The following is a 144,179-nucleotide window of genomic DNA, read 5'->3' as shown; positions in this document are numbered from 1 at the left end:
GATAATGATGGCGAGTATTAATAAAGATCCAATCATTGGTATTCCATTAAGACATGATCCAGAGCAGTTATTCGTACTTTCTAAGCTCTCTATACATGAATTTTTGAAGGGGGATGAGTGGCTAAACAATTCCGTATTACAATTGTGATGCTCATAAGTATAACTTTTACGTTGATTTCTATTTATATTCATACTTTCTTGTACTTTAACATAAAGATTTACCCTTACAGGCACATCCATGAGTTATGTGCTGAAAGGAAGCTTCTAAATAAGTATTGTATCTTGGATGCTACGAAAATTACTTTTACTCTTCACCAGGACACGAAATAAAAAATTACTTACAAGACGAGTTGATATAGAAAGGGAACACCAAAGATTGTTATTTGACCCCATTTTACTACGACTAAGTATATTATTAATTTGTGTTTTCATTTATAAATCAATTTTATCCATATTATTAATTATTCTGAATGTTAATGTAGGTGACATTGGTAACTACTAGTCATATGTCCAAAGAAAAGTACTATAATGGTGTTATGCTCGTTGCACTCTGGACTGCCCGATGTTGTGATTAACGCTTTGAATGGGTAAGAGGTATTCTTCTCAATACTCATATTTAACTTTAGAATTGAATAGTTTTTATTCATGTTTAATTTTAACCAACATGTGTAGAGCGATGGGGGAATTGAATGCACGCAAAAAGAATCTTGATGGTCAAAAGCCACATTATGTTAAACCAAGAGTAAGTATATTACTTGTGGTTTTTGACATTATATTATTTGTGTATTAGTGTGACATAAATAAATCAAAATTATTTTTAGTGGTGAAAACAACCCGACAACTATTCTTGTGGATACTATGTTATGAAATATATGCTCCATATTGTCTCTGGATGCATTACAAATTGATGGATGAAGAATAAGGTATTAGCTTAATTCATATATACACACATATGTATACTTATAAGTTAATCTTGTTGTTTTTAACTTATCATACTTTAAATTTTGTTCTTATAATAGGAGCTTAGCAGCCAAACACCATACTCGAAAGAAAAAATTGATGACATTCGATCACGTTGGATCAGTTTATTCTTATCTTGTTATGAATCTCTACAACAACAATAGTTTTACTTGGTTGCTGTAATCTTAATTTGTATATTAACAGAGGTTTTGTCATTTTTATGTGCAAATATGTAAATGTCAAATGTGTGTATTTTGTCTTGATGATGATAACATGTACATTTGTATGTTTTGTTTAAAATGATATGATATATTCCAATTATGTTACATATTTTGTAGTCTCTGTGTAAAAAATGATACATGCAGGTTAATGTATTTATAATGATATGATACAAGCCAGTGAAAACGATACAAGAAAAAAATAATACACGTCAGTGAAATTGGTACAAATACAACAAAAATATGAGATTAAACCCCACAGTTATAACATAAGACCAAGGTAAAAGAATAACTTATTACTTCGAATTTTAAATAAAAATGAAAGGTTTATGATGCGTGCAACAAATTTTAGAAAATAAAAATATTCAGTTCCTTGTGATCTAATCCATGACCTTTTAATATTTTAACCTTGGTGTTTAAAACACCGAGATGTTAAGTGCTAGCTTTTCATGACGCCATTCGTTACCTCGCCCGGAGAGCCGTGATTAAACGCATTTCACGACCGAAGTTACAAGCGTTATTTGTAGTAGTGGAGCACGCCTAAGCCTAGAAGAATCACCACTATAGAAAACATCTGAAAAAGGGTCAAAGAATCCCTGGTTATGGTTACAGACTAAGCAAACCATCTCAAAATCCTATACCACATAAAAATCACTACCTTGCAATTGATAAACAAATGAGAGGATGACTTTAAAAACCTCGAGTAGAAAGGGAATGAAACACCCTCTGAACCAATAGCATTCCCCATCTTAAGTAAATTATATATGGTAAGAATCTTATCCTGCATGAATTACCAAGTGAAAACTAACACTTTAGAGGGGTCCCAACTATTCTAGATACTAGAGAGATCCGACTCCACCGCCGAGACTTGATGATCACTAGGAACTCACAAGAGAGAAGAAAAGAGTACGCAGACGCCGTAGAATATGAACCATCTTTTGATTGGCTCCACCACCATTATCAGGCTGGGAGGAAGGGATAAAATCCCTAACTAAAACAAGAAGATCAAAAATCAAAACCTACTCACGTTAAAAAATGCAAGATCTTATGCACTCAAGATCCCAAACCCATGTCTGCCTCTCCCACTTACAACCTGTCTAACAGGGTAATCCTTTTGATCAAATATAGAAAAAGGCCTAGGGAACCTAGCTTTAATATCCTTAACCCAAAGATCTTTGTAGAACCTAACTTTAACTAACCAAAGATCACAAACACCGAGGCCTACAAGCTTCTTGGGCTTACAAACATCATATCACCTAACCTAAGAATTATTAGACCCCCTCTAACACCACCCCATAGAAACCCCCTTTGAATTTTCACTATCCTCTTGCAAACCATAATAGGAATTTTATGTAAAAACAAAAAGAAGATAAGAATTGCATTAAGGAGAACCACTCGCCCTTCCGGAGAGACAAACCTATGTCATCATAAAAGAAATTGCCTAGAAATGAGGCTAACTAAGGGTTCCCAATTAGATGACAAACGGGGATTTGCCTCCACCGGGAGACCAAGATAAATAAACAGGAGGGATCCTTGTTCACAATGAAGAAAGTCACAAGCAAGGTCAAGGAAATTAGGACCCGATTTCACCCTAATGAGACTACTCTTGGCAAAATTTACCCGAAGGCCGGAGACTAGCTCAAAGACACAAATGATAGCCATGATGTTCTAGAGGTTCTCAATTGAGGCATCCACCAGAATAATTGTGTCATCAACATACTAAAGATGGGAGATCAGGACTTTGAAGAACCCACTCGGAGACTAGTGTAAAGTTGTTGATCCCTAGTTCATGAAAACAACCCACTTAGACCTTCGACTACCAAAAGAAAGAGGAAAGGAACCATGGGATCCTTATGTTTTAACACCCTTTAAATGCTGACATCTTGGGTCGGACAACCTTTAACCAAGACTACAAGATTTCTAGAGAAAACAAAAACACGAATCTAACCTCTCCACTTATCATTAAAGCCAAAATGAGATATCTGACCGAGTAATATACTTTCTCGCAATCCACTTTAAAAATGTTACAAGTTTTTTTAATTCTTTTTAACTAGGTCCACCAACTCATTCACAACAACAACCCCGTCAACTAGAAACATGCTCTTTTAGTAAGGATGAATGGTTAAAAGATATAAGCTTGTCCATAACACCATAAAGCCTCCCTAACAAAACTTTAGCGAGGAGCTTATAAAGCAACCCCACCAAATAAATAGGCCAAAAGTCTCCTAACTGGGAAGAAGAATCAACCTTAGGAATCAATGTCACAAAGAAATAAGAAAAACCATGAGGAAGTGAAGAGAATTGATGAAATTGCTGAAAACATAATTCCAATCTCATCCCTAAGTAAAATCCAGAACCTCATAAAAACGGAGAAATTAAACCCATCAAGGCTAGGTCTCTTATTCCCATCACACAAAGCAACAACCTAATTAATCTCATTAAGAAAGGGGGTAGTAAGACTAACATATTCCTCATTCGAGATAAACAAAACTCTTCCAACCTAGGCCGATCAAGAAGAGACTCTCGAAAATGATTAGAGAATATATTAAACACCTCTTGACGAATCTCAAACACCCCTTCCACCAGACCCTCACTAACCATAAGTTCTAAAATTGCATTCCTTCCAGATCTACTCTTAATAGTAGAATGAAAGAAGCCAATATTAGCATCCCCTCCTTAATCAACTTAACTTTAAATCTCTGAAGAAGTTGGGCATCTCCAATCTGGAGCAAGGACCAAAGATCCAAAGTAGCCTTCTTCCTAGATTCAATATCCTTTAGAGAAATACCTCCCAACTCAATTCTCAAATTCACAGAGCTCACCTCCTCACTTAAGAAAGCAATATAGGATTCTAGAGTACCAAAGAATTGACGATTCCAGGATTTTAACACACCTTTGAGAATCATGAGCTTTTCTTAACATAAGCTTTCTAGCCATAAAGCTGAAAACTATACCAACTTGTACATACCAACTCAGAGAAGAGAGAATTGAATAGTTATTGATTATTGAAACAGAAAGGATTTGGGCCTTACAAATGATTAGAGTATTTGAGAATAGTAGGAAAGTGATCAGACATATCTATATGCAGAGCCCATTGAGATGTAGCCTCCCACAATTACCATCATCCTTTTGATATAGGAATCCTATCCAAGTAACTTGCCGCCCCAGAAAGCTGGTACAAAGTAAAGCTCCTACCTAAAATAGGAAGATCGAGTATATCCATCTCAAAGATGAAGCTACTGAAATTAATACAACCAGCATTAATAGCATTGGGGACAAATCAATCCCCTCCAATTCGCTTTGCCGAAGAACATATAGAGTTAAAATCCCACATAACACACCACACCTCCCCAATAAGACTTGCCCTTCTCAATAGGAGATCCCTCCTTAGGGCCACTATCTTTCTCTCAAGAAACACTTAAAATAAACGTTAACAATAAAAGAATTGTCTTCACCACTCCCTAATTGAGACACACACCTAGGTAACTTGGGAGAACAAACGAAAAGATAGATGAACAATTTGAAGAGCACCAAATGGAGAGGAGCCCACCACAATTACACGAAGATGGAGAAACACTTTAATCACAAAAAGAATTCCCCAATAAAGCTTGGAAAAAGGAATTAGAAATAATACCAAACTCAGTTTCCTGAATTGCTACGAATTTCATAGTCTTAGAAGTGATGAGCTCTCAAACATTACACTACGTAATCCTACTCCTAGACATCATAGCTGACCTTAGTTGCCTATCTCTATATTCTAGAGCCACTAAACGATCAATCTCATCCTTAGAACTAAGCACAAACGTACAACTTTACTATTTTCTAGATTTGAACACCTTGGTCGATTTTTTATGATCTAACAATTCCAAAAACTTAAATGATATAGGAATAGGTCGTAGATCACTTGAAGCAGATGAAGAAGAAGCAAAATCCAGGCTTATGGACAATTTAAGCCCTCATGAGCTCAAGCCTTCCTCTAGAATAGGCCGGGGAACATTATCTTGTATACAAAATCCAATAGAAGAGGACTAAAAATAACTGAATCCATCATAGAAGTGGAGATTCTAGAAGATTGATGCAAAAGAGCTAATCCATGAGGGGAGTCTTGTTCCAGATCAACATTGGGAGCATCTGCAATCAACATCTTATGAATCATAGATGATTGAGAGGAACCATTTACGGCTAAATCCCTTTGTGGAGTGGAGGGATTCAGAAAAAATGATTTGATGCTAGTCCAATAGGAGAATCTGATGTCCATCATGCATTAGAACAATCATCATTAACCTGTTCCAAACTGACAACTCAGATCAATAAATCCAAATTCTTGTAGGGAGAAGAAACCAAGGCAGCTAATTGAATAAAAGGATCCAAAGAATCTATTGAGAGAAACTAAATTTTGGTCTTAGTTAGAGGATAGAGAATTCCAGCATTCAAATGGCAAGAGAAATCCATCAAATTATTATTACGTGTAGACATCTTCTGGGGTTTCCAATAGATACTAGTTTGGGGTGTAAATTAAAAGAGGAATTTTCAGAAGCAGGGAGTTTCTTGAAAATGATACTTTCACTTTTCGCGTCCAGTGATGATTTCTTGGAATTAAATGGCCCAACTAAGTGTCAAGAGAAAGAATGAAAGTTGACTTGCCCTTAATTGGTGAAAAGTCATTAAATGTAGTAGATTCGGATCCAATTAAACACATGCCACACTCTCTATCCAAAAAAGTGGGACAACAATGTGACTTATTTTTATTCTCCCCAATTGCAGGAAGAGGTATCATCCTCTGCCTGTCCATGTTTGAAACATCGCCCTTAGAGTCCAACAGCTCCCCTCAACCATACAAGATGCGAGAAAATAACACATGCACTACAAGAAAAATAATCTCCAGCGATGTGATATTGCCACATGAAAAATACATCGCTAAAAAGGGACGTTGTGACGTGTCATTCATGTCGCAAAGTACACTACAAGAAAAATGGTTTCCAACTATGTGTTTTTGTCACGTGAAAATCACGTCGCAAAAGGAACATTGCAAAGTGAAAATCACGTGGCTAATCAGGTTTACACATGTAACAGTGTCATTGTATTTGGCGAAATTTTAAAAAATTTCAAAAATTTGTTTGTGATGTGAAAATCACGTGGCTAATCAATCACTGATGTATTTGGGGTTTACATTGCATTTTTCTTCTTTTTACTCCCCTTCTCCCCTCTTTCTCCCTTTTTCTCGTGTTCATTTTCACAAAATATTAACTTCTTCTTATTTTTACTTCCCTTCTCTCCAAAAGAAAAATCACATCAACGTCTAGTATTGACATGACGGAAATCAGTGGTTCCTATGGAATTTTTGGAGTTGGATTTTGCATGGTAAAAAAAGTGGTTCTTGTGGAATCTCTAGAAAAGAAATAATAACATCTGGTGTTTTGGAGTAGTGAGAACTAGTGGTTGCTAGGGAATATCTAGTGTTGGGTTTGGCATGGTGAAAGGTGGTGATTCTTGTGGAAGTTCTGATAAGTTAAAACTGAAAACAGTGAAGATGAAAACACCTGGTGGTGAAGATGGAAATGAAAATAGATCGGATAAGTTGCAATGTGATTTTCACATGGCAAAGTTGCGTAGAGTTTTTCATGTCGCATATAAGTTACAACTTGCACTCTTGTGACGCATATCATCACGTCGCTAAATTGCGTGTTATGGTGTGATATTTTGGTTTGTGAAATGATTTTCACGTGACTAATCAGTATTTTTTTTTTTAATAATGACACGTGGAGGGTACTGAGACTCACCAAAGTCAGATGTTCACATCATCACCAAACCAACCCGAAGGAGCACCATTGGAACCAAAAAATTCTCCATATTCTTTATCATTTTTTCCAAGATTGAGCTTCCATCATGAATCAACTTGGACCGTTAGAAGAGATAGACGAGCAACAAGAACACTGCAATGTGACTTCTTTAGCTACCCAGATTGAGTACACATTAGAACCAACCTCGTTTTAACCTCCACATCTAATAGTGCCCCCAACTCCAAGGATACCAGAACCCTACCAACATCATAACTCTTACCCGAGATAGAATCTTGGTCTACTTCGATGACTCTTCCAAACCAATTTTAGAAATAACATCTTCACCCCAAATGTGTAGAGGGATGCCTGTACAAGAAAGCCACACATCTTTTCTGAAAACTTTAAGGGAAGGAGACCAAGAAGTAAGAGTACCCAAATTAAGAACATACTCCAAACCAAGCTTCCATTTGCACACAAATCATCTGACAAGCCTCCCACCTAAGAGCTTTTCACGAATGTATTCTCCCCCCAAAGGAGAGAGTTTGATGGGATGGATGGGAAGCCAATAATGTGAAACTGATCAAGGAAAGATATGAGAGTTAGATTTTTGGTTTCACTTTCATCACCCTACTAAGCATTTGGAGAAGGAAGAAACCTTCTCATCATCCAAATCCATATCAAACCACTTGTAACTCCCAGAAAAAGATGATTGGCAATTATTAAGATTTTGAAAACGCAGAGGTTCCTGAGGTAGTGGAGAAACCGCTTCTTTGAAAGCGATACTAAACAATAATGTATGCCGTTGTATGTTTTTGGCTAGTTATCTTTGGACTGGTCTTGTACTATTCCATCTTTGCACTTCTTATGTTGAGTCTGATTATTTTATACACCATAAATTTACTTTGCTTTTGCAAAAAAAAAAAAAAAAATACTTATTATCATTCAAGTTCAACTTCCATTCAAAGCAACCAAACATGCCTTTTATAACTTTATTTACATCGTAATAGATAGTCTTCCCTATTTGGTTTTGTCCTGGTGTTGGTGATTTCAACTTTTTGTCGCCTATTATTACTCTTTAATCATTATTATTAATCACGCATAATACATATAAACAAAAGAAAAACTATATACAGCACCAAGAAACTCACGCCTCGTATATATATAATAAAAACATAAGAAAAGATTCTGATACAAATGCAATCAGGCCTAGCTAGACTAATTGATCCCACGAGCATCAAAACACACACATACTCTCTAGCTAATCATGATCACTGTGATGCATGATATACACCAGATACATTTTCCTATTCCATTATATATAGTAATTTTTCTTAGTCTAATTACCAGAAAAAAGTGGGATTAGTAACGGAAAAAAATACTAGTTATAACTTATATCATATGTATATTATAAATGGAGAGAGCGTGGTTGATCAAAAAAGGTTCCACAAGCTTTGTCCCATAGTGTAATATTCCTGAGAGTAATCAGACGGCGGTGAATTCATTCTGGGAGGTGAAAGCATCATTCCCTCAGCCATTGCTACCATCAAACTTGGCATGGAGAATATAGCTTCTTCATCAAGAAACTGATCAGTTTGATATGAATTATTAACTTCAAAACCAGTATCATTGCTGGATTCAGCTTTCATGAATTCAGCTGCAGCAATGGCAGCGTTGCGTATGTCATCGGCAGAATTGGAAGCCGGGACTGGATACATGCTAGCCCTATCAGGAAAGTTTAGCACTGCGTCCCTACCTTTGAGAGCCAAAGCCGCAACGTCATAAGCTGCAGCAGCCATCTCAGGGGTAGAGAATGTGCCTAGCCATATGCGGTTGGTTTTGCGAGGCTCGCGGATTTCAGTCACCCATTTTCCTCCACGGCTTCGAATTCCGTGGTAAGTTGGGTGTTTTTTGGAAGATGAAGAAGAAGACATGGTTGTTTGAATTAATGAAACTTTAGCAAAAAGTGTATACTTGAAGTCAAAGGATTAAGTGTATTAATTTATGTAAGAGTGATGGAAATGATTGGATGAATTAAGCTTGAGTTATGTTAGTGAAGATAGTAAGAGTAGATATATGAGTGAGGATGAGTTGTAGAATGCGCGCAATAAAGGTGAAACCGTGGGGAGTTCGCGGAGCAACTGAGTCTAAGTGATGATTTTGTTGGTACAAGAAAATGGTAGCGATGGGTTGAGTATAATTGAAATGGGGACTGTTTTTGGTATTTATATTAATTTTGATTACTAATGGACAACTCATTAAAACGAAGGTAACGTACAATTTCTGTGATTAATAATGCAAAGGAAAGTAACATACAATTTCTTTGATGCATAATGCAATTAATCCGTCTAGATGATAGCCACGGCTAGTAACTCTTGGTTTTCTCTTTAGTGATATATTTTAATTTTTTTTTCCGATAAAAATATGATATTCTCTACTGGGGTGTGAAAAAAAACCGATAATCCATAACCAAATTATGGAAAATTTTTAGGTGGACTGGAACATAAGAAATTATTTTACACATAATCAATTATAATTTTTTTTCTCTTTTTTATTATCTCAACCATTCCATGAATCTAATTAAAAATATAATTAAAATTAAAATAAATTTAAAAAGTTGCCTTTTTTTATTGGGTGTTATTAAAAATATAGATTTATGGTCATTTTCATGCAAAAACTTCTCCAAAATTGATATCCAAATTATTTCACTTTTCAAAATCTTATTCAAATGCTAAAATATAAAAATGGATATCCATTTTATTATCTAAAAATTAGTGATACCCATAATAACGTGGTTTAGTTATTGGGTACTCAAATTTCATTATGTATTAGATTTATGTGTTTGTTTCTTTTAAACTTTGTTTGCGAGTTTGGAGGAAAGAGTTTTGAAAAATATGAAGAATTGAATGAAAAGAATAGGAAGATTTTGAGTATGAGGGTTTTGGAGGGTTTGATTTTATTTATAACACCAAAAAACCCCATAAAATAGCGGAACTCAAAAATTTTATTGAAGGAGGATTTTGAAGGGTTTGACAAGACTTATCTAAAATTTTCAAATATCTTTTATGTACGTTGTTATAATATTCTGAAAATTAAAAATTTAATAATGATAATGACTCTTTTATCATTCTAAACAAAATCATTTTTTCAAAAACTGTCAAATATTTTCCTATATTTTTTTAAATTTTCGTTTTTGGAAGTCTTCCCCTCCCCTCCTCTCCAAACTCGCAAACAAAGCCTTAATGGTTCATCATATACTCATATGAAAGTCAAATTTCTCTAATAATATATTAATAAATTCTAAATGCTAAATATAATTAGACGGTTGACTCGTGCAATGTACAGATAAATGTTTAATATAAATATTGTTTATGAATTTTTTTAATTATATCATAATTTTATTTAGGGATGTTCACTGTGCGGTTTGGACAGTTTTGACGTAAAAAATAATTTAAACCGCAAGAGAAAAAATTATGCGGTTCGGTTTGGTTCGGTTGGCTTTTAGAAATAAAACCAAATCAAACTAATGCGGTTTGGGTTGATTCGATTTTTTTTAAAAAAATTATTTAGTCTTACATACACGTATCGATGACAACATAACCTTATATTTAGTCATTTATGCGCTATCAAATAACAACAAAATTTATCATATTTGGATAACAACTTTCCATTTAATATACTAAAATTAGATTAGATAAAAGTGGAATAAAAAACATAAAATAGCAGCATAAAACAATATCAAAAACCTTATAATAAAATAGAAAAAAATGGACATGAAAGACTAAAGAAGATTTAAAAGAAAGAGCATAAGAGAGGAGAGATTAGATAAGAAGAGGAACATTAAAAACGTAATTGCGAGAGAGAACAATAGAATTAAAATAATAAGATAAAAAAGAAAAAACTTAAGAGATGAAAGATTAGAAAAGAAGGTGATATGTACTTGAAAAATAAGATGAGAAGAAGACATAATACCGTTAAGAGAGATTTGAGAAGATTTAAACTGAAACCTTAAGTGTGAGGAATTTGTAATTGTAAGGTTAAAGCATAATATTTTTGAGTTTGGATTGGATATATGTTAAGTGAAGTTTAAGGGTTGTAACGTAATGCGGTTTGATTCGGTTTGTAAAATACAATCCGCAAACCGAACCGAACCGTGCGGTTTGTTAAAAAATAGCTCAAACACATCCGAGCTAAATGCAGCTTTTTGCAGTTTTGATTTGATTTGGTTCAGTTTTGCGGTTTTCTATTGGACCGGTTTGGTTTTGAACACCCCTAATTTCATTAATAAATTATTAATTTTTTTATGAATTTTGTTATATATATTTTGTGCATGGTGAATATATGTCAGATTTTTATAATACAGAGAAAAAAAATATTGTCAAGAAATGGAATTTTTGAAGGGCTAGATGGTGTGGGATATGAGGAGTATGAGAACTTAATATAGCGAGTGAGGAGGAGTTACAGGAAACGTGTGGGTTAACATTTGAAATAGAAAGAATGATATTTTTTTTTTTTATAGAAAGAATGAATTTACTGAATTATTATTTTTTATATAAATTGGTTTTTTTAAAGACAGGTGTTTAAATTGATTTTTTTTATCAAACTTCTTTTAAAATTGGTTTTTTTAAAGAAAATAAAAATCAGATCTTGAGAGAAATTGTTTTTTTTTTAAAAAAAATCAGTTTCTTAAAAAAAATAAAAAAATTGGTTTTGAGAGAAATCGATAAAGGGTAATTTTTTTTTTTTCAAAAATATGATTTTTATGAGAAACCAATTTAGAGCTAAACCGATCCACATGTAAATTGGTTTTAAAAAAATAGTTATAAGATCCAAACCAAATCATATATATATATATATATATATATATATATATATATATATATATATATATATATATATATATATATATATATATATATATATATATATATATATATATATATATATATATATATATATATATATTTCAATTTAGTATGATTATTGATTCATGCACACCCCTATTTTCTACGTGCAATTGTAGAGATTAATATCTCAAATTAGAAAGTATTATAATGGACAACAAAACTTTACTTCGAGAGAATTGAATATTGATGCGTGCACATGACTAAACTTAAACTCAGGACGTACGTCTGATTAAGTTGAAAGAGATTTCTTACTATTTTATTTAAGTATTTTTGATATTGATTATTTTGTTTTTTCTTAATTGTATTTTGGCTTATAATGTTATTACATGGGGATTAAAATTGCTAAAATAATCCACTACGCCAAATTTGAGTTTTAGCAGCACCCCTACGAAAGCGCTTTTAGGAAAAGCGCTGTTATAGGCTTTGCTAAAAACAAAACTAAAAAACAAGAAAAAAAAGCGCTGCTGTAGGGGATCCTACGAAAGCGCTTTTAAAAAGCGCTGCTATAGGGCAAGAAATGAAAGCACTTTTAAAAGCGCTGCTATAGGGGTAGGCTACGAAAGCGCTTTTTTCTAAAAAGCGCTGGTATAGAGTTAGTTACGAAGGCGCTTCTAAAAGCGCTGTCGTAGCATACCCCTAAATTTTAAAAAATGAATTACCAGGGATCGAACCCCTATCCTATATATTAAAACTATTAAATTATAATCTTTATGAAACATAATGAAAATATAAAATAAAATCATTTGGTTCTTTAGTTAAACAAAAGAGACAGAGAAAAATGAAAAAGATTTGGAAAAGCTCTCCTCCCTCACCCGAACCCTAGTTGCCGCCGCTGCAGTTTCTTCTTATTGCGTCGATTGTCGTTTACCACCACTAACATATCCTTCATTGCAATGGAAGAAGGAGGCATAGGAACACTCTCGGAAGTTCTCCAAAGCCTCAAGAAGTTATTGCTTAGGTATCGCGACGGTCTAGAACAGCTTGAGCGTCTCGAGAATTCCACCTCTACCTCCACTGCCAGCCTTAATTCAGAACTTTCGTTTACTATAAAGAAGTTTATCAACCAGATTCAATCCCTCTGCGTTGAGATGGACCGCCGTTTTGTTGCAGCCAAACCCTAACACAACCTCTGTAAAAGGTGAACAAATTGAAATCGCCTTGATTCCGATCTTGTCAATTTTTTATTTTGTTGCAAATTGTTGTTTTGTATGTATAAGATTGTATGTGCTGGATATGGTTTTTTACAATTTGTTTCGGCAATTGATGTTAACGAGCTACTGATGAATTGTCATTTTTTATTGATAAATTCATTTCTAAAATGAACTTAGGGAATGAAGTTAATGTTATCACAATATTGAATTGAATTTATTTCAATTTTTTAAAAGACGATTCAATGTAAAATGTAGGAAACAGTTAGTTTATTGATGATTTGTGATTTTGAGGATTTGAAAGGTTTTTATGTGTTTTGAGGGAAACTTAGGGAATGAACTTAGTGTTGTATTTTAATGGGTTAATTGGTATATTTTTTTTCAATTAATAGTTATAGTATCCAATAGTTGTGTCATCAATACTGATATATGTAATGTTTTTAACAATTGCATTTAGTTAAAACTTAACCATATACATTTGATTTTTAAATTATTAGATTTGTGTATGGTAGGCTGTTTCATTTCTGTTTTTGATGCGTTGTGTTTCTTGGAGTAGGCTTTTGAGATTTGGTCATTGTGGCTTATGTATCATACATGAAGTAGTTTAAACAAAGCATTGGCGTGTAGGTTCATCTGTCATCAGGAAGTAAATTTAACTTCCAAAAATATATCAAAAGATCTTTGGAGGGTGACTTCAAGGTAGTTGTCAAAGTCAAGGAAACATTTTTGTACTATGCATTTGAAACATTATATTTTATCTTTCCAGCGATAACTGATTTGAAATACATACTTACCATTCGTGTTTGTTGTTATCGACAGTCCAGTCCTTTGTAAGTATTTTGTTCTCTCTTTATAATTTTCTTATTGATGGCAATCATGGTTACATTACAACACATGCAAATCATATATTAAAGTTTAGTAGATGATATATTACTAAACATATGATTTATCACCTAGGTTAGTACATGATATATTAACTTATAAGTTTGTTCTGCCGATTGTTTTTGTTTAAAAAGAGCTTAGAGATTTGAACCATTCCTCAACATCAGCCAAGCAAGGGAATTCCATCCACCATTTTGAATCACACCTCTATCCTTAGAGATTTGAACCATCCCAATATTGTCAGGTCAGTTATTTGTTTTCTTCAAATCAAGCTTCGATGAATAGATTTATGGTGATTATATATATGTTTGGTGTGTGTGATATCTACAGGTTGTTGCAAATTCTAGCTACTGAGGAATATATGTTTGGTGTGTGTAAATCTTGAAAAATAGTACATCACTAATCCCGTGCTTAGCATTCACACTTTCGAAAGAGTAACTCATCTTTATACTAAACTATTGTTTCTATAGTGTAGTGCTGCTTTGTTTTATATCTCAAATTTCTTCTACATTTTGTGTTTGCAGTCTGTTCTACATCAAGCTCTTTTTGGAATTTGTGCACCCAAAACTTCTATTCATGTATGATACTATATACTTTCTCTTTTTTACATTGTTTAAAACAATCCAGGATGGTTCAAACCATGCAAAGTAATGTTATTGTAATTTTGTTTTCGATTTGCAGAAGGCTCATCTGAGCTATACAGCACCTGAACTTTTGATGGGCTCAACCAATTACTCAACTGCAGCTGATATCTGGTATATGGGCTGCATATTTTCTCACATCATTAAGCGCCAACCGCTGTTCAATGATATAGACAAGCATAGGGTATTGGCTGAGATATTCTGGTAATTTCATCAAAACACGATAACTATTTCTATGTTCTCTCTGCATGTATTAACCAAACAAAACTAATTAATTGAATATTTTTTATGTAAATAAGTGTTAACTGATATTTAAATTTGAATTTTCATTTCAGTATGAGAATTTAAGGTTTATGAGTTAATCGTACCTGTGTGTATTATTGTAGTCTACTCAGTGTATTATTAAAAAAATAGATATAAAATGGGATAATATATTGATTCTAATTTTGGCTTCTTTACAGATCTATACTCATTTTGCTATAAAACATGAGATGGTCACTCTTTTAGAGTCTTGAGTAAAGCAACATGTCAACAATAATTTATTCGTTATAATAAAGACTAGAATAAAGACTTGTTGGATTCCATGCTATCTCAATGAAGCTCCTGAATTTAACTCTTCCATTGATGGTGCCAATAAAATAACAAAACTGTAAAGAATTGTTCTTTCCTGAAATTTGGGGGCAATTCAATGCTGCTAAGGTAACCAATTTCCATTTCCACCATTCATTTCCTTCACTCTTTAGAGGACATCCTAGTGCTCTTGATTTGGTTTTTGATATCCATGATTTTTTTCCAACTTATTATATGATACATTTGTTTGTGTGTCAGAATGTTTAAGCATGGCTTATCTAATTTATAACTTATTAGTTTCATAAGTAGGAAGATTAGTTTCTCATTTCTAGTGTAGTGACAATTTACTTATGTGACTTATCTATAAGTCATTTAGTCAATATGTATTATACTCCTTTATTAACTTTATTTTTTTTCTTCTTTTTATTCTTATATGTATACATGCGTGGACAATTGAAGATAAATTAGAAGTTGATTTGTGCATTGTTGGAAAGTCAATTATGGCCATTGAGGAGTCACGTTCGGCGGGAGAGAACTAGTTTTCTTAAGGAGCAAATCAGTATATATATATATATATATATATATATATATATATATATATATATATATATATTGTATTTTGTGTTTTGAGAATTTGATTGTAAACTTAGCTTCTAAAGCACTTATAAAATTAGTGATGTTTTATTTGTATTTTGATAATAAATATATGCAATACTTGTAGATTCAATTCGTAAAATGTCTCATATTAAATGTATTTTTTTTAATTTTTATTTGTCTAAGATAATAAAAAAAGCATAAAAAAAAACGCAACCTACGAAAGCGCTTTTGTAAAAGCGCTCTGATAGGGGGGCTACCAGAGCGCTTTTCCTGGAAAAAGCGCTTTTATAGGGGGGCTACCAGAGCGTTTTTCTGGAAAAAGCGCTCTTATAGGGGGGGCTACCAGAGCGCTTTTCTGAAAAAAGCGCTCTTATAGGGGGGGCTACCAGAGCGCTTTCAAAAGCGCTTTCGTTACCTACGGCAGCGCTAGCTTTGGCAGCGCTTTAAGGCGCTTTAGTAGCCCAAAAAAAGCGCTTTCGTAGTCCTTTTCCGTAGTAGTGATCGGAGATAAAAATTGCACAATTTTTATAATTGGGGTCTAAAATACAATTAAATCATCTTTTTTATTATTTTAATGTCAAATATGATATTGATTCTAATTTTATTTTACACTTTTTTAAAAGCAGTCAAAGTATAAGCCGAAATCAATAGGCCGAATGGCGGTTGAGAATGACCTAATTTTCTCCACCGCCCTCTGCGCCGTTCCGCCGCGGTTTCGCCTTCCTTCAGCTGCGTTTTACATGGAGATCCAGGATTTGTTCCCAGAAACTAGAGATGGAAACACAAAAATCCCAAACAACCCTAAAACAGTAAGTCAACCCAAACCTCCCACAAAAGAGACAAACACACAGAAAGCAAGATCATTTGCACAAGCTCTCACAGGGGTCTGCGACATCCCTCTATCACAACTTCCCAATCCGGTAATCAAAGGGGACAGACCCTCCATTACAATTCCTGAAGAAGAATATGAAGCAGGCATTGCAGAATGCAAAAACAACCTTCATGGTAGAGTTTTATGGCAAAAGGGATCTACACCGCTTACGGTAGCTGCGTTAAAAGATAAACTGGCTCTTTCTTGGTCTGAGGTTAAGAACTGGGGTATGTTATCTTTAGGAAAGGGATACTACGAATTTAATTTTGCAAGCCCGGAAGATATGAGAAGGGTCAGAGCATTTGGGGCCATCAACCTTAATCCAGGTTCTTTGAAACTTTTTGCGTGGACAAAGGACTTCAATCCCTCACTCCAATGTAACACTTCAGCACAGGTTTGGATACGTCTTTTCAGTCTGTCACAGGAATATTGGAGACCCAGAATTGAGTTTGCTATTGCCAGTTGTGTGGGAACACCGATCTGCATCGATGCTGCATCTTCCAAGTCAAGAGTAGATCGTACCTTTGGCCAATTTGTGAGAGTTTTAGTTGACATGGATCTAACAAAAACTCTAAATCATAATGTCCTGGTTGAAAGAACGGGTTTTGCGTTCTTTGCGGATATAGAATACGAAAACATTCCACCTTTTTGTGAGCACTGCAAGAAGTTAGGACATGTTAGACAAGACTGCAAATCAATGATGAAGCAAACGAATACTTCAGCCCCGAGAACAAAATCCATCTACATCCAGAAAAATAGCACAAGCAATACTGATACTGTGGAGGTTCCTGACACGGTTTTGAGAGGAGAGGCTCACCCAAGCTTGGAAACCATTGTTAACGCGGATCCCATCATAGTACCTAACCCCCTGAATTTCATTTCTCAACCAGATCCAGAAACTTCGGCTTCTGAGTTTGTGGATGCTTCTCAAGTGTTAGAGACTCAAGTAGATAATTTTCTTCACAACTCCTGGGCAGATCTTGCAAACATGGAGGAAGAACCGGGAGATACGGAGGGTGCTTTTACAAATGCAGTATCAATAATAAAGAAGAAACAAGCAGCGAGAAATAAGGCGAAGCGTGCCTCTAGGTCTCAAGCAGGACCTGCTCTGTCTCTCCCATGAAGTGCTTATATTGGAATGCGAGGGGTTTGGCTAATTCTCCCACAAAATTAGCTCTCAAAAGATTCATCACTGTTAATAAACCGGATTTCGTCTTCATCTCGGAGCCATGGATGGATGTTAGAAAATTTCCTTTTAGATGGCTACATAGATTAGGTCTTAAGCTGTTTGCTGTGAATGAGAGGGACGGCTTAGATCCTAATCTTTGGTGCTGCTGTCTCACCCATCTCGACCCTCAAGTGATTGCTGTGGATAATCAACAGGTTTCTTTTCTTCTTCAAACTCAAGATAACTCTTTTGGCATCTCTGCGGTGTATGCTTCCACTAATATTGTGGCCAGAAGATCTCTTTGGCTCGGCCTATCCCAGATACAGTCTCAGTGGAACCTTCCTTGGGCTTATATTGGTGATTTCAATTGCATTTTGGGGGCACACGAACACTTTGGATCCAGAACTCCAGCTAGGCCCCCGATAGAAGATTTTAACAATTGGACTAACATTAACTCTCTTGTGCATTTGCCCACTTCTGGTGCTTTCTACACTTGGAAAAATGGTCGATCGGGATCTCTTCACATTGAAAGGCGTCTGGATAGAACCGTTTGCAACCAAGATTGGTTTGATCTTTGGGCTACCAATTCTTGTAGAACGCTTGCTAGAAATAATTCCGACCACTATCCTATTCTGTTTGAGTTCCTTCCAAAGGAATATACTATTGCTTCTAGTTTCAAATTTTTACAAACTTGGGCTTCCCATATGAGTTGTGAGGATCTGATTGCTGAATCCTGGAAAACCAGGGTTGTAGGCTGCCCAATGTTCATTCTTCAAAGGAAACTGCAAATTCTTAAAGTTAAGCTCAAATAATGGAATAAAACTACTTTCGGGAACGTGCAGGATAATGTCAAATTAGCGGAAGAACGCTTGCTTAACATTCAGGAGAAGATAATTAAGGAGGGACATTCGGATAACTTGGATACTTCAGAAAAAGAGGCTCAGCTGCATCTTAATATTGCTCTCCAGAGAGAGGAAATTTTTTGGAAAGAAAAGGCGCGAGTCAAATGGCAGGCAGAGGGAGATAGAAACACTCGTTTTTTCCACAGACTTGCTAAGATTAAACAAGCTACAAAGAGGATTTCTGGCCTTAGAGTGAATGGAAGCATGGTTACGGATAGAGAGCAAATGGCTGAGCACGTGGTGTCTTATTACACTAACATTTTTAATAGTTCATCTGTTTTGCAGGATGAGGGCATCATTAATGAGGTCATTCCCCAACTTATGACTGAAGATAACAACACTGAGCTCACAAGGTTGCCATCAATGGAGGAAGTTCACTTAGCGGTCATGAGCTTGGATAAAGACAGTGCCCCGGGCCCGGACGGATTCAATGGTTTCTTTTATCAAAAGTTCTGGAAAATCATCAAGGAGGACGTTTTTGGAGCTGTTCTTCAATTCTTTAAAGATGACTGGATGCTGCCAAACTTCAACACCAACACTATTGTGCTGATTCCCAAAGTCCCAAATGCTGACTCCATTGACCAATTCAGACCGATTGCTCTCGCAAATTTCAAACACAAAATCATAACAAAAATTATTGCAGATAGGCTCTCTTTCTTCATGCCGGTGCTGATCTCTAAGGAGCAAAGGGCCTTCATAAAAGGTAGAAGCATTAAGGACTGTATTAGTGTCACCTCGGAAGCGATTAATCTGCTCCCTAACCGCAGTAAGCATGGAAATCTCGCCATCAAAGTGGACATTTCAAAGGCCTTTGACACTCTCAATTGGGACTTCTTGATCAAAGTTCTCCAAGCTTTTGGTTTTAGTGCAAAATTCTGTAATTGGATAAATATCATCCTCAATTCAGCTGTTCTATCGGTCTCTATCAATGGCTCGCCGGTGGGATTTTTCAATTGCAAGAATGGCGTGCGTCAAGGAGACCCCTTGTCCCCTCTTCTCTTTTGTTTGGCAGAGGAAGTGCTTAGCAGAGGGATCTCTTCTCTCGTCGATAGCAGAAAGGTGAAACCTATTAAAGCCTCTCGTAATGCTTTTGTTCCCTCACATGCTTTATACGCCGACGATATCATGATATTCTGCAAAGGGGATGACAGTTCTATTACAGCTCTGTCAAATCTGTTTAGAAGATATGCTGAAGCTTCAGATCAGAAGGTTAACTTTTCAAAGTCTACCATTTATGCCGGATCTATTTCCAATAGAAGACTCTCCTACATTGCTGCCAGCCTTGGGTTCAAAACGGGTCAGGTACCTTTCTATTATTTAGGCGCGCCCATATTCCGTGGAAGGCCCAAGCCGTTACACTTTCAAAGTATTGCCGATCGTATCCGTATTAAACTATCGGCTTGGAAAGCTTCTCTCCTTTCTGTTGCAGGCAGAATTGTCCTTGTGAAGTCGGTTATCCAAAGCATGATGACACACACCCTTTTGGTTTACTCTTGGCCGGTTTCTGTTTTGAAATGCATTCAGCGTTGGGCAAGGAATTTCATATGGAGCGGTGACATCGACAAGCGCAAATGTGTTACGGTTGCTTGGGACATTTGTTGCAGGCCCTATGCTCAGGGGGGTCTTGGCATGAGATCACTGGTGACTCTGAATGAGGCTGCTAACCTTAAACAATGCTGGGATTTATTTAACTCTAAGGAGCAATGGGCTGTTTTGCTTAGAACCAGAGTCTTGCGCAACAATCGGAGAATCTCGTACCATATTTATTCCTCTCTTTGGAGCAGCATGAAGGCCTCTTTTGATGTCGCTATCGGTAACTCTTGCTGGCTTATTGGTAATGGGGAGAGAGTTAACTTCTGGACCGATAAGTGGCTTGGTTCGGCTGCTCTTGATTATTGCCCTCCTGCTGCCAGTTCTTCTTCGCACCAAAAAGACAAAGCAGCTGCCTACATTCTTCATCGGAAGTGGAGGCTGCCCCTGGATGTTCAGGTATTATTTCCTGGCCTTGCTAACTCTCTGTCTCTTATCCACTTGCCAGTAGAAGAAAAAGAGGACATTCTGGTCTGGACCCCAGCAATTGATGGTATTCTTACTTTAAAGATTGCGTATGAGTTTCTTTATCGTAAACATAATGATCTCGAGTGGGGAAAGATTATATGGAAGGTGAATTCTCCTGCATCTTATTCTCTTCTTTTTTGGAGACTGCTTCATAACAAGATTCCGACGGATATCTCCTTAGCTAGCAGAGGGTTGTATCTCCCCTCTCAATGCTCTCTTTGCGGCACCCAGGAGGAATCTACCAATCATCTCTTCTTCTTTTTTCCGTTTGCGACTAACTTCTGGAAGGTTTTATCGATAGCTTTGTCGCACAGTTTCAACTCTACCGAGGATGTTTGGATGTCTTACAATAAGCTGTCCTCGGCCCAAGGTAAAGTTGTTCTGCTGGCAGCGGTCATTTGCATCATTAGCAAGATTTGGAAAGCGAGAAATGTTAGAAGATTTGAAGATAAATATCTTACTTGGTTCTCTCTTCTTAATGAAATCAAGATTGAAGTTGCTTTCTCCGGTAACAACACTCCGAAGGTTGGTTCAAACTCGATTCTGGACTTCAAACTGCTTTCTTATTTCAACATTAAAATTCACCCTCCAAATGAGTTGATTGTTAAAGAATTTTTGTGGCATCCTCCTATCCTACACTGGATCAAATGTAATACGGACGGAGCGGCGTCGGGCATTCCTTTGCGAGCAGCTTGTGGGGGTATATTCCGAGATCATGTTGGAAATCATAAGGGTAGTTTCTCTAAATTCATAGGTGATGGAAATTCCTTAGTGGCAGAACTTTACGGTGCTATTCTTGCGGTCGAAATTGCAAAAGAGCGTAATTGGAGCAACATTTGGCTTGAATCGGATTCTATGTTTGTGGTTCTAGCTTTTTCTAAACCTTGTATTGTCCCTTGGGATCTTCGTAACAGATGGGAGAATGTGCTTCATCATACAAAATCAATTAATTTTTTGGTAACACATATATATAGGGAAGGGAACAAATGTGCGGATAGACTTGCTAACATCGGGTTAACCGTTAATGATTTTATTTGGTGGGATACGGTTCATAGGGAGATCCTCATGGAATTTGCTAGAAATTCTATAGGACTTCCCAACTATAGATTTAATCATTAAGGGGTTTTGGTTTGGTCCCCCCCTTCTCTTTCCCTGTTTCTTATTTTTGGTTATATATATTTTGTGGGGGCTTTGCCCACCTTTCGCTTAAAAAAAAAAAGTTGAACGTTTCTAATAATGTTATGCGAACAAAAACACAATCGAATGTAGGCCAGCAAAAATGTTCTCTAGTCTATTATAGTCACAAAGACTCTAGATTTAATCAAAAGCAGAATAAGATCGAATAATTGAATTTTATGATCACTTTTTATATTTATAGTGTCATTAACCAAAAGTAAATATTTTGTGGAACCATGAATTTAGAAAGCTCTGCGCATATGGATGTAGTCAACAAAATATGTCTGCAGAAAAAAAAATTAAAGTGGGGCGTCACATATTCTAAAATGGACAGAATACTCACACATTACCTATATAAATAATAGCTAAGTGAGACAATATTTTTTTTTAGGTCTTGATGTTATTACTTGTGGATAGTTTCCTCTATATCTATATTTAATCAAAAGAAGAGTAAGACAAGATAACTATATTTTATGACCAAATTCTATATTTATAGCACCATTAACCAAAAAGGATGAAAAAATTTAAATAACAATGTTTATAAAAAAAATTACATAAAAAACAAGGTTTTCAGAAAATTTATCAAAATGTCTAGGTTTTGCGGGACCCCTTAGAGTATGCGCCAAACCATTTGGCGCATTAGTATAAAAAAATTTTGAATTAGCCAATTCATTTGGCGAATATGTGTTGTGAAAAGTAAAAAAAAAAAAAAAATTCCACATTTGCGCCAAACCATATGGTGCATAATCCTAATTTTTGTACTAATGCGCCAATTTATTTGGCGCATACTCTAGGGGGTCTTCAAAACCTAGACATTTTGGTAAATTTTTTGAAAAACTTGTTTTTTTTGTAATTTTTTTTCACCAAAAAGAGTTAAGATTTTGCGGAACCATGAGTTGAAAAAGTTGTGCACACATGGACATATATAGTCAACAAAACATGTCAAGAAGCAGAAAAAAAATCAAACATAGGGTGTCATATATTATGAAATAGATGGAACACTCACACATTACCTTCGTAAATAGCTAAGTGAGATAATTTTTTTTTTTTGTAGGTCAAGATGTTAGTTCCTGAGGATAGTTTCCTCTATATTTATCATACTTTGTATATTTTATGAAATGACTAGTTTACGATCTCTAAGACATATATTCTATTTACTTGGATGATTTAAGTGTGTATTTAGTGGTGCAAAATCCTTTATTTATACCATTTTCACTGTCTCATGAATGCCTCTTTAATTTCTTAACAACTGATTTCCCAATTTGTATTTTTAAAGAGTTGGACACGTGACCTAAAAGCGATTAGTCTTCTTTAACAAAAAACATTGAGGAGTTTGCGAGTGCACATTCCTATTAGATGTTTTTCATGATGTCAAAACTAGGATATTTTAGCGTTCAGTTTATTGGATGGTATATCATCTGAGTCTTAATGTGCTACAGAACTCAGAATGTATTTAGAAAAAGTTTTATGCATAAAAAGCATATTTTATTTGAAAAGCAGACTTATGTGTCCACACATACATGCTATGAGTCGGTACATGTAGATCATTTTTAAATTCCATAGACTCTATTTGCATGAGTCGACACATATTGTAACTTTTGTTTGCATGTGTAGACACATTGAAGAAATTTTTCTTCTATGCATCGACACATACGACTTACGTGTCGACACATGTTGTTCATTTTTAAAGCATGTAGCTTATGTTTCTCATGTGTCGACACATGACCTAATATAATTCGATATGCATTAATATACATGACTCATATGTGTCGACACATGCAGCAAAATTTTTGAAAAATTGCATTCTTCTAAACTTCTAGTTTCTCCTTTTGCCTCCAACTTGCACACATATAAATACCTCATGCATCATTTCAAAGATGATGAAACCATAAACATACAAATATTGCTCTTCATCTTCGACCTCACATATAAATACCTCATACATGTATCATTTCAAAGAAAAACCATAAACATACCAATATTGCTCTTCACCTTCAAGCTCATACGCGTACACACGAACAAACTACACATAATCATTTTTAGTTTGGGTGTCATCTAGATTAGGTTGATAACGTCCAATTTAGTTTGTTGAATTGTAAATTGGGTTGAGAATTTTTAGGGGTTTCATTAGGAAAATATGCGAGGGTTTGTCCTCCAAGATCAAAGTGTTGATTGGGGGGGTTTGCACATGACTTCGCAATTCGGATTCAACTGAGTGAAAGCTTCACTTGAAAGTCGTTTGACTATAATATTGACTTTAAATAGAAGCCTTGATATTCAAGAGCACAACTTTATCCAAGAGGATAACTTTATCAACCATCTTGTGCATCTTTGATCGTTTGATTATCTTCAGCAAATATTTGACTTCAATGGATATCATTTGATATTAAGTGTTGTCACTATTAAAACTAAACAATTACTTTATTGTCTTACATCTTTTCTATCCGTAAGCTTCACCACCTTGGATCATCTTGACTCTTCCTGCAAGCACATAACTAAAATATGAGAGAATTCTCAAATATTTTTAGTGTGTGTGATATAGCCATATTATTTTAAAAATATCCTTATGTCTTTAAAAGACATTGAGCATTCAGACAGACACGACCATAAGAGCTTTCATACTTCCTCTCTTTCACAACTCTAAAACTTCAAGTTTTAGCATCATTATCTTTGACTTTATCAATATACAAGTGTCTCGAATCTTCTTAACGAGGCTTGATATATCTTCATATTTATTGCCATCATTTTAGAGATTACTGGTTAAAACCACATTTGACTTTGAAATATAAGTCTTAACTTGAAATTTGTTTGACCGTAATATTGAATTTAAATAGAAGTCTTGATATTCAAGAGCACAACGTTATCCATGAGGATAGCTTTATCAACCATCTTGTACATCTTTGATGGTTTGATTATCTTCAGCAAATATTTGACTTCAATGGATATCGTTTGATATTAGGTGTTATCACCATTAAAACTAAACAATTACTCTGTTGTCTTATATCTTTTTTATCCATAAGCTTCACCACCTTGGATCATCTTCACTATACCTGCAAGTACATAGATCCACACAAGGAGTCCATAAAAATCACTCAAGTGATATAAATTAAAAGTCTCATCCTTACACTTCAAACTTAAAAAGATATTCAACAAAAACAATTTTTTATTCTCTAATTTAGCTATCCTAGAAATTTTTTGCATTTGTCTCATTAGAAAATGATTATAAACTTTATCTTCCACATAGTACAGAATGAACCAACACTTGTTAATTTTCAAATTATCATTCTATGTTAGCTTAGAATCAAGCTTTTTGAACTAAAAATAGGAAGGTGCATTTTCTTCGAAAATAAGAAATCCATCTTACTTACCTGTCTACAAATACAAATGATAATTAGTACCATTCAACCTCATCATCTTTATATGCGAACCATCCCCTAGCAAAGAGTTTTTATGCCCCTCTGTTGAGAATTACACAAAAACACCAATAACAAACAACATACAGTTGAAATGTAACTCTCAACTTGTAAAAACTTTTGAGGAGCGGCAATATGGAAGAAAATATAACAATTGAGAGCAAAAAAACACTAAATTTTTTGTCGTGAAAAATCCCTGAAAGTATTGGTAAAAACCTCATGCCATCTAGAGCTCCATTATGATCAAATGAGGTGAGGTTACAAGAGAATATCAAAATAAAACACAAATGGTACTAACAACCATGCAAAATAGCCAAATAACAAAGTACAAAACTTACAATTTAAGAATGAGAACACAAAAAAATCCCCAAAAACATTGGTGCAGTATGAACTAAATATCTCTCTATTCATACTATTTTGATGATCTAAACGGTAAAATTGTATCACTAGATCTCACAAACCTTCTATCCAAAAGTTAGCCCAATCCAAGGATTAAAGAATCTGAAGTTTCTACTGGTTTAGCAATAATAGGAATAAGTTTTCTTAATTTTTTTCTCATGGATGATTTTTCCTTTCATTTCTCTCTATGTTCTAATCCAAGAAGGACCATCTTCACTTATAAGTGGGACATGGATGTGCTAACATATTTGAATTTTTCTCTATACAAGAAGAGAGACTAATATCCAAGAAAAAACATTCAAGGAATGTTCTGAGGGTATGTTCATTTGATTGCTCGCTAATATTTGTTAGAATAATAATGCAATTGTAAGTAATTAGTAGAGAAATAGTCTCACATTAGATAGGAATGTCGAGACTTGAACATTTATAATTGGAAGAACACACTCACCTATCATTTTAAGGGTTTAGATGAATAAGTGGTATGTCTAATTGCTAATTTTATTGTATGTTGAACATTTTATGGTTGTAACTTGGGTGTGATTAAAGAAAGTACATAATATTATCATTCAACTTTCAAACAAAGCAACTAAACATGCCTTTTCTAACTTTTGCATCGCAATAGATAGTCTTCCCTTTAGATATATCCATTTGGTTTTGTCCTCGTGTTGATGGTTTGATCTTTTTGTCTCAACCTTCTACTTTTCGTCACCCACTTTATGTCGGGTATTATTACTTTTTGAAAATCATTAATCATGCTATATATAGTACTTTAGTAGTATAGTAGTAGTATAGTATATTAAAGAAAAGAAAAACTCTGGCACCAAAAAACTCATGACTCATATATTATAAAAACGTAAACGAAAATTCTGATACGAATGCAACCAGGCCTAAACGAATTGATCCCACAAGCATCCAAACACACACAAACTCCCTAGCTAGTCATGATCACTGCGATGCATGCTATGCGATTAGGAAAAAGAAAGGAGTAATTATATCATATTTATATTATATATATAGAGAGAGGGACAGTCTGACAGATCAAAAATGGTTCCACAAACTTTGTCCCATAGTGTAATATTGATCATGTGAGTAATCAGAGGGTGGTGGATTCATTCTGGGAGGTGAAAGCATCATTCCCTCCGCCATTGCTACCATCAAACTTGGCATGGAGTATATAGCTTCCTCATCAAGAAACTGATCAGGTTGATACGAAGGATTAACTTCAAAACCAGTGTCATTGCTGGATTCAGCGTTCATGAATTCAGCTGCAGCAGTTGCAGCATCGCGTATGTCATCAGAAGAATTGGAAGCCGGTACGGGATACATGCTAGCCCTGTCAGGAAAGTTTAGCACTGCCTCCCGACCTTTGAGAGCCAAAGCCGCAACGTCATAAGCTGCGGCTGCCATCTCAGGGGTAGAGAATGTGCCCAGCCATATGCGGTTGGTTTTGCGAGGCTCGCGGATTTCAGTCACCCATTTTCCTCCCCGGCTTCGAATTCCGTGGTATGTTGGATGTCTTTTGGAAGAAGAAGAAGACATGGTTGTTTGAAATAATGTAAATTGCAGCAAAAAGTGTAAACTTGAAGTAAAAGGTTGAGTTATGAAAATGATTGGATGAATTAAGAAGAAGAAGAAGAGAATGGTTTGAATTATGTTAGTGAAGATAGTAAGAGTAGATATATGCATGAGCTTGAGTTGTAGAATGCGCGCAATAAAGAAGAAACCGTGGCGAGTTCGCGGAGCAACTGAGTGGTGCTTTTTGTTTGTACAGCAAAATGGGGGCGACGGGTTGGGTATAATTGCAAATGAGAACTGTTTCGGGTATACTACTAATATTTAATTTCAACGACCAATAGACAACTCATTAAATGAAAACGTACAATTTCTCTCATGGATTATGCAATTAATTCGTGTAGAGATGATAGCCACGGTTTGTAACTATTTTTCTTTACTCTCATGCTTTATTAGTTCGTTATTGATTATTTTTTGGCTTATAATGTTTACATATATAAGCGATCAAAATGCTCAAAAAACATGTGGAGATAAAATTGCACAATTATAATATTCGTGCCAAAAAATACAATTAAACAATTTTTTTATTATTTGGATTTTGATTGAATATATGATATATTGATTTTAATTCTATTTAAATTTAAAAATAATTAAAATATAAGTCGAAATTGGTAGAATTACAATTAGAAGGTTATCCGAAGTTTTCTAAGTTGTGGCAAGGTCCAACAAACACAATCACAATAAGAAAGTAAGCAAACCAAATCTTTATATAGTCTATTGCAGTCATTCATTTCAGCAAAACTTTGATTATAGATAATTTAATCAATTCGTGTAGATAATAGTCACAACTAAAAGAAGTGGAGTCCTGTTAAACCAGCCAAGTTGTTAGTTGCACAGAGACATCATATACAAGTATATAGGTTCGATCCGCGACATCTTAGTTATTCATCTTTAGGAGATAAAATTACAGTCACTAGTTTAAAATGATTGTCTATATTACATGGCCTAACAAATTTGTCAGACATGGATGAAATCAACATAACACCCCAAGAAGCTGAAGACAACATGTTAAACGTGTGGTGTCACATATCTTGAAATAGAGGAAACACTCACACATTATTTGTATAAATAGATAAATGAGACAATATTTTTGTAGGAAACGATGTTATTGTCTATAGTGTAGTTTCCTCTATTTGTATCACACTTGGTAAATCATTTTAGAGATCAAATCAATCGGACTATTTTATAAACTTTATCTTCTTTACTTTAGTTTATTTTTATGCATTTCTTAAGCTAATAGTTCAACTTCATATTCTTTTACTTAACCCTCATTGAAGTAGATAAAGAAATTATAATTGAGGGACAAGGTTCATTCCTTGACGTAATCGCTTGGAAAAAAAGAAAAAAAAACCCATTGAGAGCTGTAAACTAAATCTCTGCTAGACTTTCACAGTTAAACAAAAAATTGGTACCCCAATAGGATAGTACAACCAATACAATTAAAACTTTCCAATAACCAGACCACGATAATGCTTTTTGTATACACACGATGACAAAGATCAAATGAACCTTCATAAACAATGGAAATGCCAACAATTGCGCTTCTTCCCACTACTTTTAGAGTTGCGGTGGTTGGTCCATCTAAGGAACTAATGATAATGAAGTCGTATTTAATTTGACAACAATTATGCTTTGGTATACATGACATCGTGTATTGATTCTCTCAACAGCTTGTTGACATTGTAACACATTTAATTCATAACAAGGTCCAAGAAGTCAATGAGTTGAAGAACAATCTAGCTAATGCATGTAAGAGTTTATCATGTCAAGTACTCAAGAAGTTCAAGAGAGCCAAGGACATGACCACATTGTTACCCAAATAAATCCAACTAAAATTTTGTTCCTCAAAGGATAGATGTCAAACTCGATGTTGGACCAACTGCCCCAAAAAGTTACACCAGTAATAACACAACACTTGCACAATATAATGGATCACAAAAGCAGTAAATAACACAAGAAATTGTTAACCCAATTTGATGCAACTTACACCTACGTCTGGAGGGATGGCTTCCAAACCAAGAAAGGAAAATCATTATTAGTAGTACAATCAATCTTACAAGCAACAACAAACCCTAGGTTATCTTATGCCTTTCCCACCACTACCCAGTGACTTTCTATTTAGGTCTCCCCTAAATATAGGAACCCCTCTCACTTTCTCTCAAACATTAGCCCAAGTGTTTGAACTTTAAATCACTAAATCCAAGTGATCAACCTTAATCACAACTATGAGTGATGTTAAATCTTACAACTCAACCAGACAAACCTACTGTGCCAAGTCACTTAAACATAGTGGCGTACATAAAAACAAGGATATTTAATTTGATTTTGTCTAGAATTGATGCAGATTTTGTTGGATAACATTTGTTCCTTAAATCTCTCCAACAAGATATAATTTGTTTCAATTTAAATTCAAATTTAAATATCTGTTTAAATTTGAAAATAATCTTCATCCAGCTGCCAAACAAATCACTTATTCATATTGGTAAACCGATAACAATAAAATATTTAATAAATATTCTACATAACATTCTCTAAAATGCAGTAGTCTGGCCTATTAAGCAAAGGCCCAAATTTCGTACCACGTGCGGAGACATCGTATCCAACATGTGTCCCTTCTATATTTTCATACAGCTCAAGCAAGCTAGATCAACTTGAACACTTTGAACACTTCTCCAAGTTGTTGTTTTGCAAAATGCAGACAATTTAAAGGACCAATTCACAAAGAACTTTACCAACTAATACGACGGTATGACCTTCCCAAGTCTATGTGATTCATTTACAACAAATTCCTTTCCTTAATTATTATTCTTACGTTAGTACCTATGCCACGATTAACCATGGGGTAGGGAAACCCAATAAAAATGATATATTATCATGATGAAATTTAACTTTGGAATGTACATAAGGAAAAAAGACTACCATATGAAATATGCAAAATTGGTATGTCGCAAGTATCGTCTTATGGAAACACTATGCAGGAAAATAACATGCCTTCCACTAGAGGATGTCGCTCTGGCCCACCAAGAATTCAAATAACATATCGCTAAATTTATCCTGAATCGGGTCATTAATTATAACTGGAAATTCTAGTAACTCACACGCGATGTCGTACTGAATGTTATGACATCCACAATCACACAGAATAATACTTTAAAACAGAAGTGCATAAAAACAGTAAAGAACACAACAAATTGTTCACCCAGTTCGGTATACAACAATACCTACTCTGGGGGCTACCAAGCCAATGAGGAATCCAATATAAGCAGTATTAATTCAAAGTTAAACTCCCCCGTGTACAACTCCTCACTAAAGACCTACTCAATGCAATTGCAATCTAATCCTAGACTTGAGTATCGCCACTCACTCCCCCTCAATCACAGCAGTTATTACAAACAGACATTAATCAAATAAGAGAGAAGACACACTTCAAAACACACTTTGATCTGCTTAAAAGCTTCAATCATGAGACACACACTCGTGCTTAAAAGCTTAGAGTAACAAATTACAAAAACAACTTATTTCAATACAATCATCAAAAGACAATTGCTTGGAGTACAAGAGACTAAACACACAGACACAAAACTACGGTTCTTCACAATTAACAAATCTATATGCGTTCCAAATTAGGATTGCAGTCTTCTTATATGCAGCTCTTAGGCCTCGGACTTTCCAAGAAACAAATTAGGGTTAACCAAGTTAACCTAATTTACACGTCATCTGGCTGTTACAGAATATGCTGTTAACGAAATCTTCTAGGAGAAATGTTGTGAAAAACGATACCAATAACAAAGTATAATAGGGAATTAGGGAAGAGAATAAGAACACAAGAATTGGTTATAACTGCTATTCTTTCACTTTCTCTTAAAACAAGATTACAAGTTTACAAGAATAACAAATAACCTCTCTCACCCAAATTAGGATTTGCAGCTTAGCAATGATGAGAGACTAGTATGCTATTTATAATAAAACCTAACATACTAACTAATGGGCTTTTTCAGCAAGGCCCATTACACAAGCCAACTTAATAAACAAGCTAACTTAACAAATTAGGGTTTAAACACTAAAACCTAATTTAACATGCTAACAACCCTAGCATCTTCGACATCTGCATGCTAGACCCATCTTCGACTACAGCATGCACATTTCGACACCAGCATGTGAACAATCCTTCAACTTCATGCTTAACTCTGTCGAACTGTCGAACCAAGAAGCTACCCTTCGACAATACTAGAGTTCGATCCAATATCTCACAAATCTCCACCTTGGACCTAACTCTACAACGTTAAGGAACAGACTAGCTTTCTTCATGCAGCTTTATCAACTGCATACAGTGGAAAAACTTGCAACTCGACAATGTCTTGGTGATCATATCAGCAACATTGTCTTCAGTCGAAACCTTCAGCACTTGGACTTCTCCACGCTCGATTACTCCTCTGACGAAATGCAGCCTCACATCAATGTGCTTAGTTCGCTCATGATAGGCTGAATTCTTCGACAGGTGTATTGCACTTTGACTATCACATTTAACAGTGATACCTCGACCTTGAAGTTTCAGCTCATTCGCAAAACCTTCAAGCCACAATGCTTCTTTCACAACTTCAGTTAGGGCAATATACTCCGCTTCAGTGGTTGATAGAGCAACAATCTTCTGAAGTGTTGCTTTCAACCTAATTGCAGTGCCAAACATAGTGAAAACATATCCAGAAATAGATTTTCTGGAATCCATACAACCTGCATAATCAGATTCGACATATCCTTCTATTACTGCTTTACTATCTTCACCCAAGGCTCCACCATAAATTAGGACTCTATTCAGAGACCCATTTATGTACCTTAAAATCCACTTCAATGCTTGCCAGTGAGCCTTTCCAGGATTCACCATGTACCTGCTTACAAGACTTACTGCGTATGCTATGTCGGGTCTAGTACAGACCATAGCATACATCAAAGAACCGACTATATTAGCATATGGGATGCTATTCATATAGGCTCTTTCGACATCAGTACTGGGACATTGATCAATACTCAGCTTGAATTGAGGGTTTGTTGGAATCACAACTGGCTTCGAATTCGACATACCATTCTTTTCAAGAATCTTCCGTAGATATGCCTCTTGAGATAAGCATATCTTCGACTTCTTTCTATCTCTCCGAATGTCAATTCCAAGAATCCTGGAAGCAGCTCCCAGATCCTTCATATCAATATTTTCAAGATCAAGAATCAACTTGTTGAACATATCCAACTGCTCAGCCAATACTATGTCTTCAATCATCTTGAATGAATACAAAGCTTGCTTCAGGTAGAGTCGATTTACCAGCGATTTGGTCATATACAAACTTTCAAGTTTCACCCATAACCCTGATGCCGTCGTCTCCTTTGATACCTGTCGGAGAACCTTATCACCAAGGCTCAACAAAATTGCGCTGTGTGCTTTCTCGATCATATTTGTCTTCTCCGCTGCCGTCAATTCTGCATTCATGGCTGCCTCTCCCTTCAACGCTTCTAAACAACCCTGCTGAACCAGTAGGGCTTTCATCTTCAAGCGCCACAAACCGAAATCATTCACTCCGGTGAACTATTCAATCTCATACTTTGTTGAAGGCATCTTCTCCACGCTCACCGCACCAATTTGTTGTGAAAAACGATACCAATAACAAAGTATAATAGGGAATTAGGGAAGAGAATAAGAACACAAGAATTGGTTATAACTGCTATTCTTTCACTTTCTCTTAAAACAAGATTACAAGTTTACAAGAATAACAAATAACCTCTCTCACCCAAATTAGGATTTGCAGCTTAGCAATGATGAGAGACTAGTATGCTATTTATAATAAAACCTAACATACTAACTAATGGGCTTTTTCAGCAAGGCCCATTACACAAGCCAACTTAATAAACAAGCTAACTTAACAAATTAGGGTTTAAACACTAAAACCTAATTTAACATGCTAACAACCCTAGCATCTTCGACATCTGCATGCTAGACCCATCTTCGACTACAGCATGCACATTTCGACACCAGCATGTGAACAATCCTTCGACTTCATGCTTAACTCTGTCGAACTGTCGAACCAAGAAGCTACCCTTCGACAATACTAGAGTTCGATCCAATATCTCACAAGAAACATTCAGCATACAATAAAATGTTTCCTAAATTGTAGATTGAGAAAAATTAAGAAACATAATAGTAAAACATAAAAGCTCCTGCTGTCAACCATGGATGTCATGACATCGGTCATGACATTCACTAACAAAACCTGTATTAGCTTAAACATATGCAACTTGCATAACACCATATAAAGCATGTCATGACATTGGTCAAAACATTAAACACCCAATTATGTTTTACCACAAATGCAGCCAACATGAAAACACCTACAATAACCTTAATACTAACATTATTACTGTACTAACTTTACTTTAGTTCACTTTAAATTCTTGCCATTTTAATTCTTGCTATTTATTTCATGCAATTTACCCTTGAGCATTACATTTCATGTCATTTTATCGTTACATCATTTATTTTATGTTTTTTCCTTTTGCCCCTTGGCCATTTCTTTTTCTTTTCAAAGACATTAGTAAATTCTAAACCTTAATAGACTTAATGCTAATTTGAACTTGATGTTAATATCCTTGGCTTGAGTTTGGACTTATGGACTTAGATTTAGGTTCTTGATTATATGATTTGGAGATTTGACTTGAGACCTTAAACTTTCATCTGATAACTTGGCCATTATTTTGACTATTGAATTTTAAAGTTGAAATTCAACTGATACACTTGTGTTCTTAAGCTTCATCTAATATATCATATTTCATCTTAAACATTTTAGCTCTTCGGATACAATTAGAACTTATCTGAGAAATCCTAGTTCATCTGATGCATGTGACTTAATCTGATGCCTTGAAATTATCTGATGCTTGGGATTTTCATCTGCTTATGGTCTTGCTTTATCTGATGCTTTGCTTATTGATTCAATCCAAAGGAAAGGTAAGTTTCATTTTGGCTTATTGCCAAGTGCTCTTCTCTTGTGTGGTTAGATCTTTCTTTGCCTATATTTTACTTTATGCTTTAGGGTAGTCTCTTCATCTCCTCCCCTTCTTTAATTTTAAAAATCTTCTCCCTTTTCAAAACTTTCTTCTTTCAAATTTCGAACTATTTTCTCAATAAACCTTGATCTTTTCAAGTGATCGTCAAATATTTTCTTAATAAATGCTAAGACTTAAGCATATTCAAATACTTTCCAAAACATAAAAAAATACAAACATCATCAAACTTTCTCTTATGCCTTTTGTGCACTTTATTTTAAAAACATTTTCAAAAAGAAAGAACATTAATCCAATTCTTGCAGTAATGCAAACCCTAAAGCCCCTAAAAGTTGATGTTGTAGTTGTTGATATTTTCCACTTGAATGTGAGACATGCTGGTTGAGTAAATCTAAGTAGTCTCTCCATATCAAGATGATGCAAATACACACTTCCTCATACTTGTGGATGGCAATTGGTGTTTTCCACTCGAAGACGACAGTATGTCTTTTCCATTAAAATCAAACAAACAAACCTCCGTATTTTCATTTTGAGTAGAACTACAAATGCTCTGACTTCCATATTGTACAGAAGGGATATGTAGGTACAAGATGCAACATCTCGCCGAGCACACAAAAATAATAAAAACATTTATTTTTTCACTGCCACAATCTTTTTGCAAACAACACGGTTTTAAGTTAACACATATTTTCATTAGGTTCCAATGGAGTACCATGGATGTGATAGGTGCTAACACATTCCCCTTGCATAACTAACCCTCGTACCTTAATCTCTCTTTTTATTAGTTTTTTTAAAAAACTTATATGGGTTTTATTCTTTCTTTTCCCATTCTGTTGGAAACAATAAAGATCGATGGCGACTCTTGCTTATTTGCGAGTTAAGTTAATCAATAGCTTAATCTCAGCTTTTCCAGCGCTACACATCTCCACTAGGGTGTTGGCATCATCTCTACCATTGATATCCTCCAAAGTTGGGGAATGAGCTCTCATGTTGACCATAACTGAGAAAGGCTAGATATGAGAGTAGATGGTTATAGTGAGTGTGGTGATTGTGATGAAGAAAGTGTGTCCTAAGTTATTTATACCGGGGTCCTACGGTGGGTGCCACTGTACTGGTTAAAAAATAAAAAGTTGCATGGTATCCCTACAAGAGTATGGATACTCATAGGCCTTAATAGGTTTATAACAATTTAGAATCGTTAGCGCTTCTCCCTTGTGGCGAGAAGCCCTGTATGGTGCTATTATAATGGTTTTAGATGTCCTTCTCGCCCGAGGGAGAGGCTTTATATGTAAGCGTAATGCTTAGGTATGAGTATATGTAAGTTATGATTTGTACACTCAACAATTAGGGGAGAAGTATATATATAGAGACTTTTTGGGACTAGGGTTTAGAAATCCTTCAAGGTAGTAACCTCTTCCGCTTCACTAGGGGAGCATGTTGACTACCTACTTTCTAGGGAGTCGTGGTATGACTCATTCTCATATGACTAAGATGAGGGTAACGATATTATACATGTCACCTATCCCTAGGGTGAGCCTCCTAAGTTATGTGAAGATGACGCCCGGGCGATGACGCCTGAGTGATGTCACGCAAGGCGAGGACCTTGGTGTCGCTTCTTTTTGGGACTCAAACATCAAGTCGAAAATATAACAATATATAACACTTCAAGTTTCGAAATCAAACCTCGCATAAACAAACTAATCAAACCTTGAAAAATGGTTTGTTTCTCCTTTTAAGAAGCAGAAAATGTGTCAAAAAAGCGCTCCATTGCAACTAATATAGAAATCATCGCGATAGATTTTCATCACGAACATGATAACGACATCACGACCATGATAATTACAATAATCAAAATTTCTATTTTGCTTCTTTTAGCTTCTTTTTTTATTCTTAGTCCACAATTCCTTCTCTTCTTCTATTCTTCTCTACTTCTAGTGCTAGAAAATCAAAATTGTCAAAGACAAATAGTATGAAAACAACTTATTATAACACGTTTTCTCATGTTTCACTATTTTACTTGAAGCGGCCTTGGGAGCTGTTTATTCCACACATTATACATAAAATAAAATTGCAAAAAAAAATTATAAAAATAAAATAAAATGAATTCTTACTCGTCAATCCAGGGACTTGGATCCTCTCCTTCTCTTTTCTTTCTACATCTCTCTCCATTATCTCTATATATCTCTTAATCTCACTCTCTCTTTATTATAAAATCACTTTTGCTTGAGAGAGAGAGAGAGAGAGAGAGAGAGAGAGAGAGATTGACAGAATTAAGAGAGAAATAGAGAGGAAGAAGAGGGATGAAGAGAAAAAGAGGGTCAAAAGCCTGGATGCAGCAAAATGCAAAAAAGTTACTTATACTTATTAGTCATTAAAGAATATAAATTTTTCACGAGGTTTAGAAGAGTGTCGGACATTGTTAAGGTGTTTGGTATAAATTTAAAACATTAAACATCAACATTTTTTTGGATAAGCAAACTTTTATTATTAGATAAACCTTAAATCTAATATAAACCATATTGATGTGATTGTGGTTCTAAATTGTATTTTGGCTCAAAATAAATGTGGCTCCTAAAGTTGCAATTGCTATTGAGATATTGTTACAAATACTTTGCTTTTAATTTATATTACAATTAGAGCCAAAATATTTAACTTAAGAGATTGATATAGTATCATCTTCATATCAAGATGGAATAAAAATTAAACAATGAGAATTACATGTCTCTTTTAACACTAATCTGTAAGCATTCTCCTCACCATAAATAAAAAATAGTTCAATCTAATTATAAAGAATAACTATCTTTTGAACCTTCATAATAAAATGTAATAATCACAATTTATCTTTCATATGATTCCTCATTGTTCTTCATCTCCTTGATCACATGACATGAGCTCTTCCGCTCTTTGAGCTTGACCATTCCAATTTGTGTGTACCAACACAAACATCATTGTCACCATACAACATCCTTGTGCTGCCAACATACCTATCCACAAACCTTCAAAATCAAACCCTCCAAAGAAACTCAACCAAACAGCAACCGGCATTCCAACTACATAAAAACAGCACAAGTTTATATTCGCACCCAATTTCGGCCTAGCGGTTCCCCTCAAAACTCCACAAACTGTTGTTTGTGGACAGTTTCCAAACTCGCATATCCCAACAATCGGCAACACGATTCTCGTCAAATCAATTATCTCATTGTCCATTGTGAACATACTAGCCCAAAAATTTCTCACGGAAACCGCAAATACAAACGCGAAAAACCCTAAAACAAAACTAAAACAAACTCCAACTATAGCCGCGATTTTTGCGTGGTATGGATTCCCTGCGCCGAGCTCATTACCAACTCTTATTGAAACTCCAAAGCTTAGAGATGATGGAAAAATGTACATCAACGATGTCGTTTGAATCAAAACTCCCATTGATGCAACACTTGCTTTTGGATTCAACAATAGCCCACAAAGCAAAGTCATGATTTCATACCACCACCATTCAAGACAAACTGAAACGCAGCTTGGAATTGCAAGGTTCAATAGTGCTTTCCAGTTTCTAAAACATCTCCAAGAAATTCCATTCCATGTTGCCTTGTATGTGCCGGAAACAATTATGTAGATGATTAACGAACCAACAAAGTTGAAATTCGTCCAAACAGCGCTTAATGCGACACCTTTGATACCCAATTTGAGCATAGAAACAAGAAGGTAGTTAATGGGAATGTGAAGGAGAATAGAGAGTGCAGCGCAACATGTTAGAGGAAATGTTATTGATTGGCTTCGAAGGTAGATTCTCAAAGGGTGAAGCAGTGATTGTGCAGCTAGATCAGGAAGTGAATAAAGAATATATAATTGTGCTTCTTTTGCTATATCTTCTTGTTGGCCACAAAGAAGCAAAAGTTTATTCATATTGAGCCATAAGGATGCTATGAAAATTGAAGTTAGCAGAAGAATAAGTACCATCCTTTGCATTGTGAGGCCAAGAAGTGTGAACCTTTTTGCGCCGAAAGCTTGGCCACAGATAGGTTCCATCCCCATGGCGAGGCCGGAGAGAACTGAGTAACCGGTGATGTTGGCGAATCCAATGGCGAGTGAGCCACCGGCAAGAGCAAGCTCGCCGAGGTGACCGAGGAAGAGCATTGAAATCATGGAACGGGAATAGAGTAATAGACCGGTTAATATCATAGGCAAAGATATGTTGGATATGTTTTTTGCTTCATTTAGGGCAAGAGAATAATGTGTGTTTTGGGGATTTTGTGTTTGTTGTTGACATGTTGGAGAATTGGGGATCAAAGGAGCTAACATATTTGACTATTCTGATATGGTCGTCAATATATTTGAGTGATATTGGTTCCTTTCGCTAAATTTAAAGGTAGATAAAGGCGAGACAACCCAAATACATAATTTGGAGTATACTGATTTAGCAGATTTAAATCCGCAAATTAAATGTTTTTATGGAATTATCGCACTTAGCAAAAGTGTGATAAAGGGAATTTAAAAAGAGAAACTTTTGAGTTTGTGCATTTTCAAAATATGAAATAGTTGTAATGCACAATACCCTAAAGTAGGGAAGAAAGAAAAAAAATTATTTAAACAAAAAAAAAGTTGAAGACAGTTTTATATTTATCTAAGGAGGGAATGGGTAAGTTTTTGGAATGGTGCACATATACATGTACCGGAAGCAAGAGACAAGTTGTGTTTGAACATTTTAGGACAGGAACCAATTGGTCAATCTGAGTAAATGTTTTTAAATGTTAACATTCATATGAAATCAATTTTATTAATTGTAATTGAATAGTGAATACACTATTTATTAAATCTCAGCTATTTCAAACTGTAGTTCAAATTCTTTGCTATTCTTTGCTATTTTGACCAAATGTTGCGTCTGTCCAGTGTAAACCTTAAATGGACAAATTGTTTTGTTTGACAGCTTGTACATGAAGATTTTAGAATCAGATACTTTTCTTCAATTTCTTTATTTACACCAGAAAATCTGATATACTTTTAGACTATATTTCTTTTGTAAATTAGATAACAAAATTAAAATTTTATTTAAATGGAAAATTAAATATCACACTTCCTATATATATATATATCATCATATTCAAAATTAAGAAAAAAAAGATATACCACCATTATGAAACCAGCGGCGGTACAAAGTATATTTAGACTTTAGAGTGTGTCATCATACACGATCTTAGCTTTTTTAGAGATATTAAAAAAAAAAAAATTTCAACCCACTTCATGGTTATCTTACACACCACGCAAAATTTCAATTTTACCCCTAATTTTCGTAGAGTACATCCAGAAGCACCTTATATTTTGAAAAAATTTAATTTCATTCGTAGATGCATCTACGAAAACGTAATAAACTAGTGTATATGAGAAAAAAAATACACATAAAAATCAGTTAAGCGAAGCTTCCGTAGATGCATCTACGGAAGTGTCTGATATAGTTTGAACCAGAATGATCACTCCCGCATTGTTTCATTTCTTCAAAATTTTCATACTCCACACTCTAAAAACCTTACATCATCAATGCCCTATTTCACTCCAACACTCAAACTTTTTGGTGCAACAAATCAAAGGGAGTAAGAGGAGTCTGAATTTCAAGGTAAATATACATCTTCAACCACTACATTGTTCATATTATGCATCTAATTTTTCTGAAAAAAGTTGCGCTGCTTCCGTAGATGCATCTACGGAACGTGTTGAAGATGAACACTTCCGTAGGTGCATCTACGGAACAATCACTGAGTTGTTTTTTCTAGCAGTTATGTAATTTTGTGTTATTTTGGCAATTGTTTGCAAATAGGTATGGTGCACCCCGATAATATTTTCAAGAGAATTAGCTACTTTAGTTGATGTTTGTAAGAGTATCGATGGGGTAGTCGCAAATGTGATAGATGTCGGAGGTGACTTTCGTAGCAAGCAAGACTTTGATGATTGTGAAAGCATGCTAACATGGATTCGTAGGAACGCAACTAGCCTTGGTTTTGGTGTGGTGATAGGAAGATCGGATAATGGTACGGCAAAAAGAAACCCATTTATAACAATATTGTACGAAAGAAGCGGGAAATACCATCCTCCTCAAAAGAATTTTAAAAGAGACGACACGAGTACTAGAAAATGCGAGTGTCCATTTAAAATCTGTTGTTACATGTTGGCTAGCACGAAGTGGAGATGCTCTATTGTTTGTGGTTTGCATAACCATGATTTTTGCGCAAAATTACAAGGCCATCCTATTGCATGTCGGCTTGATCCGGTTGAGAAGGCATATATTAAAGACATGTCCTTGAATTTTGTCCAACTGAAAAATATACTTGCCACATTTAAAAAATTGGTTGTGTGATAGCAAGGGTGATTTGTGTAAAGCACAGGACACCATAAATCACATGATTTCGAACCAACACAATGAAATACAAACCTCGTTCGGTAGGAGCATTACGGTTTTGGAGCATCGATTTAAGAACAACATCCTTTACAGTTTTAGAATATCCATTCCTTCGACCAACTCAAGAGGACTATCATGTCTTTTTTAGAGGGGGGTACAAACCCATGGAAGAAATCAAAAGGATCCAGAAGATTAGAACAAGGACCTCGTTTAAAATTTGAAAAACGGAACGTTGGTGGGATGAAGTGAAATACGACATTGATTTCATTCAAATGATGCATGGAACAGATGACATTGTCTTAACCGTTGAAATTTATTAGATCTCTTAGTTTTCTTAATTTTCTCTATAATGTCGATTAATCAATGAATCAATGTAATGTCTTTTATAGTTAAAAATGCTTCTGCTCTGGTTTTCTGTGTCTGGGCTGATTCCGTAGATGCATCTACGGAATAGAACAACATTAAACCAAAAAAATGGTACTTCCTGAAATGCATCTACGGAAACACGAGGACAAAATGGTCAATTTGATGGTGCATAAGAAAGGTATGGGGTTGGTTGAGAAATTCTCTTAAAAATTTTTTTTATAACATAAAAAATTAAATAATAAACAAATTGTTGGGTTTTTTAAGTTGATCTTAGCTTTTTTTAGAGATATTTAAAGTATATTTAGAGTTAAAGTTTGAAGGAATTGATTTTTTTTAAAAAAATAGACTCCAAACTCTAAATTTATAAATTGTTGGGTTTTTTATATGTTTGAATAAACTTTAAGATAACGAATGATTTTTTTTTAAACATACTCACAAGATTATAAAATTTAGGCTTCTATAAAAAAAATCATTCATCATACCTTGTTGCTTTTTTAAATGCATGAATATTTATAGAATAATCTTAATCAATTAAGTTAATGTTGTTTCTGCTTAGAAAAGTTCTTTTTTTAATTTAAATTGTTAAAATTTAATTTATAATTTAAAATATATTAAAAACAATAGTTTTGATTTCAATTAAAAATATTTTATAAAGATTTTGATTACTAACATAATTTTATTAATGCTATAGGAAAAAAGGGATTTGGATTCTCTCCATTTTTTTAGCACCTGCTTCCCATTCTGCTTTGAATCCAGCCTTCAAATTAATACAACAATGAAAAGTGAAAAAAACTGTATTCAATAACTAAAGAAATCCCACCATTAGATTTAATCTAATGTCACAAGCTGCACAGGAGAGATGAGCAGCAAGGACAAAGCAGGAGAGGATCTGGTTCCGAAAAAAAGTGTATGAATGATAATATTAAGTATTGAGAAATTTTTATCTATTCAACATAAAAGTCGTTAATATGGATGAATAAGACATTCACAACGGTTGAGAAAATGATATAATTACGGATGATAGTCCGTGGTAAAGTAGTGTATGCTTGTAAGTGAACTATTTACAACCATGGTCTATTGATCATGGTAATAAATTAAAAAAATGTGTTGTATAAAATCACAATTGTAATAAACAACTGTAATGAAAAACTAAAAGGTCCTAGGTTCGATACTCAGCAATGTCAGTTTTGATATTTATTAATTTGAATAGCACGCTACATATTATAATCACAATTGAAAGAACCAACCGTGATGAAATAATTTGTATTTTTTTAATATATATTTTTGTGAATCGTAAATAAACTAGAAGCAACAACACAAACCATTTGTGAACCACACCAATATCATGTCTCTACTTCATGATCATTATGAATATCATGCACATCATTTATATCAACTTAGTACTTGTGTTGCGTAAGAAAGAGTCGAAGGAATATCAAAATTTAAATTATGGTTTTCATTACTATGAGAAATGTGTTTTTCTTGGAGAACAATTAACCATCTTTTGTCTAAAGGGCTAGTCACTTAAAACATTTATTTTGCATATGATCTATCAATAATTCGATGACATAGTAAATCATTATAGATTAATCTCAAACTTTATGCATATGATTTATATGATAATATGTTTCAATCAAACGGTTGATCTTAAAAAATAATCATTTGATGTGAAGTTTTTGAGCGAGTGTAACTCATAGTAGATTTTTTATGCAACAATGGGGTGAAAAATTATAAAAGGTGTCATGTTAATAAGTTTGACACTTTGGTGTCATTTGATACTGATATATATATATATATATATATATATATATATATATATATATATATATATATATATATATATATATATATATATATATATATATATATATCAAATAATTTCTGATTGATGTTAAATTTTATATACATATTCTATATGATAATATCTTTTAATTCAATGGTGAATTTTGTTGTACGAAAATATACGGTAATGTGTTATGTTACAATGTTGGACACCTTTGTGTCATTTGATCCTGACCACACACACGCACGCGCCACACACATACACACACGCACACACACGCACACACACATGATGACTCAAGTGAGAACACTTAGTTATAATGAGAAATTAGAACAATTCATCATAACCATTAAATTTCAATGCATTAAAATTAATGGATTAAATTTGTTTCTCTCTCTATACCCCCTCTTTATTTAAATTTCTATGATTTTCATCAAATTTATTTCACACTCTACTTTAAAAAGATAAATATTAATTTTATGTCTTTTAAATATAAAGATAACAATTGAAATTAATTTTGTAAATACTATATTTTATTTATGAAGTAATAGATAAGTATATATTATCATACTAGCCAATAATTAAAATAATTATATATTAATTCAAAAATATTTACTACTGATATTATTATAAATATGTATATTTTTTCTTTTAAAAGTATGATTATAATAATATTTTATCCCACATAATATTAACAAAATTATATATTAATCATAAGTTTTAATATAGGTGTAAAATAGTTATTACATAACAATTATATTTATGAAACATTATCGTTATTTTTAAAATAAAATTATTAATATAATTAAATATTAGTAACATTTATAAGTAATATATAACTATATGAATTCTTTTTTATATGCAAAAGTAAATATGTAGTGTTTTATTGATATATAATTGTAGTATATAATTATTTTCATTAATATATAACTATATTAACTATATTGATTATTGTGTAATTATTTAGACACAATAATAATTCATATTTATATACAAACTAGTTTTGAATAAAAAATAATTTAATAAAACTATTAAATAAAAAGTACCATTTATAATGATAATTCATATTTATATAATAACTTTTAATTAAAATATTTACAAATATTAAATAAAAAGTTTCATCTATAAAATTAATTTTTGCATGAAAAAACAATTTGTATAATCATATATTACTCTTCATTGTTAATATTTAATTCAATTAATAATTTTTTAAAAATAAATAATGACTGCTGAATGAAAAGAATTTTACAAGACTTATTTTTTATTTGATAATTAACATACACTCATATTAACATCATATTAACACTTATGATTAATAGATCATTATATTAATATTTTGTGGATTAATATACGCTTACACTCATATTTTTAATAATATATGATTAACAGACACTCATATTTTTTGGATTACTTATATTTTTATTTAATAATTAACATACACTCATATTAACACTTTTAAAAAAATATAAAATCAAATATTTTGTAGTAGTTGTAAATATTTTTTAATTAATATATAATTATTTTTATATTTGGCTAGTGCAATAATTCATATTTATATTTTAATTTTTAAATAAAAGAAGCATCTATTAAATTAATTTTGATTGATTATCATTATTTAAAAAATATATAAAATCAAATATTTTTCTTCTTAAAATATATTATGAATTAAATTTGATAAAGATTCTATAAATTACGAATAAAGAGATCATAGAAAGAGAAATCAATTTAGTCCATTAATTTTAATATATTGAAATTTAATGGTTAAGATTAATGGTTCTCATTTCTCATTATAACCAAGTGTTGTCACTTGAGTCGTCTCTTATATATATACCATTAGATTAATCAAGAGAGGGAAATTAATATCCATATTAATAATTTTAATAAATAATTTTTAATTAATTTATTGATAGATATTTGTTCCTTTCATCTCTTATTTAAAAAATCTCATACTTAATATGTTTCATATATATATATATATATATATATATATATATATATATATATATATATATATATATATATATATATATATATATATCATAATCAGCGAGAACTGATATCTATTATGAGAAAATGAAAATTATCCATACTGATTCCATATAAAAAACACTCTACTAATTTTTCTACTTGATAATTATGTTTAATATTTTTCTACTTAATAATTATGTTTAAAACTTCCATGACAAGAAAATCATAGTAAAAATACTTTTCTACTTAATAATTATATTTAATAATTTTTTAAAGTTCCATAATTATTTATTTACCACATAACAAGAAAATCACACCTAAAATATTTTCTACTTGATATAATTATGTTTAATATTTTTTAAAAAGTTATTATTGAATATATTTCTACTTCCATAACAAGAAAATTATACCTAAAATATTTTTCTACTATTGCGATTATTTTAAATAAAAATACATTATTGACACATATATTTTATTTGAATAAAAATATTTAAGAATATGAAAATATTATTGTTGAATATTAGTACAAATTCAAATAGATTATGCCATACAGCTCATTATGACGGGATATAAATTATAATTAGTAGTAATTAAATGTATTATTCTATTTTACCTTATTTATTATTAGCATTTATAGGGAGAATAATTACCTTTATTTCCTAGTGTAATTCATATTCTATAACTTACAGAATATATGAAATAAAAAAAACATATTTCAATATGGTATAAGTCGCAACAAGAAATCTTTGGGTTTTTTTTTGCTTCCCCTATGTTTTTCCTTTTTTTCCCATCCCACATAATGTCTGACACTGAGTCCTCACATTCATCCAAACGTTCCTCACCCGAACCTGAAACACCTCAATTAGTCCGGACGTACCATGCAAACCACCTTGTTCATATCACAACAATTCGGCTGAACAGTGCTAATTATCTTCGATGGTCGTAATTCTTCTTATGTATCTTAGGGGGGAGGAAAGATTGGCTACATCACTGGCGACAAAAAACAACCAGACAAGGCAGGTGCAGATTATGATACATGGGATGCTGAAAACTCCATGGTCATGACATGGTTAGTCAACTCCATGGATGAAGAGATAAGTGCAAATTATCTCTATTAGGATACTGCAAAATCAATCCCAAATTTACAAATTAACTCTCAAACTAGGAGAAATTCGGCAAGGTGAAGATTCATTCACCAGATACAATTGTCTCAAATATATTTGGCAAGATTTGGACATTTTCAATGAGTATGAGTGGAAATCACCTTCTGATAGCAAACATAACAAGAAGATGGTGGATGTAAGTAGTGTTTTCAAGTTCCTTGCAGGGCTAAATGTTGATTTTGATGAGGTTCGAGGTCGTATTCTTGGCAGAAATCCTATCCCTCCAACTGATGAAGTATTTTCAGAAGTGCGTCGTGAAGAGAGTCGTCGACAAGTGATGCTTGGAAAAAATACAACATATATCTCTCCACCAGTTGAAGGATATGACTTGGAAATTCCCCATGTCAATCGTAAACCACTTCCTAATCAACGGGGTGGAGATAAGACTCATTTATTTTGCGACTACTGTGGTCGCAATCACCAAACTCGAGAAACCATGGCAAGGCTGGTAAGTTTGGTGACCATCTTATGCCTACGACCAATGAGGTTGATTCATCTCCATGTACGAAGGAGAAAATGTATAACCTTATTAAGTTTCTAAAATTCAATTCATCTCTTAATATTCCTATTGGAACTGTGACACAAACATGTAAGAATTCTTGGGAACTATCTGCCCACAACCACTATAACCCTTGGATAATAGATTCAGAGGCATCTGAACACATGACTAATTGCTCTCATCTATTCAGTACCTATTTTCCAACTTCAGGTTTTGAAAAAGTTGGGATAGCTGATGGTAGTTATTCAAGTATTGCAAGCAAAAGATGCATAAAAATTTCAAAACAAATCACTTTGCAATCTATTTTACATGTTCCTAAATTCGCTTGTAATCTTCCATCTGATCATAAATGGTCTAAGGACACTAATTGTTCTGTTATTTTTCGTCTTTTTACTTGTGTTTTTTAGGATCAAAACTCGGGGAAGACGATTGGAACTGCTAGAGAAATGAATGGGTTGTACTACCTTAATGGAATTCAGTTCAACAATACAACATTTTTTAGTTCAAACAGTTCAAGTGTAAGAACAAGATTGGTTTTGCATATGGCCTTGAGTTTTGATGATAACTTTACATGGTATCTAAGAGAACAACTATGTACTCGAATGGTTTCTGTCTAGTGTGTAGCTTTTGCTAAACAGGTTCTGAATCTAGTAAGAAGGTGTGTGACCTCATCAGGTTCTGAACGCAATACTTTAGAAGAATACCTTTGATATGTTACAAAGTAAGTCAAGATTCTGGAATGCTTCATATGCAACGGTCTAAGGAAAGTTAGTAGAAGAGCTTTTGATCGTGACTTTGCAAGGAAGCTTTGGAGTCCTTCTAAAGCTTTTCTTATGTTGTCCCAAGTTCTTAAGATGCTAAAGACAAGGCTCTGCTTAACAAGTTCTGAATATTTGAAGACATCACTTCTGAAGACCAATTGCTTAAGACTCTGAAGACAAGGTTCTGCTGAACAAGTTCTGAAGACTCCAAAGACTTAGGTTAAGAAGACTTCAGTTCTAATCCTTCTACAACATGCTTCAACCAACATACATTAGAAACCTTTGAAGATATAAAAGATAAAGATCAAGACTGGCTTGCGTGAGATGATGAGTATTAAAGTACAAACGTACACTCTGATCCTTACTCTAATAGGATGGCATAAGGACAATCCTATTTGTACTTATTGTCTATCATTCCCACCATGACCATTGTACTATATTAGACAACGTTTTTTGTAAATAATAAGTAATGTCTAATATTACTTAAGATAACTCTTTTTCATTTTGGGTACTGTTAAAAATAAACATATTATATAATATATAAGTTTTTTTTAAAAAAAAATTATTAAACATACAACAATGCTTATATAATTACATTTTGTCTAATGTGAATACTTGAGTCAACGCTTATATCTAAAAGGGCTATATAATATTCTCTCGTGATTTTTAGTAGTGCTTCTTATAAATAAGTGTTGGTAAATGGGTGTTGTCTAAACTCTTTTGGCATAGTGGTTCTAGTAGCAAAATCAGCCTAAAAAATATTACAATAGGAAGAAGCAACATAGTAGACATCACCCTCCCCGTGAAACCAACATAAATGTTCATACTCCAAAGAAAGCATAATTCCATGAATAGATAGAGGAAGGTCATCCATCAAGTTTTGCTCATAGGCAAAAAGTGGTCTCCTCCTTTGAAAATTCCATAACATAGTCCCATCTTCCCAATTACCAACCTCGCTGGATTCCTTTTTTTTTTAATTCAAGCATTACTTTTATTATCAACAAACCAATAAGTACAAACCGACCCGTAAGTCTAGGTGGAACAAGTTAATTAAGCATATTCATTAACATGTATTCTTAATTTTCTATACATACTACATCTAACTTTAATGTTATAAAGAATTCTATTCACTATCCTCATATCTATATCTTTGCCATGGAAACTCCTATCATTTCTCTCATGCCAAATCTCGGATACTATTTCCGAAAAAGCCAGTTTAAGGATCTTCATATGAGTGACTTTTTTATTTTGTTACTGTAGTGATCCATTCCACTTCTTGCTCCTACTTAAGCGGCCTATGTATAATTTTGTTGTTGTTATTGCTTGTGTTGTTGTTATTGTTGTTTGTTGTTTTTGTTGTTGTTTAGACCAAAAATCCTAGAGGTTTAATCTTGTTGTTGTTTGTTGTTTTTATTGTCGTTTAGATTGAAAACCCTAGAGGTTTAATCTTGTTATTGTTGTTGTTTAAACTGAGATTAATTTTTTATATTATTGTTATTTTGAGATATATGTTATAGGTTCATTGGAATTGACTGATAGGTTTATTAAAATTATTCTTATAGGTTGATGTTAATGTAGTTTTATTTAGAGATTGTTTTTCTTATTTGTTGTTTAATGTTAGTTGTTGTTTAATGCTAGTTTTTGTTTAGATTGAGATTGAATGTTGATATTGTTGTTTTTATTTATTTTTGCTTTTGAGTTGTTGGTGTTGTTTAGTTGTTATACATAGCAAAATTTTGAAAGCTATATGTTGATGTTTTGTTGTTATTGAGTCTGAGTTTCAGTTTGAAATTGAGATTGATATTATATTTTATGATTATTTGTGTAGCTCTCCCATTTTGTTCTCCCGAACATTTCAAGAAGACATTATAATGAGAAAAAATACAGTTGAGTTTATTATATCTATTATCGATTGTATGTCTCACTAACCTCTCTTTGAACATATAATTTATTAAATTGATGTTAGAAATAATAATATGAAAAATTATGTTGTATTTGAAAAACATCTTGCATCCATTCAATATTTTTCTAGCTAAACTAAAGTGGGTTTACCCGTCATCTAAATGACAAAACTGAGGGGGAAAAGGTTTTTCCATTTAAAAACTCCAAAAAGGTTTTGCTGGGGATTGAACCCATTACCATTACACCTTATCTGTCAGGAAAATTACAACCGAGAGATAATGTTACACACTTTTTATGACGCCCTTCGTTACCTCGCATATGATACCGAGGTAAAACCTCATATCCAACTAAGGTTAAATATTTTTTTTGAAGTAGTGAACCAATCAAAAGCATCACAAGATTTTAGAATCTAGGACAAAGGCTCTTCTCCACTAAGAAGAAATTGACCAAAGTATTGACAAAAAAGCTCGCCAAACCCAACAACAAAATGCAACAATTAGAACAAGCTCAAGTTCTTCGATGATATTTTCGTGAAGAGGGTCTTGCGAATATTCAATGTGTTCCTAAAAGTAAACTAAAAGAGGAGGAAAAATACACTAAAAAATTTCAAAGAAGCATGTACTTCAACACCTATAAGCTAGGGTGGAAACATCATTTACACTTTAGATGGATCAACTAGGGGTGTTCGCGGTGCGGTTCGATTCGGTTTTGAGCATAAAAGTCATCCTAACCGCGAGATAAAAATGCATGCGGTTCGGTTTGGTTCGGTTAATTTTTAAGAAGTCATTCAAACCAAACCAAACCAAACCAATGCGGTTAGGATCAGTTCGGTGGACTGCGGTTTACACCATAAAATAAAAATGTACTGAAATAAAAAAAAGGAAAATAATTCATTCTTCCATACATATATTATATATATTACAGTACCATTAAAAAGAAGTTTTTCATACTAATTACACCAAAATAATTCATTCTTTCATATATGTATTTTACACCAAAATTACTACCATATAAGTGTATCATGTATTTTACAGTACTTACATATACTACATACTAAATTACTAATATAACTTCAGTTATTCATACAACATACTATATACAGTTTTTCATACTAATAAACTACATACTACATATACAAGTAAGTATCAGATAACTTCAGTTCTAAATATTAATACAACATTACAACTTTATGACTAAATATTATCAGTACTACATATACATCAAATGTTTCTCTAGAATGAGTGAGAGAGAAATCAGATAATGAAGTTAAAATGTTGAATAGGAAGGAAGAATGAAGGAATAGTGAGTCACATGACGTGAGTGTACAATATTGCAATTGGATTGAAAATATAATAAATTAATTATAGAAATTTAAAAGTTTAGTTAAATATGCGGTTCGGTTCGGTTTTGTGAAATGAAAACCGCAAACCGAACCGAACCGTGCGGTTTGGCTCAAAAATCATCCAAAACCATCCAAACCAAACGCGGTTTTTGCGGTTTTCGGTTTGGATTGGTTCGGTTTGCGGTTTTCCTTTTGGATTGGTTCGGATACGATCACCCTAGGATCAACAACAAGGGAAAAGCTGCAAATTAAAAAGCATGCCAGAATAACAATATCATAATCAATACTCTTTAATAGAATTAGTTAGTATAACTATTACTTTAAAATATTTACACATTTATACATTTGCATTGTGTATTACCTCAAAGAAGATGGGCAAAAGTGGAAAAAATAAAAGAGTGGAACTTCCTTTCATTTTTCTTTATGACTAAACTTAAAAGAAGAAAAGGCATGTGACCTATGCATATTTAGTTTGTCTATTTCTTTGTATTTCTCTCGTATGTGTCTCTCTTTTATATCTCTTTCTCAAAAGAAACATCCCTTAAGAGCAACTCCAATAGTAGTTTTTTTAGCATGTGTGCCACAGTGAAACAGTATAAATGCTAATTTTTTATGTGTTTATTGGTTGAAATTTACCATTTGGTTGAAATTTACCATGGTGGAATTGTCATTGATTCAACAAGCAACGTTCTTTAGTGAAAGGTGTATATATACTATAAAAAATAATGAAGAGTTTCTATTAAATTATATTTTATTTTTGACCATTTTTAATTATTTAAAAATCCATTTATTAATAAATTGCGTAATTAAAAATATGCTAAATTACTGTTTTATTTCATCGATTTTGCCTGATTCACGAAATAGTATCTCTATTTTAAATTCAAACAATTAGTCCCCCTATTTTAAATTCAAACAGTTGTAGTCCCCGTCTCTAATTTTTTCAAAAAAAAAAAACAAAACAAATGCGATTTATTATTTTTTTTAACTTATATTTTTATTTACAAAGTTCAATAATAGGTTTATATACGATAATTTGTCATGTTTTACAATTAACTTGTCATTTAAAAATGAAAACATCGTTAATTTTAAGTGCAAAAGTATGAGGGTGGGACCAAAAACGTTTAAATTTAAAATAGAGGACCAAACTGTTTAAGTTTAAAATAAGAGGACCAATTTTGTGAGTAAAGTAAAATAGGGGACCAGAATTGTAATTAAATCTTTAAAATATTACATTCAATCCAATTTCACATTTTCAGCTTTTTATATTTATTTTTACACTCAAATATACTATTAATATAATTTAAATTTTACAATTTTATCTCATTAATCTCCATTTAAGTAGATCTTATTTAATATTTTAATATTAATTCATATTAATATTATTTAAAAATATTTACTTTAATATATTACTATGCACAAAAATTTAATATAAAAAATTAAATATATAAAAAAAATTATATGACTCAATATGAGTTCTTTATAGCTGTAAAATTAAAATAAAAAATTGCAAGAATTAGTTCAAAATTATATGGTTAAATAAGATCCATAAAATCATCAAAAGATGAATTAATCATTTGAGGTGTTTTAAGAGATTAAAATTATTAATATAACAATGATCAGAATTGTCCAAGTTTAATTAATTGTTTAAAAAAAATACTAATCAATATTAATGATGAAAGTAATATCAGAGTTACTAGCTGTGGCTATCATCTACATCAATCAATTGCATTATCCATCACAAAAATTGTACCTTTTCTTTTAATGAGTTGTCTATTGGTCGTTGAAAATAATATATACCCGAAACAGTTCTCATTTGCAATTACACCCCAACCAATCGCCACAACTTTGCTGTACAAACAAAAAGCACCACTCAGTTGCTCCGCGAACTCGCCACGGTTTCTTCTTTATTGCGCGCATTCTACAACTCAAGCTCATGCATATATCTACTCTTACTATCTTCACTAACATAATTCAAACCATTCTCTTCTTCTTCTTTCCATCATTCTAACATAAATTAATACACTTAATCCTTTTACTTCAAGTTTACCCTTTTTGCTGCAATTTACATTATTTCAAACAACCATGTCTTCTTCTTCCAAAAGACACCCAACATACCACGGAATTCGAAGCCGGGGAGGAAAGTGGGTGACTGAAATCCGCGAGCCTCGCAAAACCAACCGCATATGGCTAGGCACATTCCCTACTCCTGAAATGGCAGCCGCAGCATACGATGTCGCAGCTTTGGCTCTCAAAGGTCGGGAGGCAGTGCTAAACTTTCCTGACAGGGCTAGCATGTATCCCGTACCGGCTTCCAATTCTTCAGATGACATACGCAACGCTGCTACTGCTGCAGCTGAATTCATGAACGCTGAATTCAGCAATGATGCTGGTTATGAAGTTAATCCTTCGTATCAAACCGATCAGTTTCTTGATGAGGAAGCTATATTCTCCATGCCAAGTTTAATGGTAGCAATGGCTGAGGGAATGATGCTTTCACCTCCCAGAATGAATTCACCTCCCTCTGATTACTTACATGATCAATATTACACTATGGGACAAAGTTTGTGGAACCATTTTTGATCTGCCACACTCTCCCTCTCTATATATAATTTACATATGATATAACTACTCCTTTTTTTCTTTCCTGATCCTATTCAACAAACAAAGTACTTTAATTACTACTATCTATAATGGAATAGGAAAATGTATCTAGCGCATAGCATGCATCGCATGATCATGACTAGCTAGAGAGCTTGTGTGTGTTTCGATGCTTGTGGGATCAATTCGTTTTTGATTGGTTGCATTCGTATCAAAATTTTCTTTTATGTTTTTATTATATACATGAGTCATGAGTTTTTTGGTGCCAAGTTTTTCTTTTCTTTAATATACATATATATATATATATACATATATATATATATATATATACATATATATATATATATATATATATATATATATATATATATATATATACTGCTACTATTGTATTTAATGATTTCAAAGAGTAATAATACCCGACAAAAAGTGGGTGACAAAAAGTAGAAGCTTGAGACAAAATGTTGAAAACATCACGACGAATTCAAAACCAAATGGATATGCATAGGAAAGACTATTTATTGCGATGCAAAAGTTAGAAAAGACATGTTTGGTTGCTTTGCTTGGAAGTTGAATCATAATATGTACTTTTTCTAAGAGAAACAAGATTCTATTAACGCGAGCACAAGGGTATTTGATGACACTGTGGCATTATGTAAAGTTTGTGAGTAGTTTGGACTGAATTGATCAAATAATGAGCAAAAGTCGAGAAAAAATATGGAAGAAAAAACAAAAATTATCAAGAGGAAAAAACTAAGGACTTTGAGAAAATTTGAAAGAAAAAAAAAGGAAGAAAATTAAATGCATTTTGCCTATGGAATTCTCGCGGTGCAATGCTGACATTGAGAGCGCGATGATGTCACACCACGGGCACAATAGAAACTAGCACAAGCGCGATACTCTGACACGTAGAAATTGCAATAAATAAGATTTTTTTTCTAGTTTTTGAAGGGTTTTGGATTTGATAGAGAAAGTCATAGCTTGGAGTTCTAAGAGAAGGATTATGAGGATTTTGGAAGTTATTGAAGACATTCATCTTCATTGAATTTCATGTCCGTTTCATCTAAACACATGATAATTGTTAGATGCACTATGATTAGCTAGATTCCTTATACTAGATCTTTTTAGACAAACCTGCATGTATTTTATTAGATCATATGGCTCTTTGAGATTACTTGAATTCTTTTATGTTATTGTTATTATTTAATTTTCCTTGATTTTAATGCTTCTTATGTGTTGGTAAATGTATGAATCGATATCAGATAAGTAAGAATTATTGACCATACGTTTACTGATCCGATCTAAGGAAATTATTCAACTTAGTAATTAACTATGAATAGATAATTATAAATTGTGACTTTTGAATTAACGAACGTAGAACGCCTAATTTAACTTAGTATTAGCCTAAGAAATTAGGGAGTTGTACACTAAGGAATTAGGTGGAGTCGCCTTGGTAATTCGATGTTGTTGGCATGGATTTGCAACATCAGGAGTTCGGCGTAAGAAAGATGAGGAAATACCTAATGAAATGATGATGTTTGGTAAATGTTTTTCGGCATGATTGTTGGCTTTGGGAGTCGAAGTAGCCATGTTACTCCAAAAATTAGGACTTAGAACATTCTTTAGATTGCAAAGGGTAGTATCCTCAGAGATTCAACACGGTTAATGGTCAATAGTATCAGTTGGAGTAAAACATCAAAAATCTCTTCCTTTATTTTCTCTTGTCTTTTCTAGCATTTCACTTTTCATTTACATTACGCTTTGTAAGAATTTTCGACCAAGTCGAAAATCATCGTTTTCCTTGCAATCTATTTTTTTCGTAGTCGAACTATACTTTTACAATATAAATCAACCACTTTTTATAAGAAGTTACACACAAATATGTCCTAGGATTAAATAGTCAATCCTGCAAGTAACATTTCCAAAGACTAACGATTGTTTACCAAATATCCAGGTAAATAAATTGGCACATCCTGTGGGACCTTTTTGTACGAGTTTTTCTTAAAAGTTTTCTTTTAGGAAATCTTAGTTTTTTGGTATCCTGTTAGTTCTTCATTTGAGTTATTCTCAATGATCATGTGTGTATGCGCTTCAGGAGTGGTTAGTTACTTCCAGAAATGGCACGTCCACCCGCTAGAAATAGTCCTACACCAAATCCATAAATAACCCTCAAAGCCAAGGGGAACAACCAACTCATTCAAAAATGAGTAGCATCGAGACTCCGGTCGTTAATGGTGTCACCACCCTTTACATGCCTCAACGATGATACCTTCGATAATATCTGAACCAACAGCATTTTCACCATTATCGGTGAGTGTTCTGACAATGCTTGGGGGCACGCGCTCACATTTAAAAACACTTCCAACCCAGGATTTACTTATACTCCACAACTCATGTTACCAATGGTGACAATGGAACAACCTTATGGCATGCCAAAGGCGATGATGGAAAGCCTACAAACAAATACGTCTACATACGCAGATAACACAGTTTTTGCTTTTTCACCTAATAGTCTTCAATTGGCGTTGGGAAGCGATAAGCAACTCTAGTCGGATGACGGGACCACAAATAGGGGCTAGTTACATCCCTCAAACTACACCATCTTTGAACACAACATCTCTCATGTGTGTAAGAAAACAAATAGACGAGAGTAATCATAAAATAGTTAACTTGCTTACGTAGTAGATTAATACAGTGTTCAATACCCTAATTTAGAATACTAACCATAATTACCAAATATTTGCGAACCAAATGGGGTGAATTACATATTTCTTTTGTACTCCGCAAGTGCCTAATCAGCAATTCCCTCAGGTTCAAAATGTTAGACCTCTCCAAAATATAGGAGTGTCTAATAATATAGGAGTTCCCATAAATTAAGGTCTACAATGGGAGGCACCCCGACTAGTAGTACCCCTTGAGCATGTAGAAGTCAATGGTAATGTAGATCAAAATGACCCAGAAATAGTCTTGGTTAAGATAAATCAAAATGCGGACAAAGTATACTGGACGTCCAATAAAATAATATTGGAAGGAAGAATAATTTGGCTCATATGGTTGAAGTTATTCTTGCCCAAAATGGCCTTAATGTAGGCCTTCATAGACCAAATTCGGTGAGTTCTTTGTCGGAATATGTATTAGAAACTGAACTCCCCAGGTGTTGCACCCTAAAATTTGTCCTCCTAATTTTATTTATCTGGCTTAGATTTTGCGTTCATTTGCATCCTTTTATTAAGGCAGTAGCGTATTTGCATCTCATTCAAGAAAAATATAAATATATATATATATATATAAATAGCATCATATGCATTAACATTCATTCAGAAAATCAAAATATACATGACATGTTCATTTTTTTTGCATTTCATTCGAGTTTCTTCATTTTTTCACTAACCATGATTTTACAATTTTAATTTTAATTCAATTTAGTTCTTTAAATTGAATTTCTATTAAGGTTATGAAATTATTTTCTTTATTACATGTTTTTGTTGTGTTTGTTTTTATTTTTATAGGTGCAAATAATAAGTCAGGGCAATTGCAAAAAGGCTATTAGTGCAAGAATAGCTCAAAGCCCATTTTATTTGAATTCAAGTTTTAGCCCAAGTTGGTCCAACTCATACTCAATTGATCCAAGAGATTTTTTTTAGACAATTTCTTTATAGACCCCCTAGGGGGAGAACCCCTGCTAAAAACCTCAAAATACCCCTAACTTCAGAGATGCATCTTCGAAGTCTTTTTTTTCTTCAGATTTTTCCAGAATTCAGAAATGCATCTCCGAAAACCCCAATTTATGGGTGTTTCCGAAGATGCATCTCCGAAAACACTCATTTTCACATTTTTGGATGTTTTCGGAGATGCATCACCGAAATATGCAGGAAGTTATTTTTTTGTTTTCTAAACAATGGTTAGTCCTGGATTTTAAATTAAACGACAATGCTTAATGTAAATAGTGTTTGATATAAACTAAATATAACACGCAAATTGGAATAAAATACTAATATTATATATACAAAACACAGTGTACGTAAATGTCAAAATAAAACAACCCGAATACAAAAAAGTCAAGAATAAAAAATAAATAAGCAACTGCTACTGAGTATGCCTAACCCTAACTCCCTGGGACCTCCTCTGCCTCGTATATGCCGCCGCACCGACCACGTCCCCGACCATCCTTTCCACAATGGCAACTGCCTTTGGACCGCCGTGCTCAATGATACCTCTGTCCAATGCGTCTCGTCCAAGCATCTCTATCTGCTGGCATATCGGCAGGAGATCAGTGGCATGGTCATCCTCGGCCTGCTCGTTCTCCAAGATCTCCTCGTGTGCTGGCCTAGGAGCTCCGGGAGTGTCGGGTGTCATCAGAGGATTTGACACCCGATACAACCATGTCACGTACCCCTTTACACAGTGTCACTCCTGGGTGGCCGCCATACGCCGATACTTATCCGGGACCAAATGATGCGCCCAATCCTCAAATATAGCAGTGAGCTCCACTCGGGTAACTGTGTCGGGAGAAGCCTCAAACGGTGACCTCAGTATCATCTACACACATCCAAACTGTCTCATTCACTACTCCGGCAGATACCTCACCATGGTGTTAGTCCCGCATGCCAACCATCCAGAGTATAACGCGATGCGGTTGAATGGGACAATAGCACGGAAGTCGGTGAACGGCGCCCAACGGATGTCATTGTGAGTAGTGCGGTCGAGGTACCCGCAACATGGGCCCATTGTTTTATTCCTCCTTTGGAGAACGTATCGGGCGACCCTGGGCATGGCGTCAATGTATGCAAGATCAATGGCGAAGCCGTGGATGCGGGGGAAGTACGAGATGATCCAGCCTTGAAACACAAATACGATAATATGCTAAAAATAAATATGAACCGCAAATAAATGTGAAAGAAATAAAAAGAAATGTATTGTCAAGAGTGTGCAAGATTCAGTCAACTGTCTGGTCCTCTAGTTGGAGGTTTCATTCAGCTTCTTGTATAGGTATGTCAGAATAGCTGCCCCCAGTTCCACTGGTCAATGATACTCAGGTCCATAAAGTAGCGGAGATATGTCATGTCGATGTAGGTTGCACTTTTGTCCACAAAGAGTGCAGTGCCTACCAAGAACATGAACCAGCACCGCAGAGCGCTGACACGGTGATACTCTATAAAAAGCCCGTCACCCTCTTGCTCGGACTCTGTTGCCGCCACCAAGTGGTTCTCATACAGCTCTCTCAAGCTGGGGAACCGGATATGGGCCCCACTCGTTGCCCAATACTCATAATCAGCCATGTTTGGGTCCATACCCAGATAGTCGACCATCCACTCAATCGCCTCGACCCTCTGTATCCGGGAATGGTGCGGCAGCCTCCCTCTGATCGGCAGGTGGAGCAGACACTGAACATCGTGCAAGGTGATCGTTAACTCCCCAAAAGGAAAGTGGAAAGAAGACGTCTTCTTGTGCCACGGCTCCACGAAAGCCCCCTGCATGTCGTGGCTGGTATTTATATACCCGGTCATGCACAACCCGTCGAGCCCAGAACCAGCTACCACATCATTAAACCACTGGGCCTCTGGTTTAAACAGATCAAAAATCTTTCGCGTGTGGTTCACGGATTTTATCGTCGGCCTTTCCTGTTACAACAAAAACAAAAACAAAAAAGATTGTTAGTTAGACCTTTAGAAGAAAGTGGAATAAAAAACTAAATAAAAAACAGTTAAATTATAAAGTGTAATTAAAAAAATACCTCTCCCTCCCAGACGCGTCGAGCGACGTGGTCGTGGTAGTAAATCAGCAAGGAAGTGTCACTAGGCCCTCCAGGGTAGTCGTCCTCCTCCTCCTCCTCGTATCTCACCTCCTCCTCATCCTCCCGTACCTCCTCCTGACAGGAAGAAGACACCCGAGCCAGCCGACTCCTCGATCCAGATGAGGAACCAGCCTCATCCATCTGGACGGGTACTCGTACTCTACCCCGTCCCTGTGTCGATGCTAACTGCGAGGCCTGCTCGCGTCGACCCGACGCTGTCTGGGTCTCTCAGCCAAGTCTAAGTCGTGCGGGGTTTCCTGCCATTTTCCTGAAAAAATTGGAATCCGTAAGAAGGCGAAACAATCAAGAAAAAAACAATTTTGGATTCATTTCGGAAGTGCATTTCCGAAACTGGTATTTGAGGTGTTTTCGGAAATACACTTCCGAAACCCCTCCGCGAACTCCATTTTTGCAGAACCTCCACATCTTGCCCTAAGTGCTTCAAAATCAAAATTTTCCTATCTAAACATACTTAGTGACATATAATAACTTAAACATATTACATTATCCTAATTTCCGACACCCCTAATATCAATTTCAATCCTAGATTTAAAGTTGTGAGAACTTACAGATTTGAAGTGATGTTGATGGTGCTTTAGAAGTACTCTTTGAAGGTTGGAGAGCAATTTGATGTTGTTTTGAAGTAGCCTTTGGAGTGTGTAGGCGCAAATGGTTGAGAAATTTTAAAGTTTTGGTGTTTAGGGTAAACTGAAAATGGGGGGAGGCTGTTTTGTTTAAACAGCAAAACGCGCGTTTTTTCGGAAATGCATCTCTGAAATGTTGTTTTCGGAGATGCATCTCCGAAATCATTTTTTTAAGTTAAAAAAATGTGTTTTCGGAGATGCATCTTCGAAATCATTTTTTTAAAGTAAAATAAATGTGTTTTCGGAGATGCATCTCCGAAATCACCCTTTTTTTTACTTCGGAGATGCACTTCCGAATTATGGGGGCATTTTGGGAATTTCTCCGTGGGTATCCAAGAAGATTGGGGTCCATAAAAAAATTATCTTTTTTTAAACATTTGATTTGGGCTTAAGTCTGTTTGTTAGCCCAACCGATTTCCTGCCTGCACCACACCATGTTTAGCGGCCCAATTCAGCTTTTCACTTGATGCAGCACCCCCTGAATCTGCAGTTCACATCCCCTGGCTGGTTTGTTTTAATTTTTAACTTGGGCCTTCACCTTTATACAAGTCCAACGTCCTGCCTTTTATTTGCACCTCATGCACTGTTTGTTTTAGTTTTAGTTGTTTGCTTGTATAGTTTTCTTTAATTGATTAAAATTTGCTTAATATCAAAAATGCAAAAAAAAATACTTGTTAGAATATATGGTTAGTAAGATTTTGTTTAATTAATTCTATAATATTAAAAACACAAAAAAATAAGGTATAGAGATGAAAAAGCTCTGATAGTTTCTTCAGATGAACCTAATTATTAACAAGGACATCTTAATCTTAATTTTAATCTTAATATATATAAATCCAAGGTTGTCATGATGGCAACCCTAGACACATGTCATCATGATAACAATTTTTGGTAACATCCTAACTATTCAATTTACAATTTTGTTCCCACAATAAAAATAAATAATAATAATAATAATAAAAAATATAATAAACATAATAATTATAATTATAATAATATATTAAAATTAATTTGATCCTACATTAATATTAATCATAATATAATAAAAGAAAATAACCATAAAAAATCATAAAAATTTCAATTTAATATACTTTAAAGCATTTGTTTTATTAATTTTATAAGACAATCACCACTGAACCAACTAACGATTGGTAGTAGATATTTTATTTTACAACTATAATTAATTATTTAATTTTTTTGACAGATAATTAATGATTAAATTGATTCAAAGAAAATATATTATTGTAATGAATTGTTTCTTAACAAAATAAAATTTTAATTTTTTTTTACATTCCTAATAAATTTTTATATAGAATAATTATTTGGTCACAGTTTTATTAATTCATCTTAAAATTTGAATATTTAAAACAAATAGTTGAATAAATGAATTACTAAAATGCATTTTTCATTATTTTTTGAACTTCTCATATTTCTCAATCTCGCATTTCAAATGCTTTATTAATTTTTATTACTTTCAACTAATATTATTGATAATTTTTATAACGGCCAACTAATATTGTTAATAATGTATTTAACTTTATTTACTATTAATTTTATATTAAAAAGTGATATATGAAAGTGTTTTTTGTTGTAACTATACAAATGAATGATAATGTATACTATTACTTTAATTTATCAAAATTTAACTGATGATACATGATTTCATAAAATAATAAAAACATAAATTCTTAATTATGCACACAACCGCGGGTCACAATCTAGTACAAAAATTGAGTTAATGAATACCAAAATGAGTTAATGAGTTAAGTTGTCAGCAAAATAGAACCAACCAACATGAGATTCCATTCACAAATAGAGTAGCAGAAATAGGATAGAAATTGTAACCGGTCTATTAGCTATAACTCATGAGCTAATCTGGTCTTGCCGCAACCAGGTAGTCCATGCAACAAAACACCACCGATCGATTTGACTCCCAAGAGTTTGCACATGTTAGGATTAAAGATTGGCCATAAAATCTTGGCTTTCAACTCCTCAATTACATTTTTCATCCCACCTAAATCCTTAAACATCGGCACTTTCTTTTTCTCAGCCAAAACAGCAGAATTACTCACTTTCTCTCCATCGGAAGCCAAAACAACAGAATTACAGGAGGTTGTTGTCATCTCCTTTTCTTGTTCTAAATCCATTTTCTTACTTTTCTTTCCATGGCTTTCGCCATTATCGCTATAGTTGTCATGAGTAGTAGTAGTATTAAGAGCATTATGAACTAATGGAATGAGTGTTTGATGCTATGTTCGGTGATAATCAGAATAAGTTGAGGTGAGATGCTTCACTATTTCCTCGGTGGATGAGTAATTTGCTTTGCAGGATTAGACTCGGCGGCCAAGAGTTTGTTGGAGTAAACCTCCTTGTCTGTTTTTTCTTTTCATCTCTATAAGACTAAGATGTCCATAACAGAGTTATGTATGCAAGAAAAAATTAAGGCTATGTTTGGGTGTTTGGAGGGGAGGGAGGGAAAGACTTTCAAAAACGAAATTTTAAAAAAATATAGGAAAATATTTAACATTTTTTGAAAAAATAATTTTGTTTAGAATGATAAAAGAGTTATTATCATTACTAAATTTTTAATTTTTAGAATACTATAACAACCTAAAACATATTTGAAAAATTTATGTAAGCCCTTTAAAACCCTCTAAAACCCTCCTTCAATATAATTTTTGAGTTCCCCTATTTTATAGTGTTTTTGGTGTTATGAATAAACTCAAACCCTCTAAAACTCTTCTACCCAATTTTTTTTTATCCTTTTCGTCTAATTCTTCCTATTTTTCAAAGTCTTCCTCTCCTTTTTCCTCGAATTAAGTTTTTTTTCCTCGAATTAGGTTTTTTTTTTCAAGTGGTTTAGGTTAGGTTAGGACTTTGAATTCTGAGGCTTTGTATACAACGTTACATAATTTCACGTTTATTTATTTAGGTTTAATTGCAATTGCAATTTTTGTCCACGCCCACCTTTACGTTAATACCGTTAATGCTAAGAAAATATCATGTAAGCGTTGTTACCTCAGTGAGATAAACAAAGTGTAGGTATTTTAGAATTTAAAACTATAATACTTATTAAAAAGTTAATATTTAATTTATTATTAACATGTTAAATTATATAATTAGTGTTAACTTATAACAATTATATCATCAAGACATTTTTTATTAATAGTATTCTCTTATATAATTTTATCTTTATTATCAATAAGAATTAAATCATTCAGTAATATAATAATAGAATTTTAATATTAATTTAAAATTTATTTTATAAAAGTATCTAAAAGTTAAATTTGTGGTATTTTGAGGTTAGATATATATAACTTGTGTGTTGCACGAGTTTTATTGTAATACACATTTAAGTTTGTTTTAAATAATTAATTTATTTTTGATAAAATATAATTCATTGAATAACTAAATTGAAAATCTTGCAATGTAATTAAATTTAATATTAATTTCAATAAAAATAAAAAGTAAAAAAATATTTAAAGTGTGAAATAACTAATATTGTTTTTGTCAAACATAAAATATTAAATAAATTTATATGATAATTTGCGTCTGACTATAATTTTGTAGGTATAAGAAACTTAAATATTTATTGCAAAAAGAACTTAAATACATTTTTACATTTTTTTATATTTATTATTTATCAAAACTATTAATTTTGGTAATTTTGTCTTTTACTTAAATATTAGATATTTCTAAAAATCATTTTTCATATGTTTTCTTTGTTATATCAAGAACCTTTTAACTACTATTTTATCTATTTTTTATTCAGTTATGTCATCAAGTGATTCCAGCCATCTTCCAATCGTAGTTGCTTGTGGAGATCGAATCGTCATCTTCCAATCGTAGTTGCTTGTGGACAAATCAATAAACATCTGTTTTGATGATAAACTTGTTTCTGATAAAACAAAGAGCTTAAGAATTTCTGCAGATACAGTTTTGTCTTATCAGAAGCTGCAGAACAAAGAAGTGAACCTCCAGAAGCTGTGTATATCAGAAGTAATGAATCAGAAGATCATTCAGATTTATATCAGCACACTTCAGAAGAAGTGTTTTCAGAAGAGAAAGTTGATCAGATCAGAAGCAGTGATCTAAATCTGAAGGCGTAAAATCTCTCTGATATTTACAGCTGTCATCTATTATCTGATGATGAACACGTGTCTGTACGGTTTGTACAAAGCGTGCAGTTGAAAAGACGCCGACCTAGGTAACTGTATTAAATCATTTCATTTACTGTGTTCTCTCTCTCCTAATGTCATTTCTCATTAAATGCATAATGATTTCTTTTTAAATCTTTTAAATAACCCGCTTCATCTTCATTCCCTCTTTTTTCTCTCTTTCTCTCTCTTTTGTGCATTCACTTCGTTGCATCTCTCTTCAAACCCTAGTTCTTGATTTGATCTCAAAGCATTATCATAATGAATCCATCTTCTCGTTCATCAATCTCTAAAGATAGAATCACTTCCACACAGAACCGTTTAAGCAAAAATGATGCTCCATTGAAAACATGCTTAATACCCACGAAAGAACTGGAAGTTCTATGTGAATCGGCTGTGGACGTCAACAACCTTAAAGCAAATGGCTTTCAGTGTGATGCAAGAATCTTTGAGCAAGGATGGTCTAAATATCTTGATAGATTGGTTGGTCCAATTTATCCTGAACTTGTAAAGGAGTTTTGGGTACATGCAACAGTTACCCCAACTGCCATCATTTCATTCGTGCTAGGGCATGAAGTGACTATCACTGAGAAACTCATCAGAAAGCTGTACAATCTTGATGATGAAGAAGGTTGGTCTGAGTTTCAACCCCATACAGTTGACTGGACTTTAGTTGAAAAACAAATCTCTACGGTTGTTGGAACTGATTCTCATTTTACGGGCAACTTAAAGCCTTTTTATAAAGTATGGGCTGAGATTATTCTGGGTTCTCTTCACCATAGAAAAAAGATGCGCTGCTCCTCCTACATCAGTCCGACTCACAAGTATACTCTTTTCTGCATTGGCAAAAAGATAGAGATCAACATCTCTCATATTCTATTTGAGAATCTGAAAACCTCTATCTTTGAATCAAGAGAAGATGAAAGGGCGAAGTACCCTCATATTCCAAGAACAACCATTCCTTTCGGAAGGATGATTTCAGACATTCTGATTGAAAGCAAAGTGGTGGACTCCATCAGAAATCGTAATGCCTCGCATTTTCTTGGAGTAACTCAAGGTCCCATCTTCAATGGTGTTGATCTGTTCGGACTGGAAGTCATTAAGAATGTACCTGTTATGTGCACAAGCTTTCCTGACATTCTGTCAAGAAGAATTGTTGTTGAAGGGTTCATATCTTTGTATCATAAAGAACTTGATCAAGTTGTCAAGTTTTACTTGGAAGATTGTGTGAGGAAGCAATCAGACGTTGATCCTGCTTGGATCCGTGGCAGAGTACTTCCATCCAAAGATGATATTCTGAAGAAGGATAAAAAGGAACGTCAGGCAAGGCTAAAAAGAAAGGCACAAGAAGATGAGGCTGAAAGAGCCAAGAAGTTAAGGGTCACCTATGATCCTGACAAGGTGGGATCTTCTGAACACAGAAATAAGAGGATCAGAGACTCCCTACACAGAACCAGATCTTCAAGGCAGGTCTATACTCCACCTCCTTCTGTCCCTAAACCTTCTCCCCAATCACCTCATTCTGAACCAAAAGTAAACTTCACTTTACAAAATCCTTCTCCATCATCCTTCTCCTCTCCCATTCTAAACCCCACACCGTTGAGCATTCTTCCTCCAACTCCCTCAGATAAAACTCCCTCACCAATTCCCTTTACAAACACTCCATCCTCGTCTCAATCCATCATTTCTGATATTCCATCCTCATCAATCATTCTCTCAGATATCCCCTCTTCCTCATCCACCGTTCCTCCAACTTCTATATCTCATCCCTTTCCTATCGAAAATTCCGAACCTTACTGTCTTCTCTATCCTGACTACAAATTCACCTTCAATCCGCCTGAACCTGAACCCTATACCTACCTGGAACTTTTCAGACTTGAGGTGATTAGCAGTCTAGACCTTCTGAAGGATGCATTCCTAAATGGTCTGGATGATGTTTCTACAAGAAATCTCTGGAGAAGATTTCGCAAGGATTTTCAAGTAGAAGCAATAGCAGTACAGAAAAGACTAGTGGCTGCTGCCCCTGGTTACCCTGGTTACCTTCTGGAGGGAGATAATGGTATATACTACCATCCTCTCAGAAAGTGTGTTGCTGCTGAGGAGAAGCCCTTTGTGGATGAATTGGAAGTATTAAGACTGGCTGCTGCAATGGAAGCAAACCCATGCAGGGACATGGTTATCTGGATTCCTGAGTATCCTGTTCTGCTTGGAGACTTCAAGACCTTATTTGACTTTCTGAGGGAAAACCCTTCTATGAAAGACCCTAGCTTGGTCATTCCAGAAGTTGTTGACCCTCCAGAAGTTGAAGGTCCCTCTGCTCCCAGGAATTTAGCTGCCATCCTTCAGGCACTAGAGAATGGAGACTCTGAAATTCCTGCTGCAGAGTATGGAGATGCTTCTATGCAAGAAGCAGATGCTGAAGATCATGTTGCTGAATCAGACCCTGTTGAGGAAATCCCAGCAAATGATACTTCTATGGAAGCTGCAGATCAACATGCCATTCCTGTAGTTGAAAGCGGTGAAGCTTCTTCTGATGAACCTTCTCGTCTTGCAAGGACTCTAGAAGCGATTCAGAGGAGACAGGATGAGCAAAGCTCACTCAATGACAAGTATGATGCTTTCATTGAAAGGCAAGAAGGACACAACAACGATGTTAAAGAGATGCTGGCCAAGATCTTGTCAAGACTAGGGCCATCTTAGATTGAGTCTGTGTTGTTTCTTTCTCTTCGTTGCATCTGTTTTGTTTCTGTGCATCTGATCTTATCACTTTGTACTTCTGTACCCAATGGTTGAACCTTAATGAAATCATCTTCTTCCTTCATGTGTTCTGTTTTATTCATCTGAATCTTTTCTATTTTTTGATGATATGACAAAAAGGGGGAGAAATACTGTGATAAATGATTTGATTTAATCAGTTGCATTCACTAACAAGAACTGCAAGTTCTATATGGTTTGAGTGTTTTTGCAGGTACAGAAGTGAAGTTGATCTTTAGAAGCAAACACTAGAAGCAAAACCATAAGAAGCGTTATTCTGTAAAAGGAATAAGCTCTTGGAAACTGAAGCAAGCTGAGTGCTGTCAAGCTTCAGAAATCAGAAGCAAGAAAGAAGAATGAATCAGAAGCACTGATAATAGAATTTGAATATCATTGTCTATCCTGTTCTGACAAAATTCTATTTGCTCTGATACATATAATGTTATGGCTCTGATACATTATTTGCTCTGATACATTATTTCAGCCTATATGGCTCTGATACATATAATGTGTTCAAACATACATTTTATGTTCTAACTCGTTCATGCTGACTTTTGTCGTTTAGTTTTTGTTCTGTAACATTTCAGGATGTAGAGATGCTCTGATGATGCTCTGGTACATTCAACAATGTTCTGATACAAATCTAGCATGAAGTAATGTTGGTAGACATTCAAAGTTCTGAAGCTATCCGAGGGAAGCAGAAATCAGAAGATGTGAATGTTCTAAAAGATCCAGAAAATTCAAGTTCTGAAGCTGTCCTGAATGGAAGCAGAAATCAGAAGCTGTGAGTGTTCTAAGGATCTAAAGAAATTCAAGTTCTGAAGCTGTCCAATGGAAGCAGAAGTCAGAAGCTATGAATTCTCTGAAGGCAGAAGCTTATATGATCGTCTCTACCGAAATAATCAGGGAAGTCTTTTATCAAAGTTCTTCGAGTATTTATTTCAGGGGGAGATTATTTATCTCAGGGGGAGATTGTTAATCTCATGGGGAGACATATTCATATGCTTATGCTATAGCTGTGTAATTTGTCTTTTGCCGTCTACTCTTTCTGATCGCAAATTCATATCATTTATATATGTTTTTGTCATCATCAAAAAGGGGGAGATTGTTAGAACAAGATTTGTTCTTATCAATTATCTTAGTTTTGATGATAACAATAATATGAATTTTGCTTAAGATAATATGGTACTCTAATCCAATGCAATTTCCCTTTCAGGAAATATATATAAAGAGTACGCATAATTCAGCGCTCAGAAGTTGTATCTCAAATGGTTCAGCATGCAACATCAGAACATGGTCTGGCAAGACATCAGAAGATGGTCGAAGCAGAATCAGAACATGGGTCTATGGAAGCATCAGAAGAACATGAGATCAGAAGCACTGAAGATCAGAAGATGGTATCACGCTCAGAAGCACTTCAAGGTCAGAAGATCAGAAGATGCTATGCACCAAGCTGTTTTGACTCTGATGATATTCAAACGTCGTATTCACAAACATCAGATCAGAAGGAAGTACAGGTGGCAGACTACGCTGACTGACAAAAGGAACGTTAAAAGCTACTAAAGGCTACGTCAGTAGACACAGCGTGAACAAGGCTCGAGGTAGTTGACAAAAGCGTATAACATTAAATGCAATGCTGTACGGAACACGCAAAGCATTAAATGCATTCAACGGTCATCTTCTCAACGCCTATAAATATGAAGTTCTGATGAGAAGCAAGGTTACCAATTTCTACATCTATTCTGTGAATATCAAACTTGCTGAAACGCTGTTCAATCAAAGCTCAGAATCTTCATCAACTCACTACATTGCTGTTGTAATATTTTAGTGAGATTAAGCTTAAACGTTAAGAGAAATATCACAGTTGTGATTATCGCTTTTAAGAAGCATTTGTAATACTCTTAGAATTACATTAAGTTGTAAGGAACTAGAGTGATCAGTGTGATCAGTATACTCTAGGAAGTCTTAGCAGTTGGCTGAGCAGTTTGTAACTAGAGTGATCGTGTTGATCAGAATACTCTAGGGAAGTCTTAGGAGTGAACTAAGCCTAGAGTGATCGTGTTGATCAGTAGACTCTAGAAAAGTCTTAGAGGGTATCTAAGCAGTTGTTCCTGGAGTGATCAGTGTGTGATCAGAAGACTCTGGAAGACTTAGTTGCGGACTAAGTGGAAAACCATTGTAATCCGTGCGATTAGTGGATTAAATCCTCAGTTGAGGTAAATCATCTCTGCGGGGGTGGACTGGAGTAGCTTCGTTAACAGCGAACCAGGATAAAAATAATTGTGCAATTTATTTTTATCGTCCAAGATTTAAAGTCACACTTATTCAATCCCCCCCCTTTCTAAGTGTTTTTCTATCCTTCATTTCTCTCACCATGTCTCAGAGTTCTCCCTCAAAGAAATCTTCTCCTACCTCTGAAACAGCATCAGGTTCTAGGGCACCAAATGTTGTGAGTGATCAAGATGTTGTGCTGGATGTTGTGCCATTGAACTCTGTTCCTGCTACCGATACTATTCGTAATCCACCAAGAAAGATGCATGCAAGAAAATCAACTGGGGGATCTGTTCCTGAAACCTTTTCTGTTCAAGGTAGAGAGGGTTCTGCTTATGTTCACAATGCGATCGCAGGTATTGTCACAAGAATCTTGAATGAAGGGCACAAGGTTGATGGGATATCTGTTCCTCTAGCCCAGATGTCTGCCTCTGAGAACAGCAAAGATGATCAAGATGGTCAAGATGATGCTAGCAAAGATCAGGGTGATGTTGAGACATCGGTTGATAACATTGAAGAGAAGATCCCAGGTGCCAAAGACGTTGAGACATCTGAAGCTGTTAATGTTGAAACATCTGGTACTAAAGATGCTGAAATTCCTGAGCCTGAGAAAGCTGAAGAGGTTCCTGTTGCTGTTTCTAAAGAAACCCCTAATGAAGGCCCTACTGTGCATGATGTGGTGAATCTGGATGATCTGGATGATTCTATTGACATTGCTGATGATGAACTCATCTCTAGCATCTCTCATAGAGTCAAGACTCGTAAGGGCAAACAGGCTTGTGATCAAGATTTCTCCAAACCTCAGGTTACTCCTCAAAAGAAGGTCACTATAAAGAAGGACAAGAAGGTCCTTGCTGAACCTTCAACCACAGGGAGCAAGGCTACTGTGAAGAAGAGGAAGGAAAGAAGTGTTTCTGTCCCAGAAGATGATGTCTTAAGTGATGTCCCTGACATCCCATCCAAGAAGAAGATTGCTGTCACAAAGTCCTCCACAAAGGTTCGTGATGTTCCTTTGGATAACATTTACTTGCACTATGCTTCAAATGCTATCCAGTGGAAGTTTGTCTATCAAAGAAGGCTGGCTCTGGAAAGAGAATTAGCAAATGATGCTCTGGAATGTCAAGAGGTCATGAAGCTCATCAAGGCTGTAGGTTTGATTAAAACTGTTACTCATTTTTCAAAGTGTTATGAAATGCTGGTGAAGGAATTTATTGTGAATTTGTCTCAAGATTGTGGTGATGGAACAACTGATGATTTTCATAAGGTGTATGTTAGAAGAAAGTGTATAGATTTTTCCCCTGCTGTTATCAACCTATATCTAGGTAGAGATGCTGAGGCTCAACCTGAGCTTGAAGTGACTGATAATGAGGTTTGCAAGGTAATCACTGGTGGTAAGGTTAAGAAGTGGCCCATAAAGAGCAAACTGTCTGCTAGTTCTCTTAATGTCAGGTATGCATTGCTGCACAAAATTGGTGCTGCTAACTGGGTGCCTACCAATCACACTTCCACCATTGCTGTTGGCCTAGGAAGATTCATATATGCTGTGGGAACCAAGACAAAATTTGACTATGGGACCTACATATTTGATCAAACTATGAGGCATGTTGGTACCTCTGCTACCAAGCTTCCCATTGCTTTCCCATCTCTGATATGTGGAATAATCCTCAAGAAACACCCTGGAATTCTGAAAAGTAAAGATTCTGTATGTAAGAGGGAGAGTGCTTTGTCTTTTCACTACAAGCTGCTGCAGAGGTCTGATGACAAGACATCTGCTGGGACATCACAACCCAGCAAATCTGTGAACAAAGCTCTTCTTATTGCTGAGCTAAAAGAGACTTGTCAAGAGTTGGACAACAGGAAGCTGAAACTTGAAAATCTCATCCACAGTCTTGAGCAGTCTACAAATGATGATCTTGCTGGTGAAAAAGGGTGGTGACAATATGGATGAAGACAAAGAGGCTGAGGAAGAAGCTGAGGATGCTGAGGCTGAGGGTGCTGAGAGTGGGAGTAGTGATGCTGCTGAATGGACTAGTAGCTCAAGTGATGACAATCCTGGTGGCTCTAGTGATGAAGACAGTGATGGGTCTGATGATTAGCTCTGCTGAGCTGAATATGTTTTGGCTCCTTTTGTGGCTAAAAAGGGGGAGTAATCGGTAGTGGTAGTGGTTGTTTTGTTGTAATGGTTGTTTTGTTATTTTGGTGATCTTTTGGTTTTTCTTGGACATGGTTGTTCTGTGGTTTTCCTTATTTTGGGTTTTCTCTGGTTCTCCCTAACAACGACAAGTGGTTTCTGTAACAGTTGATTAAGTAGATGTTTTCTGATTTTCTGGTGATTAATCAAGTTGCTGTTGTTGCTTACAGAATTTATTTTTCTATTACAGAATTTATTTTTCTGTTGTTGGCTGCTGTGTATGCTCTGATATCTGTTTACTTCTATTAGTGTTTTAGCCAAAAATTTGCCAAAGGGGGAGTTTGTAGATGTTGTTGATTGGCTGTAATTTTTGGTAAAACTAATTGTGGTTCTATCTTGTCAAAACTGGTGTCATGACATGCATTCTGCTGTTGTGAAGTCTTTCCTTATGCCGGCCTTTACCTGATGTCAAGGCCGATGTCATGACATTCGCAGCTGTTCGTTCTTTTCTATTACTATTTATGGTTATGTGATCTGATAAGATCCTATGCGCTTTATTTGGTAATGATTGATTCTGATCTGTTTCAAGGACGTCTTGGATGATTATTATTATTAGCTCCTTGATTTATGGAGATTAGTTTTATTAGGGTTAAAACTATTTTGTGGATCCAAGGCCCAGCTGCTGTTCTGTATGAAGGCTATATATTCCACGCAGGTGCTGCTGTTGACGTTAGGGTTTTTGTTTGAGAAACTTTTAGAGTTCTTTGTTTTTAAGTCTTTCGTTGTAGCTTTCTTGTAAGCCAAACAATCATCATGATGATTGTCTTGGTCTAGGCGTTTTGTTTTGAGTTGTAAGAAGTACTCAAAGCTTTTAAGCAAGAGTACTATTGTACTTGATCAAAGCTTTTAAGCAAGATCAAGTTGTGTCCTTGAAGAGTGTCTTCTTTTGTTATTCGTTGGTTAGTTTTCATCACTGCTGTGATTGAGGGGGAGTGAGTAGGATCTCTGGTCTAAGTTGTTTAGATTGAAGTTGCATTGGGTAGATATTAAGTGAAAGGCGTAATCTTGATTTGTATTACCTTTAATTGATATTACTTATAGTGGACTTCCTCCCTGGCTTGGTAGCCCCCAGATGTAGGTGTGTTTGCACCGAACTGGGTTAACAACTTTCCTGTGTTGTTTATCTGTTTACTCTTTGTTCTTTTGTTTAAAAATGTTCAGATAGTAATGTCGTGACATCCTGTTAGACATCGCGTGTCTGAGTCCAGAATTTCACCTTTTTCAATGAGTATGAGTTGAAATCACCTTCCGAGAGCAAACATAACAAGAAGATGGTGGATGTAAGTTATGTTTTCAAGTTCCTTGCAAGGCTAAATGTTGATTTTGACGAGGTTCGAGGCCGTATTCTTGGCAGAAATCCTATCCCGCCAATTGGTGAAGTATTTTTAGAAGTGCGTCGTGAAGAGAGTCGTCGACAAGTGATGCTTGGAAACAATACAGCAGATGTCTCTCCACCAGTTGAAGGATCTGACTTGGAAATTCCCCATGTCAATCATAAACCACTTCCTAATCAACGGGGTGGAGACAAGAATTATTTATTTTACGACTACTGTGGTCGCAATCCCCACACTCGAGAAACCATGGCCAGGCTGGTAAGTTTGGTGACCATCTTATGCCTACGGCCAATGAGGCTGATTCATCTCCATGTACGAAGGAGAAAATGGATAACCTTATTAAGTTTCTAAAGTTTAATTCATCTCTTAATATTCCTATTGGAACTGTGACACATACATGTAAGAATTCTTGGGCACTATCTGCCCACAACCACTATAACCCTTGGATAATAGATTCAGGGGCATCTGAACACATGACTAATTGCTCTCATCTATTCAGTTTCTATTTTCCAACTTCAAGTTTTGAAAAAGTTGGGATAGCTGATGGTAGTTATTCAAGTATTGCAAGCAAAGGAAGCATAAAAATTTCAAAACAAATCACTTTGCAATCTATTCTACATGTTCCTAAATTCGCTTGTAATCTTCTATCTGTTCATAAATTATCTAAGGACACTAATTTTTCTGTTATTTTTCGTCCTTTTACTTATGTTTTTTAGGATCAGAACTCGGGGAAGACGATTGGAACTGCTAGAGATATGAATGGACTGTACTACCTTAATGGAATTCAGTTTAGCAATACAACATTTTTTGGTTCAAAAAGTACAAGTGTAAGAATAAGTTTGGTTTTGCATCTGGCCTTGAATTCTGGGGAAACGATCTGGTCGCCCTCCACTCGAAGATAAGGACCGGTACCCTCGGTTGTCAAATCCACCCTAGGATTCTTCAGCTTAAGCTGGGCCACGATGGAGTTATAGGTATCTTCTGCAGCAGCCACGCAGTCTTTGCCCAGAACACGTATGTACTGGATCAGATCCGCCCGGGTCAAGAGAGCCTTCTCCTCGTCAATCTCGTCCTCAGCAGGGGCCAAAAACCAACGAAGAGAAGCCTCCCTAATCGAGGAAGACAGCATCACTCCATAAAGGGTCCGATAGAGCAGAGTGTATTGCCCCTGCACGTCATCCAGAGCATCCTCCTTGGCACTCAGACTAGCCCTCAAATCCGCCAGCTCCTGATCTCGGGCCTTCAGCTCCTCCTACGCCCCCTCCAAGGCAGCCGCCTTACTTTTGCAATCCTCCTCGAGCCCCCTCACGGCCTCCGTAGATAGGGGCGCCGAACGGGCATACAAAGCAACCAACTCGAGGACCCTAACGACATCGGCCGCGTCCTGCACCAAAAACCTCTAACGGACAGACGACTCCAGACCTTCAATGTGGAGAGACTCCGCTTGGGGAATGGTCAAAGAAGGTCCACCCTCAAAGATTCGAGGCTGAAGAAAACACGAAGGCAAGGTAAAGGGACCACCTCTCTCCTCCTGAGTTAAATCCACAACATCAACCCTAGGCCGCTTATGACGGACCAAAGTATCCGGATCTGGCTACTGACGCAGGGGGGGATGAACGGTAGCAGGCCTCAGAGAATCCCCTTGGTCAAAAGCACGAAAGGGAGATCCTACAGCCACCGGGGAGGATGAGGAAGTTCCAGAACCAATCGTCGGGGTACTTTGCACAACTTCCAGCCGAGGACCAGCACTCTTCTTAATCACCACCTTAGTCTTGCTCGCATGCTTGTGCATCCTGTCGTGACGCGCCCGGTCCATAGATTATGACAAACAAACACACATAAGAGTCAGCTCGTCATAATGAATAGAATACACACATAAAATAAAAGTGACAACGGGAAGATACCAAGGTAAGCTAAGGCACCCTCGTCTGTCCCACTCGCCAGCAGGTCTTTGATGTTAATAAGACGGGGCTCCAGAACAGGCTCCCCGCCACCATCAACTAAGGGCTTCCCCGATCGATCCAACTTCGCGACCAAAGGGAGGACCTGCACAAATCCCTAAAGAACGGCATAATCAGCCCGTCCGTCCTCATCCAGATCCCCGACCCTGGTAAGATATTGATCGGTGCCATATGTAAAATGGTCCCGCGACCAGAAGAACCTAAACATCGTCTTTCGAGCAGTAACGGGCTCCCCTATATCATTGAGGACCGAACGACCGTTCACGTCCAGGTCGGAACCCGAGAGAAAACGGAGTCACGAGCCTCCTTGGACTGGAGACGAATAAGATAGAAGCGCGTCTTATAATTCTTCAAAGAGTCAGAATATGACTTGAAGATCTTCTTCGTCTGTTTTAAGGACACCCAGCCGAACTGACCGTTAGCAACCTTTCGTTGCATGTAAAAGCAATAGAAAAATAGCAGAATGGTCGCCGCTATCTTCAAATACGAGCAAGTCGGCTCGAATGCCCGGATGAGAAATTGCGTTAGGGTGAAGCTGACCTGGCGCCACTTCCAGGTGGTTGAACACAACAATCTGAAATTCAGTAAAAGGCACCAGGAAACCCATCTCCCGAAATATCACTTCGTACATGGGAATCAGGTCAGGTGCATATACATCAGACACCCAGTCTTCTTCCCCGGGGACAAGTACAGACCACCCATTCTTATTCACATCACCCTCGGGATCCACATGGCCCCCGATCCCCAAGAAAATATTTGATAGGTCCTTGACGAAATGACTCTGGATCTCGAGCGCCTCCTTCAGCATCCATGAGTTCGGGGGACACCCCCTGTTGGGCCGGGGGCGTCGCTGACGACGAGCCTGAAGTTGAAGGACATCTTGGATCGGCCATAATCACCTGAAAAGCAGGGGAGAATAATGAATTTGGCAATACAATCAAATCCACCCTTCCACCACTGTCCAAAGTGAAAGGGCGCGCAAACAATCAGAGGACGAAAGATCTATGACCATGCCCCTCCCCGAGGAATCATTCGTCGAACAAAAAGGCATTTGCACTAACTCAGGCTAAACATGCACGCTGCGCCGAGGGAAACACTTTCAGAAGAAAACCTAAAAACGCACTAAAGGAAACATAAAATCCCTAGAAACAATCGGTGAAGCAGAAGCTAAATTCACAGCAAACAGCCTAACGTTTCGCAACCGTCAGCGGCGGAGAAACCAGTATTCTCCACCGTCTACCACCAACAAAACCACTGAACTCACGTCTAATGTCATGCTAAAAGTTCTACCCTTACCACATTACATACATCTCTAAACAGTCAAAAGGAACAAACAGAGAACAAAACGAAAGCGTGAACTTACGATTGAGAAGAAAGCACAGAGAACAAGTTTAAAAAGTTTGAAAAAGAAGACAATCCAAAGTATTTATAGGCGCCTAAGAGACGTCATACGCGTCGCACGTGGCCTTTGGGAATGGAAGGGTCATCATTAACCCTAGGAGCCTACGGCTAGACTAGCCATCATCACGCATTAAATGTGACACGTATCCCAAACTGCTAAATCCCAAGCGACACGCCTCCTAGCTCCTGGCCTGATCGTCCCTCTCCCCGTATTCTATAAGCAACTTTCCTCGGAGGCACCGGATCCACCTCCCCGGCAGAGCTCCTCTGCCCAGCTTCCTCAAAGTCGTCACTCCCACGGTCGGAAGCAACGACTTGGGGGACTCTTGTTCTGGACCGGCTCAATTATTCCAATTGGGTCAATCCACTCTTTGGCCCAAGGCATTCTGGTCCACACACGCGGCAGCCTTCCCTGGCCCGCTCCGGGCGAACATAAGACACAACCGAGCATGTTAAAGCCTCGTGCTCGGCAACAGCTAGTTCCCGCGTTTCCTGGCCTAGCGCCTCGCATGGGTCCTCAAAAGGTGGAGTCTTTTTCACAGAACTGCCCTATAAATAGCCCTCTAACCTTATAGGGCAAGGTAATCACTTTCTTACCCATAATCTCTCACTTTTCTGTTGTACCTTGTTGTCCAAACACTTACTTTGACATTTGAGTGCCTTGCAGGTACAACCACCTTTTTCTCCTCCAACCGTCCCGGAATTCAAGTTTCGTTGTTGCTGGCCACCTGTTCTGCTCGAAAAGATCAACTATACACAAAAATTTAATATAAAAAATTAAATATAAGAAAAAATTATATGACTCAATATGAATTCTTTATAGTTGTAACATTAAAATAAAAAATTGCATGAATTAGTTCAAAATTATATGGTTAAATAAGATCCATAAAATCATCAAAAGATTAATTAACCATTTGAGGTGATTATTAATATAACAATGATCAAAATTGTCCAAGTTTAATTAATTGTTTAAAAAAAAATACTAATCAATATTAATGATGAAAGTAATATCAGAGTTACTAGCTGTGGCTATCATCTACATCAATCAATTGCATTATCTATCACAAAAATTGTACCTTTTCTTTTAATGAGTTGTCTATTGGTCGTTGAAAATAATATATACCCGAAACAGTTCTCATTTGCAATTACACCCCAACCAATCGCCACAATTTTGCTGTACAAACAAAAAGCACCACTCAGTTGCTCCGCGAACTCGCCACGGTTTCTTCTTTATTGCGCGCATTCTACAACTCAAGCTCATGCATATATCTACTCTTACTATCTTCACTAACATAATTCAAACCATTCTCTTCTTCTTCTTCTTAATTCATCCAATCATTTTCATAACTCAATCTTTTACTTCAAGTTTACACTTTTTGCTGCAATTTACCTTATTTCAAACAACCATGTCTTCTTCTTCTTCCAAAAGACACCCAACATACCACGGAATTCGAAGCCGGGGAGGAAAATGGGTGACTGAAATCCGCGAGCCTCGCAAAACCAACCGCATATGGTTGGGCACATTCCCCACTCCTGAGATGGCTGCCGCAGCATATGACGTTGCGGCTTTAGCTCTCAAAGGTCGGGACGCAGTGCTAAACTTTCCTGACAGGGCTAGCATGTATCCCGTACCGGCTTCCAATTCGTCTGATGACATACGCAACGCTGCTACTGCTGCAGCTGAATTCATGAACGCTGAATTCAGCAATGATGCTGGTTATGAAGTTAATCCTTCCTATCAAGCCGATCAGTTTCTTGATGAGGAAGCTATATTCTCCATGCCAAGTTTAATGGTAGCAATGGCTGAGGGAATGATGCTTTCACCTCCCAGAATGAATTCACCTCCCTCTGATTACTTACATGACCAATATTACACTATGGGACAAAGTTTGTGGAACCATTTTTGATCTGCCACACTCTCCCTCTCTATATATAATTTACATATGATATATAACTACTACTTTTTTTTTTCTTTCCTGATCCTATTCACCAAACAAATTAAGTACTTTAATTACTACTATCTATAATGGAATAGGAAAATGTATCTAGCGCATAGCATGCATCGCAGTGATCATGACTAGCTAGAGAGTTTGTGTGTGTTTCGATGCTTGTGGGATCAATTCGTTTTGGCCTGGTTACATTCGTATCAGAATTTTCTTTTATGTTTTCATTATATACATGAGTTATGAGTTTTTTGGTGCCAAGTTTTTCTTTTCTTTAATATACATATATATACTGCTACTATTATATTTAATGATTTCAAAGAGTAATAATACCCGACAAAAAGTGGGTGACAAAAAGTAGAAGCTTGAGACAAAATGTTGAAAACATCACGACGAATTCAAAACCAAATGGATATGCATAGGAAAGACTATTTATTGCGATGCAAAAGTTAGAAAAGACATGTTTGGTTGCTTTGCTTGGAAGATGAATCATAATATGTACTTTTTCTAAGAGCAACAAGATTCTATTAACGCGAGCACAAGGGTATTTGATGACACTGTGGCATTATGTAAAGTTTGTGAGTAGTTTGGACTGAATTGATCAAATAATGAGCAAAAGTCGAGAAAAAGTATGGAAGAAAAAACAAAAATTATCAAGAGGAAAAAACTAAGGACTTTGAGAAAATTTGAAAGAAAAAAAAAAGGAAGAAAATTAAATGCATTTTGCCTATGGAATTCTCGCGGTGCAGTGCTGACATTGAGAGCGCGACACTTTGACACGTAGAAATTGCAATAAATAAGATTTTTTTTCTATTTTTTGAAGGGTTTTGGATTTGATAGAGAAAGTCATAGCTTGGAGTTCTAAGAAGGATTATGAGGATTTAGGAAGTTATTGAAGACATTTATCTTCATTGAATTTCATGTCCTTTTCATCTAAACACATGATAATTGTTAGATGCACTATGATTAGCTAGATTCCTTATATTAGATCTTTTTAGACAAACCTGCATGTATTTTATTGGATCATATGACTCTTTGAAATTACTTGAATTCTTTTATGTTATTGTTATTATTTAATTTTCCTTGATTTTAATGCTTCTTATGTGTTGGTAAATGCATGAATCGATATCAGATAAGTAAGAATTATTGACCATACGTTTACTGATCCGATCTAAGGAAATTATTCAACATAGTAATTAACTATGAATAGATAATTATAAATTGTGACTTTTGAATTAACGAACGTAGAACGCTTGGTTTAACTTAGTATTAGCCTAAGAAATTAGGGAATTAATTATTTTGTAGATTAGTGAGTTGTACACTAAGGAATTAGGTGGAGTCGCCTTGGTAATTCGATGTTGTTGGCATGGATTTGCAACATCAGGTTCGGCGTAAGAAAGACGAGGAAATACCTAATGAAATGATGATGTTTGGTAAATGTTTTTCGGCATGATTATTGGCTTTGAGAGTCGAAGTAGCCATGTTACTCCAAAAATTGGGACTTAGAACATTCTTTAGATTGCAAAGGGTAGTATCCTCAGAGATTCAACACGGTTAATGGTCGATAGTATCAGTTGGAGTAAAACATCAAAAATCTCTTCCTTTATTTTCTCTTGTCTTTTCTAGCATTTCACTTTTTCATTTACATTACGCTTTGTAAGAATTTTTGACCAAGTCGAAAATCATCGTTTTCCTTGCAATCTATTTTTTTCGTAGTCGAACTATACTTTTACAATATAAATCAACCACTTTTTATAAGAAGTTACACACAAATATGTCCTAGGATTAAATAGTCAATCCTGCATGTAACATTTCCAAAGACTAACGATTGTTTACCAAATATCCAGGTAAATAAATTGGCACATCTGGTGGGACCTTTTTGTACGAGTTTTTCTTAAAAGTTTTCTTTTAGGAAATCTTAGTTTTTTGGTATCCTGTTAGTTCTTCATTTGAGTTATTCTCAATGATCATGTGTGTATGCGCTTCAGGAGTGGTTAGTTACTTCCAGAAATGGCACGTCCACCCGCTAGGAATAGTCCTACACCAAATCCATAAATAACCCCCAAAGCCAAGGGGAACAACCAACTCATTCAAAAATGAGTAGCGTCGAGACTCCGACCGTTAATGGTGTCACCACCCTTTACATGCCTCAACGATGATGCCTTCGATAATATCTGAACCAACAGCATTTTCACCATTATCGGTGAGTGTTCCGACAACGCTTGGGGGCACACGCTCACATTTAAAAACACTTCCAACCCAGGATTTACTTATACTCCACAACTCACGTTACCAATGGTGACAATGGAACAACCTTATGGCATGCCAAAGGCAATGATGGAAAGCCTACAAACAAATACGTCTACATACGCAGATAATACAGTTTTTGCTTTTTCGCCTAATAGTCTTCAATTGGCGTTGGGAAGCGATAAGCAACTCTAGTCGGACGACGGGACCACAAATAGGGGTTAGTTACATCCCTCAAACTACACCATCTTTGAACACAACATCTCTCATGTGTGTAAGACAACAAATAGACGAGAGTAATAATAAAATAGTTAACTTGCTTACGTAGTAGATTGATACAATGTTCAATACCCTAATTTAGAATACTAACCATAATTACCAAATATTTGCGAACCAAATGGGGCGAATTACATATTTCTTTTGTACTCTGCAAGTGCCTAATCAGCAATTCCCTCAGGTTCAAAATGTTAGCCCTCTCCAAAATATAGGAGTGTCTAATAATATAGGAGTTCCCATAAATTAAGGTCTACAAAGGGAGGCACCCCGACTAGTAGTGCCCCTTGAGCATGCAGAAGTCGAGGGTAATGTAGACCAAAATGACCCGGAAATAGTCTTGGTTAACATAAATCAAAATGCGGACAAAGTATACTGGACGTCCAGTAAAATAATATTGGAAGGAAGAATAATTTGGCTCATATGGTTGAAGTTATTCTTGCCCAAAATGGCCTTAATGTAGGCCTTCATAGACCAAATTCGGTGTGTTCTTTGTCGGAATATGTATTAGAAACTGAACTCCCCAGGTGTTGCACCCTAAAATTTGTCCTCCTGATTTTATTTATCTGGCTTAGGTTTTGCGTTCATTTGCATCCTTTTATTAAGGCAGTAGCGTATTTGCATCTCATTCAAGAAAAATAAAAATATATATAAATAGCATCATATGCATTAACATTCATTCAGAAAATCAAAATATACATGACATGTTCATTTTTTTTGCATTTCATTCGAGTTTCTTCATTTTTTCACTAACCATGATTTTACAATTTTAATTTTAATTCAATTTAATTCTTTAAATTGAATTTCTATTAAGGTTATGAAATTATTTTCTTTATTGCATGTTTTTGTTGTGTTTGTTTTTCTTTTTATAGGTGCAAATAATAAGTCAGGACAATTACAAAAAGGCTATTGGTGCAAGAATAGCTCAAAGTCCATTTTATTTGAATTCAAGTTTTAGCCCAAGTTGGTCCAACTCATACTCAATTGATCCAAGAGATTTTTTTAGACAATTTCTTTATAGACCCCTTGGGGGGAGAACCCCTGCTAAAAACCTCAAAATACCCCTAACTTCGGAGATGCATTTTCGAAGTCTTTTTTTTCTTCAGATTTTTCTAGAATTCAGAGATGCATCTCCAAAAACACCAGTTTCGGGGTGTTTCCGAAGATGCATCTCCGAAAACACCCATTTTCACATTTTTGGATGTTTTCGGAGATGCATCACCGAAATATGCAGGAAGTTATTTTTTGTTTTCTAAACAATGGTTAGTCCTGTATTTTAAATTAAACGACAATTCTTAATGTAAATAGTGTTTGATATAAACTAAATATAACACGCAAATTGGAATAAAATACTAATATTATATATACAAAACACAGTGTACGTAAATGTCAAAATAATACAACCCGAATACAAAAAAGTCAAGAATAAAAAATAAATAGGCAACTGCTACTGAGTATGCCTAACCCTAACTCCCTGGGACCTCCTCTGCCTCGTATATGCTGTCGCACCGGCCACGTCCTCGACCATCCTTTCCACGATGGCAACTGCCTTTGGACCGCCGTGCTCAATGATACCTCTGTCCAATGCGTCCCTTCCAAGCATCTCTATTCGCTGGCATATCGGCAGGAGATCAGTGGCATGGTCATCCTCGGCCTGCTCGTTCTCCAAGATCTCCTCGTGTGCTGGCCTAGGAGCTCCGGGAGCGTCGGGTGTCATCAGAGGATGTGACACCCGATACAACCATGTCACGTACTCCTTTACACAGTGCCACTCCGGGGTGGACGCCATACGCCGATACTTATCCGGGACCAAATGATGTGTCCAATCCTCAAATATAGCAGTGAGCTCCACTCGGGTAACTGTTTCGGGAGAAGCCTCAAACGGTGACCTCAGTATCATCTGCACACATCCAAACTGTCTCATTCACTGCTCCGGCAGATACCTCACCATGGTGTTGGCCCCGCATGCCAACCATCCAGAGTTTAACGCGATGCGATCGAATGGGACAATAGCACGGTAGTCGGTGAACGGCGCCCAACGGATGTCATTGTGAGTAGTGCGGCCGAGGTACCCGCGATAAGGGCCCACTGTTTTATTCCCTCTTTGGAGAACGTATCGGGCGACCCTGGGCATGGCGTCAATGTACGCAAGATCAATGGCGAAGCCGTGGATGCGGGGGAAGTACGACATGATCCAGCCTTGAAACACAAATACGATAATATGTTAAAAATAAATATGAACCATAAATAAATATGAAAGAATTAAAAAGAAACGTACTGTCAGGAGTGTGCAAGATTAAGTCAACTGTCTGGTCCTCTAGTTGGAGGTTTCATTCAGCTTCTTGTATAGGTATACCAGAATAGCTTCCCCTAGTTCCACTGGTCAATGGTACTCAGGTCCATAAAGTAGTGGAGATATGTCATGTCGAGTGCAATGCCTGCCAAGAACATGAACCAGCACCGCAGAGCGCTGACACGGTGAAACTCTATAAAAAGCCCGTCACCCTCTTGCTCGGACTCTGATGCCGCCACCAAGTGGTTCTCATACAGCTCTCTCAAGCTGGAGAACCGGATATGGGCCCCACTCGTTGCCCGACACTCATAATTAGCCATGTTTGGGTCCAAACCCAGATAGTCGACCATCCACTCAATCGCCTCGACCCTCTGTATCCGGGAATGGCGCAGCAGCCTCCCTCTGATCGGCAGGTGGAGCAGACACTGAACATCGTGCAAGGTGATCGTTAACTCCCCAAAAGGAAAGTGGAAAGAAGACGTCTTCTTGTGCCACCGCTCCACGAAAGCCCCCTGCGTGCCGTGGCTGGTATTTATATACCCGGTCATGCACAACCCGCCGAGCCCGGAACCAGCTACCACATCATTAAAACACTGGGCCTCTAGTTTAAACATATCAAAAATCTTCCGCGTGTGGTTCACGGATTTTATCGTCGGCCTTTCCTGTTACAACAAAAACAAAAAAGATTTTTGTTAGACCTTTAGGAGAAAGTGGAATAAAAAACAGTTAAATTATAAAGTGTAATTAAAAAAATACTTCTCCCTCCCAGACGCGTCGAACGACGTGGTCGTGGTAGTAAATCAGCAAGGAAGTGTCACTAGGCCCTCCCGGGTAGTCGTCCTCCTCCTCCCCGTGCGGAGGATCAGCATTAGGTATCTCCTCCTCCTCGTATCTCACCTCCTCCTCATCCTTCCGTACCTCCTCCTGACGGGAAGAAGACACCCGAGCCATCCGACTCCTCGATTCAGATGAGGAACCAGCCTCATCCATCTGGACGAGTACTCGTACTCTACCCCGTCTCTGTGTCGATGCTAACTGCGAGGCCCGCTCGCGTCGAGCCAACGTTGTCTGGGTCTCTCTTCCCTGTCTAAGTCGTGCGAGGTTTCCTTCCATTTTCCTGAAAAAATTGAAATTCGTAAGAAGGAGAAACAATCAAGAAAAAAAAAATTTTGGGTTCATTTCGGAAGTGCATTTTCGAAACTGGTATTTGAGGTGTTTTCGGAAATACACTTCCGAAACCCCTCTGCGAACTCCATTTTTGCAGAACCTCCACATCTTACCCTAAGTGCTTCAAAATCAAATTTTTCCTATCTAAACATACTCAGTGACATATAATAACTTAAACATACTACATCATACTAATTTCTGACACCCCTAATATCAATTTCAATCCTAGATTTAAAGTTGTGAGAACTTACAGATTTGAAGTGATGTTGATGGTGCTTTAGAAGTACTCTTTGAAGGTTGGAGAGCAATTTGATGTTGTTTTGAAGTAGCCTTTGGAGTGTGTAGGCGCAAATGGTTGAGAAATTTTAAAGTTTTGGTGTTTAGGGTAAACTGAAAATGGGGGAAGTTGTTTTGTTTAAACAGCAAAACGCGCGTTTTTTCGGAAATGCATCTCTGAAATGTTGTTTTCGGAGATGCATCTCCGAAATTATTTTTTTAAGTTAAAAAAATGTGTTTTCGGAGATGCATCTTCGAAATCATTTTTTTAAAGTAAAATAAATGTGTTTTCGGAGATGCATCTCCGAAATCACCTTTTTTTTACTTCGGAGATGCACTTCCGAATTATGGGAGCATTTTGGGAATTTCTCCACGGATATCCAAGAAGATTGGGGTCCATAAAAAAATAATCTTTTTTGTAACTTTTGATTTGGACCTAAGTTTGTTTGTTAGCCCAACCGATTTCCTGCCTGCACCACACCATGTTTAGCGGCCCAATTCAGCTTTTCACTTGATGCAGCACCCCCTGAATCTGCAGTTCACATCCCCTGGCTGGTTTGTTTTAATTTTTAACTTGGGCCTTCACCTTTATACAAGTCCAACGTCCTGCCTTTTATTTGCACCTAATGCACTGTTTGTTTTAGTTTTAATTGTTTGCTTGTATAGTTTTCTTTAATTGATAAAAATTTGCTTAATATCAAAAATGCAAAAAAAATACTTGTTAGAATATATGGTTAGTAAGATTTTGTTTAATTAATTCTATAATATTAAAAACACAAAAAAAATAAGGTATACAGATGAAAAAGCTCTGATAGTTTCTTCAGATGAACCTAATTATTAACAAGGACATCTTAATCTTAATATATATATATCAAACAGTTAATCACATATTTGAAGAACTCTGAAGTAGGTGTTGAACATAGAATATGATGAAAAGGTAGCGTTTGGAGTATTTTCATTTAGAAGATCTAATGATCATGTCGTTTATTGGAGATAGTAAAGGATTGTTTTTATCTTAATGCTACTAAAAAAAATTTCGTTATTATTTTTTCTTTTCAATTTAACATGTGGATTAACAACAAACATTTTTTTTACATAATTTGGAATAATTTTATTAAGGTTCGATGCTTAAGTCTTTTTTTGAATAATTTTATAAAGGTTTATTGTTTAAGTTTCTTTTGCCTCATATCCTTCCATGTTTTTGTGTTAAAAACGAGAATACTAATGATATTAGAATTATAAAGGTTTATTTAATTTATTTTTGTTATTAAATAAATTATTTTAATAGATAAAATGATTTATACAATAAAATGTATAATTTCTTACAAATAAAAGTCTACATAATTTATATATGTAAGTAGATATAACAAGAATTTTTGTAATTAATTAACCTTACATATTATATACTAAAAAAGTATATAAGATTGCAAATAACTTCCTATTATGTGTTATATTTTGATGAACAACTAATTATAAATTTTAATTTATTATACGTATTATTTAATATTTATAAGATTTATTTTTATACTAAGAAATTATTTATTTTGAATATAATTATCCATATAGGTCTATTAATTTGTCTATATTTAACATTTTGTTAATGTAATAGTGTTATTAGATAGCAAAATCGACCAAACAGTAATATAATATGCATTTGTTTTGTTTCCTTTGTTATTCTTTTTACTTTTAAATGATAATAAATTTGTTATTTTTTTCATATATTCTAATATCTACTGTATATTTTATTTTTCTATTTTAAAAATATTAAATGTTACATTCAATTAAAAATAAATTATAAAATATTATATAAAAATGATTTTATATAAAAAATACAATATAGACAATGTTATTTTTATAAACGGGAACAATTGTTTTTATAAAAATAGTGATCCAGATATTATTTATATAAAAAAAATTTATAGGCACATGTTTTGTTATTCAGCTAACATTTCAAATTCTATGTAATGCTTATTTATATATACTCTAATTATTTTAAAAATAACTATATTAGTTATAAAATAAAAGATAACCATATTATTTATAAAAAAATTAGTTACAATCATTTAAATTAATTATCATCAATATTACTCTAATTTTTAATTTATATTTTTTAATATTTATTTATATTATATTATTTAAACTATATACATATGATGTTAAAAAATTTAATACGACGATTTTAAAATATAGGAATTTGCTACACATAAATTTAATACGGGTTAGAGTTTACAATTGTTTTTAATGTTAACATATATAATATTCATTCTCACGTAAAATATATGATATTTGTGTTTGTGAATGAAATGTATGAGAGTAAGAGTTGTATTTACTATTTAGTTTATGAGAATGTGAGTAAATCAATTGTGTGTATTAATTATTTATAAATCAATAAAAATTTATTTCTCAACCTATTAAAGGTTTGTATTATTTTCAAGATTGAACTTTATTTTTTTTAAAATATTTTCTAATTTAAAGTATTCTCATATTATAATATTCATATCACCTTTTTTTTCACCTAAATAATTTAATTAAAATCAAAATTATTTATATTTTCACCCTTGACCTATTTATAACAATGGTGTATATCACAGATTTTATAGAAGCGCCGATCATGATCTTATTTATATTTACACACGGGTACTTATATGGTATGCGTATATGGTATTGATATTAACACATTTAATTCAAAATTATTCGATTGAATATTAAATATTAACGGAAAAATAATGTTTATTGATCAAAATATTTAATATTAAAACAAATGAGCCTACCACACTGATCCCATTGTGAATGCACATGTATCCCGTTAATATTCAAAATATTGAATATTAACTGGAGCACGGAGTTATTGATTAAAATATTGAATATTAACGGGAGCACGAAGCTACTGATCAAAATTTTGAATATTATCGGAAACATTAAGTTACTGAACCAAATTTTGAATATTAACGGGAACAAATTTTGAACATTAACGGGAACACGAAGTTACTATTCAAAATAATAAATATTAACGGGAATACGGGGTTATTGACAAAATATTGAATATTAACGAGAACACAAAGTTACTGATAATTTTTTTGAATATCAACATAAACATTAACTTACTGATACATTTTTTCAATATTAACGGGAACACGGAGTTACTGATCAAAATAATGAATATTAACGGGAACATGACGTTACTGGTAAAAATATTGAATATTAACAGGAACAAATTTGGAATACGTTGAAAGTAAATGTGACTAAGTTTATTGCATTGGACAATCGACATTGTGTATTCTTTATTGATCTTCCCAAATTTTATTGCATATTAATAAAATAACACTTTATTATTCTATTCTTTATCAGTTTTATTTTTAATTTTATTATGTATCTTTGCTGAACGAAATGTATCATAATAATAATTACATCAATTTTTTTATAAAAAAAATATAATATTGAACAAAATAAGCAAGAACATGAAGTTACTAATCAAAATATTGAATATTAACGGGAACATGAAGTTACTGAATAAAATATTGAATATTAACGAGAACATGAATTACTGATCAAAATATTGAATACTAACGGGAATTTGAAGTTACTGATCGAAATATAAAACATTAACAGGAACATGAAGTTACTGATCGAAATATTGAATATTGTAACAAATGACCGTACCACACTGGTCCCCGTGCGAATGCACGGATATCCCGTTAATATTTAAAATATTGAATATTAACGGGAGCACGGAGTTATTGATTAAAATACTGAATATTAACGGAAGATAAAGTTACTTATCAAAATTTTTAATATAATCGGAAACATTAAGTTACTGATCCAAAATTTGAATATTAACGGGAACACAAAGTTACTAATCAAAATAATAAATATTAACGGGAACACGAAGTTATTGACAAAATATTGAATATTAACGAGAACACGAAGTTAGTGATATTTTTTTTTAATATAAACGGAACATGAAGTTACTGATAATTTTTTTCAATATTAACGGGAACAAATTTGGAATATTAACGGGAACACAAAGTAATTGATCAAAATAATGAATATCAAGAGAACACGGAGTTACTGATAAAAATAAAGAATATTAACGGGAACATGAAGTTACTGATAGAAATATTGAATATTAACGGGAACAAGTTTGGAATATTAATGGGAATACCAAGTTACTGATCAAAATAATGAATATTAGCGGGAAAATGAAGATACTGATCAAAATATTGAATATTAACGGGTACATGAAGTTACTGAATAAAATATTAAATATTAACGAGAACATGAATTACTGATAAACATATTAAATATTTACGGGAACATTAAGTTACTGATCGAAATATTGAATATTAACGGGAAAATAATTTTTATTGATGAAAATATCCCAAACTTTGTCCCAACCTATTAAAAAGAAATTTCTATATTTCACACATCTGGTTTTATGACATTTACCTCTAGAATAATATATATATTGAACAAAATAACACGGCCACAAGGGTACCCGTGCGGACGCACGGGTATCACGCTAGTATATATAAATCCAAGGTTGTCATGATGGCAACCCTAGACACATGTCATCATAATAACAATTTTTGGTAACACCCTAACTATTCAATTTACAATTTTGTCCCCACAATAAAAATAAATAATAATAATAAAAAATATAATAAACATAATAATTATAATTATAATAATATATTATAATTAATTTGATCCTACATTAATATTAATCATAATATAATAAAAGAAAATAACCATAAAAAATCATAAAAATTTCAATTTAATATACTTTAAAGCATTTGTTTTATTAATTTTATAAGACAATCACCACTGAACCAACTAACGATTGGTAGTAGATATTTTATTTTACAACTATAATTAATTATTTAATTTTTTTGACAGATAATTAATGATTAAATTGATTCAAAGAAAATATATTATTGTAATGAATTGTTTCTTAACAAAATAAAATTTTAATTTTTTTTTACATTCCTAATAAATTTTTATATAGAATAATTATTTGGTCACAGTTTTATTAATTCATCTTAAAATTTGAATATTTAAAACAAATAGTTGAATAAATGAATTACTAAAATGCATTTTTTATTATTTTTTGAACTTCTCATATTTCTCAATCTCGCATTTCAAATGCTTTATTAATTTTTATTACTTTCAATTAATATTATTGATAATTTTTATAACGGCCAACTAATATTGCTAATAATTTATTTAACTTTATTTACTATTAATTTTATATTAAAAAGTGATATATGAAAGTGTTTTTTGTTGTAACTATATAAATGAATGATAATGTATACTATTACTTTGATTTATCAAAATTTAACTGATGATACATGATTTCATAAAATAATAAAAACATAAATTCTTAATTATGCACACAACCGCGCATGGGGCGGGTCACAATCTAGTAAAAAATTGAGTTAAGTTGTCAGCAAAATAGAACCAACCAACATGAGATTCCATTTACAAATTGAGTAGCAGAAATAGGATAGAAATTGTAACCGGTCTATTAGCTATAACTCATGAGCTAATCTGGTCTTGCCGCAACCAGGTAGTCCATGCAACAAAACACCACCGATCGATTTGACTCCCAAGAGTTTACACATGTTAGGATTAAAGATTGGCCATAAAATCTTGGCTTTCAACTCCTCAATTACATTTTTCATCCCACCTAAATCCTTAAACATCGGCACTTTCTTTTTCTCAGCCAAAACAGCAGAATTACTCACTTTCTCTCCATCGGAAGCCAAAACAACAGAATTACAGGAGGTTGTTGTCATCTCCTTTTCTTGTTCTAAATCCATTTTCTTACTTTTCTTTCCATGGCTTTCGCCATTATCGCTATAGTTGTCATGAGTAGTAGTAGTAGTATTAAGAGCATTATGAACTAATCGAATGAGTGTTTGATGCTTTGTTCGGTGATAATCAGAATAAGTTGAGGTGAGATGCTTCACTATTTCCTCGGCGGATGAGTAGTTTGCTTTGCAGGATTGCACTCACGGCCAAGAGTTTGTTGGAGTAAACCTCCTTCTCTGTTTTTTCTTTTCATCTCTGTAAGACTAAGATGTACAGAACAGAGTTATGTATGGAAGAAAAAAGCTGTGGTTTATGTTAGGGTTTTGAATCCTGAGGCTTTATATATGTAACTGTAAGCGTCGTTAGCTCAGTGGGATAAACAAAGTGTACGGGTATTTTAGAATTTAAAATTATAATACTTATTAAAAAGTTGATATTTAGTTTTGAGATTAATTGACATGCACTCTCAATGTAAAAAAAATTTATACTCCATCATCACCATTCAAATGAATTACTTTAATAAAAATTAAAATAAAAGTCAAATAATTTTAACAAATCAACGGTAAAGATTCATTGACAGTGTAAAACTTCTTTACAGCATCAGTGTAAAACTTCTTTATACCGTCAGTGTATTCTAATTAAATTCTTTAGTTTAGATCAAGACATTTTTTATTAATAATATCTAAAAGTTATTAGTGTTAACTTATAACAATTATATCACATTAAGACATTTTTTATTAATAGTATTCTCTTATATAATTTTATCTTTTATTATCAATAAAAATTGAATCATTCATTAATATAATAATAAAATTTTAATATTAATTTTAAGATTTTTTTTGTAAGAGTATCTAAAAGTTGAATTTTATGGTATTTTGAGGTTAGATAGATAACGTGTGCATTGCACAACCGCAAAGGAGATATGGGATGTTCTCATCAAATTGTACGAGGTCAAGTCACTGCACAACCGCATTTTCTTAAAGAGAAGACTCTACACTCTTTGAATGAGTGAATCCACATCTATGAAAAATCACATCAACATTCAATACCATGTTTTCTCAACTTACATCGGTAAATTTTAGCATAGCAGAAAATGAACGTGCAAAAATTCTACTTCAGAGCTTACCATATGCATATGATCCACTCGCCGTCAACTTAACAAATAATGATGTTACATACCGTCTATACTTTGATGATCTTGCTGGAGCCATTCTTGAGGAAGATTCCATGCGTATAAACAAGGAAGACCGTTAAGAAAACTCAAAACAAGTAGAAGCTTTGACAATGACGAGAGGCAGATCAGTGGAATATGGCCCTAGTGGGAGCCAAAATCATGGTAGATCAAAGTCTCGAAGTAAGATAAATGTGAGATGCTACAATTGTGGCAATAAAAGGCACTTGAAAAGAGATTGTTGGTTTAAGAAGAATGGTGAGAAGTTTTTTAGGCAAGTTCATCTCAAGGATCTATTGTCAATACCTCTGATGATGGAGAGATTCTATATAGTGGAGCAACAACTGGTTTCATAGGTAGTAAACAGCTCACTGACGCTTGGATAATTGATTCAGGAGCAACATGGCACATGAGTTCTCAACGAGATTGGTCTTACACTTATCAACCTATCTCAGAAGGATCAGTGTTCATGAGAAATGATTACGCTTTAGGAATTGTTGGTGTGGGTACTGTCAAAATAAAAATTGTATTCCCTCCGTCCTAAAATATAAGAGAAAAAAATGCATTTTTTTTGTTCCTAAATATAAGAGAAAAAGATTATCTTTCATTTCTTTCAAGGTAAAATTAAATGCAAATTGCATTTAACTTACATTCTCTCTCATCATTTCTATAACTAACAACCAATTAAAAAAATTTACATCTTCCAAAACACTTTATTTAAAGAAAACCATACGTCAAAGGATTTTATTTTTACTTTTCTTAATAAGCGTGATTTTATTTTTTTTCTCTTACAATTTGGGACGGGGGGAGTATGATGGTACATTTTGCACAATTCAAGAGGTACGACATGTGAAAGGGTTGAAGAATAATTTATTGTCTATTGGACAATTAAATGACCTCGGGTGCAAGACCCATATTGAAGGTGGGATATTGAAGATGGTGAGAGGTGCTCTAGTAGTGATGAAGGCAGAAAAGCTATCTGCAAATCTATACATTCTTATGGGAGAGACGTTGCAAGATGGTGATGTGTTAGTTGTATCAACTAGTCAAGAAAACTCAACCAAAATGTGGCATCGCAAACTAGGCCATATGTTAGAATGAGGCTTAAAAGTTCTTGTGGAACATAATCTCTTACCCGGGCTCAAATCGGTAAGTTTATCTTTCTGTGAGCACTATGTGATAAGAAAACAACATAGGTTGAAGTTTGATAGATCAACTACTAAGAGCAAACACATACTTGACTTGATTCATTCTAATGTGTGGGAGTCACCGCAAATTTCCCTGTGAGGAGAAAAATAATTCGTTTCATTGATGATTACTCCAGAAGATTATGGGTATACCCAATCAAGAAGCAGTCAGATGTGTTTTCAATATTTAAACATTTCAAAGCACTAGTTGAGCTTGAAACTGGAAAGAAGATTAAGTGATTGAGGACATACAATGGAAGAGATATACAGATGGTGGATTTATGGCATTCTCCAAGGAAGAGTGTATAATGAGATAATTTACAATTGCTCATACACCTCAACAGAATGGTGTAGAAGGGCGGATGAATAGAACTATCCTAGAAAGAACTAAGGCTATGTTGCAAATTGTGGGACTAGCCAAGTCGTTATGGGCAGAAGTCGTAAAAACTGCATGTTACGTGATAAATAGATCGCCATCAAGTGCAATTGGTTTAAAGACTCCGATGGAGATTGGGAAAGGAAATCCAGCTGAGTATTCTACTCTACATGTGGTTGGATGTCTTAGGTATGTGATGTACAACTCCTAAGAAAGAAATATGCTAGATCCAAAATCCAGGAAATGCATATTCTTTGGCTATGTTGATGGTGTATAGGGGTGTCACTTGTGGGATCCCACTTCTCACAAGGTTATTGTCAGCAGGGATGTAATCTTTACAGGCAATGAACTGCAGAGGGAGCAGGAAAATGGTAGCACTTCAAATATATCACTACTTTTCATATAGATGGAAAGTCTATGGAAGATGATTATTTTGAAGCAGAACCAGAGCACGAGTTACAAGAACTAGAGGAACCTGATGATATTAAAGTTTAACAACCAACACGTCAGGAAAAGGAAACTAAATTGGCAGTCAGACTATGTTATGGTAAGCCATGATGCATATTGTCTTCTAACAAAACATGGAGAACCATCAACCTTTCAAGAGGCTGTGAGTTGCTCAAATGATTCTTTGTGGATGGCAGCAATGCAAGAAGCGATGGCAGCCTTAAATAGAAATAAGACATGGGATCTTGTTGTACTTCCAGGGGGTCGGAAAGCCATTGGCAACAAATGGGTCTATAAGATTAAGCGTGATGGAAGAGCTCGAACATAAACAACCAAAAATTATTGTGTATTGTGACAGTCAGAGTACCTAGCATATTGAAATAAATCCAACTTTTCATTCTAGGACAAATCACATAGGAGTTCAATACCATTTTTTTTTGTGAAGTAGTAGAGGAAGGGAGTGTGGACATGCAAAATATTCACATTAAAGACAACCTAACAGATGTTATGACGAAGCTGATCAACGCTGACAATTTTTATTGGTATATGTTCTCATATGACATATCTAAAACGTACCAACATGGAATTAGAAAGTTAGAGAAATTTTGAAAGAAAACAAAATAACTTTAAGTGGGAGATCGTGAAGACATAAAGCCATATTTGTTTTGTAGAAAGAAAAGGTCAATGTAATAAGAATCATTGGTTTATAAGATGAAGAGAATTTTACGTAGAATACACTAAATATGTATTCAATTATTATAGTACACGAGACTCTTATAAATAGAGCTCATATTGTAGTTTTACAATCATCCTATAATCATCCAAGAGTTTGAATTAATTGTGTTTCTTCTCATTCCTATACTCTTTTCTCAAATTTTAATTGTGTTATTATTATTTCATATTATTCTGGTACCCTACAGTGTGCTTCTCTGTTATGGCTCTTTGGTCACCATGTCTCGCCATTGTTGATCAGTCATTAGGGAAACTAGTGTTTCATATGAAAGTATGGTTCGAGTTAATTTTACTAGAGCCCACAGTAGACGCTAATAATATTTGCAGTGCGTACAAAATACGGGGTACCCTGCCTGGGATGAGATTTGTGAGAGGTTTTGCTCTAATATGTAAAAGAGTGAATGAATTACACAATTGTCTAACTATAGTATTTACGTTGTTACTTGACCTAGGGGTTGTTGACAAGACTGGTTCTAGTGCCTACAAATTCTGCCAATTGCGCCCTGGCTTTGATATGATAATGTGGTAAATGGAGTGAGTGATCCATGATAGAGAGTGTAGTTAACCTATGAGACTTGGGATAACATCATTTGCTCCTATAACATGTGGCTCAACTCGTTCTTTGTCGCATTCTACCACGAATTATAATTGAGGAGTATTGGGAATGACTGGATCACATGTTTGCCACTTGACATTGCCCTTTTTTGTCAAAATTTGTTTCGTATTACTTACAAGCTACAAAGTTGATCGGTCAGGTCATTTAAGACCACGTGCAATGGGGGTGTTGAATATATTTTTTAATAGTTGAATACTTGCAATGGATGGTTGAATGAGGTGTTGAAAGTGACATGGATTAATTTGTGTTGAAAACATTCAACATGTTGAATGAGAAATGAGTGGGGACCACTTATAATACTTTGTAAAATTTTATTGGTTGTTGTGATTGTTTATATTTTTATCCCACCTTAATTATTTGGAAAATCAATTTTTTATATTTTATAGAAAATCAATTTTTTATTTTTTTTTTATTTTCACCAAAATTCATCACTTTTTTTTTGTCTATAAATAGAGCATTTATTCATTTGATTTGGACAAAGGAAAAAAAAATCCATTTTTCTCTAATTTTTCTATTTAGCCTCCAATAAATTCTTGTTTGTGAGTTGAGTTTATGTATTTCATTTTAGGTGTGTAGTGTGTTGTGTGTTTAGTATATAATCACAAAAACATAAAAGAAAATAAAAATATGAAATAAAAGTAGTGGAGTAGGGTGTTGAATCTTATTAAACAAACTAGTAAAGGATCCATGTGTTCGCACGGGTCGCGTAAAATCGATATAAGTATTAAATAAATATTATATAGTTATGGTTAAAAAATGTATATTAATTTATACGAATTAAAAGAAAAAAAATTCAATGTTGATTGTTATACAAATATTAATTTAATTTATCATGTTGTAGTAGTGGAAAACAGGTTTTGGCCCGTCGGGCATGGCTATAATATTTATAATTGTTTATAATTTTAATTTTACAATTTCTATTAAAAAATTATAAAATAAAACATATTATACAACAAAAAAAACATATGGATTTAATAATTTGATTAGATTTAATGAATTGAATAATATTATGTTTGTTAAATTTGTGTAGTAATTTAGAAGTTACATGCTATAGTAATTCAGAAGTTATTAAACATATGATATATAATATTTGTTCAATTTAAGTAAATATTTTGTCGGTCCGTCAGAAAAAATAGGTTCGTCCCGTCGCGCATTCCTATAATTTTAAAATTCTTCTGTATTGTAAATTTATGGATTTTGTTGATATTATATGATTTTATCATCTAATAGAAAATAAATTTAAACACAGTTAATTTTATAATGAATCTCTGACAAATCTTGGACAAATAACAATTGTTGAATATTAAATTCATATGAATATAAAATTACATATGCAAAAATATAGTATGAATTTATCCATCTTTCTTATAAATATTTATTACATAATAAAATAAATTAAATAAAAATAATGACAAATTTGAGTATTTCATAAGAAAATTGTGTTTTCCATATATCATAATTGTTTCATGTTTTTTGTTGAAAGAAATATTATATCAATTTTTAGTATAAATGTTATTCTCTTCGTTGCTTTTTAAGTGTCGTTTTAGAAGAATTTTTTGTTTCTATTAAATTGTTGTTTTTATAGTTTAATGTTATAATTTGTCAATTATACCCTTATATTGTCAATTAGAAATATTAATGCATTATATTTTAAACAGAAATTCAAAGTTTTGGAAAATTAAATGAAGATATTATCATCATATATTAAATAAATGATATGTTTTAAAAATTGTTAATCAACAATATATTTTTTCCGTTTATGAATCCCTTTGTATGAATAATAACACTTTTTCTCTTTATCATTATTGATTAGATTTTATAGGCAAATTTGTTTAATGATACAAATAAAATTATGATGAGATTGTAATTATTGATTAGATTTTATTAATTTATTTAGTAATATTTTGTTGTAAAATTATGTTGTAGATTTTATTAATAAATTTGTTTAAAGATATTTTAATTATCAGAAAAATATGTAATGATTAAATAAGTGAATTTATTTAAAGTTTAACCAAAATATTGGAAGGTATGATTCGCATATTTTACATATTTTGAATAAATCAATAAATTTAATAGATATGAAAACATAATTGGCATATACCTAATATAAAATTAAAATATCACTTAAAATATTATGATTTGGACAAAGGAAAAAAAAATTATTTTTTCTCTAATTTATCTATTTAGCCTCCAGTAAATTTTTGTTTGGGGGTTGAGTTTATTGTACTAATTAAGTCATGTGTTTCATTTTAGGTGTGTAGTATGTTGTGTGTTTAGTATATAATCACAAAAACATAAAAGAAAATAAAAATATGAAATAAAAGTAGTGGAATAGGGTGTTGAATCTTACGTATTAAACAAAAATTATTGTAATGAGTAAAAATTGAATGAGTGTTGAATTATAAGGTGAAAGAGAGAGAGAAAATGATGTGGAGGGTAAAAAGTGAAGAAAAAATGTGTTATGTGCAAACCATTATAGATGGTCTAAGATCAACCTAAGTTATTTTGGTCCAATCAACAATGTACCTGACCACCTAGTTGATTGCTCAAGTGAAAGAAGATAAGGTTCTTCAAATAAGAAATTTAAAATTTGATCCTTGATGCCCGTGAATAAAGGTTTCATTGAGTGTGCATTGCGTATAATGGTACTACTTCTAAAATAAAAAAAGTACAGTACTTAATTTCGAAAACATTTAACATCCCCAAAATCTCAAAGGACACAACTACCAGACAATAATATATCCTAACGTTGAATAGTGAATATCACTATCAGCATATCTCATTTTCATCGGTTTGGCTTTGGCAGAAGTGGGGAAGAAAACAACAGAATCAGTTAAAGTGAACAATCAGGTGACAAACGAGTTTTAATCTCTATAGCAAAAATAAACACTAAAATTCAAATTTTATTTCAAATTAAGATTTAAATTTCTACTAAAATTTAACTCAAATAACAAATAATCGATATTGTTAAACAAAAGAGATGTCACAAATTTAAACCCGAAACCCGAAAGAAAGAGTCCAAAGTAGCATCGCATATCATTTATCTCAAAATTAATACCCTCTACCATACATATCTAACTTGATTGCATGGTCCCTACTCAAAAGCCAAATCCTCACAGACCAACAGCTAAGAAAATCACACCGACAGAAAACAAAACCACTCACACATATAGACCACGGTTTAATGTTCAATTTAATCTAATAAATTTTCTTCATTGAATTAAATACTCAGAACTAACCTTATCTAAGCATCCATAAACTACCTTTGAAAACATTAATTAACTAACTGTTCCAAACTAAACCAACTTAATCCATTCTTAATCAAATGTTTCCCATTTTGTTGTTACAACAACTGAATCAGAATGACTCAAAGGTTGTTGCTGTTTCTTGTCACCACAATCCACCTTGTTATCTTCATTTTCCTTTGCAATCTTTAGCATATCAAGAGTCTCAATGTGCTTCTGAACTCTCTTAACCTTCACATTAATTTTATGTTTTTTCATGACATAAATTAAATATCAATAATTGTAGTTATGAAAATTTAAGAGTTAGTAGTTACCTGTTCTTTTCTCTGCAATTTCAGTTCACCTTCACCATAAATTTCATCCAATGTAATTAATATTCTCATCAAATTTTCTGTTAAACTCTCTACATCTAACTCTTCTACAACTCCACCTTTAGAAGCAATTTCCTCCAAATCTGAAACCTACCCAATTTCATTGAATTATTAAAGTCATCATTTTTACAATGTTGAAATAAAATTAATTAAATGTATCAAATTAAAAATGTACCTTTTTGGCTAGTTTGTCAACCTCCAAGTTAATTTTAATTAAGGATTTTGAAGTTTTTTCCTTCTTTGCAATTTTTAGTTTCTCTAATACTCTTCTTTCTCTACTCTCAATGTCCTCCATTAAAACCAACTTTGATCCATCTTTGACTCTTTCAACATCAAGATATGACTTTGAATCTCTCACTTTTTTCTTGAAAATTATCTTCTGGTCCTCAACATGCAACCCTGTAGATTCTGTCAACATTTTCTTCAATTGCCCTGCACCACAACAAAAAAATCATACTAATCATCAATCTACTTATATAATAATCAATTAAAAAAAGTGATTTCTAAAGATGAATTAATGTACCAAAACTTGCATGAGAACTGATATGAATTTGGTGAGAGGATGAGCCATATTTCACATTGACTTTGATGATTGATGAACAACTTTTATTCGCATCCGAATTACGCTTTTGTACTAACATTCCTCCTGGTCTTAATTCCCATTCAGCTACATTTGGATTGCTATGACTATGACCATTAATATCACTTTTCTTGTCTCTTGAAAACATGTTGTTCATCATTGACCTTGTGGTAATAACCTTTGACTGCATTACAAGTTTTGTTTGGAAGAAATGGTTGGTTCCTTTGAAAGAAGGAAAACCAGGGAAGAAAAAAGAACAAGCTTATTCTTTATTCAGAAAGTGTAACAAAAAGACCAAAGGAGTAAAATTAGTATAATTTAGAAGTTGGTGAAAACCAGCTGTCGGTGAAAATGAAAAAACACAAGGCTGAGAAATAGTTGTATACTAATAGAATAAGAAAAAGAGAAAAAGGAGAATAGAAAGGGACAGTGTACATGAGTCAGAAGATGAAGAGAAGAAAGAAAGAAAAAGATAGTGAAATCATATGAGGGAGGTTTTCTTTTCACTTGGATGGCTAGAAAGTCTTTGTCAAATTTATTGTGTCCTATTGTTTTCAAAATTATTTAAAGGATGAAGAAGTTAATATCAAGAGAAAGTACTCATAATTATGCTATTTTGTTTTTCTGTTTTATGTTTAGTATGTGTTCTACAACTGCAAAAATATCAATGAAAATATTAAAGAGATTAAATTAAACAGTTTTTATGGCATAAGTAACATAGGGGAAAGAAGACAAATAAAACAGTGGCTTAGAGATAAGTTTTAGCAAAAAAAAAACTTAAAAATCTGCATCAGAACCTAGAATCAGCATGTAGTTGTCAAATTTATGAGTCATAAGTTTTGTTGTTTATTGAAGCCGGTTTGTGTTATCCGACTCGAAGGATTAATCTGAGAAAATAGCGGTCCGCACCAAGAAAAGAAAGATTATATTCCTTCCTTGTCTTGTTGCAAGGGCAACGTCTCTTTTTGGTTTCAAGCATTTTACTATGCAATAAGAATCTTCAATTAGTGTCTTGTCAAATGAGAAACAAGACAAAAAAAGGTGAAAAGAGGTGTTTATTTGTAGTAAGATTGCATTTCCAAGCCTGTTATGATTCGACCAATTTTGGAGATTTTGAATCTTACTAATAGGTACAAACAAAGTTAAATGTAAAATGGAAGAGATAGTACATAGGAGTACACTGTTTTGTCGGTTAATTTTATATTGAAACTTTAGAGTTTAGATTTATCTATGAACATGTTCAGCATTGTTTTTGTTGAATTTTTAAGAATAATAAATTTTGTTGTGACAAATAACTTATTTATTTGTATAAAAAATTGGGTAGAGGAACAACATCAATATACCTTCTCGTGAGCCAGAAACATCAAAACAGTGATGAATGTTGTGATGAATTATTTAAAAACTGCCCCTTTTTATATGCACTCTTTTGCACACTCACAAAAAGAGTGCTTATAAAAATGAATGTTGAAAGTAGTTTCTTATGGTGTGTCTGCAAATTGGTTTCTTTTTTTTGGAAGATTTTGAAAGAGAAGACTTTGGTGTGTCAATTATGTATCAAAATATCGAAAAATAGACCTGCTTGCAATAATCACTATGAATCAAGAGCTATCAGAGCACAGACATCACAGAAATTCAACCTGTTTTCAACATTTCTTCCATAATTACTTTTATCAACCCCTCAATAAGATGTTTCCAACAAAAATACAATCAATGCTAAAGTCAAAAATATAAAACGGCCAAGCATTTTCAAGACTAATGGAGCTGTAACAATACATTGAAAACCAAAGCTGAACCCGTGGAAACTGAAGATCCAGCATCTCTCTCTCCCGCAATCCTAATTTGATTTCGAAAACTCCAAAGAGAGGATAATTCTGCTGTTTACCTCACTCTTCTTTTCGAGGTTTCGATCTGGATGGCTTTCCAGGTTTGATTACTTTACCAAGAAGGATGATAACAATCGGAACAACGGTTCCAATAAAATACACACTTCCATATGAGGCAAGAGTTTCATGCAGACTTAATACCTATTTCAAACACAACAAAACAAATAGAAAACTTGTAAAAAAATCTCTGAATTCTTGTAAATATGAGCAAACAAATTGAACATATGAGTATTAATGTGTTTGTGTTGGGCAGAGAGAAAGAGAGAGGAAACAAACCATGAAACCAACGCATGAATAACTTAGAACCAAAATCGTGTAAGCAAAATTACTAAACACCAAGACATTCTTAATTGTTGGAGGCACGGCTTGCTGCCATCTATAAATGACTGTTCGAAAAGAAAAACAGCAACGCAAGTCAATTAACTGAAGAAAGAACTGCACATAAGCATAAGTAAATATTTATATACCTCTGGAACCGGCAATCATCAACGCTGATTGAACAAAGAATATAATGTATCCAGGATACAACCCCTGAAATAACAACGTCAAATTGTTAATTGCGGATAGCAGAAAATAGCAGATTGTTAAAATTCCGCTATGCAACAATGCTATAGTGTCCCTATAGCGGCTATTTGTCTACATTATATACTAAATTGCATATCATGGAACAACAGTGATCAAAATTCTGTGATGCAACATTGGCGTAAAGCATGGATTCAATTTAACAGTAAAAATAGCAGCATGGCAAAGCTGTTTCATGGCAAACCATCTTATAGTGTGTTTGGATTGGCGTCAGTTTTTCACGTTTGCTAAAAAATCACGTCAAATAGCCACGTTTGTGTAGAAGCTACAACATGGAGCTTCTGAAAAATCACGTCCAGAGGACAACTTGCCGTGCGTTTGGAGGCTTCAACGCCAAACCAAACACACTATTAATCAGCTTGCTAAATTGGATAATATCTTTTGTTGAATAAAATGCACCAGAAGAAGTTAACAGAAGTATATCTCAGTCTTAACTCTTACATGACCATCACAAGAGTGATGATTGAATTTGTCTCATTTAGTTATTCCTAAGAAACTACATATGCTTTTTTGCAAAGATAGCAAGCAAACTTAAAGCAATAACAATGTATAAACCAAATACAATAGCAATAGAAAGAAGGGACCAACTAAAAATGCAGCTAAATTTTACTTACATGCCAAATAGCACTAACAGTCTGTGTGCCGAGTAATTGAAGAAAACCTGGCTTCTTTCCACTCTGGACAAGCCTTTCATAAACGTCTGCAATAACATAAACAATAGCATCATTGTCACTTCATATATCATTGTCAGACCTTAAGAACAAAAGGTGATTAGGTAATTTACAAGAAGTTATCATTTTGCCTTTAGCCTAGTTAAAAGGGTAAGAACAAAAGATTAACAAATAAAAACAATGAAAATCAATTGTTGATTGCTTGATCACAATTCTTTTGAATCTAGGATTTTATGGCTTGATCATGCTACAATTTACTGTTAGCAAAATATGTGATAACTTGAGACGAGAGACTATTTTTAATTAGATCCAACAGATCCTAGACACGCAAATAACTAAGGAAACACACAGGTATAAACTTTAAAATATAAAGTTGAAAGATATCTGTCAGCTAAATAAACCCTTGCTAGGAAAGAATCGAAACTCACAATGGCGAAGCCAGGTGCTGACTTGAATATTCCACACAGCTGGAATTACAACTGCACTCTTTGCAAGCTCAACACCTAAAATATCAACATTTTTAGCTCGGTCCCAGCGCGGCTTTGGTGGAGAGGAATCAATCCAGCCACTGAAACCAAGGCCAGAAATGATAATAGAAGCTTCTGAAATCGACCAAATGAAATAATATTTCCAGCGTGCTGTTTGGCCAGACATATACTGGTAACCCAACTTTTTCCAGAAACCCCATTCATGATATGAAGGATCGGTAAACTTGGACAGAGGAAAATAAGGCACAAGATTTAGGTACAATCCCATGCAAAAACCAGCTTGAAGTAGAGCCCGAATTGTCGCCCCATAAGGTGATGGTGCTTTCGGTCCTTTTGCTCCAAAATTCCAAATCTATAAACAAAAATAAAAATAATAAAAATTTGTTTTTTTACCTAAATAGAAAAATATATATAATACAACAGATAAGAATACATGGGATTGAAGAAGTTCTCAACAAGTCTAAAAGGTAAAGAAGAAACAAAGAGCAACAAAAGCCAAATATAAACAAGAAAAAAACCAGAAACTAGAAGGTGGACAAAAACACACACCCAAAAAAAACAAAGCCCCCAAAAGAACAACAATGGGGAACAAAAGAAACAGGAAAAAACACCAAATACCTCCCAACAAAAACGCAACCCCAATTTTGGGAAATCAGTCCCTCAAAACAATCAATGGTTCATGTATAGGACGGGTCCGTCGGCCAGGAAATAGAACAAAGGAAGTCTATCCAAAACCAAAGAATAACTCTATCCACCAACATCTTTACCAGTATCCTTAAATAAGGGCTATAGAGAAAAAATGGCACTACAGCATAGCGGAATCTAAACACATACCTATTGTTATGAGATACATTTTTTATACAAAATATTGTCAAAAGCAACTATAAGCCTATAACAATATAGCACCATTGCATAGAAATATTTAAACAAGACATATTTTCTGCTATCAGCAATCAATAACCCTTATAAAAACTCATGTCGAAAATTGAATTAGGGATTAATTCTTAGTATATACTAGCTTCTAGTTTTCACCTTAAAGCATGTTAAAACAGTCTTTATTTGCACGGTACATACAGCATTGCAACGCCAAACCAAACATAGCAATCAACAAAGAAACTAGCTTAACATTAACATACATACCCCTTTTCCTTCAGTCCAATCAAGATAATCCTTCATTTCAAAAACAGGACCAGCAAAGTGACTTCCACAACAGAGACAGAAACCAATATACTCAACAATAGACGGCAACTCGACCAACCGGTTTTTCTTCTGAGCATCACGCAAACCTTCTTCTTTCAACATTCCATCATTATAATTAATCGAACACGAGATAACCTTGAGTGTCAAAACCATCAAAGCCCCTAACACCAATTCAATAAACACACCCTAATCAATAATCAACCAACCACAACACATCAGAATTAATAAATAAATAAATAAATAATCAATCAGCGCTTAGTGCTTACCAGTGGCATCGATGCCACCTTCTTTCCATGCATCACCACTCATGTAATACACATGGCTACAAAAAAAATACAAAAATTAACAATTGAATATCGAATTAGAGATTGAAATAGAACGGTATCGATTTGTACCAGGCAATGAGGTAACCGAATCCGAAAAAGAAAGTGAGGATTCCACATCGAGGACGATAAACAACCATGGAAGCGTAACCGAGAAACATAGGGACAAGAAAATGGAGATTGGAGGAGAATCCAAAAGAGAGATAAGAGAGGAAAACACCAACGGCGGCGGAGTAGAAGTGTTTGGGTAAACGACCGGGGACGAAGCGCCAGAAGAAGCTAAAGGGAATGGTGGCGACGAAGCAGAGAAGAAAACGGAGAACGGCGACGGAGACACCAATGGAAGCGGCCATGGAATCTAGTTGAAGCTCCATGGCCATGTTGTGATTGGAACTGGAATTGGAACGAATCGTTGTTGTGTGGTGTGGTTTGAGATTTTGAGTTATACCTATGCGTTTCAAAGACTTTTAAATGTCAAGTTTCTAGGATTGTGTGCTAAGGAAATGACGTAAATGCCCTTATCTGTAACCACGCCACACACCTTCTTTCTACCTTTAGGTTTATATTCTATCATGGCAACTAACTCCCTTAACAGACTGACACTCACATCCTTTGTGTTCTTCGGAAACTCCGTCAAACTGTTTTTTGTTTTTCTATTTTTTTTGCTTTTTCTGTTTTTTATTATATACTTTTATGTTTCACACTTTCACCCTAACTAAAACAAATTAATTTAAACTTTTCATTCAAACCATGGTTAAATCTAACTGAATAAGAATAACTAACCATGATAATATTTTTTATTGAGTTCTCCAATTAGACATTAATATAATAATTAAGTATTGAATCAATTTGTCATGTCATAGTAAAGTTGTATTAGACTATGTACAATGGTTTAGTTATTCAACACCCTACTTTTTCACTTTTTATATTCCACATCATCTTCTCTCTCTTTCACCTCATCATTTAACACACATTCAAATTTTACTCACTACAATGGTTTTGTTTAATAAAATTCAACACCCTACCCCACTACTTTTATTTCTTATTCTTATTTTCTTTTATATATTTGTTTTTATGATTTTATATTTCTACATCTCAATTATCAATTGAAACTAAATTAAAATAATTAAGATTTTAATATTTTATTTTAATTTTTTTCTAATTTAGTAATTTATTTAATTTTTTTTCTTCCAATTTTATATTTTTAATTTTTTTTGGGTAGTTGAAAGGATAATTAGTAGAATTTTGGGTGTTAAAAGGATTATTATTGGGATCCATTTCACTACAAAGATGTCTAGAACTACAAACAATAATTTTTTGAAGGCTAAATAGAAAAAATTGAGAGAAAAAAGTGAATTTTTTGTGTGTGTCCAAATCAAATAAAACAAGTCTCTATTTATAGACAAAAAAAATTATGAATTTTGGTGAAAATAAAAATAAATAAAAAATTGATTTACTAAAAAATAATTTACATTAAATAATTATTATGAAATAAAAATCTAAACATACACAACAACCAATAATATTTTGTCACATACTTTAGGTGGCCCCCACTCTTTTCTTATTCAACATGTCGAATGTATTCAACACCAATTAATCCACATCACATTAAACACATGATTCAACACACCATTGTAGTTATTCAACTATTGAATAAATTATTCAACAACCCCATTGTAAATGGTCTTACAATGCAACTACTACAAAATTATGGTACCCAATCAAATTAATTTATAAGTTAAAGTTGTGGGACCCATTTGAATTACACCAATAAAATAAATATTTAATAAATTATTTTGAGATGATATGGCTGATGAGAACCCATAAAAAACTCAAAAATGGATTGCAGAATTGGAGATGGTGTCAGTATCTATACAAATTCTTATCTACTAACACATTTATATTCTATTTGATATGGTAATCATGATAAGATCAAGACAAATTAAATAAAAAGTTAATGATGAAAATAAAACGAGATATATATGTCATAAATTTTTAATATATCATGTGTTTGATGTTTATTTGATTAAGAAATACTAATTCTATTTGAATAGTATTCTATTATATAATATAAATAAATTAAATAATGATGTGATATATATGTTTTAAATGATAGAATTACTATTGTATGTTATACTTAATTTGTCAACAAAATTTAAATTAATTTTTATATATTAAAAAATTAATATTTTACTTTAAAGTGGTGTTTTGTGGTTATGAACAAGTGTGCTCACTGAGATAAGATATTTCTTTTCACGGTGTTTCTTATATTTTAAAGAAAAGATAATAAATTTAAATAATCATTATTTTAAATATCAAGAAAAAATATTATTTGTTTAAAAAATATATTTTTATTAAGGTCTCAAGTTCGTATCCTCCTTATATTTTTATTTGAAAAAATAAATTTAAATAATCATTATTTTAAATATCAAGAAAAAATATTATTTATTTGAAAATATATTTTCATTTTTAAATTAAGCCTCAATGTTTTAGAGAAGGTTGAAGTAAAAAAAATGGAAGATTAGACCAAAACCACTTAAAATGCAAAAAAAAAAAAAAAAAAAAAATTATTAGCGAGTCAAGGTTTTTAAGTCCACATTTTTTAATATGTCTATTTTGTTTTGCTGTATCTTTTTTGCGGGCGTGAGTATTAATATGAAAATTTGCAATTTTTAGACTTAAAAGATGCAATATCCGCAGGTCTGTCCCGTCCTATTTTTTTTCAGGTTTTTGCAGGACGGACATGCCCGTTTGTCACCCTTAAAAAAACTATAAAAGAAAAAGATAAAACTTTCTATTGTTTACAAACCACTCGTGATTTCTACAACTATAAAGTTAAAGATTTAGGGGTTAAATGTGAGGTATAGGAAAGCAAAAAAGTGTCCGCACAACTATTATCCTCCTTATAATTGTGAGTTAGTAAAACAGAAATGGATGGGGCAAAGGATATGCAAGACTCTCATTTATTCCTAATGTTTGAAGGAATAAGCTTACAATTAAAATAAGCATTAACAATAATAGTGAAGTAAGTTTCAATCAAATATTAAGTCCAATTATGGTCCATAGAAATCTCCGTAAATCTTACCACACTAGAGAATTATGCAAGAAAATAGATAATCCAACTCAAAGGCTCAGAAAAAGTAAGAAGAAAATTGCCATTGTTGTTCTTAAATATTGCCCTACAAGTAGCCGTTGAATTGTGGTGCAAGAAAGCCCCATCACAATTGGCTTTGATCCATGAGTTTCAAGGAGACTTCCAAAGCATTTTTGAAATTTTAGTGGCCTTAGAAGGATGGAAAGGCACATCAAAAGTTTTAAGAATTTTGAAGTTATCTATATTATTCATAGATACTTGCTTTAAGTTGCAACCAAAAATCTTGATTTGTGCCATAATGAAAGACTAAGCAGATAAAAAAGGAGGACAATAGCTCTTAAACTTAGCCTTATTCCTTGAAGACCAAATGACGTTGATAACAATAATGAAGGCATACTTTAACAACAAAGCACACATAGGAGATCTACCTTCTTCTCAAAACAACCACATTTCTTACAGAGAGTTGAAAAGAAGGTTTTCATCAATAGTGTAACTGAGCCAAGACCAAACTTTAACAGCAAATTTACATTGGAAGAATAGAAGAAAAGTAGTTCCACAATGAGATTCGCAAAGAGTGCACATGGAAGCGAGATGGCTATTTGTAGCTTGAATGGAGTAATCAGAAGAAAATATGTCATTCATTAATCTCCAAACAAAGAGTGATTTGGATGGAGGAATATCTTTTGACTAAATGGAGATTTCCCAATTGAAATGACTTATGCTGCTGCTTGTTATGAACAAATAAGCATCCTTCAGAGATAGGTGGCTTGAGATAGAGTGCTTCCATAAAGTCTTCAACACGAAGATTGCAACCACCGATCCTATGAGCAATAAAAGGAAACTCCAAATGCCAAGTATACTAAAAATTCCAAGATTTTTCAAACATAAAATGTCACTATTGAATTAATGTCCAGCCTATCAATGTCATAAGGATTCACTGAAAGAATACGGGGATCCCCACAATAAGAATCCAACCAAAAGTTAATTGAAGATTCATTGCCATTTGCCAACTACCCCGAGCATAATGAGCTCTTAAAGCATGGAATTCCTGCTTTAAGCTAGAACAAATCAAAGAGGAAATATAGTGTTTGATTATACTAGAACCCTTACACACTCTAGATTTCAACAAGTTAGCCCGGGGCTCAACACTATTGATCATATTCCAGCCAAGTTTCAAATCTAAAGCTTCATTGAGGCCTCTCATATATCTAAAACCTAAACCACCAATGGCCAAAGGTTTACACTTTTTCCAATAAACAATATCAGTCTCCTTTTATAGCCTCATCACTCCAAAAAAGTTTTTAGAGGCTTACTCAATAGATTTTAACAATGAAGAATGCCAAGAGTAAATAGAAATTGAATGAGTGAGCATGTTGAGAATGACATGCTTTACCAACAAAGTTATGTCTGCCATGGTGAACAGATATGCATTCCAAACTGAGAATTTGGTTAGAGTCTTATCAGCAATATATACTTGAGGTGAATTGATTTAGATTTTCCATTAAAAATTTGGCTTAAGTGCACTTTTAGTCCCCCTATATTGATATTTTAAACATTTTAGTCCCCAAACTAAAAAAACCAACTATTAGGTCCCCATTTTCAAAAAAGGTGAATTTTTGAAGGTCCCTAATTATGAAAAAAAAAATTATGATAAGATGAATTAAAAATTTACATATAAAATTTTTTATGATAAGATGAGAAAAAATTTACAAGTTATACAATGAATTAAAAAACAATTTTTTTTCTTATAAACAGGATTATAGGATATAATATGATAAGATGAACTTAATAGTAATTTTATATTTTTCTTAAGGTTGATACCTATTTAGCCCATGTAAAATTTGTGATTTTTGAAGAAAAAAATTCCTATAAAATAAAGTTTGAAATTTTAATGTCATATGAAATGAAGATTCCTCTAATTTGTTCCATCAAAGAATTTATCCATTAATAACCTATAAAATGTGAAGTTATTTTGAAGAATTAATATTTATTTTTTCCTCTGTAAAATTGATCATTTTTGAAAAACCCCTATCAAGTTATTATTTTTTATGATTGAGTTCTTTGAGGGAATAAAACGGGTAATCTTCATTTGAGAATTCAAACTTTTCTATAAAGTTTTTTTAAAAAAATCATTAATTTGGCAGGGCAAAATAAATATTATTTATTTTATTTATAATTTAATTATCTTTTTTACTTTGTCAAATAAGAAATAGATATGTTTTTGTTCTATAATTATTTTTTTGTTATTTTATTAAATTAAAAAAGGCACTTTAAATATTTGTTATTAACGAAATTGGTTCTCTTTAAAATTTGTTATTGTGTTTAACTTCGTTAACAGGACCAACAAAAAAGTTGAAGATCATTACTTGGAGAAATTTTTTTAGAGATACTAAAAAAATTAATATATTTTTAGAAATTGAAAATTTATCTAAACCATCAAATAGTTGAATATAATAGTAATTTCAAATAATTAAATTTATTCATATTTTCAATTTTAATTGAAATATAATCGTGTTAAATCAGTTTTAGCAAACCAGATTTAAATTAATCATAATTTTATTTTAATTTCAAAGTAAAATAAAATTATAAAACTAAATGCAATTTTCAATGCAAAATTCAAGCTAATTTTCTGACCTTGATCCATTGCATTCACTACTTGGTAGAGTCATCACAGTCACCCATATGTTAGCCATTCGATACATTAATTAACATATCATGGCCCTTCATAAATCCCTAATTTTCATGGAAGTAACAATGGTTCAAAATTTTAGGCAAGCAGAGGTTTGCTGTTTGCAATTACGGCTTAACAAACACAAGTTTAGCCATTAGATTTTCAATAATTTGAATAAATTATATATTTATATCATATATTCCTGGAGTTTGAAAAGTATATTTGAATGTGTTGGACAATGATTTGATTTGTGTACACTAATTTCTAATTTTAATATTTTGGGAATTTTAATCATTCAACTGTTACATGGTTGGATATTTTTGTTTAGACAAAATCCAATTCCTTAAAAGAATTATTTCTTCCTCCCAACTTGATCAATGCTTCTTTGTCGTCAAATGAATTTATTCCATCCGCATAATTATACAATATTCTTCTCCAATCATACAACATTATATGATATGTCCTCTCAAGGTCCTAAGTTTAAATTCTATTAGGTGCTATCAATTCTTGTGTTTGATCAGTCTATATAGAACTTTATTCTGACTTTAATGGGGCCTCCACTAGTGGACGGTGGAATTGATCCCTGTTGCATTAGTCGGTTGCAATATCGAATACCAAGATTTTCAAAAAAAAATTAAGATTATGATAGAACATTCCATACTGATTAAATATATAGTGATAAATAATTAAATATATAAATATACATACATGACTAAACCTAATAATCCCTGACTAATACAAAATTCAAAACCTAAAAGAACCCTATTAAAAACTAGATTCTCTGCTTTCCTAATCTCCAATACATACAAAATACACTAGTATAGTATATTTTCACCTTCAAGGTTAAGAGTGGTTCAAAAATTCTTTAACCTTTCTAAACTCACTAGGATACACAAACACAGAATCTAAACACAGACCACCTTTAGTATGTGTGCAATCAATTTGAGTCATTGAGAATTTAACCTTTGTTGATACATTACCATCTTCAACCACGAAATCGCCTGCGTGGTAATAGCGCCATTTGCCCGTACCTTTGAGAAAACAATGTGATGCAACATGTTGATCATTTGAAGTCCATAGCTGGAGTTTAACTGGCTTTATATCCCACCCGTGAACATGTTCTGTGTTGCAAACACGTCTTCCGAATCTCTTGGAGGCTTTCCCTAGATGTATTCGGAAGAATAAGCTGTATGTTCCAGGTGGAAATGGAAACTCGACTTCACCGTCCACTTCAAACCACCAGATTTGTTGGAGATATGCAACACTACTGAATCTGCAAATGATAAAGATAACATTGACATTATTACTCCAAAAAAAGTATGTTTTCAACTTATTCAACATTGATTTTAAACTAGATTTGTTAATTTGGAAATTGAAATGACATAGTACTTGGCACCACAATCCTGGTTACCATGTGTCGCAAACAGACAACTAGGATGACGACACTTGGAGCATCATCAACCAGAATAACAAACAAAAATGAAGTACAAACTTCCCCAACCAGAATAACAAAAGGAAATGAAGTACAAACTTCATCAATATCTATCAACAACAAGCAAGAAAAAAATTCAGCCAACGCAACCAAAAACTACAAGTTTCACTTGGTAGATGAAGCATTACACACACTACAGTCAAAAGACTATTAATCACGGTAAAAATTGGTCCCATGCAACGTTATCATTGTCAGGAACGGGATCTTGCATTAGATCCAAAGGGGATAATAGTAAGATCCTAAAACATAAGATCGTTGCTTAGATCGAAAGATATTACCCAATTATTTTTGTAAGATCAAGAGAGGATTGCAAGATCGTAAAATATAAAAGCGTAAAAAATCCTAAGATACTACTTAAAGGAAAAATAATACTATACATTTGAAGTGTTTTTACATGGTATTTTAGTAGACAAATTTATTTGTGGGAAAATGACTGATGCCGAACCGTAATTGTTGCGCCTTGGCATCTTGTCACCCTTCTGGTGTTGTAATGGTGGTGGCCAAAAAACGAATGATCATAGTCGGAACTGGCCAAGATCACACAAAATCAAAGGTTTTACGATTTTTTTCACAATCTGACTATAACACGATTCTACTTAAGATCTGGATCATTGAGGGTGATTGAGATCGCAAATTCGTAAGATTTTAAGATCTAGATCGAGATTTTGCCAACCTCCCATGTTTGCACCTCATAGAATCACTTTTGGTTACTGAAATATATGATTTGACCACAAAAAAAATTGTTTGGCTTCCAACTTCAAAATTGATTCTAGCCCCAAATTCAATTATAATTTACAACTACTCAAAAGCTAAGATTCAAAGCGTCTCAGTTAAAATAGAAGCAATTATGAATTTTATTAAAAGTAGCAGCCATATATTACTCGCACAAAAGTAATTGTGATCCAAACTATCTTAACATAAACTCATAACAATAATTTTTTCCAACAGAACCAAACCACGCAAAAAAAATTGCCTTGAAAGGCGGATAACATAACATGCCACTCTGTATAAACTATTTTCAGACTTATGGATGGGCTCAAATACCATATAAGTATTATAGTTTGACTTAAATTATCTATACAAAACCAGCTCGAAGACGAGGGATATTACTTTATATAAACATTTTCAGACTCTACTTCTAATCAATGTGAGACTTAAATTTTCTCGATAATAGCCCCTTTTAATTTCACAGTTAGTTCATATACAGAGAAAGAGTCAGTTCATTGAACTCCATCTCCATCTTAAGATTGAAAGTAGTATTTTTCTTGAAAACAAATAGATAGATAAAGTGTGTAGTTAGCAAATATATGAACATAAACAAACAAAAGAGTAACAAATTATAAGGCAAGGATTATTATGATGAAGAATAAATATATTACCTGGATTCTTCAGTGGGAATATGGTTCCAATATCTTCGATCATCAATCCCTGTTATATACAATCCTTTCGCCGAAATACTCAAACAGAGCTTACCCATACTTCTATCCAACCAAGCTTTCTGCAAAAAAAATAAAAAAATTATAAAAAAAACCATTCACTTCTCAATTTCTCACGTGAACAAAGAAGAGAACTATTTGATTTACCTTGGTGCCATCATCGAAAGTATTGAGCGAACAAAGGCGCGAATAAATTCCTCTTTTCCCCAAATGAGATGGAAAACTACCCCCGTCAAAAATTTTACTGATGATAACTTCATAATTAGAAGGAAGTTTGGATTCCCATACAAAATCCGCGAAAGAAGCAGCGCGAAAAGTGCGATTCAAGGAAGCTAATTTACAAATCTGAGGAGGATCCATGTATTCCATCACAGCAGCAACGCAGCTTTCGGGTAATTCATCTAAACTCGGTTTGGATGATTGGGATGATGAGGTTGTTGAAAACCAGTTACCCATCAACAACCGTTGTTGAACTCAGCTCAACTCAACTCAACTCAACTCGGAGTTGTTGTTCTGTTCTCTGTAGTTTCTGGTATATATGTTGAGGCAGGAGAGAGTGTTGAAACACTTTTTTGTTTTTGTGTGTAGGTTTTACTTTTTGATATTTTGTTTGATTCTTCCATAAGGAATGTGACAGAGGGATGTGATGTGAGACATGTTTTGTTGGGCGGAAAGCTAAAACCAATAGATGAGGTGATAACATTATATTAATATTAAGTGTATGCTTAGTGTTTATACAGGGAGAAAAATACGTGGAAAGTAAGTAACATTATTCAAATATATTCATATACCATTTCCCTTTGTTTTTAGGATCAAGACGGTTTTAGATTATTATTTTTGGTGAATAGTAAGCAGAACCAAAAAAAAAATTTTAAGAAAAAGACAGACACGGAATAGTTCCCATGCTTTGGTAACTAATAAGTACAAAGATTGGGTTCTTAAAATACATGATGCATGCTCAAATTTGAGAAGTAAGGAATTGTGTGAACTAATAAGAGTCCTTGCAATAACATTGGATATAGGGAAATTCATATGAAGGCTCTGGTAGAGCAAATTTCTGATGGAACTCATGCGACAACAAATAAGGATGACCAGGAAAAAAAAAACTCAAAACGAATAAAAGGAGAAGAAGGAAGTAGGACCATGATGAACATCTCTTACAACATGATGGTTAAAGGAAAGAAGTTGGTTGAGGAGATAGAAAGAACTACACAAGATTCTGAAGAAGAAGATACCAACATTGAGATGTTTGGAGAAATGAAGATAGAGGAGCACAAATTCAGGGAGTACAAATGCTCTAATTTTATACTCTCTAAGAAAGAAGAGAATCACATTGCTGGACCATGGGAAAAAATGAATCATCGTGAAAATGCTAGGGAAACACATAGGATATAAGGCACTAGAGAATCACCTGAATCAGATGTGGGCGAAAAATGAAGTCCTGAGTATTGTTGATTTAGATCAAGAATACTATATGGTGTCATTTTGCTAGTGATGAAGATCAATATGCGACATTGATCAATGGACCATTGTTGATATATGGCATTACTTGTCTGTTAGGGAATGAAGTTCAAACTTCTGTCTAGCAAGTGATGCATTGAACAAGTTGTTCTTTGGGCGCGAGTATCTGGGTTACCTATCGAATATTATGATGCTAGAGTCCTATCCTTCATTGGCAATAGAATAGAAGATACTGTCAAAGTGGATATGAATACTTTAAGTAGGGAGTGAGGAAAGTATGCTCGACTTTGTGTTCAAGTGGATATGACAAAACCTCTATTGGTCATGCTCGCTATCAAAGGAAGGCACTATAAAATATAGTATGAAGGCCTTCACCTGCTTTGCTTGAATTGCGGTCGTTTCAGTCATTATAAAGAAGAGTGCATGGAATTAAGAGAAATTAAGGAGTCGGGGAAAGAAGGTACACAAATTAGACTCGACAATAATGGAGATCGATATTGGAAAAGATAATGTTCTTAAGGATGATGGTTCTTGGGTGGTGGTACAAAAAGCTCGAAGGCAAAGAAAAGAAAAATAAGTAGAAGGTAGGGACATGGAGAAAATAGTGGCAACGACTCGCGGTGGAGCTCCGACAATATTGAATGAAATTAAGAGTCATGAGAAAATTAAGGGTTCTAGATTTATTGCACTTGATGAGGATGTTACAAATGTGGAAATTGATTATCATACAACACTGGTAATCAAAGCAGTAAATGAAGAATACATGATTTCTAAAAATGGTGATCAAGAAGGAAAGACGCTAAATTCAAATAGAATTTTAAGGGAGAGCCACATAGGATAAAAATATGGGAAAAAGCAAACGAAAAATAAAAAAGAAGCAAAAAGGGGTATTGATAGTGGCAACACATGGCATCATCAAGGAGAAGAAGAAGGTGGCCCGTTCGAAAAAAAATAAAGGAGTATATGAGAAGATGATTGAGCAAGAGGAAATAATGGAGGTGGTGGCAGACTTAAAGCTATGATATGATGTTCATATCTTGGGCTCTTTTCAATCCAAAGCAATTGGGCCAGAAACATATTTGATACACCTTTCACAAGACTTAGGCACAAAGAGTTTAGGGCACATGGCTCTAGACTTAGATTTAGGCTAACAGTCACAGAGAGCATCGAATCTTAATGCTCCTTGTTGTTTAATAGGCTGAGAAATCGTCAATTAAATAATAAGGTAGGAACTACTTAATAAGTTGAGAGATCGCTGATTAAAAGGTTCAACTCTCATAGGATGTTTAGACATAAACACTATTGTGAGTGATATGTTATGGTATTGATAAATGTGAAGATTGTGTATAAATGATTGGTAAAATTGCATATTATATCGGTGAATGAAATCCAATCCTGACATGTTTCATATCCCTCTAAAACTTTATTTATCTGTTTTTTATTTTCCATAACTTTAAACTTTCAAAACCCTAGAAAACTTAAGCTCAAAAATATATTAACTGTTGAATGACATTAATATTGCACTAATCCATGTGGAGACAATAAAACAAATACTTACTTTTCCTTGTGGCTTTATCGCAATAAAAGGGTTCCTCTTACCGGAAGAAGCCATAAGCACAAAGACTTCAACCATATCATATAGAATATTAAAGTTAAACTAACAAGTTCTAAAGCTTATCATTTCTCTTTTAAAGGTCAAACTACATTGGCTAAGGCGGTAATTAAAGTGATACCAACTAACACAATGATGACATGTTCATTACCAAAGTAGTGTGTCAAGGATATGCAGAAACTACAAAGAGATATCAGAAGCACATACATGCAGTCAAGTGGAGCACTCTAATGCAACCAAAAAGCTTGGCGGGTTGGGCTTAAAAAATTTAGCTAATATGAACAAAGCTTGTCTAGCTAAACTTGGATGGAATTTGATGACATGTGAGAACAACATGTAGTGCCAAGTAGTTAGAGAGATTATGATTGAGGAAATAACAATCTTGAGGATGTCAAAAGACTCGACATATTGGGATATTAGAAATGGCACGAAAGTTAATATTGGGAATAGTTTCTAAATTCACTCAAGTCTTATTCAGCATGATATGACAATATTTAGATATATGCATCAGGTGGAAAAAGTAGTGGATTCAATCTCAATTTACTTAATAACTTATTCGACCAGAATATTATTGCAGAAATCACAACAATTCATCTTCCTAGAGCTGAACATGGTGATAATGTCTGTTTGTGGAGAGGAACGAATAATGGAGTTTTTCAGTAGCTCGCATATATGAGAGCTTCATTGCAGAGTCTCGAGAGAATAAGGCTGATATAACATAGAAATACATATGGAGACTTAGAATTCCATAAAGGATGAAGAATTTTGTTTGGATGATTAGTCATGGTTGGCTGCTAACAAATGAGTACTTAAACCATCTGAGAATCTTTGGTCTTTGGTGTTTAGGTTATCACAACAGAGTCAATGATATTCTTTATGTGTTAAGAGATTGTAGGGTGGCTAGGATTATTTGGTTTTCACTTATCTGTGAGGCTTATTGAACTGATTTCTTCAATGCAACTTTTCAAGACTGGATCAAAATGAATCTTTCAAACTATTATGGCTATGAAGGCTTCATGAGAAGGGAATAGGCATGGCAACAAAACCCGTACCCATGGGTAACCACCCGAACCCACCCCAAAGTTGACGGGGAAAACCCATTTTCAATCAAAAGCTTTAATATTTACTGTAAATGTGTCCAACTAATTTGTTAGTGCTGGAATTTGAGGACCGTCGATTTGGCGATAGGTTTTGCTACTTTAACACATAGTGTGTCGGGCACGCGAGAGCGGGCGGTTCAACGACTTGGACCTCTTCTTGATTAAGAGGGTTTTGCACAGGAGCTCTGGCCTCTACAGCCGCATCATCTCCTGTTCTCTCAGCAATGTTGGAAGTTTCGGCAAAAGTACTCACTTTGATTCTTCCTCTTCTCTAATTCCTTTAGAAGAAGTTCTTTTTTTGTTTTTGGTTTAAAGAGGAACCACACTTTTATATTGTTTCTTCGTATTTTCCCTCTTATCTGAACTTTGAAAGTCTAAAAGTCAAAAGATTCCACGCATGTCAAGTTTGCTCATTATTGCTTCTTTAATTCTCTATGTTTTTTTTCTCTTGGAAATTGGAAATCTCAAGTTGTTGAATGATTACATCTATTTGTCTTTTCAAATTTCTTTGTAGGTCGTTTGGTTCCTAATGAAGTTGTGTCATTGATTTAATACAAATTTCAATTTAAAAATGAGTGTATTATTGTTTTTGGTATGATATGGGGCTGAGGATTTCTATTATAACACAATAGTTGTTTCCATAAACTGTCGTTATAAGTAGCGTGCTATCTAATTTATAACAACGGTCGCACACCCGTTGTGCTAACCAATATACATACAAATTTCCTTGACTTTACGTTTTCTTAACATACTGAAGTTAGAAAAAGTAGCTTTCAATACAAAATAACACAAGTTAGAAAAACTGGCTTTCAAACAAAATATCTTCCGAGGTTATCACCCTTCGACCATAGCAAAAAAATCTGAAATATGAAAATGTTGTCCAATGAATTGTTGTTGTAATCATCTCCGTCTTATCAGGACAAGACTATTTTCTCTCACGTAGAATGAATGGTTACAATTACAACCAAAGAAAGATGTGAAATTAAGCAAACACAGGTGTAATATTTCGTACCTATAATTATTATTATTGATGCGGACACTAACGGCAAATGATGGAGTTCAATAAAACTTCCAAAGAGGGAGGTCACTTTCACCATTGTATTGCTAATCATCACTTGAGAAAATAGTTAGCATTAATACAATACAACAATAAGCTTTTACATCATTTTGTATAAGACAAAACTTAATTAGCTGCAAGATCTAAGATAGACATGTCCAACGTATATTACTAAATTTTTGTTTGTATTTTATTTTTCGTAAGTTCTAATGGACAAAATCTTTTATCAAATAAATATAATTTATTTGTTTTAAAATAATATTTTATTAATTTTGGTTTTAAAATTATTTAAAAAAATAATATGAGTGAGGGCTTATTTTAATCTCTCACAAAACTGCAGAGTTCAAATTAGTTTCTGAAGAAAAAAAAATTCTAAACCGAATTTTTTCTTACTTTTGAACCGTAGCTGGATTACCAATAAAGCCTCATTTTAGTCTCTCACAAAAAAAAAAAATAGAGTCCAAATTAATCCTTAAGAAAAAAATTCATATTTAATCTCTTACAAAATAACTGAGTCATGTTAGTTTCTCTTTTAATATTTTTTTTAAAAGAATTTTTTCCTATTTTTAAACCGTGACTGGACTTGACAAGATAGATCTGCTTTCAGAAATTGAGTATGAGTCAGAGATTAAGTTCCTTTGCACATGGTCTTTAGAGTCTGAGTTTCCACCAGAAGCTAGGTTACCTAGTTCGGAGACATCAGAGTCTTATCATTCAAAATTTGAGTCATCACATTCTGATCTTTGATGATCTGAGTCTCATGTTTCTTTTCATATGTTCCAATCAGAGTAAGAGCCCGATAAATTCTTTGACTTATGATCCTGCACACTTGAACATATGTTAGTATACCTAATTGTTCATTAAATACTTTGTTATCATCAAAACCTAAGGAATATGGTATAAACCAATTTTCTTCCAACATATCATGTGTAGTATTATTTACAAAAGTAAGAAATTAGTCTAAATCACCTCAGTAGCAGCAGAACTAAACCTTCCTAAAAGATCATTAACAATTGAAATAATAACAACACCTGATACACAAGAATACATAACAAGAAAAATTGTAACCACCCACCCATAAGTCTGATAATAAACCCAACAAAAAAAAAGAACATTGTGGTATCGCAATGATTATCTACAATTCCTTCACAAATAATTTCAAATCAACAATAGTAAAATTGGAGTCCGATCACGGTTTAAAAATAGGAAAAATCGGTTGAAAAAAAATATTAAAAAATGGACTAACATGGCTTTGTTAAATTTTGTAACGGATTAAATGGAGTTTTTTTTTTTCAGAGACTAATCTGGACTCTGCCTTTTTGTGAGGCACTAAAATAAATCTTCATTGGCAGTCCCCAATCACGGTTCATAAGAAAAAAAATCGATTTGAAAATAATATTAGTAGATGAAGTAACATAATTCGATTAAACTTTATACGAGGTTTGATAGAGATCTTTTTCTCAGAGATTAATCAAACCTCAGTAATAAAGAGTATAAATTTTGGAGATAGCGTTTTTCAAGATAAACTTAAAAATTTATGTGAGAGTCCAAAGTCCAAAATCATCAGCTAATCATTCATCGTGATATTTGAAAGAATGAAAAGTTTATAATTGTTTAAACTAAGTTTATAGTTTGTTAGCCAATTTGCACATCAATTTCTTTCACGTTAAGAATGGTTAAATTTAACTTATCAATCCTTTTGAGTCCTCTTTCTGATTTTACAAACTAACCTTGAGAAGTTGTGGTTCTTCCCAATCAGTTGATTGACTATATTTATTAGAACTCTAGAGTCACTCTCGGCCACAAGGTTGGTATTTCTCCCTTGCCAAACAAGCTTTGTCCCATACAAAATTGCCCACATTTTATGTGAGAGCAACCCAATTTTACGTGCACAGCCCCTCACCCAACTGTTAGCATCTTTGTTTTATATATTAAGAGCAACTTGTATCATTCTAATTTATTATTTTATTTACAGCATTTTCATTTATTCATTAGTATTATGTTGCAACGAAACTAACTTCTAATTGCATTAAAATGTTGAAATAATTGATTAAAATCAATCAGATTTTATATCTAACACCCCACAAGTTGAGATATACATGTCAAGCATGTTTCATATAGGAATTTATTGAATAAATAGTTGTGTGGTATGACAATAGTTGATTACACATTGTTCTGAGTTAGATGACAGTTTGAAGGAACCAATATGTAAGTAAATAATGAAGAAAAGATCATGTTTAAGCTTCAATTTGAATGATAAACTGATTACCTCTCACCCAAACTCGAGATTACCAGAACTCATTCTTTTGGGAACTATGAATACGATTTCATATTGCTTGTATTGCAAGAGTCAAGCGCAGCAAACCGTCATGTTAAGATTGTATTGGTGACAGTTACTTCTGCTGCGACAAAAGTTTGCTTCATCCTGAATATGCCAGTTTCAATGTTCTATATAAGCACTGATTATTTTCGCTTGGACTTGTTATTGCATATTGCAAAATGAGAAATTGATATGTTAAAAGTAAACATGAAAGAATATTGCAAAATGAGAAATAGAGTACAAGGACTTGAGAATGAATAATGAACTGTAATGAATTTCATTTCACTTTGATATAGAATGAATACATAAACAATGAACTAATGAGTCGAAATTGACTTCAAATGTGTATATCTAGAAATCTTGACTATAAAATTAACAACAGAAACTAGTATTGATGTATTAATACAAACAAATTGCACTAACTCTACTCTTTGAACTAGTAAATCTTATCTGCAACAAAGAATGAAAGAATAATAATAACAATGACAATTTTCCTACCAATAAAGAATCTCTTGCTGTGTGACTCCTACCCTTTTGTTGTTTATCTCTGCTGTATATATCTGACTCTGAAACAATGTATCACTCAGGCTGGCTGAGAAAAAGAGGATGAGCTTCCAGCGACATCGACCGGTGCCCAAGAAGATACGGTATAGAGAGGCTGATCAAGCCAACCCAAAGTAAGTGCTGTTGCTCCTTCCTTCTCCTGCTTCTGAATATTGTAATTATCACAAGAATACATCTTCAACAGAAACTGGCTCTGAAACATTTCCCTATCAGTCACTCCCATGCATCTGAACCCTCCATGCTCCACAATCATCTTCCTCCAATTCCCGAAACTCTGGTGCCTCTCCAACCTGTCCCTTCCTTCACAAGCAATGATGTTTCTTATCTCCCTAGCAAACATCTCTTCTATCTTCATCCTCATTGGACTTTCCAGTGGAAGGCCGCTATGATCAATCGAATCAAACAGCGCCGAGTAATGTTTCAACGAATTGCAGACTCTTGAGTCCAACCTCGCCTCATTGTGTTCCGCTTCCTGCTCTGCCATAACCATAATTGTAGGATTGGTGCTGCGAATGAGACCCAAAAAGTCTCTCAATGCTCCTCCACTTCCGTCATGAAGGGTCTTGTGAAGCTGCAAAACACAGTTCACAGCCACAGTTTCATGTTCCTTCACATGAAGCATCCAAAGCCTCACATCTTCAAGTCTGTCCACCACTGGATGAAATTCAAAAGGAAGGTTCAAAGCCTCGGCAAAACCAGCAAGCCTGTCTCCAGTTTCATTCAGCTCTTGCTTTGATTCCCCCACGCCAGTGATTCGAACATGGCTAGGAGGATTAGTCCTTGAAGCTAAACTTTGGAACAAGCTAGGCCATTGAAGTCCTTGCTTTATGTCAAAGTCTATAATGTGAACCCTTTCTTTACCTTCAAAAGCCCTCAACAGCATCTCATTTGATGTGAAATGAAGAAACTTGGGAATTGGGGTAACCTGGTTTAGAAGCCTTAAAGCAGTGACAGTTTCATCATCATCTACCACCCTGTCGAAATCGCGAGAAGTGGCAGTGATGTGAAAAACATGAGGCCAAAGCCTGGTGACTCTGATGGCTAAGGCTTCTGTAAAATAAGCACAAATTCTGCTTATGGAAGTTCCCCTTGGAGATGCAAGATCCCCCAATTTCGCTATGAAATGATTGACTGCTGCCACATTCCTTGATCCAATAGCATCAACACAACCGGTAAGCAAGCTCAGAAGCTCAAAACCGCGATGCTCCTCTTCTTCATCCTCTTCTCCTGTCTCCACTTCAGTGCCTTCATGCTGATAAGGATTCCCTGAACCACTACCATCCCCGTGTTCTGATGCATTCTCATTCAACCTCAGGCTCAAACTCTGGCTTTCTGATGAATCATTAGAGACTGAACCTTCGTTGACATGATGATGTTGATGTTGGTGGCTACCCTCACCGAAATTGGTGATCTTTGTTACAGCAGATTCGATCCAAGGACTGTTCGACAAAGGCAAAGGTGCAGAAACCACTTCAGCAGGAGCAAAACAAACCCTTTCCTCATCTCCAGAACAATTCAGAGAGAAAGGAAGTGAAGGATTATTATTAAAGCCTCCAAAATTATGAACAGACCAAAAGTTTCCAGCTCCAAATTGTGCCAAACTGAAACTCTCCCTTTCAAACTCCTCAAAATTCTCATCACCACCGTTACCCTTTTTCCTCTTAACTCTATTTGCAAAAGACTCATCCAAAGATCCATGTTCCGCCAACCTCTTCAAACTCCTCCCACCCTTCTCCCAAAACTCCTCATCCTTGATCTCTCCCAATGTCTGCGCTGTCGTTGCTAAAGGCGGTAGCCGAATGTTCTGCTGCAGAGAACACGCATTACTACCATTGCTGCTGCTCTTGACTTCAGGCTTCTCCACCGAAATTCCCACGGGCCTCAACTGCTGCTGCGAACGCGAAGAACCGTCTTTCCTCGGGAAGCTACATGGTAAATCCAATCTCTGTGCGCTCATTGATGGTATCTGGAAATGACAAGCTTGAAACTGTGCTGCTGATGATACTTCACTCCTTAATCTGTGAGTAGGTGACAACAATGTCGAGCTAGAACAACCAGCCAACATCGTCTAACCGTTTTTGCAACCTTTGTATTTCACTCACCCCAATTGCTTCTGCTTCTTTTTTTTTCTCTTCCCTTTTCTCTCAATTTAGTATTAACTCAACGATCAAGTATGAAAGAAATTAGTTTTTGTTTTTTTTTCCTACAACTCAAAAGAGAAGAGAAATGCAGTTTGATGTATGAGATTCTATGTGTGTGTGTGTGAAAAAATCCTTTCAAATTCAATTTCTGATTAATAAAAAAAAGGAATCCGATGAATGTATAAAATCCAAACAAATTCAAAGAGTGATCCTATAATGAATTGAATCTGTGACTGTAATTTGTGAGTGCTAGAAGAACTTGTATATTTTGTATAATAATAATGATAATAGTAACAAAAGAATGTGTAGTTATTATATGCAGGAAAGAATGAAAGAATGTGATATAAATAAACAAGAAATCAAAACATGATTAACCTAGCACAAACAAAAAAAGATCATCGGATTCCGGAAAATTCAAACAAAGTTCATTAAAAAAATGGTGTGTTGTGAGTTAAGAAAAATGAGAAGAAGGGAAGAGAAATAGAAACATACACCTTGGAATTCGTGGCTGATGAAAAATTCCTGAGAAATATTGAAACCCATATTAGCAACTTTGAAACACTTCCTCATTGCAACCATTAACCAACCGTTTGCATTTGCATGTAGACAGATTCACACTTACCCTAAAGAACTAATGTTGTTGTTGTTGAGGTTGTTGTTGTTGATGTTCATGTCTCCATCATGATTAGTAGAAAACTATGTTGTTGTTCTTTTTTTTTTCCTGGTCCTACGAGTGGGTTGAATTACCAACATGAAAAACAAGATGACGGCATGGTTTTGTAAAAGGGAAGAGGGTGGAAAGGAATGGTTGTGGACCGTTTGATAAAGATCGGACGGTGAGAAGGTGAGGGGTTATATGACCGTTGATGGATGTCGGTGAAATGTGACCGTTGGTGTACGGATGAGTATCGTGTCACGTGAGGTGTGTAGTGTGTTGTTCCCTGATATCCGTTTACACATGACCGTTGCTTTTAGCGAGATTTCAGAGTGGTGTGTGTTTTGTCATTATGGTTCGTGGTCGAATTTGCATGTTCTAGAGTATATTTTCACTTTATGAAATTACTTGTGAATTGACGTCTTTGTATGGAGATTGGTTTTTCATAAATTGATTATGGCTAATGGCTGGGTTATCATAAAAATAATTTTATTATAATAATTTTAAAAAAGTTTGAAAACTTTTATCAATAAATAAATACAAAAACTCTCATAAATTATACTAAATCGAATTAATGAATATGAATAGAATATGTCACCAATTATTAGTTGTTTTAGTGATGATTGGTTCTGGATTTGACAAGGAAAATTATGGTGTGATCTTCACAATTATGAGTTAGAGAGAATTTAAATTACTTGATGACAGAACTGATTTCTAAACTAAATTAGACGGTCTAGTGATCAGATACTGTTGAAAAAAAATTACGACAATTTAGTTTATGAAGATGCACATACCGAAGTTTCCGTAGATGCTTCTTGTTTTTTTTATGTCTGTATTTTTATTTCGTTTATGTATGTTATTTTGATGATGTATTCGACATTATTTATACGATTTTTTTTTGGGTCTACCTACTATTATTGTCTTTAAAATGCATTAATTTAATTTTACATTTTTGCAATAAAAATTGAGTTTTTGAGTGAAATGGACATGATTTGAAAATATAGCAAATGTTATGTATGTGCATCTACTGAACATTCTGTTTTCACCATGTTCCATGTGTGAGGATTGTTAACTGAAATAATTCACCATGTTCCATGTGTGAGGATTGTTAACTGAAATAAGTTGAATTTAACTATACTATGTTTTGCAAAATAAAGATGCCTCCGGGTGTTGTATTGCATCTACAATGATAGCCGGGACAATTTTGAAATTTAGCAGGGTGTTTAAGAGATCAATGGTCTATTAAAAATTTGAATGCTTAAAATATTCAAACATGTCTCAATCATCTATATGTACTAAAATCAATTTTATAACTGTCAAAAGCTAATGCATACATATATTGAATCCTCATAAATTTTGTTTGACGAATTCAACTGAATTTTGACCCAAAAATAACTTCTTGTTTAAGCAATTAAAAAAAAATGTTACATATTATCAAACAATGAAAAATATTAAAAAAATATTTTGTTTAAAAAAATTCATAACAAACAGGCTTTTAATCGATCAAGATAAAAAGAGCTATTTGGCAGGTGAGCACATTTCCCTTCAATGGATCTCTTTTAGATTCAAAGAAAAAGAAAAAGTGGAATATTGGATGCTATTTGGTGGGAAAAGAACCAATCCAAAGTTTTCTTGAGCATCTCAATTGATCTCAATTCTTCTCCAAATTCTTTTTTAAATATATAAATAAATTGTGTGTACGAGTAAAAAATTTCAATAGTTTCTTCATAAATATAAATTTAATTATAAAAGTTTTTTTTTTTGTTAATAATACAGATCAGTGTAAAACAATAGTGGTATTAAAATTGGATTTGAAATTGTTTGCAGGGGAAAAGATGGTTGCAGATTTATTAATCATGAATTATTTTAATCATATGGGATATTGCAGACTATTGTATAATCTCCATCAATTCATTCTCCAAGAATATGTTTATCACAAGTAAAGCACACGGTCATTGTAAATCTTTAAATTCATAAATAACATCGTGTAGCACAAAAAAACCAGATTAAAATGCAGAGTTCTTCTGTGTATTGGTTCATTTTTTTAAAAACTAACTAAAGACTTCAAAAGTTTATCTTCTAGCTTTATGCTCAAGGCATCAGACTAACTCCAAAAACAAAGCTTCTTGCTTGTTGGTTAGGCCAACCTCTTCCAGTGTCACGGCACTTTCTCCAACACCAAAGGCACGCCTAGGATATGGTCTCACCTGCCCCCACAGCAACAACAAAGACCAAAAAAAACTTCAATTTCCTGAATAATTAGGATCTGTACTTAAAATGAGAATGAAAAGCTGAATAGTTGGGGTTTCTCACCAGTCTGTAACTGTTTGGTTTCACCTGTCTACCAATATCAATGTAGTCGAAAAGAGACTGAAAATTTCCAGCAGCAAACTCAGTTTAACAAGTATGCACTTGAATAAAGAAGGAAAAACAGCATATTTTGTAACACGCATTTTTACCTGGAGCTTATCGGATCTTAGGAATCGGCGTCCCCGACGACTACCATCTGGCATTTTTACCAGCAGGTTTACAGCATTATCATCACCTGAGGCTGGCTCTGGTGGTAGAGAGACTTCTTTGGCAGCTAGCTGTGTTTCCAATTCCTGACAGTTTATGCAAAATGGCATGAGTAAACAACACGGAAATGTGAATTTAATTTCTATCCCTAGGAAAGTAGAAGTTATATAAAGTTTAGTTTGCATACCCAAATATATCCAAGGGAAAATTTTAAATAAAAAAAAAAACCTGGAAGTTAGTTACAAATGTATTATTACCTGCTCTTCCAGCAACTTCCTTTGAGATTCTTCTGCCTTCCGTCTTTCCTCTTCGCGAGCAGCCTCAGCTTCCTCTATGGCTTTCAACTCTTTTTCTCTGTCTGCTTGTAATGATGCAAGGTATTCATCATCCTGCATCAAATAAACATACACAACAATAGCCTCAATTAGACCATCTCACTAAACCTATAACTATAACCTATTTAAGAAATAATTGGCACCTGTTGTTCCCTTATCAAGCGTTGAGTCTCCAATGATGGTGAAGGTGGGCGATAAGAAACAGGTGCAGGCTGAGGATTGAAACCCCTACTCTGCATGAACTCGTGCGGTGCATAAGCATGGCGATAACCACTTCCTTCCGGGATTCCACCAAACATTGCAGCCTCAAGCATTACTGCTTCATCATGTTCCACTGAAGAAATGCCACCCCACTGCAAAGATTGGAAAGTATGACGCAAGTACAAGTCAAGATGACGTAGCAAGTGAATAGAGTTTTATCCATTTTGAAAATTTACAAAGTGAAGGACTATACTTCATCAGAGTGAAAGGAAGTATCATTTTGCGGAGGAGGATTGCTGCTTTCCTGGGGTGTTGTGCTTGGCAGCGTGCTAGACTCGATAACCTCAACATCTTTGCCCGGTCCAGTCGAGCCGAGTGACACATTTCTAGACCTGTTCCTAACCAAAGGCATCTCCTCTACGTCTTCATCTTCATCTTCATCTTTAAAGGATAAGCTTCCTGCCTGCAATCTACAGTAACAAGAGAGCTGCTGTTAAGGAAAATGCTGAGTGCATTGCAGCAGCTACACATGCAGAACAGAAATATAATTTACCTTCCATTCGAAGATACTTCCCCTAATTCAACCGCCGGTGCCTTAGATGGTCCTGCTGTAGGTGCTCCAACATCACCTTCTTGTACACGCCGTGCTTTTTCTTGCTCTGCTGTCTGGATTTATTTTATGTTAGAAGCAATTCAGGCTCCAAATTTCCATTATAAATGAAAAAGTCAAGGTTATAGCCTATAGGGGACTGAAGGAATAAGAGAAGCCAAATTAAAGGTGTACCTTCAGGGACAATGAAACTGCATGGGCCAGCTCAGGATCCTCCAAAAATGTTTGCCTTGGGTTAGGCCCAGATTCACTTAAGTCCTGCACCATGTGGGAGATAGAAACTTAGACAAATTATAAAAATAGAGGAGACCGAAAAAACTCCATTGAGAAATAAACGTACAACTTGTCTGCCAAGTTCGTGATTGCTGTAATTTTCCTCAGCCTCCCGTTTGGATGCCTCAATGGCTGCACGAATCATTTCTTCTTCTATGTCATTGCTACTATCCGGTAAATTCTCAAAGTTGGGAGCACTAGGTATCACACTACTGTCAGGCACAGTATGAGTCGGAGGAGGTAGAGTATCGTCATCATCATCATCAATTATTACAACACCCCCATGTATATCTGAACCTTGGGCATGAACAGTTCCAGTTACATCTTCAATGATTGGAGTGTGGCCGGCTTGAGGAGTGGATTGACTACCATCCTTAACCTCTATTGGAATCTCCCTTACCTCTCTTGGATGTGTAACAAATGGCGTCTGGTTTGTTGAACCGAGATGAGAATCTAATATAGCTCTGCCAAGTGTAGGATCAAGAAGAGAAAATGGATGGAGATTTCTGGCTGACGATAGAAGAGACGGAGGTCTAAGAATTTCATCATCACGTGGATCATCATCTATGTCCATGAAATCCCCTTGAGGAAATGTGGCAGAGCTGTTATGAAAGCCAGCAATCAATGGCAGAAATAGAAAGACAAAGTATTAACGACGTAACGTAACACCGCAATGACCAAGTAAATTTCTAAGTGATCACTTTCTTACTAATAATATACATGAAAAAGGGTGTACCTGGTCCTGTCTCCTTCGCTAAAAAATGCATTTACAGCGTCATTAAGACTACCACCATGCTCCTGTCAAAAAAAAAAAATCACAAATGAAGAAGACACACGCATATATATATATACATATAAGACATCTCCAACACCACTGAGACCTAGCTCTATACACTAGACACTAGTTTTATAAGACAATACTCCCTCCACTTCCTATTACAAAAAAGTTCAATTTTCAAGTTAAGCGAATAATATCTAATCTATATATAGACGAGATACATTGGTTATTCAATTAATGTGGAAAAAAAATCTCATAATAGGGAGCGGAGAGAGTAATAACCAACATCAATGTAGAGTAGTTATGTAGAGTAGTTAGAAGCTAACTAGCATAAGAGTGGTAGATTTTGATGTATAACTTCTAGCACAAGCAGCAAAAGTGAGATCCCTAGCTCACGTGCAAGCATCAGATCAATGATATAAGAAACTAAATCATCTGAGACAACTATATTAGATGGAACAGAGGCCCTGTTTTATTCCAAAGCAGATTTCTAGCAATACAAGAAACCAAAACAGATAAAATACTTAAAAGTTATCCCTAAAGGCTGAAGCAACATGTCTGTGCCCAATTTTATTTACCCAAAAACATCAAGAAAAGTTGAAAACACGGCAAAATTCACAAATCACTGATAAGAAAGCAAAATTAAATGGAGGAATCTGATTTTGCTCATGTTAGTCAAGAAGATCCCAAATGAATAGCTTTTGCAGTTTGGTAGCAATGATCATAGAATTATATGCAAATTCCCTCAGATTCATCCAACATCATAGAAAGGATTATAGCGACTCCAACAAACTAAGTGAATTTAACAAACTAAGAATGCAAATCTCATTAAAAAAATAACAGAGAAGTTATATGCAAATCGAGCCTCATTGATCGGTGAACAAACATAACACAATTTCACATGAAAAATTGTAAAGTGCACAAAACCCTATTGATGAGATAAACCGTCACAGAAAATTCAATTTCAATAGGAATTAAAATCTAAAGACTAACAATTCGGTAATCGGAAAAGTAAGAAAAAGCACCTGGAGTTTTTGCAGTGCCACGGGTTCAGAAACACCAGTGATGCTAATAAAAGTATCAATGGTGTCTTGATTTGGCGTAGCCATTAAAATCGAAATCGAAATTGAAAATTCAACCTGTTAGATGATTAAAGAAAGAGGATTTAGTTTAGTTTGTGTGTATAAACCGAACTGAAAATATCGAATCACGTACCAGTGGGTCCGCACTCGGTAGAGAGAGAGGCGTTTAGAGTTTAGAAGAGGGATAGTAGTTTATGTTGGGAGGGTTATAAGGTTATAACAGCTGGGCTTTTATCTTCAATTTACTTTAGGTTAATTTCATGATATTGCAAATTAACACACCCAAAAATATAATGAAAATATGAGTGGAATTCTAATGTTATACGCCATTCGGTTTTCCAATTCAACTTCACTTGGTGAACAAGCATTCTAAGATACTTCCAAACAAATCATCTTTACACTTCCTCTATTTTTCCTCTATAAAGTATAAACCTCTATTTTTTTATCAATTATTTTAATCATTATTAACCTCTATATTAATATGTTTTTGTATGAAAATTACTTTGCTTGTTTAAAAGATTAATGTGAAGTAAGACTATGCGATAAATATTACTTAAAAAGTTGTATTAAAATATCAAGACTGTCTTTAAGGATGTACAAGGCGACCTACAGTACAGAGTCTCACATTTTTCATGTTTAAGCTATGACCAAAAAGGCCTCCGATTATATACTCCTCTACTAATTTACGTATAAATAGGGCCCCTTAAAAAAATTCACCATTCAACCGAATATTACTTCAACTTCTTATACATTCTTATACATGGCCTCTCAAAAGTTTGGGACAGCTATGTAAAATATCAGTGCAATTTTAAAATGTTACTAAAAATACATCAAAAAAGAAATTGTTTTTATGTCATGATTCAAAGCTATTTGTTATGTTGTTAGCGGGTTTATAAAATTTAGTTTGAAATGTAAATTATTAATAATTTTATCAAATTTTTCTCTCATAAAAATATGCACAAAATTAATGAAGACATTATTATTATTTGTAATGAAGAGTTCTTTAATATAACCTTTTATTACAAAATCCTAGAAATAGAAGTTAAATTACAACAAGAATATAATTTTAAGAGTAAAATAATTAGGTAAAATATAAGAAATAAAATATATTATTTTTTAAGTTTATGTATTTATCTTTCATAAAATGTAAAACAATTTACAATTTAGATGAATCAATTTTGTTTATAAAATATAGTGTTAAACACAATTTTGCTTCCTGCCATTTTGGGCGAATTCCAAAAATAACTTGTAAAAAAACACTGATTTCATCTCTGTAATTTGGAGATTCCCTCGTTTTAAACCTATGTTTGATTACAATAAAAAAAACGGAGCAGAATGGAGCGGAACAGGATAGAATAGAGAAGAATGGAGCGGAACGGGATGGAACCGAGCGGAACGAAGCGGATTGGAATAAATATGTCATTTCATTGTTTGGATAATTCATGATGGAATAGAGCAATTTTGTCATTTTGCCCAAATCGAAGGGTACAAAAAATGATGGAAAGTGATGGAATGGGATGGAACGCATTTCATCTGATACCGCTCCATTTCATCTATTTTTAATTTTATTCCAATCCATTCCATCTTATTCCATCAATCCAAATATACCCTTAGTGGACTTGGTGACTTAAATTGCTTATGTGCCATTGCCATGTTTCCATTTTTAGTATAAATGATGCCTATGAGTCATTTATTCCAATTATTTATTTAATTTATTCGAATTACTATAATTTCTTTAATTGTTTATGCAATTAAAATGAAATGGCATGTATTCCCTTTCGTTCACCCCCTAAAAACCTAATTTAGAAAACACTCGGCTTCTTTTTCATCGCCTCTTCCAAGCTAACGAATCAACCATTGGCAAGTTGCTGAAGGTTTGTAAGGTAGGATTTTCATTTATCTTAATCGTGATTTTCACTTAGCCTAACCGCGATTAATTCAATTGGTCATGAATCTTAATGCATGTTTTCCATTTGTAGGAATGACACTGTTCAACTTAAGCTTTCACCATGGTGATCAGTTTGTGTGTGATAGCTTTGTGTTTTACAGAGGAGGAACTGAAACTATCGTTAGTGGGCAAGATTCAGACACTTGGTCATACTACGAAGCTATGAGTTTAGTTCTCGAGTGTGGTTTTGATGGTAGTGGAATCCGAATGTGGAGGAAAGTCGAAGGTATTAATGAAAACTTATTTCGCGTGACTAATGATATTCATGCTACATAAATTGCAAATCATTCTATTTTGCACAATGTTGAGGGACATATTTGGCTTGAGCATTTTGTTAGAGACAACACAAAGAGGACTGAGAATTCGAACATAGTTAAACTTGATGTTGGCAAAGCGAGTGAAGATGAAGACTCTGTAGAGATAATATTTGGGGACAGCGAGGAAGGAAGAGTGAATGATGACAACGAAGGCTTTGTGGTTGTGGAGGTTGATAGACTGGATGAAGGTAATAGGGTTGAAGTTACAGGTAAGAAGCTAAGGTACAAGTTAAGAGCTAACAAGGATGCACCAACTTTAAGGTCTCCCAAAAAACTAAAGTTGCGTGTTCCTTTAAGGGTCATCGATGGCAAACCTAGTTCATAAAAGGTTGTGGAGCAAGATGGAGATTATAAAAGTGAAGAGCTAGGCAGTTCTGATCCAGATGTTAGTGACAATGAAAAGATGCCCAAGTATGAAAATTTTAGAGGATATTTACTCAACAAAGACTACGAGTTCAAACTAGGTATGGAGTTTAACTCTCTTGTTGAATTTAAGGATGCCATAAGAGAATGGTTTGTTTTAAATGGTAGAGAATATGTCCAAGGAATTTGTATTTGAAGAGATGTTTGAGTCAATCGAACATAGAATATGTCTAAGGCATTTGTATACCAACTTCAAGAAAAGTTCCTGACGCAAGCAATGTTGTTGCCCCTGCCAATGCTACTGATGAGGTTGTTGCCCCTGCCAATGCTACTGTAGTGGTGGATTACTTTGATGGTGAAATTGATGCACAAGTTGAACCAATGGTGGCTTCAATAGAAGCTGAATATCAAACAACTCGGTCATCTCAGATAGTGAATCCAACACATATAAGTAAGTCTCCCAATAAGATAAAGAAAAAGCAAGTGGGCTCTAAGAAGTAATGAAAACAGTTTATGGCAGTTTATGGCATTTTGATTGTATACCGTTGGAAGTTTATGGCATTTTGATTGTAGATCTTTGGAAGGTTATGGTACTTTGATTGTAGACCAATTACTTTTTATGGCATTTTAATGTATGGTATTTTGTATGTTTATGACATGTTACAAGTTTATGACAGTTACAAATTTTATGACACCAATTTGCCAAATTACAAGTTTACAAGTTTACATACCACTTTACCAATTTACAAGTTTACCAATTAACGAGTTTACAAGTTTACATACCAGTTACAAGTTTACATACCAATTTGCCAATTTACAAATTCTCAATTGCCAAATGTTCATGACAGTTTTATACCAATTAATAAATACCAAATGCAGTAAAATACCAGAAAATACCAAATATACCAAGTCAAACACATGGTTCCCATTTCATTCATTTCAAGGTTCATACAAAGAGTACAACACCATGGGTATAATACATGGTATTTCTACAACATATTCTACCTAGTACTAAACATAATAGCAAAAAAAATCCAAGATGCAATAAAAGTGTATGTGAGGGCATTAATAATCTTCTGATCTTTTGCAGACTTCAGCTTTAGTTTCTCAATCTTCTTCTTATTTAATACTTCCCAAACTCATGTACAAAATTATTCCCAAACTTATGTCAAGGATCTCTCTTCTTATGGTCCATGTGATTCAACTTCTGAATATTTATCTCAGGTCATTACTGGTCAGCTATCTTCTGACCTCATTGTCTCAAATTTTGCCCTCCATCATTCGAGTTTGACCGAAAAAGCGAAAAGAGGAGTAAGAAGTCTCATGTCCATCTCCTTCCTCAACACACGGCTCCATCAAAATGGGAAGAGACAAAAATCCCATAGTCAAAAGTGCTAGAAAAATGACAAATACCTTTGATTCTTGTTCCACTGGAATTTCGCTCGGAGCTCCCTATGTTATAATTGTTAAGCGTCTTGTCGTTGTCTCCTCTTAAGTCCCTCGGACATCCCTTGAATTACCGAACTCCATCTCTGATCAAGATGCCGCATATGTCTAAAATCTTTTGGATACTAGGAAGATGAAATTGATGGCCGATACGACATACCACCTATTTCCCAAGGATTTTTTGTTAACCCTGGTTGCTACTGGACGAGGTGACATGCTCGTGCTTGGCGCCCTTCTTAAATAAAGGAAACAATGGAAGAGTATGTGTGAAGTAGCTACTTGTGAGTGGACTTCCCTTCAGGAGAAGGTATCGAAACTACAAGCACAACTTAATCAATCTAAGGAGAATGTTGATTTTTATAAGCCCAAAGGTTGATAGCTTTTGAATCCTCAAAAGGAAACACATACTCGTGGTACTCATTTTGTCTAGGTGGCTAAACTCACTGATTTGTAAGAGATTATGGCTGGGAAAAATAAGGCTCTGGAATAAGCAAACGCTTCTGCAATAGAGTCATCGTCCCAAGTGACTGTTGCCCGAAATGATCTAAAATAAGAACTATAGTTTTGTCAAAGATGGATGAAGGAGAATAACAATCATATCGACAAGGTATCTAGGGCGTTCATATTGATTTTCACTATGACAACAAGCAAATTTAGGTTCTCTATGCTGGAATTAAGATTCCTTTGGATAAAATGGGCATGAGAAATAAGATTGTGGATGCAAATATAATCCATGATGGCGATGAGACAATTGAAGGCAGGGATTGCAAGGAGGAAGCTAATAACTCTAACGGGGATGCTTGGTGTCCATGATTATTTTTGTATTCTTTTGAAAATCGCAATATATGGATTATGTTACTGGCCTCCTGGCCTTGTGTATTAAACACTATTTTCTTGCCTTTTTTATTTTAGTGCCACCCCTTTGTTTTCATGCCACGCTATTTTGTTTCTTGGCCCTTTTATTGCTCTATTTGTATTTCTATGTTATTTGATGTTGTTGAGGACCCTTCCCGACCAAGGGTTGGATCGTCTTATTTCCCCTCAAGTCTTGGCCTGGATTGGTTTTGACGTTTTTAAGGCTTCATCACCCACGCCTTTGGAGTGGCTAGCTCCAGAAAAAAAGGGGGTACCACTTGTGAAATGATGATTGACCTTTTTTATAATGGTTTTTGCTAAAACGAAAATAAGAAATTATTTTACAAATAGTATCATATTAATTAAAATGTCAAATAGAGGTAAGAAGTTACATTATCTTAATGCTATGGAATGACAACAACACAATTGTTCATGGATATTGACAACACATCATCAAATGCAGGGACAAAATTATGAACATTACATCTTGGGGGACTGTCATGTAAACAGGCAAGTACAATACTGCTGCAATTTATTGTGATCTTAAAGGCAATAAGAACACAGTGCAATTTATCGTGATCTTCCCCAGCGGTATCAATAAGGAGTATCCGGATGCAACTTAGTTCAAGAGCTTCCAAATCCGCCTTCATTTGATGCAATTGTCAAATCTTTAGAGATATGGAATGAGAAGATTCAATGGTGAGATTTTGCAGGAATTAATTGTCAATTCCCACAAACAGCGCCATTGTTTTGTGGTGGAACAAGAATGAGATAGGTAAGTCTCGGTGTTGACGATGACGCTTGCAACTCTGATGTAGAGAAGTGGATGAACCTACAAGGTTAACACTCCAAAACTCGAGTTAATTATGGAAAAATTTAAGGTGAAGTGAAATCTTAGAAAAATGTGTCTTGTACCTACTTTGGCGCGAAAAAATAAATATGAAATGTGAGAAAAATTAGACCTTCTTAATTTTTCTTCTTTACCTTAGATCGACCCTGAACATGTCTATTAAGACAAAAGTATTACATTCATGCAAGTATTATTAGGCTACACATTCTAAGGGTATTTGTGGGCCGGTTCAGTTTAGTTTCGAGAGTATCAGATGTCCAAATTGATAAAAAAAAATACTAATTTGTTTGAATTGGATTTGTGTATTTTTGCAATAAAGCCCAAACCGGAGAAATTGATAAACAATTTATTGGTTTCAGATAGATTGACCAGATACATTAGAAATAAATATTGAGAAATATTTTTAAAAAATATATAATTTAGAACAACTAATTTTTTTATAATAATATAAAATTCTTAAATTTTTATTTTTTCATATATGTTTTAAATCAATATTATTTTGGGCAACGGATTTTCAAAATTCTTCTATCCGTCTATCCGAACCAACAATAATTAATTAGTATAATTTATATCATTGAATTTTATTGAGTAAGTTCAATTTTTATTTGAATTAAAATAATACTCAACCTAAAATACAATAATTTGATTTGGATTCTGATTTAATTTAGATTTTGCAGAAAAGAATTAGCACCCCCTAACACATAAAGTATAAAGTGTGTGATTTCGGTTGAAATGCTATATATATTTTTTTAATCTTAAATTTTTAAAATTGTCCACAATGCATAAAAAATCAACAAATAGTAAAAAAAATCCATCACAAAAAATCAACAAATATAGATTAAAAAACTTATAATTTATAAGTTTTTTGTTTTGTTTTGGCACAATTATATTTTTCAAATTTTATTATAAGATACAGCAGAAAAAAATAGATAATGCTAACATGTGCCCTAAGAACACATGTTAAGAGTTAAATATAAGAGTTAAAAGGTAGTGCACTGACAGTGTAAAATAACTTTACACTGTCATCCAATAGAAAATCATAAATGTGCCATGTCATTAAGTTTTTTTTAAATAAAAAAATGGTTTAATTGGATACATGGGTGGTGATTGGTTGACAGTGTAAAAATATTTTACACTAAGTGATAGTGTAGAGAATTTTAATTATGGATAAATTCATATTGAAAATATGAGGAAAAAAAGAAAAAGAATATACTATGTTAATTGTTAACTATCACAAATTCACAATTGAAATGAAACGACTGCAATTGAAGCCGTTTCATAGGTGGGGTAGTCCAGTATCGTCTTCCTCGTGAAAAATACACAGAAAGCGACTTGCTTAGTTTGGAAGTTCCGATCCGAGTAGCATTCAAATGTCAACGAAAACTGAAGCAACGGTGAAGACGAAGAAGCTTCAATGGTTCTGGACTTGGGTGATCGGTTCCGTCATATTGAGACTTATTCTCATTTACTTCCCCAAAAACCTTAACCTCTCTTCTCGCCCCGAAGTTTCCACCCCTCTCACCAGCATTCGTCGCCGTAAGCTCTTCCTTTCTCACCAACTCAACTCAACTCAATTATTACTATTCTCTCTTTTCTTCACTTCAATTGTTCTTTTTTCGCAGTTGCGGAGGGTTACTGGTTGAAGCAATCATCAATGTCACCCTATGCAGGTTTTTTTGTTTCTCCGTTGTTCTCTATTATTGTTATTTTTGTTTGTTTATTCTAAGAAATTTCATTTCAAGCTGTTGTTTTTATTTCCAGGATCAATGTACCATGGTTCCCCTTTGTTGTTGACTCTTCTTGGACCACTAACTGTTACAAAGTATACATTTAATTTTTTTATTTTTTTTTACTTCTGTTTCCTAACTACAATGGAGCCAAGTTTTGAATGTTTTATGTTATCACGGATGCAGGATTGAAGGACAACCTGATCATCTTTTATGCAGGTAACTTTCTCCGCCTTTTAATTATAGTTTGTATATCCGTTCGAGCTCTTCATTTCCCATTCTTTGGAACCATAATTTCTTTGATCTTTGTTGCTTGTTAATTATATTTGTAGCTGATTAATGAGTAATCAGCAACTGCTCCTTTTCAATTTTAATTTGTACGTACTCCCACTACTACATGATCTTTAAATGCGATTGATCTTCCTGACTGCATTTGTTTGTATAATCTAAATGAAGCATATCTTTGTCTTTGTTCTTTTTCCGGATATAACTTATGTATTTAGTTATTTGCCCTTGTTATTCTCTTGATGTTTTTAGTGTACTTGGTTAAGTTGCAAATATCAACTCATTTCTGGATATAGTTTGGTTTTTATGATGGCAGATGTTGTCACTGCAATGCTCATTTGTGCTGCTGGTAAAAAACTTCAGGTGGCATACGGTTCAAGTTTACAATCTGTTGGCCTTCATCAATTATCAGAGGATTCAGGTTGTTAGCATAAGCTACAAGTTTGATTTTTTCTTTCAAATTTCAGATGTTACGGTTGGGTGTGCTGCTCTCCTGTTTTTGTTTATTGTCTTTAAGTGAAACACAAAATGTTTAAATGTATTGAGGTTTTTTTGTAGATAAAAATATACTTTACTTTCAAAAGAGATTTTTTATTTAGCACTTGACCATATTACAAGATAATCATGACAGAGTATTTGCACGAATATTGCTAGGTAGTATTATGAAACATCTCATTTGTCAATATTTTGGATTAGTCCATAATTTTATCTACAATATTGAAACTTGTGGGGTAAAAGCACTTTAGTTCCAATCTATAAGAATAAGGGGATAAACAAAATTGTTCAATTCAAAACAAAATATCACAATCAAAGTTTAAGTAAAAACTGTATTAAATTTAAAATAACAGAGAAACTAAAATACAAGATATATTGTATTATTATATGAGAAAACCACAAATTTGACTCGAAATAGATTAATGAGAAAAAAACAAAGTATCACAAGTACGGTATGTGTACCTGGTACGGGTGCGTATTCGGTACGGGTACTTTGCCATTTAGAAGTACCCATTCTTCAGAGTTGATCATGTAGCCGACCCCACCTATTAGGATAATGCTTGGTTGTTGTTGTATTGAAACTTGTGGATATAATTACGAGTTTATTTGGTTTCAGTTAAGAAATAAGTACATGGTAAGACATATGCCAATGTGGTTTATGGATTACTATTAAAAAGAATATATTGGGAACTAGCACTATTTCCAAAAAAAGTATGTCTTTAAATTTCTGATAAGCAAATGACATTTGCAATTATTGTTCTGCTGGGTAAGCAATGATCATATAATTTAATGTTAAAAGTTCCTTGTCAAGCTGTGTATCCTTTTCAAGCTCCATGCAAATTATTGTTTATCCTTCTTAATAACACCATTGTTTTCAGATGTTCTTCCTTCAGGGGACTTTGCTGCTCTTGTATACTTGTGGAATCCTTTTACGATTGTTGCATGTGTTGGTCTATCAACTTCTGTAATTGAGAACTTGATGGTTGTGTTAACCCTTTATGGAGCATGCGCACGTAAGCAGCTAACAATCTATGCCTTTTTGTCTCTGAAGTTTTAGATATTTCATTTAATCTACTGAGTAGGTATTGACTCACTTCTTGAAGTCTTAATGATATTTATTGGTTGTTTTCTGGTAAGTGCTATGGGCCCCCTTTTATTTTAAAAAAATGCATGTTACATGCGAGTTCTGAAAATAAAAGTTAGTTTTTTGCTCCCCTGAGAAGTTCTATTGAGATTATGTGAAGTAATGGTAGGAATCTCGTTTTTAGCTGAAGGATTTCTTCTATGATAATTTTTTTGGTCTTAGGTTGCTTTCGGATATAAAAAGTTGTGCTTTTTTTGTATTTGTTGAGATAATGCCAATAAAACAAGACTAGAGTCTGCTAATGCGTCATGAGCCCACACGTGAGAAATGTATTAAGATAAAGTAAACAAGGCAAATCCTAAGAACGAAACTGTTTTTGTTGTTTTATTGTCAGTCCATTGTTTCTTGTGTATATTTGATACGAAAACATTTCATCAGATTTGAATTTGACGTCCAGTACCCTATTTTCCAGTAAATTAGTTGACTATGTTTTAGAAGAATTCCATTGGTTTATCTGATTAACTGAAACCTTACATCTATATTCCATCTTATTTTACTTCATCTTCTCATATTTATTCCTCTGCTTGATGGGCACTATTTAATTTGTAATCTTAACTATTGAATTTAATAGTATTCATCAAGCTAATATCAGATTGAGTAAAAATGTTGCAAATTGCTATAGTCAGCAAGCAGATCAGATTTTCAAAATGCTATCAAGCATGGTTGTTAAAATCGGGATCTCGATAAAGATCGTTAGGGTATAGAAAAAGCGTAAAGCGTAGGATCGTAACACGGATCGTAAGATCCCAAAAATAGACAAAATTATAAAAATAACTAGAAAAAATTACTTTAAAATAAAATTCTCATTCATTTAATCATTAATAGCAAATATTTTATACAAAAAAACATAATAGAAGGTCATTTAAAACATTGCAAGTCCCAAAACCCTACAATATGTGTGCACAATAGTCGGGGTTAATTATGGGTCAGTTTATGGGCCGATCCCAATTGTTTAATGACCTGGTCGAAACAGGTCTAAAGCGGGTAAAAACAAATAATGGATCGTTGGGATCTCAAGATCCCACGATTTAAAGATCTTTCTCTAGGAGTTCAAAGCTCCAGCCAAATTAAAGATCTTTGTGGCACTTAAATCGGTGGCCGGTTGCTGGAGCGTAAGATCGTAAGATTTTGGGAGTTAGAGCTAGATCCCGACAACCATGCTATCAAGAACTCATCAGCTCATAAAGAGATTACATTGTGGGGGCAGGGTAAATCATAAAAGATTGAAATGCATGAATAGAACATTATGTCATTGCCTTGTATTATCTGGCTTTCAATCTTCATCTAATACTTCATTTTATATTGAAATTGCATTGATGTGCAACAGGGGTAGCTCCGCTGGCTGCTTTTGGGTGGGTCATAGCTACTCATTTGTCTCTGTACCCGGCAATCCTTATTATCCCAGTATGTCGTTCCAACCCATTACGTAGCATTAGCTACATAATCTTAATTTATCATTTTATCTATCTGTAAATACATCTATTATCTTATGTTACAGGTATTACTGTTGTTTGGTTATGGCCTTGATGCTCCCCCCAGGAAATTATTCCTGCAAAGAAAAAATCTTGAAGTTGATGATTCCAACTCAAGCGATAGAAATTTTTTAGAAGATGAATTGGTAAACGAGAAAGGGATGCTTAAAGTATTCTCATGGAGGCCAGTTGTGCTTTTTTTGTTCTGGACTTTGCTGTGGTCATCCTACGTCTTAATCCTCTGTGGCATCTATGTCCAACAGCATGGTGGTCTACAGGAGATGTTTAAAAGGTTCTGCTTAAGTGCTATGACCATTATTTGTTTCTGACAACAATTTTGCAAGTGACAAAACATATCCGGATATTTGTTTGCATAATGTGTCCAGATACTTCTTTTGGTCAGTTTGAAAGCTCATAGTTACAGTAGCTGCTAGAATTTAATGCTCTGTACTGTTTAGATCATTGCTTATAATACAACCAGATGCTATAAAGTTCATGTGATGTTGAGATAAGGGTTGAACACATAATGAGTCTATTATAGGCAACCTTAACTTGCATTCGCAAGAGGTTAATTTCACAACTTGAATCTGTTAGGTATCAGAAAGATTCAAAACAGCAATTGGCAAGCAAATTAAGAATAGAGGGGACTGTGTATTATTATTGTCAAAAAAAGGAGTTTACAGATAGGGACATAGCACCCTAATTCTGCCACAAAGCTTAGCTCCTTCTATAGGAAGCCGTTGCCTCCTACTCAAAATAACTAATTCCTCAATTTCTCCATATGCCCTCCTCAGCGTACATTGCTCCTTATATCATGGAAACAGTTATCAGTCTCTCCCTCATACAGCCATGTCACTATTTTGTTAAGTATTCCCAGTGGTACCCATCTTACCCCTTCTAAAAGACTAAAACATACCTTTCAAGTAGGCGTACTGATTAGCACTTTGGTTAGCTAGTTGTCCATTTGGGCCACACTCTTTTGCTCAGGCCCTAACAATACTCCATCCTGAAATAATAGCCTTGTCCTCAAGCCTAAAATTTGGGGATCGGCTCCTTATCTTGATGACGTCCTCCCGTGTTGCATGCAGCAGGCTTCCCTTTCCAATGTATCAGTACGTGTAGAGTTTCCTCACCCCAGTTCTGCACCATATGGGCTGCTAGGATAGTCTCAGGTTCAGCAATTTCTTGACCGTCTCTTGTCGTCTTCTCGGGCTTCTTCTCTTCCTTGTGATACTCTCCTACCACCCTCTTCAAGAGGGAATCATTGAAGACTGGATAACCTTAGATCCCACCGGTTTTTGAACTTCTATGCCACTCCTCCCAGCCTCTCCAGGATCGGGTAAGGGCCATAGTACTTAGCTGATTATATGGCATTGATGCGGGTCACAACAGATTGCTTCCGGTGAACGCGCAACTTGACAAATACCCCTATCAGTCCTTTTCTTATCCATCTGGAATTTCATTCTATCTTGAGCTCGCTGCAGATGAGCCCGGAGTTGTCTTAACGCTTCATCACAATCTGTCAACTCCCTCTGCACAACTTCGTGCAGATGAGCCCGGAGTTGTCTCAAAGCTTCATCGCGATCTGTCAACTCCCTCTGCCCAACCTCCACCCTTATTTTCCCTTGCAGCCAGCGTGTGATAACCGGTGGTTTTCTATACACAATCTCAAAGACAAAAGGGGTCTGTCCAGTGGCAACATTACTCTGCCCAATGAACCCAGGAGGCCAAAGTCTTGGGTTGATCGTATCTGAAGCACCTCTAATAAGTTTCAAACATCGGCTCATTACCTCTGTTTTGCCATCTGACTCCGGATAATACGCCGAGCTCATCTTCAAATGGGTCCCCTGCAGCCTAAACAATTTCATGCAGAAATGACTGACAAAAACTATATCTCAGTCACTTAGTGAAAACATATGGAACTCAATTTTCTTCCTTGATTGTCAAAATTCTGCCAACGCTTCACCTTGGAATTTGCTGAACATGGATGTCAATGATTTGGTACCTGGTCCCAACACTTGGTCCTTCTTTGGAGAGATCCTTTCTCCCCATTGTTCACTCTCATCTCTAACTTTAATGAGCATTTCTTAAGAATGGAAATGAGATTATCTTGGTTCTCCTTCACCATGCTTTTCACCTCAGCTAGTGCAGAACACACCTCCGACAACTCCGTTTCTAGCATCACAATCTTAGCGTCCATCCCTTTCTTCATCTTTGGTTGCATTCACATGTAAAACGTTGGATGATAGAACGCTGATCCCGCAAACGTACCCGACAGTTCAGACCAGTTTGTTAGGTACCGGAAACATTAAAAACAGCAATTAGCAAGCAAATGAAGAATAGAGGGGACTGTGTATTATTATTTTGAAAAGTGGGAGTTTACAGATTGGGAAATAGCGCCCTAGTTCTGGCATGAAGCTAAGCTCCTATGAGAAGTTAATGCCTCCTACTCATAACTAATTTCTCAATTGCTCAAGATCCTTCTCAGTCCGTCCACTACTCATATCTTAGAAACAGATATCAGTCTCACCCTCATACAGCCACGTTACCATTCTGTTCACATATTCCCATTGGTACTCATCTTTCCCCTTGTAGAATATACCTTCCGAGTCTTGGGCTTATACTTTGGTGAGCAAGTTGTCCATTTGGGTCAGTCTGCACCCCAGGCCCTGACAGAATCTGCGACCTTCAAGCAATTTCAAAGGCTCCCCTTCAGCAAAGCAGATTGCTTCTGATGGAGCTTTTTCAAGAATTAAACAACAGTGTATGGAGTACCATGTGAAGACAATTGTACACCATGAAAGTCACTCTAAAGTAGGTGCAGAAGTACTGAATTATTGACATTGTCACTACTGTACATATGAATGGAGCCACCTAGAAGTATTGTAAATGCATTTTCCTGCAATGCTTGAAAGATGAAACTACTGTTAGTGCAAAGTAAAACATAAAATGTAGCTTGGGAAGTCGAATCATTCACTTCACAGATCACTTGCGTGTATATCCTTTATATAGCTTTGCACTGTGCATGGGTTTTAATTCTATTACCAAAAGTATTCTATGCATGTTTTTCAACGTTAGTTTAAATAAGTACCTTGTGATTCTGGCCAAATTTTGTTTGATGGCTATATTACTATGATTCTGGCTGAATTTTGTTTGATGGCTTTATTGTATTATGCTCTGTTGAAAAACATTGATTTTGATTTTGAAATGTCCTTTTCCTTTTATCTTCTATTAATAATATTACGAATAAAGATTGTCAACTCTCTCAAAGTTCTATTTTGGTGAGAATTACTTGTTTTTCCACGTCTTGTTAATAAACATTCAGCTTGTTTATGCAGATCCTATGGCTTCATTCTTACCATACAAGATTTGTCTCCAAACATTGGAGTTTTTTGGTATGTTCTGCAGGAAGCAATACTTCTTAGACTGGACTGTTTTAATCCTATAATCTTTTGCACTTATTTAGGTCTCATGATTTTTACATACAGGTACTTCTTCGCAGAAGTTTTTGACTTCTTCAGAAGTTTCTTCCTTATAGTATTCGATGGGAATATTCTATTGTTGATAGTGCCATTAGCCATACGTCTTAATCACCGGCCTTGCTTTCTAGCTTTTGTATACATTGTGCTTTCTTCCATCCTGAAGTCTTATCCTTCTGTAAGTTGTTTATTTTTCGTCTGTAATTTCTATTTTTACTTTGTATTAGTAAATAGGGAATATTGCTATATTTATTTACAGGAAAGTAATTAAGCTAACACATTTTTGAACAAAGGTTTTAGTGGCTGTTGCTGAATATATTCTTATAATTTTGAATGAAAGATGTTATTATCTCTTTAAATGTTCGAACTTTGATATTGTAAAGATTATTTATCCCAGAAAGTGAACAAATAAAGACATCTACACACTTTTTACATGTTCATACACAATTAGAACGTAGTTGAAAATGTGGATCTACAACTTTCTCAACTATACTCTATCTGTCTATAACTTAATACCAGGCATATTGTGAATTTGCATCCTTAAGCGGTCTTATTGATCCTTGTACTATTTGTATTCCGTTTTAACTAGGTTGGTGATTCTGCTCTATACTTGGGTTTACTGGGCTTATTTGCTTATGAACTCAAAGGTAGCTTCTCTTTCTTAATGTTCTTTTATATTGATCATAATCTTTTCTTGAATAATCAACTTTCTCGATTTTCAGATATGCAGTATACATTCTTCCTGTTTTCTGGTTATGTTGGAGTTTCACTTTTTAGCCCTGTGATGCACAACTTATGGATATGGAGGGTATGTAGTTTTAATTGATCTATATGTTCAAATAGATTAATTATTTTGCTATCTTCATCCTCAACTGTGTAATGAAATTTACAGGGTACCGGCAATGCAAACTTTTACTTTGCTACTGCAATTGGTTAT

The 144,179-nt window shown here is 34.3% G+C and overlaps 14 protein-coding genes and 1 long non-coding RNA gene across 15 annotated transcripts in view; 6 read left to right on the top strand and 9 right to left on the bottom strand.

Annotated features, from left to right (window-relative positions):
- Positions 1–8,098: 8,098 nt before the first annotated feature.
- LOC131605741 (ethylene-responsive transcription factor ERF026-like) lies at positions 8,099–8,988 on the bottom strand. Its single transcript, XM_058878065.1, has one exon. The coding sequence runs from the start codon at positions 8,887–8,889 to the stop codon at positions 8,389–8,391; it is 501 nt and encodes a 166-aa protein (XP_058734048.1). The 5' UTR covers positions 8,890–8,988; the 3' UTR covers positions 8,099–8,388.
- A 5,017-nt stretch (positions 8,989–14,005) lies between these two features.
- LOC131605736 (uncharacterized) lies at positions 14,006–15,066 on the top strand. Its single transcript, XR_009284693.1, has 5 exons — positions 14,006–14,136; positions 14,223–14,326; positions 14,417–14,470; positions 14,574–14,737; positions 14,995–15,066. It is a non-coding gene; the product is annotated as an uncharacterized LOC131605736 (long non-coding RNA).
- Positions 15,067–16,356: 1,290 nt separating this feature from the next.
- LOC131631255 (uncharacterized) lies at positions 16,357–17,694 on the top strand. The gene has a single exon (XM_058902083.1). It carries the CDS (start codon positions 16,357–16,359, stop codon positions 17,692–17,694), a length of 1,338 nt encoding a protein of 445 aa, XP_058758066.1.
- An 8,815-nt stretch (positions 17,695–26,509) lies between these two features.
- LOC131631089 (ethylene-responsive transcription factor ERF024-like) lies at positions 26,510–27,373 on the bottom strand. Its single transcript, XM_058901899.1, has one exon. It carries the CDS (start codon positions 27,371–27,373, stop codon positions 26,726–26,728), a length of 648 nt encoding a protein of 215 aa, XP_058757882.1. The 3' UTR covers positions 26,510–26,725.
- A 9,678-nt stretch (positions 27,374–37,051) lies between these two features.
- Positions 37,052–38,661, bottom strand: LOC131605730 (protein DETOXIFICATION 49-like). The gene has a single exon (XM_058878055.1). It carries the CDS (start codon positions 38,600–38,602, stop codon positions 37,160–37,162), a length of 1,443 nt encoding a protein of 480 aa, XP_058734038.1. The 5' UTR covers positions 38,603–38,661; the 3' UTR covers positions 37,052–37,159.
- A 13,663-nt stretch (positions 38,662–52,324) lies between these two features.
- On the top strand, positions 52,325–53,334 carry LOC131605722 (ethylene-responsive transcription factor ERF026-like). Its single transcript, XM_058878049.1, has one exon. It carries the CDS (start codon positions 52,558–52,560, stop codon positions 53,053–53,055), a length of 498 nt encoding a protein of 165 aa, XP_058734032.1. The 5' UTR covers positions 52,325–52,557; the 3' UTR covers positions 53,056–53,334.
- A 15,621-nt stretch (positions 53,335–68,955) lies between these two features.
- Positions 68,956–70,629, top strand: LOC131631020 (uncharacterized). Its single transcript, XM_058901805.1, has 2 exons — positions 68,956–69,636; positions 69,898–70,629. The coding sequence occupies exons 1-2, from the start codon at positions 68,956–68,958 to the stop codon at positions 70,627–70,629; spliced, it is 1,413 nt and encodes a 470-aa protein (XP_058757788.1).
- Positions 70,630–73,002: 2,373 nt separating this feature from the next.
- On the bottom strand, positions 73,003–74,034 carry LOC131630939 (uncharacterized). Its single transcript, XM_058901713.1, has 2 exons — positions 73,837–74,034; positions 73,003–73,470 (listed from the first exon to the last, which is right to left on the bottom strand). Exons 1-2 carry the CDS (start codon positions 74,032–74,034, stop codon positions 73,003–73,005), a joined length of 666 nt encoding a protein of 221 aa, XP_058757696.1.
- Positions 74,035–76,840: 2,806 nt separating this feature from the next.
- LOC131605714 (ethylene-responsive transcription factor ERF026-like) lies at positions 76,841–78,376 on the top strand. The gene has a single exon (XM_058878043.1). It carries the CDS (start codon positions 76,987–76,989, stop codon positions 77,485–77,487), a length of 501 nt encoding a protein of 166 aa, XP_058734026.1. The 5' UTR covers positions 76,841–76,986; the 3' UTR covers positions 77,488–78,376.
- Positions 78,377–97,020: 18,644 nt separating this feature from the next.
- On the bottom strand, positions 97,021–98,984 carry LOC131637144 (BAG family molecular chaperone regulator 2-like). Its single transcript, XM_058907734.1, has 4 exons — positions 98,259–98,984; positions 97,911–98,167; positions 97,679–97,825; positions 97,021–97,595 (listed from the first exon to the last, which is right to left on the bottom strand). Exons 1-4 carry the CDS (start codon positions 98,503–98,505, stop codon positions 97,437–97,439), a joined length of 810 nt encoding a protein of 269 aa, XP_058763717.1. The 5' UTR covers positions 98,506–98,984; the 3' UTR covers positions 97,021–97,436.
- A 953-nt stretch (positions 98,985–99,937) lies between these two features.
- On the bottom strand, positions 99,938–104,056 carry LOC131637135 (lysophospholipid acyltransferase 1-like). Its single transcript, XM_058907726.1, has 8 exons — positions 103,535–104,056; positions 103,406–103,461; positions 103,080–103,300; positions 101,880–102,291; positions 101,395–101,480; positions 100,666–100,729; positions 100,475–100,584; positions 99,938–100,339 (listed from the first exon to the last, which is right to left on the bottom strand). The coding sequence occupies exons 1-8, from the start codon at positions 103,840–103,842 to the stop codon at positions 100,199–100,201; spliced, it is 1,398 nt and encodes a 465-aa protein (XP_058763709.1). The 5' UTR covers positions 103,843–104,056; the 3' UTR covers positions 99,938–100,198.
- Positions 104,057–109,888: 5,832 nt separating this feature from the next.
- On the bottom strand, positions 109,889–112,835 carry LOC131637123 (F-box protein PP2-A12-like). The gene is made up of 3 exons (XM_058907718.1): positions 112,303–112,835; positions 112,099–112,217; positions 109,889–110,500 (listed from the first exon to the last, which is right to left on the bottom strand). Exons 1-3 carry the CDS (start codon positions 112,609–112,611, stop codon positions 110,071–110,073), a joined length of 858 nt encoding a protein of 285 aa, XP_058763701.1. The 5' UTR covers positions 112,612–112,835; the 3' UTR covers positions 109,889–110,070.
- Positions 112,836–119,977: 7,142 nt separating this feature from the next.
- LOC131637106 (scarecrow-like protein 28) lies at positions 119,978–123,317 on the bottom strand. The gene is made up of 2 exons (XM_058907702.1): positions 123,033–123,317; positions 119,978–122,932 (listed from the first exon to the last, which is right to left on the bottom strand). The coding sequence occupies exon 2, from the start codon at positions 122,332–122,334 to the stop codon at positions 120,289–120,291; it is 2,046 nt and encodes a 681-aa protein (XP_058763685.1). The 5' UTR covers positions 122,335–122,932; positions 123,033–123,317; the 3' UTR covers positions 119,978–120,288.
- A 1,640-nt stretch (positions 123,318–124,957) lies between these two features.
- LOC131637116 (plant UBX domain-containing protein 8-like) lies at positions 124,958–129,141 on the bottom strand. Its single transcript, XM_058907711.1, has 12 exons — positions 128,995–129,141; positions 128,805–128,918; positions 127,738–127,799; positions 127,069–127,603; positions 126,903–126,986; positions 126,672–126,784; positions 126,372–126,588; positions 126,061–126,270; positions 125,840–125,971; positions 125,525–125,668; positions 125,379–125,435; positions 124,958–125,272 (listed from the first exon to the last, which is right to left on the bottom strand). Exons 2-12 carry the CDS (start codon positions 128,886–128,888, stop codon positions 125,165–125,167), a joined length of 1,746 nt encoding a protein of 581 aa, XP_058763694.1. The 5' UTR covers positions 128,889–128,918; positions 128,995–129,141; the 3' UTR covers positions 124,958–125,164.
- Positions 129,142–135,883: 6,742 nt separating this feature from the next.
- Positions 135,884–144,179, top strand: part of LOC131637101 (uncharacterized) — a 9,115-nt gene continuing 819 nt past the window's right edge. The window contains exons 1-13 of the mRNA XM_058907689.1: positions 135,884–136,176; positions 136,263–136,310; positions 136,402–136,462; positions 136,554–136,586; positions 136,949–137,073; positions 138,026–138,160; positions 139,619–139,695; positions 139,790–140,055; positions 143,102–143,158; positions 143,252–143,420; positions 143,832–143,889; positions 143,965–144,050; positions 144,135–144,179. The exon at positions 144,135–144,179 is cut by the window's right edge and continues 12 nt beyond it. Of these exons, the coding sequence (XP_058763672.1) occupies positions 136,011–136,176; positions 136,263–136,310; positions 136,402–136,462; positions 136,554–136,586; positions 136,949–137,073; positions 138,026–138,160; positions 139,619–139,695; positions 139,790–140,055; positions 143,102–143,158; positions 143,252–143,420; positions 143,832–143,889; positions 143,965–144,050; positions 144,135–144,179 (1,326 nt within the window). The 5' untranslated portion in view covers positions 135,884–136,010. The remainder of the gene's footprint in view (positions 136,177–136,262; positions 136,311–136,401; positions 136,463–136,553; positions 136,587–136,948; positions 137,074–138,025; positions 138,161–139,618; positions 139,696–139,789; positions 140,056–143,101; positions 143,159–143,251; positions 143,421–143,831; positions 143,890–143,964; positions 144,051–144,134) is intronic.

This window comes from Vicia villosa, linkage group LG1 (assembly GCF_029867415.1).
Source record: "Vicia villosa cultivar HV-30 ecotype Madison, WI linkage group LG1, Vvil1.0, whole genome shotgun sequence".
Lineage (NCBI taxonomy): Eukaryota > Viridiplantae > Streptophyta > Magnoliopsida > Fabales > Fabaceae > Vicia > Vicia villosa.
Note: the sequence above shows the minus strand (reverse complement) of the source record. Positions and strands in the feature narration are given on the sequence as shown.

Coding starts and splice junctions, on each gene's coding strand:
- LOC131605741 (XM_058878065.1), bottom strand. CDS start 8,889: ATGTCTTCTTCTTCATCTTCCAAAAAACACCCAACTTACCACGGAATT.
- LOC131631255 (XM_058902083.1), top strand. CDS start 16,357: ATGGCGGTTGAGAATGACCTAATTTTCTCCACCGCCCTCTGCGCCGTT.
- LOC131631089 (XM_058901899.1), bottom strand. CDS start 27,373: ATGCATATATCTACTCTTACTATCTTCACTAACATAATTCAAACCATT.
- LOC131605730 (XM_058878055.1), bottom strand. CDS start 38,602: ATGTTAGCTCCTTTGATCCCCAATTCTCCAACATGTCAACAACAAACA.
- LOC131605722 (XM_058878049.1), top strand. CDS start 52,558: ATGTCTTCTTCTTCCAAAAGACACCCAACATACCACGGAATTCGAAGC.
- LOC131631020 (XM_058901805.1), top strand. CDS start 68,956: ATGCATGCAAGAAAATCAACTGGGGGATCTGTTCCTGAAACCTTTTCT. Junction 69,637..69,897: donor AAGATGATGTCTTAAGTGAT/GTCCCTGACATC, acceptor ATGCTGGTGAAG/GAATTTATTGTGAATTTGTC.
- LOC131630939 (XM_058901713.1), bottom strand. CDS start 74,034: ATGGACCGGGCGCGTCACGACAGGATGCACAAGCATGCGAGCAAGACT. Junction 73,471..73,836: donor ATTCTCTGAGGCCTGCTACC/GTTCATCCCCCC, acceptor GAGGGGGCGTAG/GAGGAGCTGAAGGCCCGAGA.
- LOC131605714 (XM_058878043.1), top strand. CDS start 76,987: ATGTCTTCTTCTTCTTCCAAAAGACACCCAACATACCACGGAATTCGA.
- LOC131637144 (XM_058907734.1), bottom strand. CDS start 98,505: ATGCAGTCAAAGGTTATTACCACAAGGTCAATGATGAACAACATGTTT. Junction 98,168..98,258: donor CAGTTCTCATGCAAGTTTTG/GTACATTAATTC, acceptor GTTGTGGTGCAG/GGCAATTGAAGAAAATGTTG. Junction 97,596..97,678: donor AATTGCAGAGAAAAGAACAG/GTAACTACTAAC, acceptor ATTAATGTGAAG/GTTAAGAGAGTTCAGAAGCA.
- LOC131637135 (XM_058907726.1), bottom strand. CDS start 103,842: ATGGCCATGGAGCTTCAACTAGATTCCATGGCCGCTTCCATTGGTGTC. Junction 103,301..103,405: donor AGGTGGCATCGATGCCACTG/GTAAGCACTAAG, acceptor AATTGGTGTTAG/GGGCTTTGATGGTTTTGACA. Junction 100,730..101,394: donor CTGTTAGTGCTATTTGGCAT/GTAAGTAAAATT, acceptor TTGTTATTTCAG/GGGTTGTATCCTGGATACAT.
- LOC131637123 (XM_058907718.1), bottom strand. CDS start 112,611: ATGGGTAACTGGTTTTCAACAACCTCATCATCCCAATCATCCAAACCG. Junction 112,218..112,302: donor CTTTCGATGATGGCACCAAG/GTAAATCAAATA, acceptor TTTTTTTTGCAG/AAAGCTTGGTTGGATAGAAG. Junction 110,501..112,098: donor ATTCCCACTGAAGAATCCAG/GTAATATATTTA, acceptor TATCATTTGCAG/ATTCAGTAGTGTTGCATATC.
- LOC131637106 (XM_058907702.1), bottom strand. CDS start 122,334: ATGTTGGCTGGTTGTTCTAGCTCGACATTGTTGTCACCTACTCACAGA.
- LOC131637116 (XM_058907711.1), bottom strand. CDS start 128,888: ATGGCTACGCCAAATCAAGACACCATTGATACTTTTATTAGCATCACT. Junction 125,972..126,060: donor GCTTGATAAGGGAACAACAG/GTGCCAATTATT, acceptor TATTTGATGCAG/GATGATGAATACCTTGCATC. Junction 125,436..125,524: donor TAAGATCCGATAAGCTCCAG/GTAAAAATGCGT, acceptor GGAAATTTTCAG/TCTCTTTTCGACTACATTGA.